This window comes from Microtus pennsylvanicus, chromosome 5 (genome assembly GCF_037038515.1).
Source record: "Microtus pennsylvanicus isolate mMicPen1 chromosome 5, mMicPen1.hap1, whole genome shotgun sequence".
Lineage (NCBI taxonomy): Eukaryota > Metazoa > Chordata > Mammalia > Rodentia > Cricetidae > Microtus > Microtus pennsylvanicus.
This window is the reverse complement of record NC_134583.1, coordinates 72,769,191-72,912,846: the sequence shown is the minus strand read 5'-3', so window position 1 is coordinate 72,912,846 and position 143,656 is coordinate 72,769,191. Positions and strand designations below refer to the sequence as shown.

At 42.9% G+C, this 143,656-nt stretch overlaps 4 protein-coding genes across 5 annotated transcripts; 2 read left to right on the top strand and 2 right to left on the bottom strand.

The window, feature by feature from the left end:
- Nucleotides 1–39,665: 39,665 nt before the first annotated feature.
- On the bottom strand, nucleotides 39,666–81,835 carry Acadsb (acyl-CoA dehydrogenase short/branched chain). Its single transcript, XM_075972531.1, has 11 exons — nucleotides 81,620–81,835; nucleotides 61,275–61,434; nucleotides 59,749–59,849; nucleotides 57,428–57,634; nucleotides 55,785–55,955; nucleotides 54,119–54,244; nucleotides 52,365–52,457; nucleotides 49,521–49,610; nucleotides 44,046–44,183; nucleotides 41,149–41,248; nucleotides 39,666–40,450 (listed from the first exon to the last, which is right to left on the bottom strand). The coding sequence occupies exons 1-11, from the start codon at nucleotides 81,659–81,661 to the stop codon at nucleotides 40,380–40,382; spliced, it is 1,299 nt and encodes a 432-aa protein (XP_075828646.1). The 5' UTR covers nucleotides 81,662–81,835; the 3' UTR covers nucleotides 39,666–40,379.
- A 25-nt stretch (nucleotides 81,836–81,860) lies between these two features.
- Nucleotides 81,861–104,109, top strand: Ikzf5 (IKAROS family zinc finger 5). Of its 2 annotated transcripts, XM_075972534.1 has the most exons (5): nucleotides 81,865–81,987; nucleotides 91,621–91,847; nucleotides 93,767–93,949; nucleotides 100,095–100,196; nucleotides 100,554–104,109. In XM_075972534.1, exons 2-5 carry the CDS (start codon nucleotides 91,715–91,717, stop codon nucleotides 101,036–101,038), a joined length of 903 nt encoding a protein of 300 aa, XP_075828649.1. In that variant the 5' UTR covers nucleotides 81,865–81,987; nucleotides 91,621–91,714; the 3' UTR covers nucleotides 101,039–104,109. The 2 variants fall into 2 exon arrangements, with proteins under 2 accessions (XP_075828648.1, XP_075828649.1); XM_075972533.1 differs by having other exon boundaries at nucleotides 81,861–81,987; nucleotides 100,095–104,109.
- Nucleotides 104,110–104,996: 887 nt separating this feature from the next.
- Pstk (phosphoseryl-tRNA kinase) lies at nucleotides 104,997–115,172 on the bottom strand. The gene is made up of 6 exons (XM_075972532.1): nucleotides 114,904–115,172; nucleotides 112,752–113,043; nucleotides 112,322–112,520; nucleotides 108,732–108,807; nucleotides 108,144–108,237; nucleotides 104,997–105,213 (listed from the first exon to the last, which is right to left on the bottom strand). The coding sequence occupies exons 1-6, from the start codon at nucleotides 115,117–115,119 to the stop codon at nucleotides 105,014–105,016; spliced, it is 1,077 nt and encodes a 358-aa protein (XP_075828647.1). The 5' UTR covers nucleotides 115,120–115,172; the 3' UTR covers nucleotides 104,997–105,013.
- A 4,550-nt stretch (nucleotides 115,173–119,722) lies between these two features.
- C5H10orf88 (chromosome 5 C10orf88 homolog) lies at nucleotides 119,723–132,323 on the top strand. The gene is made up of 6 exons (XM_075972530.1): nucleotides 119,723–119,937; nucleotides 120,533–120,736; nucleotides 121,625–121,697; nucleotides 124,273–124,479; nucleotides 125,325–125,782; nucleotides 131,707–132,323. The coding sequence occupies exons 1-6, from the start codon at nucleotides 119,774–119,776 to the stop codon at nucleotides 131,939–131,941; spliced, it is 1,341 nt and encodes a 446-aa protein (XP_075828645.1). The 5' UTR covers nucleotides 119,723–119,773; the 3' UTR covers nucleotides 131,942–132,323.
- The last annotated feature ends 11,333 nt before the right edge of the window (nucleotides 132,324–143,656 follow it).

Below are 143,656 nucleotides of genomic sequence, written 5' to 3'. Positions count from 1 at the left end.
TAAAATAAGCTATTTGGGAAGCTGAGGCAGGAGAATGGAGAGGTCAAGTTCAGCCTGGGCTGCAGAGTAAGTTCAAAGCCATAGCAGGCAATTTAGTGACACCATATTTCAAAAAGAGGGCTAAGATGTAACTCAGTGGTAGAGTGCTTGCCTAGCATGCTCAAGGACCTAACATACACACACACACACACACACACACACACACACACGCACACAGAGAGAGAGAGAGAGAGAGAGAGAGAGAGAGAGCAGGGGTGGGGTGAGCCCTTCTGGTTAAACAGCACAGATGGAGTTCTGTTGTAGGTTTCCCACCTCCAGCTTACTATGTGCAGAAGTCATCAAAAATGAGTTCTCGTCTTCATCCATGCTTCTGTTGTTGGCTCCCTAGGTTAGGTCCACAACATAGTTACTGTGATAGTATTTCAATAAGCATTGGTGTGTCTGAATTTCTATGATATGCTGAGTTAGAGTACTTAGGGTACACTTGGGTCATAAGGTAGATCTACTTTTGAATTTCTAAAAAGTATTATTTATTTATTTGTATGTATATATGTACTATAGTGAGTGCTGTGTTTCCTGGGGAGGCCAGAAGAGGGCGCTGGGTCCCCTGAAGCTAGAGTTACAAGTGGTTGTAAGCCAACCAACATGGGAGCTGGGAACTGAATTCAGGTCCTCTGAAAGAGCACACATGCCCTTAACCACTGATCTACCTTGCCAGATCCCTAACATTAGTCCTTAGGGAACTCCACACTAACTCCAGCAGTAGACGGGCTGCCCCACCAGCAATGTGAGCTTCACACACAATGGGATTCTTTTCAACCATAAAGAAGAATGAAGTTATGTTGTTTGTGGGGAAAATAGATGCAACCGGAGGAGGGGGGAGTCATGGGGAGGAAAGGGAACACAGGGGAATAACACACTTGCATGAAAACAGCCTTCTGCCACCAATAATGATGACGGTGGGATGGTGGCAATTTTATTTAATTTTACTAATTTTTGAACTTGCTTTGAAGACCAGCCTAGACTTGAACTCACAGAGATCCATCTGCTTCTGCCTCCCACGTGCTGGAACTCACGGTGTGTGCCACCACACCCAGCTGCTGCTGCTGATTGTAAAAAGTGAATTCCTTTGCCCCTTCTTGGGGGGACAGCAAGGAGGATTGTCTGGGGACTGGACGGTGGTGGCTCTAGGATGTAGCGCATGGCTGTGATTCTGCTGCCTTTGCGAAGAGTTCCCGTCTTCCGGAGCAGTTCTGCTTTGTGCTGCAGCCATTAATTACTTGTTACCCAGTGTTTTCACAGCCCCCCGTGAAAACCCGAGGAACGGCAGTGTGTAATGATGTTGGAACCCCAGCTTCTCCCTGGTGGAGGTAGAAGTTCCTGCAGGAAACCACCTCTGTGTCTTTGCCAAACACCCCCATAATTAGGTCACATTAAGGATGCAATGCCCGTAAAATTGGATTGTTTAAAAATAATGAAACTTTAAACAGGAAAAAAAAGGGAATTTTAACAATTAAAGATTTTCTCAGGGTGATTAGGAGAAGATTTCCTCCCAGTTCAAACTGATTAAAACGTCACTGAGGAAATTGTCCCTCTGCCCCTTTGAGATACGTGAGCTTTGGCTCCAGAAGTGAGGACCATGTGTCTAGCTGTCTTGGAATCTCTAGTTCGTGGGATGCTAGGCATCACCAAGCTTAACAGGGAACGAGCTGAATATGGCTCCCACACTTTGAAAGAAGCCAAAATTCTGCGTTCAGGGCTTTGATCTGAACGCTGAGAATCAATGAAATCCACCCAGCACCCCAGCCTTCTCCCACAGATATCCTGACCCTTTCTCACCACCATTGCAGGTCCACTTGGGAGACAGCTCAGTGGGTAAAGGTACCAGCCACTAAGTCTGCTGTCCTGAATTTGGTCCCTGGGACCAGCAGGGTGGAAAGAACCAATTCCTGACAGTTGTTGTCTGACCTACACATAGCACTGTAGAAGAGAGAAGAAGAAGAAGAAGAAGAAGAAGAAGAAGAAGAAGAAGAAGAAGAAGAAGAAGAAGAAGAAGAAGAAGAAGAAGAGGAGGAGGAGGAGGAGGAGGAGGAGGAGGAGGAGGAGGAGGAGGAGGAGGAGGAGGGGGAGGAGGGGGAGGAGGAGGAGGAGGAGGAGGAAGGGAGGGGAGGAGAGGAGACAGGCTTTATCTTCATAACCCCCACCCCTATTTGCAGTAAAATCTCCCCCTGGCCACATCTCATTGTCTTATGGGACTCCCCACCCAGACGGAATGGAGGCCACCAGAGAGACATATTTTTAAATTAATTACCTCTTTAAAGAGCCTGTTTCCTAGTCAAGCAAGATGGCATATTCCTGCTATTACAGAACTCTGGAGGTGGAGGCAGAAGGATCAGAACTTCAAGACTACCTTTATCTATATAGCAAGTTTAGGCCATCCACAGTAACACTAAACCTAGTATCGTCAATGGTACAATAGTGGTGCTCTTGGCTTAGATGCAACCAACAGCTGGCTAACTGTACTAAAGGCTCACTCAGTAGGAAGAAATTCATGCCTAGCCTGCTGTGCTTGCCTGGAGAAGTCACGGACCCTAAAGGAGGACCTCCTACTGCATTTTAAATAGCAATATAATATCTTACTCTATTTTAAATACTTACCCTTATACCCACAGATAATATAGCTTTCATCCCTCACCAAAGAAGTTTATTTTTGCAGCAGATAGAGTCTCATACAGAGGTCCACAAGTGGACAAAATACAAATAAGTGACCTTTGGGTGTCATCCCAACTGATGCACCTTCTACACCCAAGGCTCTGAGAACATCAGGAAAGATGGGGTAAAAGGAAGATAAGAAACAAAGACCAGGCCATCTGCTGCTAAACAGTGTCTTTTAGACATGTCGAGGAAACTGCACCATAAGATCTCAACATAAGACCTGCATATTGATATTACCAGTGGATATGTCAACATGGATGGGGAAATTTCACAAGGTCGCATCCATAGAGGAAGTGCTTCCAATGGCTGCCAGAGAGAGAGAGGATCCATCTTTTCTGGAAAAATTTTCTTGATAAGTTATCCAGTCTCAAGGAGTCAGCCATAAACACATGTACGTAAGAGCAACACTAAATGCACTTAGCAGGTCTTATGTGTGTGTCTTCTCTTATAGAAGAAGAGGTCATGAACCTGGGAGGAAGTTTGGAGATACAGGAAGAGTTGTAGTAGGGATGGAAATGGTAGAAATACAATACTTATGTATGAAATTCTCAAATAGTAAATTTTTTTTCAAGACAGGGTTTCTTTGTGTAGCCCTGCTGCCCTGGAACTTGCTTTGTAGATTAGGCTGACCTCAAAATCACAGCAATCCACCTGCCTCTGCCTCCTGAATGTTGAGATTAAAGGCGTTTACCACTGCACTGGCCTTGAAATAAGAAAGAAAAACAAGGTGTGGTGTCACACACCTTTAATCTCAGCACTCAGGAGGCAGAGGCAGGCAGATCTTTCTTAGTTCAAGCCCAGTCTGGTCTACAGAGCAAGTTCTAAGACAGCCAGAGAACCCTGTTCCAGGAAGAGAGAGAGAGAGACACTAGAAAGAAAAAAAAGACAGAAACAAAACACAGAAACAAATTCTGCTACTTAGTATGGTTAGGTCAATAACGTATGAACTTTGAGGGGGGCAGTATTGAGCCCACTCCCCACCCTGTGGTGTATTCCCTCTTGTCTGTCAAAGCATAACATCGTTGGAATGCTTCCTGCAGGAGGCCCACCTGGATTTCCTTTTCTCCAGGATATGTCTTCACCCAGCGGCATCTATACCATGTATGAAGTCATTTTCACCCTATGTCTCACAACAAATCACAGGGCAGCCTGTATCCCCTGCTGCTCCTCCCTCCTTCCTGCCTGGTCCCAAGGGCTAGTGCAGAAGGTAGATCTCACAAGACCCTTGCTAAACTGGACCAATCTCCCACAGATCCGAGGCTCTTGCCTGTAATTCCCCGGCGGGAGTTCATTATGTTCCAGGCAGGTCCACAAGCCTGAGACCCTCCAGGTTGAGTTGGGGTCTTCAGAGATCTGGGAGCACACGGGCAGCAGGACATTCAGGGTGACCTATCAGACTGACTCCTGCCTGTTTCCTCTCTAGACCACTATGCCTTCTTGAATATTCCCTGTGAGAATGAATTACCGTGGGGTGGGGGTGAGGGCTGGGATGATGCTCAGCAGGTAAAGAGCTTGCCACAAGGACCTGAGTTCAATCCCTAGGATTCATGTAGCAAGTCAGACCTGGAGGCAGATGTTTGAAATCCCAGGGCGAGAGTAGCGGAGACCAGCAGATCTTTGGGGTTCGCTGCCTGGCCAGCCTACCCTGTTTGGTGAGCTCCAGGTTAGTGAGAAAGAAAACGGGATGGTTGACATCAGAGGATTGACAGCTGAGGTTGACATCCAATCTCCAAACACATACGTGCACGTCCCTACACACAAGTGCACCTAAATGCTCCCCCCCATAGTGAAGCATAACCCCAACTGCTACAAGGCCCTGGTTAGCAGGAGACACGTGACTGAGAGAGCACCCTTGGAGAGTCTGGACACACACTCTTCGTGGGGTCCTCCTGCCCTCTGAGCTCGGGCACTTGCTTCCAGCTTGGCACTCCCTGGACACTTCGCTCAGGCATCCATCCTGAGACAGCAAGGAGCAGCCAGGCAAAGCAGACACAGCCATGTATTCACAAGTTTGGGGCCAGGCTCCATGCAGGCAAGCCCGAGGACAGACAAGACACTTAAGTTGGACCAGCTCTCAAGGTGCTGACGTAGAGAAAGGGCAGCAGTACTTGTTATCAGCAGGAAGAACAGATTTTAAATAAGAAAATGTTGCCAGTGCCCAGATGCCTGAAACCTACAAGTCTGGAAGTGGCTACAAAATCTAAACTTGGGACAAGGGCTTCAGCCAGGGAGGGCTGGGCTCCTGTTTCTGGGCTGCTCTCCGAGGCCTTCCTCCATGCTTCTTTCAGTCAATCGCTTTATTCGTCCGTCTGTTCGTCAGTGTCAACCTATTTTTTAAAAATTTTAATTCTTATTTATAGACTGACCTTAATAAACTCTCTTCAAGTACTACAGGTTTGTCACTGTCACCGATGAAAACATTATTAATGACTGGCTGGCTGACCCCGACCATGGCTGCCCTTTCTATTTCCCTGCAGCTGGCTGGACTGCAGAGGCGGGTGTGGAGAGGCGGGCGGTCGATGGGGCTGGGGTCAGCTGCGGGACCCATCATCAATGCCTTTTTCAATCGCAGCAGCCATCAGACCTGAAGGTGGAGCCTTCTGCTTCGTTCTAGGAGACAGCCCCAGCTTGGAAAAACCCTGGAAAGCCCATAGCAATAGCTGAGTAAAAAGAAATAAATAGGAGGAGGAGGCCAGGGAAGGACATAGTGTCCCATCTTGTCCAGGAGGGAGAATGGCCGGAAGGCTGTGGACCAGTTTGCACCTCACTGAAGTATCTCAGAGCAGTCATATAAGACCCTCTTAGTCTTAAAACCAAGAAACTCCTGTCAGGGCACAGTTCAGGGGCAGAGCACCTGCCTAGCTTTGGTGAAGCTCAGAGTTCAGTCCTCAGCAGACAAAACCAAAATAAGCAAACGGAAAACTGCATTCTTGGAGAATGACCAGAAGCTTGGGTTAAGCATAGGAGACAATGCCAAGGTCCCACAGAAATGCTGCAATTATTATAATTTTATTTTCACGTTGAGATAGGGTCTCTCTACGTAGCCTGGATGTCTTGGAATTTACTATGTAGACCAGTCTGGTCTGGAATTTAGAGATCCACCTGCCTCGGCCTTCCAACTGTTGGGATTAAAGGCATCTGCCACATGTCCAGCTTTTTTCCCCCCTTATTTTTTAAAAAAATAGAAAAAATGACTATAATAGATTACTATAAAATAATGAATACATCCTAGATAATATTTGTCTTGGTAACAATTCAGTCATAAATGATAATTTTATAGCTAGGTATGGCAGCACACACCTTTAATCCCAGTACTTAGGAAGCAGAGGCAGGTGAATCTCTATGCATTTAAAGCCAGCCTGTTCTCCCATAGTAAATTTCAGGTCGATGACTTCATGTGACGCTCTCCCTCAAATAACAGTTAGTATAATGCTAATAACGTCAATTGTGCATTGGTGTGTGGATATGTGTGTGCATGTGTATATATGTATGAAGCACAATTAATAAAAACTCAGACAGAAATTGGGGTTCAACCGGAAGACCAGAAAAGCAAAGCAGTCAGCCACTGGCTCTTACCTTGACCTCAGTCCGAAAATGGCGATCCTGCCTCCAGGAATCTCAGAATAAGACTGAGCCTGAGAGCTGCCTTCTCCTGTTTTATAATCCTCTCTAGTTCTGGGATTAAGGGTGTGCACCACTATCGCCTGGTTTCTATGGCAAGCTAGTGTGGCTACTGGGATTAAAGGTGTGTGTCATGGTTGCCTGGTCTGTAAGGCTGGCCAGCATGGTTGTTTTACTTTTCTGATCTTCAGGCAAGCTTTATTTATTAAAATACAAATGAAATGCTACTAAGTGTGTGTGTGTTTGTGTGTGTGTGTGTGTGTGTGTGTATAGAACAAGGCCCACACGTACCAAATCACTCAAGACCAATAAACTTCTAACATGGCTACTGGTCCAGGCTCCCAGACAGTTTTATTATTTTTCATGATTAATTAATTAAGTAAGTAATGGGGGGGTGCATACAAATGCCACAGCACATGCGTGGAGGCCAGAGGAAGTCCGTTCTCTTCTTCTAGCGCATGAGTCTTAGGGAGCAAGCTTAGGTCTTCAGGTGGGCAGAAGGCACATTTACCCACTGAGTCTTCTCGCCAGCCCCAGACAGTTTAAAACAGCAACCCATCCTTGTCCCCGATGGTCATCTATAAAACTCCATGAAAGGCACACCCTCCGTGCCTTTGCGGCCTTCTCTTGCTACATGAGATCATAAACTTTCCGAAAATGCCAACATGGCAGGTATAAAAATACTGCATCAAATTGTAAATCAAGGCTGCTCCCATTAGCCTTAAAATTAGACATTGCTACATTAAGTCCTGGGTACATTTGTAACAGAAGGTGGTCACCAGCCTGCCTGGGAAATGAGTGTAAATCCTCCCTGCCCCCATAGGGACCGAGACAAACTTAGCAGTTATTTTGTGCGCTATTTCAAATAGCGCTCATTTCCATTGCCAAGTCTGATCACACAGTATGGATGCTGAAAGCAGAGGTGTGTGGCGGGGGCAGTGGGGGCAGAGGCAGCTTCAGCTCCCGCAAGCACGTGGTCACTTCAACCCACAAATCCTCTTTTATCAGCCCGTCTAGAGCCCGCGAGGTAAATCACGCCACGTCCCTGGTAACGTCTCATGTTGTTGCAGGGTGGTAATTTTGATGGCAAAATAAGCCAGGCAGCTGCATATGCTATGGGCTGACATGTGATTTTAACTTCATTCAGGAGCCAGACTTTTGAGACATTGTTACCTGCTGGAGCAAGCAATAAAGCAAGGATGTACAAGAATGTGTCAAATAAAGGGCCTTCCTAAATTACGCCGTGAGGCCCAGATTAATACATTTAATATATTCTGGCCATGAGTGAGGAGCTCCGGGCAGAGCAACTGCTCCTTTGTGATATCATTCACGCGAATGAGCTACGGGCGCACTGACAGCCTGGAAAAGCGCCCTCACTTTTCACACTGTACAGATGGCGCTTGGACACAGTAACTCAAAACTGGACACTTCATTTCAAGTTTAAAGCTAGTGGCCCAGCCGCAAACTATTACTCCATCTCCTTTATTTGTGGTCCATGGTTTTGTACTCTTTAAGAATCAAATAAATACTGGTGTAATGTTTGCAACTGCCACTTCAACGAAAAATACTGCTAAATTCACCGATAAGTCTTTTCTCTCCACACACAAATTTATGCCCCCAAGAGCAGATCCCGTGGCGGCCACAGGGGCTGGCTAGTTTGTTAATGGAGAGGGAGACTCACTTTAGTGATAAGAGTTTAAAGCGGAACCCTTTTTTCCTTTCTTCCTGCTCATAGATCTGGTGCTGGGAGCAGAGGGAGGCAAACGATCATTGTATGTAAGTGCAGAAGCGTTAACAGTCATTTGTGGCTTGGCCAGAAGCAGGCTGGCTTCTTCCCCGCCTCCTCACCCTACCGGGTCCAGCTGCACCCCGTTTCTGAACTATCTATCCATGATGGGACTCTGCAAAGCTGGCGATAGCTAAGGATGTCCTGGGGAGAAACGCATGGCCAGGTGGCCTATGCCAGCGCATGTTGATTGGTCTGTGTCAGATAAAAACAGCTCCCAGGGATGCAGCTCAGTGGTGGAGCGCTTGCCTCCCATGCACAGGGTTCTGGGTTTGATCTTGTGTTGCCTCCTTTTTAGATTTATTTATTATGGGTGTAAGTGTTTTGCCCACATATATGTATATGCTTGCTTTGTGCCCGGAGTTCAGAAGAGGGGGTTGGAGCCCCTTGGAACTGCAGATCAGAATGATGAGGGGCTCATGTCCTATACAAAAGCAGCAAATGCTCTTAACCTCTGAGCCATTTTTCCAGCCTCTCCCTGACTCCACATTTTTTGAGACAGGGTCTCACTATGTAGCCTTGGCCGGGCTGGAGCTTACTATGTAGACCAAGATTGCCTTGACTCAGAGATCAGCCTGCCTTTGCCTCCCGAGTGTTGGGTCTAAAGATGTGGGCCACCACACTCCTTTCTATGGATTTTAGAATGTTGCCAGGTAAGTACAGCCATTCAACCCCACACTCAATTTCAGAATATTTTTTACACTTCAGCAAGAAGCCCCATACTCATTAGAAACCACCGTCTCTGCTCCTTGTCTCACCCAGCCCTAGACAGTTGCCAATGCACTTTCTGTGCCTGTAGATTTGCAGTGGGGAAAAAAAAACCGTGTGAGTCTTTGGGGTTGACTTCTTTGGCATAGTTAGTATCAAGTCTTGTGGCATAAATCTGTGATACATATGGCAATCACCTACATATCACACACACACACATATATATCACAACTATATGTGAACAAATGTACCGCCGACTGCATGGGTGTACTACAGCTTCTTTATCCATCATCCATCTGAGGGACCAGAGTATCCCCATCCCAAACCCAGGTCTAGCCTCCAGCAGATCTCCACAGCAGACTTGCTATATGCCAAACACTCAGAGAACGATAACCTGCCTACCTATCTAAGGTTTCAAAGTTTTTTACATACGCTGAACATTTGACCAACTCACAACATTCAGAAGGGATTTTTGTTTTCTTCTAAAACATTTTAGTTATTATTGTGTGTATGTGCACATGCATTGTGTGAAGCTGCACGCATCATGGCATGTTTGTGGGGCTTAGGGACACCTTTCAGGAGATGGTTCTCTCCTACCGTGGCTGCCAAGGATTGAACACAGGTCATCAGGCTTGAATGGCAAGCATCTCTGTCTGTTGAGCCATCTCATCTTTTTAAAGGCCTTAAAAAAATTAAATCTATGTACAATACATGTCACAATAACAAAATAAAATTTCCTTGTTCCTATACTTGATGGAGGAAAAAAAAACTCTTTTAAGCTGACTTTTGTCAAAAGTGGGACTTTAAAAAACTGGGACTTAGTTTTGTATCCCAGGTTAACCTCAACTCTTTAAAAATATTTCTATTGAAAAAAGTGTTTCCATAAAATATATTCCGAGCATGCTTTTTCCTGCCCCAACTTTTCCCAGATCCTCCCCCACCTCCTCACCCACACAACCCCACACCTTTTCTTTCTCTTTCTCTTTAGAAAGCAAACAGGTAGACAAAACAACTAAATCAAACGGGGGGTGGAAAACACAAGAGACTCTTTCTCACATATACATAAAACAAAATCAACCAAAACACAAGATCAGAACCGGAGTATACAAGCAAAAGACCGAGGAGAAAAAAAATGCCAATAAAAGCAATATGATATAAAACAAAAAGCAAAACAAAACAAATGAATCTCTATGAAAATAGCTTTGAAATTGTTTTGTATTGGCCACCTACTGCTGGGCATGGGGCCTGCCCAGAAGTGTGGTTGACATATCCAAAGAGAGTCCACTGGAGAAAAGGAGCCTCACCTTGGTGAGCAAGTGTCAGCAGCAGACAGCTTCTGTTTAGGGGTGGGGCTCACATCCACTTCTCCCTCTCGGCGCTAGGACCCTGTCAGGCTTTCACTGGCTCTCATTCTCCCTCAGTTTTCATATGTGTAGCAGTCTGGGTCTCAAAGCACACTGTTTCCATGGAATCATCCATCCTGCCAGGCTTTTACCATCTCTCTGCATCCTCCTCCCCATTGATCCTTGAGCCCTGAGGGGTCTGACGAAGGCGTCCTGTTTAGGATGGAGTGTTCTAAAAATCTCTCCCTTTCTGCACATTGTCCAGCCGGGAGTTAGTGTTGGTTCCTTTCTACTACAAGAACCTTCTCTGATGATGACTGGGCCGGAAGCTGAAATATGGGAATAGCAGAATACTGTTCAGAGTCATCTTATTGATACGCTCTTTTAGCAGAATGATAGCATTTGGTTGTCCCCTAGGCCCATGGCCTATCCAGTCTCAGGTTCTTGGCCACTGTAGCAGTGTCGGGCATGGGCTCCAGCTCGTGGAATGGACCTTGGATCCAATCACGGAGTAGTTGGTTACTCCCACAACATTGGTGCCACTATGGCACCAGTACATCCTGTAGTCAGGTCGCCATTGTAGACGGAGGGGATTTTAGCTGGGTTAGTGGTCACCTTTACCTCCGGGAGTGCACAGAGCACCTTCCAGTACCATAAACTAGTCAGCAGGGATTGAACCTCTAGGTAGGAACCAGCTTGACTTCTCTGTGTTCAGTAAGACATGTGAGCGCTGTCTTCAGTAGCTGGGCCTTACCATCTGTCAGTGTCTGGAGAACAACCAATAGCCTTGACAATACCCTGAGATGTTTGAGGATTTCCATCCCACCCTCTCCCACCCAAGATCAATATCTCAACTAAATAGAACCCATTCCTGGCACTGGAGGTTTCATGGGGTGGTGAAAGATGTCTAGTTAGGGCTTTGTCTCCCTTGGTACTTAGTGACCCCATTTAGATTCCTTTGTATACGTATGTACTTTAGGAAGCTTCTACAGTAACCGGCTGCTGTATGGCCCCTCCAGTGTCACTTGGTCTTACTTGTCCTTCCTCATATGCCCTCCCTTACTCATCTTTTCCATCTCCCTCCCCCATCGAATCTTCCCACTCTACTCTCCCTCCCGTCTTTCCACAACTATATATTCTATCTCTCCTTTCTTGGGAGATTCTCCTTTCTCTCCGAATCCCTGATCCAATATCTGAACTCTGTTATATGGATTGGAGCATGCATATTGAAGAGTTAAAAGACAGCATCCCCATATAAGAGGAAACATGTGATATTTATCTTTTGAAGTCTGGGTTACCTCAGTATGATTTTATTCTAGCTCTATCCATTTACCTGCAAATTTCACAATTTCATTTTTTTTAACAGCTGAATAATATCCCATTGTGTAACTGCACCAGGTTTTCATTATGCGTTCATCAGTCAGTGGGCATCTAGGCTCTTTCTGATGTCTGGCTATCATGAATAGTAATGAACATGGATGAGCATGGATTTCTGGAGGAGGATACAGAGTCCTTTGAGCATATGACCAAGAGTGGTACAGCTGGATCTTGAGGTGGACCAATCCCCACATCCCTGAGGACCTGCTGCACTGCTTCCTGAGGTGGCTGGGTTTGCACTCCACCATCTATTCCCACTAGCAACGGGTAAGTGTTCCTTAACCTCCATCTCTTGACCCTCTTGCCTCAGCTACCTGACCGTGGGAATTATAGGAATGTGCCTCCATGCCCAACTGGGAAAGCTGCCCTTCCACCCCATTTCCCTTTATCCCTGTGCTTTTTTAAATCACAAACATAAGAGTTGGTGGTCCAGCCACTAACTTGAGTTTCTGATAAAAGCCAGGGATAAATATGGTGGACGAGAATAAAAAAATCAAGTAAACAAAATAAGACTTTTAAAAATCAAAAAAAAAAAAGTAAACAAAACACCCCAATAGAACTTTCATTAGAATTTAAGATAAATAATGAATAAATTGTTTTATCATAGACATTTTCTGTGCAATATTCAGGAAATGCTTATCTTGAAAAATAAAAATGTAAGAAAAAAAAGCCCACCTGTCTCTGCAGCGCTGAACTTGAGCTGAGCACTCTGCATCCTGCATGGGGTCTGGGTGTCCTTGGCTTGTGGAGCTGCTCTGAAAGTCGTCTCATATCCTGAATAACCTAACAAATCCAGTTTAGGGCTGCCAGTTAAGCATCTGCTGTGTGCTGGGTTTAGCCTTGTGGACACAAATGACTTCTTAGACTCACAGATGATCTGTACCCGAGCAGAGCAGGTACTGAGGCAGGTACTCAAGCACCTGTGCAGTAAACAATGAAAGGGAACCCCTCCCCCATCCCCATAAACTCCCAGGGCCTTCCACAGTGGCCTTTATCATCCTCCGCTGGCCCAAACACCCGCACATCCTACTGTGCCTTCTCATTCATTCACGGAGTCAGCTAGCCTTAAGTAAGTACTTGCACTCTGTTCTGGGGAACAGCCACACTCTTTGGGGCTTGCAAGTTCATTGCCCTTCAGAGGTGAGGCCTGTGTGAGGATGGTGGTACATTCAAGGGGAGGGGGATTTTATGCTTCGTATGGTAAAGAAGAAGGGTAGGACAACGAGGGAGTTGGGTCTCGAGGGAGGAAACAGGAGCTTGGTAGACACTGCTGTGAATGCAGCCACACACAGGTGTCCGGGTCAACTGAGCCAATGAGACCATTCTCTTCTTGACCAGCTCCAGTTTTGACCTCTCTGCAGAGTGGATGGAACACTCTGTGGGTAGTAGAAAGCTTTTTTTCCTACTTCAGCTGGGGTCTGGGCAAGCCTCTGCTGTGTTTGTCTTGAGCTCCTGGGCTTTTAAATCACACTCACTACCCAGATTCTTCGGCCTCCCACTTGTCACTGTCTGCCATGAGGCAGGAAAGCCCTTGCATTGGCAATTCTCCCATCTATGTCTGCAGTTTGGGAGTCCTCTGGAAGGTCAAGGTAATTACAGTCTGGTCCAGTCACGCAGGTAACTAACACAAACCACTTTCCTGTTTGGGTGTAGCCAGCAAAGTGGTTGCCTCAGTTACCTGTTGTTGTGACCAAACGTCTGACAGAGAACAAGAAAAAAAAATCTTATTTTGGCTCATAGTTTGAGGAGCTCCCATCTGTCGCTGTGGGGAGCCATGAGGGACACAGCTCTGCCCTAGCGGATACCTCATCTCCTTACATCCTAACAGACAGAAAGCTAGAAGCAAGCCCAGTAATTGCTGTCTACAAACCGCAAGTTCCGCCCCCAGTGATCCACTGCATCCAGCTAGACCTTACCCTCCTAGGTTCACAGCCTACCAGAACAGCGCTACCATCTGCGGACCAAGTGTTCGGACGTGAGCCCGTGAAGGACATTTCACATTCAGACAGTAGCTCCGGTTGTAGACTCCTGCTCCTCCTAGCTTACCATTGCATCAACAATGGGAGTTGTAAACCAGGCGGTGGTGGCGCAAGCATTTAATCCCAGTGCTTGGGAGGCAGAGGCAGGGGGATCTCTGTGAGTTTGAGGCCAGCCTGGTCTACAAGAGCTAGTTCCAGGACAGGCACCAAAAAACTACACAGATAAACCCTAGCTCGAAAAACCCAAATAAACAAACTAACTAACTAACTAAGTATGGGAGTTGTTATGCTAAGTATTATATATAATATCTCAAGTCAACTATTTAAGGCACCTTGGCAGTAGATAAAGTGGTGCAGGCCCCAGATGTAAGCTCCAAACAGTTCAGTGTGAGCCTTCCCAAACACTACTACCTTGCGGTACAGAGGCTTGGATTCCTGATGCCAACTGATTTTTAGAAGGCATCCTTTGATAGATGGTAGGGGCATCCTGAGGTGCCCTGCTTCTTCTCAGTCTGTCCCTTTATCCTGGGAATATTGCCATCCACACCAGCCTCATGGGGATTGGGACTGAGCAAGGAGGGTAAGGAGAGAGATGAGGCTGGGGTTGGGAAAGGTTTCCTAGGAAGGCAGACCTGGAGTTGGGGCTCGGAGTACATCTCAAGAGGATGTTGGGATGATTCCTGATTTGCTAACAAGGCCAGAGAAGTCAGCACCAGGCCTGAGTGATTCATGAACTGCACTCAGTACCCATGAAGCGTCAAGGGCCCTGACTTTCCTGGCTCCCCAGAGTCTACCTGCTTCCTAACCTCAGGAAACTCCAACTCCCCTTAAGCACATATGGAGCCTACCGGGCCTTCTCAGGGAGCCTCAAAGGATGGTTCTGTGGCCACCCACATGAATACATCATCTAAGGGGCATTTGGGGCATTGCCCTTCATGGACTCAAAGGTTAGCTGCAAATTCCACCTTGCCACTGGCAATGAGGAGTAGAAAAAACAGATGGAGCAGCTCCCACCAGCAATATGCTAATCACCGTGCACCCAGTGGACCAGGAAATGGCTGGCCATTTGCGCTGCCATCAACACTCTGAGATGCTGCCTCCGAGTTCACGTGTCTTTAATGCCTTCCCCTAGTTAGGACTCCTTAGAGCAATTGGTCCAGGCAATTTCCAGGGTTGCAGGCAGCATGAGGGATGGGACAAGAGATGGATGTGTGGGGCGTTTTAGGGAGGGCTGTGGAGTCCTCCGCATACTCATCCTGCCCTCGCTGCCTCACTGTCTCCGTGCCCTTGGGCCTGTCCTCACATTTCCAAACTCTGCCGCTCAGTGCTGCCAGCCAGTGGGCAGAAGGAAATGGGAACAGAACAGTCACAGTGCAAACTGAGCACTTCTGGGGGCCCTGATGAGTCTCAGCCCCACAAGGCTTCTGTCCGCCGTTACTCATAGAGCTGCTGATGAGAGAGGCCAACAGCAATGCTTGTCATGTTCATGCCAGCTTGATTTTCTGATCCTGTGATGTGCGGAAGGCTGAACTGTCTTTCAGTTCATCTTATTCCACCTCCAGCCCAGTGCTACCGTGTAACCTCGGTGGTTTAACCCCTTCTCTCCTTTTCTAGAGATCCAGGTATCCAGTACTATGAGGTGGTCTCCAAGATGGGTAAGCCCTCCCTAGCAGGATAACAGAGACCTGACTGTCTGGTCCCACCTGCAACCTGGGATGGATTCTTTTGTGTGTGTGTGTGTGTGTGTGTGTGTGTGTGTGTGTGTGTGTGTGTGTGTGTATCTGTTCACACTCTCCACATTGATGAGGCTCTGTAGCCTCTTACATGAGAACACACACATTGTCTTGCCAAGATCTTAACGTTTCACCTGGGCTACTCCAGATCTTTGTCACCTTGGACAGTTGTTGCTGGGAATATCATACTTTATGCTGATGTGCTTAATCAGGGGCACTCTTTCCTAGGAAGTGTGAGAACAGCAGAGGACTGATAAAGAATTTCCCTCAAAACTTATATTTGTCTTAAGTGGGAAAACAAATCTATCTCATTGTCCTGTTAAGGCTACAGTTGCATTTATCTTTGTTGGGGATCTCCATCTGGGGGGGGTGTCATTCCAAATCCCACCCTCAGTGCACCAAGCAGCATCTCCCTGAAGTTGTCCTCTCCAGACCCTGCCCAAAGAAAGCTGCCAAGGGTCAGCTCCTTCCCCAGGGCTGCCCAAGACCACATCTAGAGGGCATTTAAGCCCTGGTCTCCAGACCCGCCATGTGATTTTTCTCTCTTGCCTTTCTGAGAGTCACCCAGGAGTTGCTTGGCTCTGTTTAGTAAGTCCATATTCATTAATTTGGCTTGATTGGCTTATAGCATTGGCGGTGATGCCCAATAACCGGGGATCCGATACTTAATCAATTATCACAGACTAAGCTAAGAGTGGAGTGAAGGTGGCTGGGGTGGACAGGATTTTCAGCACCAAACTGCATGATAGCTTACTCTGTAGGTGAATCTTCACGGCTGATCGTCACAGCAGGAATCTTAGAGTGTCATTTTGGTAAAATTATCTAGGCACCCCATATGTTGTCACAAAGCAGAACTTAGTCCACAACACTTGGGTCACCCCTACTTTGAGTGTCTTCTGTGCTGCACCCGTCTTTTCTCTCTCTCTCTCTCTCTCTCTCTCTCTCTCTCTCTCTCTCTCTCCTTTAAACTGAAGAATGGCCATTTTCTCATCTGCTGAGAGTTTGCACAAAATTCCCATCATCCTCCTACATCATGGTCACGACCCTATGAAATCCTTCAGGGCGAACGAAATTGGAGATTCATTCTGTACTCAGTTTACATGGGCTTTGCAGTTGCATCTGACAGTTAGTGAGACAGAAGAGAATGGTGTGGTGTGGGGATGGACTGAGCAAAGATGGCTGGTAGAGACTGGGGGAGGGAGGAAGGGTCTGTGTGGCTGGGACTCTCATAGGTAACAATTCAACTGGCGTGGCATCGTGATGACCTTCGCTCCTCTGAGGAAATGACCCGATGGGTCCTGTGGTAGCTAGGAGGGGTGCCATACTTCTATTTAAGTATCTGCTCTTCCTCTTTTGAATAGGAAGCCCTGACAGAAAGCTGTTCTTTTCTCCATGGTCCCTGCATACAGATACTGATTGTAGGTGAGTTTCATTTCAGCTCATTGTTTGGGAGAATTTAGTCTGGAGTCACTTGGCTCACATGGTGTCAAGCAAGACTCCGTGGTGAGAAGGCACAGGGAGGGCAGGTGAACGGCTGACAGGAAGCTAATCTGGCCTTGAGGCAGAGACACCGACTAAAAGAAGAGACCAGGGATGAGACACCCTTCAAAGGCAAACCCCAGGGACCCACGTCCTCCAGCCAGACCCCACATACCCCAAATAACATCCATCACTTAGGTCAGAGCCCTCAGTTACCACCTAGTGACTGGATCCCCCTCCTGGGAGCCAAGCCTTCATAATTATCCTTCTGGGGAAAAGCTTTCTTGCCCAAGTCTAAACAGACAGTACCTTGGCTTTTTCTTCTGGGTTTGCTTAACACCAGGAAGCAGCACTGAGCCATTGCTCCATTCTCACCACTGATGGGGTAGAAAGGAGACACAGAAGAACTTGTCCAGTCTGCCCCAGGGTGCACCTAATGATACCACAAAGTGCAAGTTAAAACTGAGAGTCTCCCAAAACCTTGAGCCTACTTTTGATTTAATCCCTGGTCTATTTTATTTCCTTGAAATCCTGCTCATGAGTCAAGAAGCTGTCTTCTCTCAAAGGCTGACTTGCAAATGCCGCCGTCACTCCGACTCACTGGGAAGAGTATTTTGGTAAAGATGTTTCATTTCTTAAAACTAATAAAATAATTGCGTTGGATATGTTCAGTGCAGACCTTCCCCTACCAGTGAGCTCTTTTATGGCCACTGAAAAAGTCACTTTGTTGGGGGGGGGGCTCATTATACCTCAAGAGCTAGTGGTGTTCATTTGCATATGAAAGAGGAAGTTCATAAAAGCCCTTTCTTATTTTCTAACGTGGGTTCAAATCTGGGGCCATTATCACCCTATAGAAAGACCCAAATGGCATATGGATCATTCTGGAGGGGGGGGGGTGAGCGCCTTTTAAGAGAATTGTTTTAGTTTTTGCAGGAAATTAATCAGAGGGATGGGTTTTGTGGAGCAGGGAGCAAATCTAATCTGTCCTTTGTTCCAATTCGCCTTGCTCCAATTCCTAGCAATTGTACACAACATGCTCTTTTGTTCGGGAGACACTTGTTACATGCATAATTAGAGACTGCGGTAGCTGTGTTTAAAGAAAAACTGTTTTCCAATGTAATGTGTGATCTTGATAATAGTATTTTCATCAAAGGTAGCAATTACATTCATTAAGCCGGGACTGGCGTGGAGGCGAGGAAATTAAGTGGGAAGTGAAGAAAGAGCTCCCCTCCCCCCCCCCTTTTTTTATCTCCTTCCCTTTATAAGTTGAAATGCACCGTGGTGAGCTGTAACTGGGAAATACACAGCGAATATAAAAAATAAAGTCCCTCCTTAACCTTTCTGAATAATGACCCTGCAGACATCCTAGGGACAGCCACTATGGATGCACTTTTCAAATTAAAGGGCTTTATTCTGCCTTAATTTCCAATGCAAGTTTTAAACGAGCCCAACATATGATCCAGATCTTTAAAGGCTGCCGGGATCTTCAGGATTAATTCAATGTCCTCTTCACACATAAATTAGTAGTTTTGTGTCCTTAAAAAAAAATCACAACAAGGCATAAATCAACCAGTTTAGGAGAGAAACAAGGCCGGCGCCTCTTTCTAATTATGCCTTTAACTATTCATTAGGCTTCCTTCTGCCTTCATTTGGAAGGTGTTGTAAACGAGGTGAGCGTGTCTGAGACGAAGCGACAGTCACGGGAGGAAGAAAGACCCTGATGATCTTTGAATATGTACTGTTTCGAGAAAAGACAAAGGTGTGTGTGTGTGTGTGCGCGCCCACACGCCTGTCTGTCTGTCTCCTCCATGCAGGAGTTCTGTGTCCTCACACCCTTAACAACTTAACTAAAAGTCCTGCTTAAAAAATAACCTTGCAAGGTCTCAGAGGACATGGGGATTCGATTTTATTGAACAGGACAGGGAGACACTGAGACACTCCTGGGGAGAGTAGACAGGACAGGGAGACACTCCTGGGGAGAGTAGACAGGACAGGGAGACACTCCTGGGGAGAGAAGACAGGACAGGGAGACACTCCTGGGGAGAGTAGACAGGACAGGGAGACACTCCTGGGGAGAGAAGACAGGACAGGGAGACACTCCTGGGGAGAGTAGACAGGACAGGGAGACAGGGAGACACTCCTGGGGAGAGTAGACAGGACAAGGAGACAGGGAGACACTCCTGGGGAGAGAAGACAGGACAGGGAGACAAGGAGACACTCCTGGGGAGAGAAGACAGGCCCAGTCTCACTCCCTCCATGTTTACCCCGAGAGGCCTTCTGAGAAAATGAAAGTAGTCTACAGACATCAACTGGGGACCCCTCTTCTTTCCACGGGGTGTGCACAGTTTGGTGGCAAGGTAGACTGGCTTCTCTGGGTAGACTGACCCAATTGTCAAGCCCATCCCCTCAGAGTGGAAACAAAATACTTTCACAACACAGACACTCGCTGTTGGCTGCCCAGGGGCCTGAGTGGCCAACCTAGACCCAAGAGGGAGGGAGTTTTACTTCCTGGGGGAGTTCTACAATTTGAGGAAGAGTGAGATTTCTGGAGTTATTCTGGTTCACTCTATAACCCACTCACTGGCGGTTGGGTTGACGTGGGGGGCCAAGAACACAACTGAGTGTCAGGAGACCCACCTGGTGCTCCAGTCCCTGTTTACTGAGGGCTGTGCATGGGCATGGTAACTTCGTACAGTGTGGTTCTTTGAGGTGAACATCCGCACTGCCATCACACCCGTTATGGGAAATCTGCATTTTGGGAAATCAAGCTTTATAGAAGTCAAACAAGTAGCCATTGCTCTGGTCAGAATATTTCCATCTTTCCAAATCCATAGGCTGAAGCCTTGATCCCTTGGGATAATGAGGTAACGTCGTTGGGCAGTGATTAAATCATGAGGATTCAAGAATGCGATCATCAAACTTAGAAAGGAGCCTGATGGAGATCTCGTTGAAGGAAACTTTAACCACGCAGGCTTTCTCTGTCCTTAGCTGCTTGGGATGCTGAGATGGGCAGGGATTGGAGAAAAGGAGAATTCTTTCTCTTATACCCCACACTCAGGATTCTGACTCCCACCCCCCTTCTCTTGTTCCTAATTCTAATTTTTTTTTCAGCCAGGAAAAAATAATGTGTAGTCCTAAATTCAAAGTCACACAGCCCTTCCAATTTCTCCCCCCAAATGCACTGTGTCTCATCCTTCTCCTCCTAAGTAGCTCTACCCTCCCAGCACTTGGAGAACAACGTACAGAAAAGGCAAAATTCTCCTCCACTGTCTGGTGTGTCCTGCATCCTGTGGCTGCCTCTTCAGTAAGGCAACTGGGGAGCATCCCTTTGAATGTCTTTCTTGCTCTCCAAAGGCAGTGTTGCTGGATGTTTCCAAGTTCCACCTTGTTTTCTAAGGTTCCTCCTCTGCCTTTTCGTAAGAGTTTGGCCTCCTTTTCACTTGAAGCTCCTGGCCTTACTTCATCTTTCCTCTGTTAAGGGAAAAACAAAAGAGCTTGGCCTTTTCCCCTAGGTTCACCTTCATCCTACTCCAGAGGATATCGGATGTCTTTAGGGACAAGCTGGTAGGCAAGGAATAGTGGCTCCATATCCTTTCTGGTCTTGAACCTGAGCTCTAGGCCAGGAAACAGGAGTATACTTCTGCCAAACATATATATGTCTTGTTCATACTCCAGAGCTCATCAGGGTGGGTGGTACCCAGTTCTGCAGCTTTCCTTATATTAGGCACGCCCCTCTCTTTCCCCTAAGATGGGGGTCTCAACATGTAACTCTGGCTGGCCCAGAGCTCACTCACGAAATAGACCAGGCTGGTCTCAAACTCAAAGAAATACGCCTACCTCTGCCTCCCAAGGACTGGAAGTAAAAGAGTGTACTAATGTGTCTGGCAGAAGCCAATTCTTAAATCAGGAAATAGCAACTTAATGAAGATTCAGCAACAAAGGCATTTAAGAAATATAACTTTTAAAACTATTTAATTTTTATTAGATTTATTTATTTTATTTTATGAGTGTTTTGCTTGCATGTATGCCTATGCACCATGTGTGACCCTGAGGAGGTCAGAAAATGGCATCAGATCCACTGGGACTGGAGTTATGGGCAGTTTTAAGCAACAATGTGGTGCTAGGAACTGAACCTAGGTCTTCAGTGCTTTTAGCCACTGAACCATCTCTCCATTCCCTAATTAACAAGTAAGTAAATCAATTAAAGTCTACTTATTTGTCTCCAAAACACCAGAAGGTACATTGGTAATGAAAGAACCACCAATAACGACTTTTTAAAAAAAGACAGAAGCTTTAGGTTCACAACAAACTTGGAAGGTAGAATAAAGATGCTCCACACACCTTATATGCAGAGTCTTCCCTCTACCGTCTCCACCACCCATCAGACTGATGAGCCTCCATGGCTACATCCTTTACCTCTGAAGTTCATAGGTCACAGTAGTGTCGACACTTGGTGGTGAATGTCTTGTGGGCTTGGACAGATGAATTATTCATCATGACAGCATTTCACAAAACAGTTTATTCTGTGTCCTACCTGCTCGTCCTTCTCCCCTTATCTCCCGGAAACCACTGATGTCTTCCCCACCTTCATAATTCCACCTTTTCCAGAATGTCACCGAGACAAATGCCAATCCTATGTTGCCTTTCAATAGCTCCTTCCACACGGTATTCTGCATTTATTTTGCTTTATTATGTCTTTTCATGGCTTGATAGGTCATTTCATTTTTTAAAAAAATTTAAGTATTTCTTTTATTCATCTTGGAAAATGAGTATAAATCCCTGGGTATTTGTGATGGGGGATGACAACTGGAGAACGGGCATGAAGGAGAAGGGAGAGGGGGCAAGGGTAAACATCACAATGACTGCATCAGGTCCCTACACAGGAAGGAGAGAGGGCGTGGGTTTAACTGAGAGCTCACATCTGAAGGGCACCATGGTGAGGAGGCCACCAGTTTCTGTCCCAGGGATACACGTAAGACTTGAAGCAGCTGGCTGCCAGGTTTTCTTGCAGTACCAGCAGTAGGAAGGCCTCAGGGACCATGATGGTTAGCAAAAAGAACAGGAAGGAGATGGCGGCTAGCTATAGGGAGCCACTCTTGGAAGTGTCTGTCTGGGATTGGTCCAGCCCTCACTGGAGGACATGTCTCTGAAGCTCAAAGGGATCCAAAGAACAGAGGGGATGTCTTTTTGTCCAACTACTCATCCCTGTCCCCCCTCCTCAGACAGTTTAATGTGGAGTTGGTTCTGGACATCATAGTTGTTGCGGATGGCGGGGGGGGGGGCACATGTCAAATCACAGTGTCCCGGACTCGCTGAACATAGCAGACAATGAGGACTACTGAGAACTCAAGAACAATGGCACTGGGTTTTGATCCTACTGCACGTACTGGCTTTGTGGGAGCCTAGGCAGTTTGGATGCTCACCTAACTAGACCTGGAAGGAGGTGTGGTTCTTGGACTTCCCACAGGGCAGGGAACCCTGATTGCTCTTTGGGTTGATGAGGGAGGGGGAGTTGATTAGGGGAGGGGGAGGGAAATGGGAGGCGGTGGCTGGGAGGAGGCAGAAATCTTTTTAAAAAAAAAACCACAGTGTCATTGCAAGACTGAGGTATCACGTGTCCTTCGGCATCAAATACCGTATATTGGCCAGGTGTCATACACAGGACTTGGAAGTGAAGCACAATTCTTTTGGGGTTGTAGAGGGTCAGCAGATATTGGGGACCACTCCCTCGTTATGTCGTGAGTACTAGGTCTGGGGATAGTTCAGCATCAGGACAATAGGTCCTAAAAAAGGAAGGGTACCCCACAGACCATGCAGGCTCTGGATTTTAGGACACCAGTGGGCGGAGTTCAGGAGGACAAGAGAGCCTTGGTATATAGTGTTCATCAGTTTCCTTCAGCCAGCTGGTGGCCAGGCCAAGAACGCCATCATCCTGCAAAATTTCTTTTAAGTGTGGAACGATTCTCCACTCCGGTTAGGTTATCACCTATTAACCAATCGACTTGGTTGCTTCCTCCAGACGTTGGCAATTGTGAACAGAGCCACTACAAACATCCACTTGCAGGTGTTTGTGCACTGTGGCCAAACTCATGGGCTTTTCAGCTCCTTTGGGTAAATATAGAAAAGGGTATTGTAATGTGCTTGGTAACGGCATGCTTCATTCTCTAACAAACAACCAATCTGTCTTCCAATGTGGCTGAGTTGCTTTATATTTCCACAGCGAAGAACATGAGCTCCAGGGACTTCCCATCTGCGGCAGGTCCAGGCATGTAGAACGTTGGGATTTTGCCACTGTGGCGAGCGTGTGGTGATGATTTCCCTTTCCCTGGCAGCTTCCATCTGCCCCGTGGCCATCTGTAATTTTTATGTGGTGAAGATTCTGTCAAGGTTTGGGTCCATGTTTTCTTTTTGTTATTTAAGAATGTGTGTATGCATATCTGCGCATGTGTGTCATGTGTATCCAGGTGTCTGGAGGCCAGAAGAGAGCATTAGAACCTTTAGAGCTGGGGGTTGTGAGCTGCTCAATGGTGGGTGCTGGGAACTGTACTCAGGTCCTCCATAAAAACACTCACTCTTAATCATTAAGCCATCTCCCCAAGCTCTGGGACCACTTTTTGATTTGGTTCTTGGGGTAGCTTGAATATAATTGGCCCCCATAATCTCACAGGAAATGGCACTGTTAAGAGGTGTGGCTTTGTTGGAGTGGTGTGACCTTGTTGGAGGAAGTGTGTCTCCGTGGGGGTGGGCTTTGAGGTTTCCTAGGCTTAGGATGCTGCCCAGTATCTTAGTCGACTTCCTCTTGCCTGCAAGATATAGGACTCTTAGCTACTCCTGCAGAACTACGTATGCCTGCATGCTGCCATGCTCCCGGCCATGATGATAACCTCTGAAACTGCAAGTGAGCCACACCAATATTTACTTTATAAGAGTTGCCATGGTCATGGTGTCTCTTCACAGCAATAAAAACCCTAACTAAAACAGAAGTTGGTACCAGGGACTGGGGTGTTGCTGTGATAGGCCTGACCGTGTTTTAGTTTGGAGTAATGTAGTCTTCGGGAGCTTGGGTTAGGAAAGCAATGCTCTAAGTGCCGCCTAATGGGACAATTCTAATAGGAGCATGGATGACAGAGGTGCTGAATGCGGTTTGATGAACTGTGGGGATCAAGAGGTCACAGAGGAGAAGAGTGTTAGTATGTGACCTAGAGACGGATCTTGTGATATTTTGGTGAGGAAAGTGCCTGCTTTTTGCCCTTGTCCAAAGAGTCTGCCTGAGGTTAAAGTGAGGAGTTTTGAATTCGTTCCATTGGCCAAGGAAAATTTAAAAACAGCCTAGTACAGACTCTGTTGTGTGGTTCCCAGTGTTAACTCTGATGGAGATTTCTAATGAAAAGGAGCAAGCTGAGCAAGAAAAAAATATTTGGGGAGAAAAAGAGCATCAGAAAGTGGAATGGAGCTAAGTCCTGTGTTCAAGGAAGTAAACAGCTTAAGAAACGGAATAAACGGAGTGGTGACCTGAAAGCAAGATTGCACCCAGCTAAGCTTCCAACTTGTGGAGTGGAGCAAGAGAAAAGCTCAGAACCTGGTGTGGTGATGCGGGCCTTTAATCCTAGCTCTCAGAATACCTAGGCTGGTGATCTCTGAGTTTGAGGCTCTGAGCCTTATCTATAGAGCAAGTTCAAGGACCACCAAGCTTAGGCGGTAAAGGTAACAATAAAATACAGAAATCTGGTGAAGATGTATTTGAAACAGTGGGCTATGTTCCAGCCCCAGTAGGCAGCCGAATTTGGCAGCTTCAGCCACGTGGTTCTGGAATTAAGGGTAGAAGAAAGGGGCTATGGAATTTGTCCCTAAGGAAAGCTGCTGAGGCCAAAGCACGTGTCAAGGGATGTCCCCAAATGGAGGCCTAGAGGAGAGGCCATTGTGTAAAGCCCTGATGTTGAAGCCTGGATTGCCTTAGAGAATCCAAGAAGCTAGAGAGGCCAGAGCTGTGAGACACCTGCTGAGGAGAGCTGCTAGCAGGGAGTGGAACCAGCCCAAGAGAAGGAAATGTGTTGCGGTCAACAAACCTGAACAGAGCTGGAGATCTGAAGAGCGTTTTGACTTCAGACATGGAGATGCAAAGTTTAGAGTTTGTCCTGCTGGTTTTCAGTCTTGCTTTGGACCAGCATTTCCTTGCTATTCCCCCTCCCTTGCATTTTGGAATGGTAATGTATATACTGTGCCATTATATGTTGGAAGTATGTGATCTGCTTTTCGACTTTGATTTTTACAGATGATTAAACTTACAAGATTGCAAGAATCTCAGGAGAGATTTTGACCTTTGGACTTTAAAATGTTGTTGAGACTGTGAAAGACTATGGGGACTTTCGAAGTTGGACTAAATCAATTTTGCATTATGATAATGTTACAAGCTTATAAGGACCAGGGCATGGGGATGTAGCAGTTTGAATATAATTGGCCCCCATAGTCTCATAGGGAATGGCACTATTAGGAGCTATTGCTTTGTTGGAGTGGGTATGGCCTTGTTGGAGGAAGTGTGTCAGTGTCGGGTAGATTTTTGAGGTTTCCTATGTGTCCAGTGTCTCAGTGAACTTCCTGTTGCCTGCCAGTTGTAAGGACTCTCAGCTACTACTCCGGTACCACATCTGCCTGCATGCCACCATGTTCATAATGGACTGAACCTCTGAAACTATAAGCCACCCTAACTAAACGTTTTACTTAATGAGTTGCCGGGTCATGGTGTCTCTTCACAGCAATGAAAACCCCTAACCTAAGATAGTTCTTTTCCTATTTTTGAGCATTACTTTGTGTACAATGGATAAAGATCTGGGAAAACATCTCTTAGTTTGTGGTTTGCCGGTTTAGTCTCTCAATTACATCTGCAGAGCAGAGAGTTCATTTCTATGATATTCAGCTTATCAAGTCTTTCACAGGTCCCAAGCTACTCAGATTTCTAGAACTCTGACAACATTTGAGATGTCAGTGTTTAGGGACAGTTCATTTTGGCTGTCCGTTTCAGAGGTTTCAGCCCACTTCCATTTACCCTGCAGCTTTTGGATCTGAGGAAAGGCAACACAGTGTAGTGGGGGTGGATGGCCAAGCAAAGTTGTTCATCTGATTTCTCCTGGTGAGCCAGGGGACAGAAAAAGAAAGGAACCGGGGTTCTCCTTTAAGGGGATATTCCTAATGACCCAAAGACCTTCTACCAGGACCTTACCTCCATGTTTCCACAAACTCCTAAGAGCACTATGTGGGAACAAGAATTTAACACATAGGGCTGGAGAGATGGCTCAGTGGTTAAGAGCATTGCCTGCTCTTCCAAAGGTCCTGAGTTCAATTCCCGGCAACCACATGGTGGCTCACAACCATCTGTAGGGAAGTCTGGTGCCCTCTTCTGGCCTACAGACATGCACACAGACAGAATATTGTATACATAATAAATAAATAAATATTTTTAAAAAATTCAAAAAAGAATTTAACACATGGACTTAAGGGGGCATTTAAGATCCAGAGCATGGCAGGTCAAGTCTTGCGTGAGACACATTGAGCAGGTGTCAATGAAATGGTTTACTAGGTAAAGGTGCTTGACATCAAGTCCAACAGCCTGGCTTCAAGCTCTGGGACCACATGGTGAGGAAGAGAACCTGACTCTTGAATGTTGTCCTTTGACCTTCACATGTATTCCATGGCATGCGTGTGTGTGTGCACTGCATGTGTGTACATCATGCATACTTAAATAAGTAATAAGTAAATGAAAAAGTTATTGGAAAAAAGATTAGATTATCTAGATTTTCTCTTAGATACTTCAATTTTGTATTTTGTTTTTAGCTGCATTATTTAGGTTTTGTGACAAGTATAATCTGTGTTTTGTTTTGGTTTTTTCCAAGACAGGGTTTCTCTGTGTAACAGTTCTGGCTGTCCTGGGACTCACTTTGTAGACCAGGCTGGCCTCAAAATCACAGAGATCAGCAGTTCTGCCTGCCTCTGCCTCCTGGGCGCTGGAATTAAAGGCGTGTGCCATCATCTCAGGCAGAGTTTTTCAGCGGGACTGCATCAGCTCTGCTCTGCCAGTTGCTTCCCAAAAAACCGCCCAGAGACTGATTAATGATAAGTCTTATTATTAATAAGCCAGTAACTCTTGCAACTAACTAGCTCTTACAACTTAAAAGAACCCACGTTTCTTACCTACCCTCTGCCATGTGGTGGCCCACTGCCTGCTGCCACTTTGGAGACCTGCGGCATGGTCTCGGGACCTGCTACCAGCTGCAACCACTTGGGGATCCGCAGCATTTTGACTTAGTCTATTACAGTACCTTTTTTCAGCACAGTGTGTTCAGCTCCTGCTTTTTCTGCTTCAGGCTGGCAACTCCTATGACTTCACCCTTCTTCCCCGTGTTCTCTCTGCCTTGAAAATCCTGCCTAGCTATTGACCAATCAGCTTTTTTTTTTATTAAAAAAAAGCATCACATTTTCACAGTGTACAGAAGGATTGTTCCACAGCAAACTACCACCTGGCATATATTTTTTTGGTAATATTTATTTATTTATCATGCATATTATTTATCATATATACAGTGTTCTGCCTATATGTTTGCCTGCACGCCACAAGAGGGCATCAGATCTCTTTGTAGATGGTTGTGAGCCACCATGTGGTTGCTGGGAATTGAACTCATAACCTCTAGAAGAGCAGTCAGTGCTCTTAACCTCTGAGCCCTCTCTCCAGCCCCCTTGTTTTTTTTAATGCACGTGAATGTCTGGTTGTTCTAGTCCAGCTGGTAAGGCTGTCTTTGACATGTTTTACTGACTTTGCTCTTTCACTATTGATCATTTTCTACACTTATTTGTGTCTGTTTCTGGGCTCTGAATTTTGTTCTATGTGCCTGTTCTTTGACCAGTACTGTGCTATCCTGATCACTGTAGCATCATAGTTGAGTCCGGAGGTTGGGCAATGTCCGTTCTTCAGCATTGTTCGGTCCCTTCAATACTGCTGTGCTTAGTCTAGCTGTTTTCCTTCTCTCACTTAAACTGTAGGATTCACTAGTTAATATCTGAAAACCAGCTTTCTGGGCAACTAAAAATGGCTTGTATTGAATTTATAGTTACAGTAATTTGGGAAGAACTAATATCTTGATAAGCCTGAGTTTCCATGAACATACAATATATCTCTGCTTAACTCGCGTTTTTTTTTTTTGTTTATCAATGTTTTGCTGTTTTTCTCAACCAGATCTAGTGTATATTTTGTTAGATTTGCACCTGCTTCATTTTGAGTGGTATTAATATAAATAGAATTTAATATCAAATCCCACTTGTTCCTGGGTGGTTTACAAGAGACTGACCTTCGCACATCAGCTGTGTTTCCTGCATCCTCGTACTTCACATGTCTTCCTGAGAGTTCATGTCATTAATTCCTTTAATCTACATGACTTGTGCCTTTCCTGAGGAGACACGAACAGATGCCTATTCACACCAGAACCCCAGCAACAGACAAGAGAAAAGAGTCTACTAGAGTCTAGCTCGATGAATCAGTGAGTTCACTGGGGCCACTTAAAGGAATATGGAAGACTCTTGGAGTAGCTGCATCACTCACAAACTCCACCCCCAACACGGGTGGACTCTCAGAAGCTCCGTCTCTAGAGTTCCCTGGGCAACAGCTCCAACAAAGAGACCTTATCTCTCCTTATTTGTCTACTGCTTTTAGAAGCTTTGGAGGGGGTCCTTGTGAATTTAAGACTTAGGATTTTCTGATCCTCCTGAGTCCTACCTTCCTTCCTTCCAAGGAGGAAATGTTACAAAAATTACAATAACATCATCTGTAAACAAAGAGATCTGTTTCTTCACTTCTAGTCAGGGCACCTTTCCTTTTAGCTAACTGCATTAGCTAGGATTTCTAGTACAACGCATAACAGAGCACTTAAAAAATTATTTTATGCATATGAATGTTTTGCCTACATGTATGTTTGTGTATCATGCACACACTTGATGCCAGCTGAGGAGGGAAGAGGGAAGAGGGTGTCTGGGACTGGATTTACAGATGATTGTGAGCCTCCATGTGGGGCCTGGGAACTGAAATCCCCAAAATAACAGCCAGTGCTCTTCACCAAGTCATCTCTCCAGGCCCATTTTTGTTTTCTTATTGAGATTGTAATTTGAACACTTTCCTCCTTCCAGACTCTCCCAGCTACCCTTCCCCGTCTCTTCAAATTCATAGCTTCCTTTAAAAATAATATTCAATGCATATACATATGTATTCCTGAATATAACCTGCTCTGTCCATATAATGCTGTTTTCAGGGTTGTTTGGTACTGGACAACTAACTAATTGGTGTGCTCTTCCCTAACCGAAAGTCACCTCTCCCGTGCCCAGCTGTCCCCAGTCGCCTATGGTTTTGTGGAGGGTGGAGGCCTTATGGGATCGTGTCTGTCCTGGTTGGTATCTTCACTGGTGTTGTCCTTTTATCTTACATTTGGGCTGTCATGTTGATGAGGCTTTATGGGTGTAGCTTTTGCTGGAGAGAGCAAATTCCTTGATTCTCTGGCTCCTGCCATCTTTCCACCCCCTCTTTGGCAATGTTCCCAAAGTCTTAGGAGTGGAAGTGTTTTGTTGATCTACCCAATGGCCCTGTGCTCCACAGCTCTACACTTTTATCAGCTGGGGTTTTCTCTAGGTGTCTCTGTCTGTTGCAAAGCTTCTTTGATGAGGGGCGAAGACTACACTTATCTGCGGGTATAAGGGCAAATGTTTAGAGACTGTTGTTAGAATGATGGTTTAATAAATTAGTGGTCATAGACTGCCTTCCAATAACCATGACCGTCACTAGCGCTGAGTAGTTAGCTGGGTTTCCGGTACCAGGAATGGTATCCCTCTTATTGAGTGAGTCTTAAAGTCCAGTGAGGGAGCCATTGGTTGCCTCCAAGGCATATGTGGCATTACTGCATCCTTAGGGTTATCATACCATGCTGGTGTTGTTGTGGCTCACAGGTGTAAAACCTTTGGAAACTCGCATTATGTCTTCTTGTTCCGTGAAAGCTAGTCCTCAGGGGGAGGGAACACTGAGATCAGTTCCAGCTCAGGGATCTCTGGGCCCTGTTCCTAAAATCCATGGTGTCTTCAGCAATAGGGATTTACCTTTTACCTCTGCAGGGTAACCAAAGCCACAGGAATAGGCTGTATGTTTTGGGAATCTCTTGGGCAGCCCTGGTCAACAACTCAAAGAAGGGCTTCTTGTGTCTGATAATGGGGTTTTTGTTAGGTGGTTTTGGGCTCTTGGAGGGAGCACCATCAGCCAAGATGAGAAATGTTCATTAAAATTATATGTGTATTTATACATGGAGTCATGTGTAATAGAGTTTTCTGTAAATATTAATAGTATGGTTCCTTGTGGTTCCTTCATCCACCCCTCCTTTATTTCCATCTTCCACCCTTCCCTAAGGAATCCCTTCTTTCCCCATCTACTCCTTCAGACCACTTGTATTGAGTGATTCCCTTTTTCCCTCCTCCACCTTCTTCTTTATTACCCTCCTCCCCTCCCTAAGGAGTCTTCCCTTTTCCTATTTCATTGCTCAGATCACTTGTTCCCTGCTATTCCCCTTTCTGTTGTTCTCCAAGCCTCCTATGCTGACAATGGTCCCATTTTACTTTTCTGATTTCTGTAGCTACTACAGGCTATACATTCATATATGAAGATTCGGAGCTAGGAGCCTCCAATGAGAGAGAAGATGTGATGTTTGTCTTTCCAGGTTGCCTCTCTAGTCCCACTTTAAAAAAGTAATTGAAAGACAAAATTTGAACTTGTTTGGTCCCAAGAATCTGACAGCCGTCTGAGATCTTTTCTGAATGAATCGTATACACATTTTTCCAAGTTTAACTCAAATATTCTCAGTGTGATTACTGTCCTTAGACCTGTGGAAGAGAGTTCAGGTCTTAGGCTGCCTCAGACCAGAAACAAACACATAATAATTCTATTCACTGGGCATCCCTGCATCATGCAAGCACATCATGACCTGAAACCTAAATATCATTTTCCCAACTAACACCTTCCAAGTCGCCAGAGCTCCCCTCCCGCCTTGTCACCAAAGAGTGACACAAAAGGAGGCTGCATCCAAACACAGAGAACACCAGGAAAAGTCGGGATCAGAGAGACTACACCAGAGGATAGGGAGATTTTCTCAGCTAGAAGACGAATTACAAACCCGTGGAGCCCTTCCTCTCGGATGTCAAGAGTGTAACAGATTCTTGTGTAACCAGTGATTATTCCCCGTGGCGCTGAGCTGATCTAGTCTGGCTACTCTTTGTGTTTGTTGGACAGCCCCAGAGGCTTACAGGAATTGGCATGGCTTTGGAGCAGTTTCATAAGAGGGCTGAGCAACAGCTTGCAGTATTAATAGCTTGCATCACTCTCTCTTAAATTTGAGTAGCTATAGAGGCCTAGTGCTAATGAATTCTGTACATTCACTTATGGACACTGAATACCAAGTCTGTGAATGGTTCTGTCTGTCTCTCTCTCTCATCATAAAAAGACAACATTTTGTTAAAATTTCAAAAGTGACATGTAAAGATTTAGTTTTATGTAAATAATTTATAACTTTAAATGCTCTAGAAAAACTAACACTTTTTATTATTTAAAATTTGATGTGTATTTGTGCTTGAGTGTATGTACAGTGCACCATATATATGCAGGGGCCTGAGGAGGTCAGAAGAGGACATGGGGTTTTCTGGAGCTGGTATTAGAGGGGTTGTTAAGCTGTCCTGATGCACATGTTAGAAACCAGACCCTGGTTCTCTGCTAGGGCAGCAGATGCTCGTAACTGCTGAGCCTCCAGCTCCAGCCCCCAACTACATTTTAAATTACATTTAAAAATAATTCCTGAACCACGGGCGCATGGAATGATTCTATTACAAATAAAGAATGTAGCAGTCGAACTCTGAATACAAAAGCTAGAAAGAACAAGCCCACTGATAGGGCTTATAAGTCATTCACTAGCTCTAGTCCAGAGCGCAAACCCTCAGAGGGGACCTGCAGAGAGAGTGGAGGCCTCTGGCATCCTCTGCGGAAATGACCAGGTGACCCTAACTGAGGTCCTAAGATGTTGCAGGAATTGGACACCAAAATTTTTTAGAAGCCAAGTGAATAGGACAATGGCTGAGGAGTGAGAGGTGGATCTCGAGAGAAATGACATAAAAGCCTCAAAGCAAGAAAGCAATTAACCCTGAACACAAGTGCCCTGCCTGCTCCTGCTGAACCCCGCTGGACATGAACAAGGAAGCAGGAGGGCTGCCTGTCAAGAGCCATTCGGAATGCCAGCAGGATGTTCTGCCCTTTGCCTAGAATGTGCAAGGCTTTCCTGGAAGGGAGCAGCAGGATGCTGCGGGAGTTCATTCAGACTTGGCTTCTTCATCCCCTATCCTACTAGCCAGAGATGCTGGGGCCAGTTTGTTCTGAAACGTTTGTCCTTCTGGAGATTGTTCTGACTGCTGAGGCCCAGTAGAAATTCCATACTAAAATGAAAAGAAAGGAAAAGAAGAATCAGCTGGAACAAGATAAACATCCCTTAACCGAGGGTCAACTGAGTCAGGAAGCGTGCTAGCCCAGACACACCAGGCCCACACTAAAGTGACTTCTGAGAACATAGAAGCTAACAATCCAAGTCCTTTTAACATAGCATTCAAAGCATAAAGCTCGTGCCTTTTTTTCTTTTTAAACCTTTCCCCCTTTCCTTTTTCTTCAGGTTCTATGAACTCAGACTGCCTTGGAACTTGCTTCGCACTTCAGGCTGGCCTATAATCTTCCCACCTCTTCCTTCCCAGCGGGATTTCAGGCATGCGCCGATACACCTGGCTATATCTGGCAACCTTTTACATTAATACACTTCAACCTGAGCAATTCCCAGGACTTCCTGCCCACCGGGCAAGCGAAGGTATTATAAAACACATTTGGAAATGAGCATTATCCATCAATAAGCATATTTTTAGCTTTTGTGCACTTAGGGAAAGCCATTGGCCAGGAAAGATAAGAGTATTGCTCCGTAAAGGAGTTGTAGATTGATTACACTAGGGCTGAGCACTAGGCTGGAAGAACGCCGTGACTCCTAGCAAAAGCCCCTAGCATCTGCCGCTACTTTATCGTTAGTTTGCATCTCCAAAGGGGGAAACGTCTCTAAGAGAAATGGCTGGAGTTTAAAACCTGAAGCTGTGGCGACACATCCTAGCAGCCCCTTCCTCACAGTTCTCTTGATAAGAGGGGAGCGTCCGGCCAGCAAGTCCACGGAGGCTCCCATCTGGGGATAGGAGTATGGTGAGTGGATGACCCCTGATTGATTGCACAGACCTAGGAAAGCGGTAGGTATTCGGCTTCCCTTGGGGCAGAAGCGAGGCATCTGTGAAGAATGTAGAGAAGGTAGAAGATACCTGCTCCCCTTTCTTTTCCTTAGGCAGGCCTGGTTTCAGGAAGCCCTAGGACTTACTGAGTGAGCCTTGCTGGATGACAGTGGGACAGAAAGGGAAAAGGTGTCTTTGGGATTTGAGAACCCTTCTCAGGCTTTAGTGTGGTGGGGTTCCCAGGGAGGCTTCAAAACAGACAGATTCCCAGGCTCTGGGCCAACCAGAGGATTCATGGCTCTAGAATGAGTTTTCTTTTCTGTTTGTTTTTCAAGACAGGGTTTCTCTGTAGCTTTGGAGCCTGCCCTGGAACTAGCTCTTGTTGACCAGGCTGGTCTCGAACTCACGGAGATCCACTTGCCTCTGCCTCCTGAGTGCTGGGATTAAAGGTGTGAGCCACCTCCATCTGACTTGGAATGAGCCTTTTAATAGAAGCATTCTTGGTCCTTCCACTCTTGCTAAAGGCTTCGTGGGACTCTCCACTGTACCGCGGATAGACTACCAGGTCTTCCACCTCGAGCCTTCTCCTGCACTTCCACTCAAATTTCCAAAGCCCACTTGGACCTCCTGCAGGGTGCTCAGGAGAGACTGGGAGTACCATTCCACAGCCTGCGCTTCTAAGACACTTGTCACTGCTCTAAAGCACAGAGGAAAATGGGGCACAAGGACAGCATCAGGATAAAAGTGGTCATTTAAGGGAGGAGAAGCCAGTCAAGAGGAGGTCTCAGGCACAGAGCGAGGCTTCAGGGAAAGCCATCTGAAACCACAGTAGTTGGGATTGATAGAGCGAGCTACCAATTGAGAGTAAAAGGAGGACTTTTGAGTTTAAACCCACCTATAAAAGTGAAAGCAGACAGGCAGGGATTAAGGAATAAGGAGCAGGCTATAAGGATGAGGATCTACCATGGCAACCATGGTCCATTTCCAGGCCTGCAGAGCGGTGGCTCATGGGAATTTAGTGAGTTAGCTTTATGAAACAGGGCTGAGGTCAGACTGCATTCAAATTCACAATACTCCTGTCTCAGACTCCTGAGTGCTAGAACTAAGGTCATGTCTCACCACACTAAGCTGGGAAATTCAGTTTCTAAGGACGGGGAGATAAGAACATATTGGTAGATTAAAGGAGGGAGCCAGTACAAATAAATCCAAGAGTGAATACAGCCCAGCCTCCAGGGGGAGGGTTTTTTTTGGCTTGGTATTCTACCCAGACAATCTGATTGACTAACCTTTTCAGAGAAATCCAACATAGATGCATTTATCCAATGAAAGGGTTGGATAACTCTCCCCTAAAGGGCACTATTTTAGACTTTGTAGCAAGAGTCAATGTTAAAGATATTGTGTATACTTACATACTGTTTTAAACACAGAAACCTATTTTTATTTGAGGATATGTTGTGCATTTGAATATTCATTAGCAACAAAGAAACCTATTAACTACTATTATAGGTTGTGACGAAAATAGGCAGCGTAAACAGGAGGTGCATTGATTTGGCCCAAGTCATATCTCTGTTGTGGAATATTATTTTAAGATGTGTTACTCTTGTTTATGCCGTGGACCATTTGCTCAATGATGCAAAGATGTGTTGCATTCTTTTATGTTGCATTTGTTTAACTCTGCGAAGTTGTATTACTTTGCCTGTCTCAAACACCTGATTGGTCTAATAAAGAGCTGAACGGCCAATAGCGAGGCAGGAGAAAGGACAGGTGGGGCTGGCAGGCAGAGAGGATAAATAGAAAGAAAAGAATGTGAGGGGAGGAGCAAGAAAAAGAAAAGGGAGAGGAGGACACAGGGGTCAGCCACTCAGTCACCCAGTCAGCCATGGAGAAAGAAAGGTATACAGAAATAGAGAGAGCTAAGAGGCCAGAGGCAAAAGGTAGATGGGATAATTTAAGAAAAGCTGGCTAGAAATAAGCCAAGCTAAGGCTGGGCATTCATAAGAAAGAGTAAGCCCGCCTGTGATTTATTTGGGAGCTGGGTGGCGAGCTCCCCAAAAGAATAAAGAGTAAAACAAAACAAACAAACAAACAAAAACCAACCAATAACATATCTCACTCTCTCAATTTAAACCAGGCACCTGGGTTCTTAGACTAGAGACTTTTGGGAATTTCTTTTTTTCCTCTGTCCCTCCCTTTCACTCTTGTATGTAGCTTTACCTGGCCTTATACTCATGGCAATCCTCCTGTCTCAGCCTTTCTAGTGCTGGGATTACAGGTTTGCATCCCAGCTCCTACTTATTGCTTTCTAAGTCATGCCCATGATTCCAGCTTTGTCAGTTATTCATATTTATTTCTATCTGTTTTTGCTTTGTATAGTTCCCAGTTATGATTTTAGGGACAATAAAGCTCATGGCTGTTGGATCGTCTTGGTGAACTCCTTTTTATGAGATATTCTTTAAAATTAGTTTTGTCTTTAACTCAGTTTTGTTTGATATTAACAGTTATTATTTTTGTTTTTATAGCATTTGCAGTCTTTTTCCATATATTCTAACTTGCTTTTCTTGTTTTAGGCATTTCTAATTCCATGTAGGTAGGATTTAAAATTTTCCTTTACTTCATCTGAATATGGTTAAGAAGATTTATTTATTTTTATGTGCATGAGCTTTGCTTGCAGATATGTGTCTGAAGTCTGTGGAAGGTAGATGCGAGAGCATTGGATCCCCTGGAGCTGGTGTTACAAGTGATTGTGAGCTGCCACGTGGATGCTGGAAACCAAACCTGGGTCCTCTGAAAGAAGAACAAACGCTCTTAACTACTAACCCATCTCTCTGGCTTCCTCATCTAAACACCTCTTTTATTTTTCCCAAGACAAGATTTCTCTGTGTAGCTCTGACTGTCCTGGAACTCGCTCTAGACCAGGCTAGCCTTGAACTCCCAAGAAAGGTGTGTACCACTACAACAGGCTATCTGAACACCTTTTAATAAGTAAGTTCAACCCACTTGCATCTATAAATAGGCCCTTGTGTGCTATTATTCCCGTCTTATTATGTTTTTTTCCATTTACCATGTTTTCCCTCCTCCTTTTTCCCCCATAGTGCTGGGGATGGAGTCCAGAGCCTTGCATATACCAAACGTTCTACCACTGAGCTACATCCTCAGGCCTGCCATGATTTTGTTTTTAAGGAAGTTGCAACAGTTGGACTTTTACTGTGAGTTATCTGTACAGATAACTGCAATTCAAACTCCCTGTAATTAGCACTTGGCTTTTTATCATGGCCTCCTGGGGATAGCTCTTGGTGACCACTCCCTTAAAAGGTCTTCCGGTTCAAGAGTCAAACATGGCATATAGTCTGTTTGTACCAAACCCAGGAGGTAACAGTTTGGCGTTTCCTTGTGTCCTTTTCAGAACCTTTGCTTTTTTAACTGCAGTCCTTCTGTCACCCAGTTTACCTACACCTTTATTGGAGATCAAAATCCAGTGTCTCATGTATGCTAAGCAAGTGCTACCACTTAGCCACATGGCTCAGGTTTTCCTCACTGTCTGCCAAACCCACATAACCACATTTATTTACTTAACTTTGCAGCCTTTGTTCTTAGCTTGAAGAGATTTGAACCTCTTCTGTGAAGAATGATTAGGTAAGAAAGGACAGTTAGTAGTGGCATTTTACTGGGAAGTCTCTGAAGAGGAACCGCCTCAGTGACCCGTAGGAGAGCCTTCAGCAGGTTCCCCTCAAATCCTGCTATGGTCATCAACCAACACACACACTATTTAAACTCTCTATGCTCCGGTCTCTTTATCAGTATAGGATACATGAGCAGCCCCTCACGGACTGCGGTTAGCAGGTGTCAAGACTAGATGGAGCTGGGCACGGGCATGGTGACGCATGCCTTTCATCCCAACATTCGGGAGACAGAGTTCTCGAGGCCAGCCTGGTCGACATTAGTGAATTCTAGGACAGCCAGAGCCACATAGTATGACCCTGTCTTCAAAAATAACAACAAAAAACAAACAAACAAAAGGCTGTAGAATGACAGTTGGGATGTGCTTGCTAGTATTTCAAAGAACTTCTCCTCCTTCATAGGACTGAAATTGGCACTCTTCTGCTTAATATTTTTGTGAATACACATGAATAAAAATAGCAAATGGGCACTGAGATAGATGGGCACACCTTAAAAAAAAAGGGACTATTTATCTGTGTAATGGTAGCTCAGAAACCATACCTTGGATGTAGCAGTCACAAGAATGCATTTCTGAGTCAAAACTTTTACAATGTCTAGGTTTTTGAAACTGGTGTAGGAATCAGGAACACACAAGCTGAAATCTCTATGGCTCTGTACTGTGGTGTGTCCCTGAGTAACAAGTGCAGGATTATAAACCTACAGACCTATTGCTTTAACACACAGGCATACACATCCCCCGGGTGATAGCTGTGCTGGGAGGAGGTGCTCAAAAGCAGAGGCCTCTCTCCTCAAGAGCTGCTTACACTGCCATGAAAAAAGAAGAAAGAGTCCTCTGGAGAAAATTTCTTTTTAGCATCATGAACTTAAACTTGGTCTCTATTTCAGGACCTCTTCTCTGAAAAACAAACAAAACTGTCTTACCCAAGAAGCTATTGGCATGGTGGACACAGGCGCTGTGTCTGCCTTTCAGGATGACTACACTTGTTCTTCCTCTGTGTGACAATTGTACTTTATCCCAGCAGCAAGATTCTCCAGTTCACTTAGTGCTTTATCTTTTCATTCCCCATAGAACACTTATTTGTGACAATGAGCATGATCTGATACATACTGTTAAGATGGGACTTTCACTTTATGACAGATCAGCATAAATACAGGGTATTTCTTTAAAAAAACAAAACAGTATAACAATGATGTCTAATGATCTCACACAGCCGTCTTCAGAGCTGATGACATCATGGCTACAGGCCAAGGGCCTTTGGCAAGTGCCTGATCAATCACACTACTGAAATGTTCATTTTTTATCAGTTAAACTTGAAATAAATCAAGAGCAAAATAAAACAAGGAGAAACCCCAAGATCTGTTGAACAATGACTGTGCTTGGTCATGGGAAGAAGACTGAATTTGAGTCAGTCTATCTGAATTCTGAGAAAGCAACCCCAGTTAAGAGTCCTTCACTTTAAATCGACAGCACTACCTTTATGGTTGTCTACAGCCTTTCTAGGGAATCTTCCACGATCATCAAGTCTCTGACATTGATTCCTTAATTGATTCTCATGGGGTAAAGTGAAATCGCTAACAATGCAAACTTGGAAACCAGTTCCACCTGTACACACCAGGTCGGGTCTTTCTCTCCTGTGCCCATGTGATCCTTACATTAACAAACAGCTTTAGGTTCCCTAGCAGATACAAACTCAAAGTACATAGTTTCATGACAGATTACAAAGCCAGGGGAATCAGAAGAAAAATCATAACAGAAGAAATATGAGTAGACCCCAAGATATGCTCTTTGGTGAAATAATACAAGTAACAGAGGAAGGCAAGTTCGTATGTTAATTATACTAATTACTAATGCATATTAACTATTCTTTGTGAACATGTGTAAAAGATATATACAAAATTAGAACTTCATGGACACATTTAAAGTCTAGATATGTAAATTGAGTGTTTCTGGTACTGGGAGTTGGAACATGGTGTTTATCACACACCCATGTGTTTCTCAGTCTAGAGAAGGCACGACTCTGTTTACCCATACTGACTCCCATTGCATTATCTGTAAGTCCACGTAATCACAAAAATTAAAGATGCCTGAGCCCTGTCAGGGCACTGGATCCATCCCTTGCTTTTCTTATCAGACCAATCTTTCTGTTCTGAAAGACTGGCCTAGGGGCTTTTATCATTTCCCCATTTGAAAGTCAAGTAGACTTTATCTCTTTGGATTCAAGGTCTAAGTTTGTCCCGTTTCTTCCTAATGTTTTAATGGAATTCCTATCTCAACTGTATTTATACAACCTTGCATATTTAACTATGATTTGCATTGTGGAAATTAATTTAGCTCAATAAACATGACTGTGCAAAGCAAAATTACTTAGAAAACGTTAGGTTTTCTTAATAAACATTTTCCTTGTGCAAAAGCACTGGAACACTTTCTGTCTAGCAGTAGGCATTGTTTTCAGCGCCTGCAGGAGCCTTGGGGCATTTCCCACATCTACCCTGTGGTGCTTCCTCAGGAAATGTGAAACTCACCCACTTCCACTTCTCTCTCCAGAGGACTCAGGATCTGCAGCTAGAGGGTCTTCTCCTAACTAAAAATTCCTGACACCCATCGATGGCTTCACCAGCTGGTTATTAGATTAGACACTGCCTGTTTGTCATTTGCACTGTAAAATATAGATCTCGATCTTCACAAATATAAAATTATTTAATATACTATATAAATGACTATGTACATTTATACTGAATGTGACTTTTCAGACTATCTAGCCTCCTGTTCTCCATTCCTTATGAGACTGTGATATTATTTCCTTTTGGGGGTAAAATATTTCTCTTGACAATCACTAAAACAAAAATCTAATTTCTCAATTAGTTACTATTTAGGATAAAGTCCAATAACCAAAGTTGAGGGGAAAAATAATTAAAAGACAGAAATAAATCATACTATTGAAAATTATATTGATGATCCAATGAATATTATAACTGAATATTTTCATATGATTAAGCCAAATTATTTAAACTTTATAGTTGAAAACTAATACAGGCACATGTTTCTAAATGACCTGTCAAAGGCATCATGCAATGCATATTTTATATAGATCAATTATAGCAGCCAAACATACTGCTTTTATTGGTTAAAATAATATTTTGGGCTTTTGTTGTCGTCGTCAACTATATGGCCTACAAGTTACATTTTTATTTTCTAATCTTTCTTTGATATTAGAATTGGGAGTTCTTGATTTCCCAAGTAAATTTTATCAGTTTCTATCTTGTTTGGCAACTTATCACTGAATCTATACAGTATCGAGTAAAAACTGCCCACTGTAACAGATGCTCCTCTGGCTCATGCCGCAGCACAGAGACTTGGTAGGAATATAAAGTGACCATTTCTGTCAGCAATACTTGAAATGTGTTCATCTTTGCAGATGCTGGTACAGTGAAACTTCTGTGTACTCAGAAACTAGAAGGAGAAGCAGAAATGTGTGCAGAAGCTTAGAGATAGTTTGAGAGTAGACTGGAAAGAGAACGGAACAAAAGCCAGGCCTGGAAACCAGGACCAGGGGCTTCATATAAAACACTGCAGGCTCTGCTGGATAAGGCACAACAGCTGGAAATGGTGTCATTGACACCAGAGAGGGGCCTGGTCCTACAGGCGTCAGTATTCTGCATCAATGTGTTTTGCAATGGTGTTCAGCTGGATGTTGGAGGTTCCTTCATATATTGTACCTTAAACAAAGGGGAGAAAAAAGGACAATTAGGAATTCACCCACAACTGAAAAGACCCTTAAAAGACATGAATGCTAAAGATACCAGCCCTGCATGTGCCGTAAGTAACAGGATTCAGTGTCCAAAGTAATTCTGACTAAGGTAACAATTTTCCATTTGATCTGTAGAGGACTAGAATCAGCTTTGAACAGCTGAGGATTTAGTTCTCAGAGCATCAGGGGATAAGCCCAGCTGTTTCTCAGGACCTAGCAGCTTTCAGAACTGCTGTTTACTCTCCTCCCTGCTGGCGGAGCACTGGAGCACTCGGGAATGATGAGGCAGCTGCCTTCTGAAACCAGAAGCATACTTCAAAGAACACTATCAGACCACAGGAACGGTAAATACCGACAGTTTTAGCAATAGAAAAACGAAAACAATGGACTTTGTCACAGATTTCTTAAAAGGTCCGCTGGGGCAATTTGAGAGTCAATTCGATGTTTTTAGAAATATAAATTCATTTTTTTCTGATAGGACGAAGAAGGAAGAAATCCAGCCACGCAAAAAGTCAATAAATATACCACGGAGATTAAAAATGCTTTTACCTTAGTACTAGTAATACAAAATTGACTATAGCCCAAACACCAACATTGGCAAAACAAACACAAACCAAACAAACAAACAAAACACCAAAAAAACAAAACCATCAAAAGTCTACTTACCAATCTTTGCATCTCGGAAGTATTTCTCCACAGGGTAATCTTTGGTGTAGCCGACTCCTCCCATCCACTCAATGCACTTACTCGTCGTTAGTCCAGCAATCTACCAAAGGCAAGTAGCAAATTACAGACTGGAAGTCCACGCACCAGTGCACGATGAGCCTGTGGGTGACCATTTCGGGAGCACAGATTCGCAGTGACCAAGTGGAAGGGCTGCCGTTATTGCGTGAGTCTCCACACCATTTCTCTAAGATACCCTATCGAGTCACAGAACTTTCCTCTCTTTGAAAAAGAAATCTGACTTGTTCATATGCACATGCTTGCTAACAGGGCATCACTCATCAGCAAACATTTATTGAGGGAAAGAAAAGCAGGACACTGCCCCTTTGGTCCTTGTGTTTGTAACACAGATGTTAAACCAGTTGACATAGAAATTTAAAAGCTGCAGAGAGTAGAGGAGCTTGTCAGAATAACTGTTGTGGTTTAGATGGTAAGCGGAGGAAACAGCCTGGCTGAGACCCTCAACACCAGGTAGGGGCATTACAAGTTGAGGGACGACATGCACAAGGCCCCCATGAGAGCAGGACCCATTGTTCTCAGGGACCAGAGACTTGGGTCAGGGTGAGAGGGGAGGAGAGACTAGAAGGGTATGCAGGCCTTGGAGGAAGGCAAGCAGTTTGACCACTGTAACGGCTCAAGGATGTCCGGATAGAGTCCAACCCCTAGAAACCAGATGTGCTTGCTAGCTTCCATGACAACAGAGGGGCTTGCAGCTGGGACAAAGTTAGAGGTAAAAAATTATCCTGGATTATTGAGATGGAGCAGGTAATCCCAACAGCGCTTCTAAAGGAGGAAGGGCGCTGGATGGCTAGTCACTGGAGGCAGTTCGGCCACAGCACCAAGAGGGAGTCGAGAGAAACAGAGACCCCTGAATGTGCTACATTGCTGCTCATGAACAGAGACGAGAAAGCTATGAGCCAAGGATGTGAGCAGCTCTTGGGAGCTGGAGCATTTCCCCTGGAGCCTCCAGACAGCCTTTCTGCTAAAAGCTTCATTTGATATCTGTAAGGCCCATTTTACACTTCTGACTTCCCAAAATGGCAGCTGATAAAACTGCTTATTTCAGGACACTAGTTTTTGGGGAATTTGCTTGCTATATAGCACTGTGAGAAATTAATCTGAATATTGTTCCATTTATTGTGAGAAGTCACTGAAAAGTTCAAAGTGACATCATGGACACCAAAAAAGACATCGAGATTGGACTAGGAACAGCAGTCCAGGGACCATGAGAGCAGGTAGGTGACCCAAGAGTTAGGTTAAGGAATGATGCAGCCTGGACAGATAGGTGGCAGCAGCAGAGAGAGAGAGACACAGAGAGAGAGACAGAGAGAGAGAGAAACAGAGAGAAAGAAATATATATATATATATATATACATATATATATATATAGAGAGAGAGAGAGAGGAACAGAGAGAGAGAAACAGAGAGAGAGAGAGAGACAGAGAGAGAGAGACACAGAGAGAGAGAGAAATATATGTATATATATAGAGAGAGAGAGAGAAATATATATATATATATATATATATATATATATATATATATAGAGAGAGAGAGAGAGAGAGAGAAAGAGAGAGGAACAGAGAGAGAGAAACAGAGAGAGAGAGAGAGACAGAGAGACAGAGAGAGAGAAACATAGAGAAATATATATATATATATATATATATATATAGAGAAACAGAGAGAGAGAGACAGAGAGAGAGACAGAGAGAGAGAGAAACAGAGAGAAAGAAATATATATATATATATATATATATATATATATATATATAGAGAGAGAGAGAGAGAGAGAGAGAGAGAGGAACAGAGAGAGAGAAACAGAGAGAGAGAGACAGAGAAAGAGAGAGAGAAACATAGAAAAAGAAATATATATATATATATATATATATATATATATATAGAGAGAGAGAGAGAGAGAGAGAGAGGAACAGAGAGAGAGAAACACAGAGAGAAACAGAGAGAAAGAAATAGAGAGAGAGAGAGAGAGAGAGAGAGAGAGAGAGAGAGAGAGAGAGAGAAAGGGGTGGGGGAGGGGAGGGGGGAAGGAGAAAGGAAGGGATGTGTGTGTGTGTGAGAGAGAGTATGTGTCTGAAGTGTCTGGGGGTTAGGCTTTCTCTGGACATCATCGAGACACCATTCAAATAGTCAAACTGTTCATCCCCCTCCAAGGCCAGCCTGCCCTTCCAGTTTCTTTTCCCCTCTTACCTTGACCCCAGTTCATGGCAGTCTCTCCTTTTAGGAGTTATAAGTTATAAGCATTTGTCAGCATATCCAACCTGTAGCCCATAGGCTGTATGAACCATAGGAAAGTTATGAAAGCAGCCCAACACATGTTGAGATGAGAATGTCCAAGGGTTGGACACTCCTAAATAATCCTGACTCAGTGTCAAGACTGGGAGAGACCTCTCCACGATGTGGGCCAACTCTCCTGCCATAGTTCCACGTGCACACAGAGAATGGATACGTCCGAGGAGAAGGTATGCATGTAGATCATCTTTTCCTGGTGTTTGAAATCTCATGTTCCTGTCATGAACACATTTTCCATGGCACTCACTTTACTCCAACTTGAAACCATGGGCCCCAGGCCACCATTCTGAGGAGGCCTCTATGCACTTGGGGTGGTGTGTTTTAACCTGAACTGGTCATTCATGAAAACACCGAGACACCGCAGAAGTAACACATTTTTCCATAGCTGATTTACCCTTCCGCTCTTCTACTGCAGGAAGCGGAAAACGAACAGTTTCTTCCTTGGAGGATAATCTAAGCTCAGTCAATATTCCCAAGTGAGAGACTAATAAGCTCATGATTAAAACAAGGAGACCGAATAACTCCTCCTAGTTTACCTCTGATGCATAATATTTGGCCATAGACGCTTCTTTAATAAAGGGCCTTCCGGCTTCCAGGAGCCTGGCAGCATTGTACGTTAGTAACCGTGCGGCTTCCAGCTGGGTGGCCACCTGAGCCACTTGGTGTTGGAGCCCCTGTAACATTCAGACCCATGTTAGAAAATGACAACCTGCAAAACTCAGCTTACCTCTGACTGCCAGTAGGACACACAATGCTCACAGACTCAAAATCCACCCCAAAGGAACCCAAGCACATTCCTTTTACATACCTCAAATCTGCAATCAAAAGGGAAATAATACACTGCAGGCATTATTGTTGAATCTTTTTTGAAAAATTTCAAAGCTCATGTAATCCTGAACAGTTTGTTAAGGTTTTAAATAATGTCATCATAATGTTAGGTTTTAAAACCTTGACTCTCACATTTAATAATTACTTTTAACTGCTTATGATAAAAACCGAGCTTACATGAAGTCCCAATATGACAAAGCAATTGAATATTATTTGCTTGATTGAATTAAGAAAATTTTGATTTTTGAACATGGCCTCAACACATTAAGTTGTTAGCTGTAAATTAATAAAAGAATATCTGAAGCACCAATTTTCTCCCGTCAACTAATTTTACTGATGTGAGTCGATTCCAATGTTCAAGAACAGATAGGAGTGCTGGGTGGTGGTGGCGCCTTTTATCCCAGCACTCGGGAGGCAGAGGCAGGTGGATATCCCTAAGTTTGAGGCCAGCCTGGTCTACAAAGTGAGCTCCAGGACAGCCAGAGCTGTTACACAGAGAGAAACCCTGTCTCGGGAAGAAAAGAAAGAAAGAAAGAAAGAAAGAAAGAAAGAAAGAAAGAAAGAAAGAAAGAAAGGAAGGAAGGAAGGAAGGAAGGAAGGAAGGAAGGAAGGAAGGAAGGAAGGAAAAAGAAAGGATAGCAGTTACTCTACTTTAAAACCTTTTAATTTTAGTGTGTGTGTGTGCATGTCTATGCATGTGTATAGATGTGTGTGCATTTGCCCATGTGAGCTTGTGCGGGAACAGAGAATGCTATTGTCTTCCTCTATGGGTCTTTATTTTTGGAGACAGGAGTCTCACTGAACCTGGTGCTCATTCTCCTGGCTGCTGGCTAGGAGGCCTCTGGGATGTGATGCCCTGCACCAGCACTGCCATTTCAGCCTCACTCAGCATCTTTCTGTGCTCAGGTTTCCCAGTCTGCCCAGCAAATACTTTATCTATTAAGCCATATCCCCAGCTGCCATAGATTCCATTTTTAAAGAATGACTTTAAAAAAGCATATTTAAAAGTTACTATCACCCTGAAACTTGCTTCCGTGATGAGGTAGCACTAGGTGCCTGCCAATGACTAACGTGACTTAGTGAGAAAATGGATGTCAACTGTGGTAGTGATAAACAGTCTGCCTAGCCGTGCTGGGGCATGGAGGGGTATACTTGTAATCCCAGGGTTTGGGAAGGACAAACAAGAGGGAGTGCTGAAGAGCATGTCCAGCCTGGGCTACACACTGAGGCCCTGTCTTAAGACAAAACAAAACCCAGAGACCCAATTTTCTAAAAATATAGCTTCAATGTTTACTACAGACTGGGAGGATTTTCATGGCCATTCAAGCTTTCGCTGTATGCTAGTTCTGTGTTGTAGGACAGGAGGCACCACATTGAACTTATAGCCAGAATTCCTTGTCCTCATGATTTGAGTCTAAGAAGAACAGTCAACTAAATAATTTCAGTAATATGTGAGGATTAAGACATTCTCAATTAAAGCAAGTACTTAATAATCCCATTAATGAAATGCCTTTCCTAAAGGAAAGGAGTGAAAACTAGGGGGGATTGGCTTATAAATATCTAATAGACTCTTTTCTTTCTGTGATATTTGATATTTACACTATTTTGATATGCACAAAGCCTACCATAGATATGTAAGGTATGAAGCATCACAATAAACGGGATACCTCTAAACTTATGCAGAGATCGGGCGGTGGTGGCACACGCCTTTAATCCCAGCACTCGGGGGGCAGAGGCAGGCGGATCTCTGTGAGTTCAAGGCCAGCCTGGTCTACTAGAGCTAGTTCCAGGACAGGAACCAAAAGCTACGGAGAAACCCTGTCTCAAAAATGCAAAAAACAAAACAAAACAAAAAACTTATGCAGAGAGTATCTCCCTGATATGACATGTCATCCCTTTCTGTGTTATGGGCATTGAACTCAGGGCCTTATGATATATACTAGGCAGGCACGCTAGCATCAAGCCACACCCCCAGCCCACTATGACATCTTTTATTGAGGAAAATTAATTTCGTAATCAAATTCTCTGCTTTGCTTTTTTTCCTTGTTTTCCTTCCTTCCTTTCTTGCCTTCCTTTCTTGCCTTCCTTCCTTCCTTCCTTCCTTCCTTCCTTCCTTCCTTCCTTCCTTCCTTCCTTCCTTCCTTTCGAGATAATGTTTTGGTATATATCCTTCCTGCTGGCTGGTTTCCTACTTGTTCTGTACCTGAGGCTGGTTCTGAAGTCAGGGCAATCTTCCCGTCTTCGCCTTCCTCATACTAGTATCATAGGCATGTGCCACTGCACTTGGAAAATTTACCAATTATTTTCCTTTACAACTAGTCTTTTTTATGTCTCACTTACGAAATCCTTTCTTACTTTAATGTCATAAACATAGTTTCCTACTTCCTTTCTGAAAATTTAAACTTTTTTTTTTACAGGATTTCTCTGATGTATCTGAACTCTTCTGCTATAAAAAGCAAAGATAATTTCTCTTTTCTCCCACATGGAGAGAGTAGTCTCCCTTTGTGGCCTATGAAATTGCTTCTACCATGTATCAGTCTGCACACATGCATGTCTGTTGCTGGCCTTTCTGTCTTTGCCGATGAGTCAATTTTCCTGTGTTATATTTATGTTAGTGTTCTGTAGGTTCTGATGTAGAATTCAGAGATTATAGTCATTTTTGCGAAACACCTTTGGATTGATTAAGCAAGTCACCATAGTGTTTACTCAATAACCACATGAGGTACCATGGGAGGCAGAAAGGTAACAGAGGTATGCCTTCTGCCTTGAAAACCATCCTCCCCCAAAAAATCTTCTAAGCGCTAGATATAGGTCCCCTGAGTGCACAGTAAACACAAGGTATTGCATGGAAGACATACTCGAATCTATGCTGAAGAGTCAACTGAGAGACATAGAGGTGAACTGCCTAGGGCGACCCCTAAAGCTCTGGAGCCGAGAGACGACAAGGACGCCAGTGACACATCTGATGGGGGATGCCCCTCTGTATGCTATCAATATGTTTTATTATCATTGGTTATGAGAGAAGCTGTTTCGGCCAATGGCTTAGTAAAGCCATGTGGGAAATCTGAACAGAGATATAGAGAGAAAGCAGGCAGAGTCAGGGAGACGCCATGTAGGTGCCAAAGGAGAAAGATGCCAGTCGCCAGCCAGAACCTGAAGGCCACAGTCTCGTGGCAATACAGGGATTAGTAGAAATGGGTTAATTTAAGATTAAGAGTTAGCTAAAAATATGCTTAAACTATTGGCCAAACACTGTTATAATTATTATAGTTTCTGTGTGACTACTCAGGTCTGAGCGGCTGGGAAACAAACAAGCAGTCTTTGCTTACACACATCCAGATGAAAAACAAGTCATTTTGGTGAGAAGATAGTCAGATATTACCCTACTAACTCTCACCAAAGCTTATATAGTTAATGATCAACACCCCCCCCCCTTTGAGACAGGGTCTCTCTACATAGCCCTGGCTATCCTGGAACTACATAGACCAGACTCACAGAGATCTGTGTGCTCTGCCTCCCGAGGGCTGGGATTAAAGGCATGTACCACCATGCCTAGCATGATCAAATTTCTTTTCTCTTTTTCTTTTTTCTTTTTTCCTGAGACAGGGTTTCTCTGTGTCCTTAGATAACCTGGAACTAACTCTGCAGACCAGGCTATCCTTGAACATCTGCTTGCCTCTGCCCCACAAGTGCTGGGATTAAAGACACGTGCCACCACTGCCCCAGCTATCAAATTTATAACATCAAATCCCTGCCTTAAAAAAAAATCATACACTACAATGGTTTTTAAAAATGCTTCCACTGTTAAATGCAGTAGTTTACCTAATCCCTAGTGTATATAAAGAAACACTGAGCTGGGCAGTGGTGGCGCACGCCTTTAATCCCAGTTCTCAGGAGGCAGAGGCAGGCGGATCTTTGTGGGTTCGAGGCCAGCCTGGTCTACAAGAGCTAGTTCCAGGGCTGGAGAGATGGCTCAGAGGTTAAGAGCATTGCCTTCTCTTCCAAAGGTCCTGAGTTCAATTCCCAGCAACCACATGGTTGCTCACAATCATCTGTAAGAGGGTCTGGTGCCCTCTTCTGGCCTGCAGGCATACACACAGAATATTGTATATATAATAAGTAAATAAGTTTTTTTTTAAAAAAAAGAGCTAGTTCCAGGACAGGCTCCAAAAGCTACAGAGAAACCCTGTCTTGAAAAACAGAAGGAGGAGGAGGAAAAGGAGGAAAAGGAGGAGGAGGAGGAGGAGGAGGAGGAGGAGGAGGAGGAGGAGGAGGAGGAGGAGAAGAAGAAGAAGAAGAAGAAGAAGAAGAAGAAGAAGAAGAAGAAGAAGAAGAAGAAGAAGAAGAAGAAGAAGAAGAAGAAGCAGCAGCACTGACTCCTAGCTAACAGGGAAAATCAAAAGCCCCCTTTAACCTGTCTCACTGTTGGCCCTTCTTGCTGCCACCTGGAACCTATCTCAATCTCTATCTTGAGACAGTATGCTACACTGAAATGGAAATTAGACTAGAAGCCATGACAAAATATCACAGCAGCTACACAGCTTTGGGAACCCATCTTCTATGTGTCCCAGTAGGATGGGGGTGGTTGTAGGCGCTATAGCCAGTACAGGGCAAGTAGTCCTAATCCGAAAATCAGAAATCCAAAATGCTTCAAAATCTAAAACCTTTTGAGTATCTAGATGGTGCCACAAGTAGAAAGTTCAACCCATGATATTTCATTTCATATATAAAACTATTAAAAGCATTGTATAAAATTACCTCAAAGCTACATACAAGGTATATATGGAATATAAATGTTTAGATTTGCCTCACATCCCCAGGATATCTTACCATGTCCACAAAAATGTCCCAAACTCTAAAAGCCTAAAACCTTTCTAGTGCCAGGCATTCCAGATAAAGTCATTTGAGCCTGTATGCAGAAGAGCCAGGGCGTGAACTCAAGAGATGGCGGACTTTTGAGGTGGTGAGGAGACAGCTCTCCAGTGCCCACCACGGCATCCCAGACATATAGCAGCTGCCCCAAGGTCTATGGTTCTTCTGGTGGAAAAGATTAAGGTGACCACAGCTGTATGCCATGAGACCTATTTCTTTCCCAAGTAAACATCCTTGGGGGACTCCTCCATGGCTTTCAACACAGGAAGAGGGAAAGCCCAAGAAAACAGAAAGAGTTTAGTTATATACACCTGAAAATCAAATACTCGTTTGCCAAACTGAATCCTTTCTTTAATGTATGGAATGGTGTAGTCAAAACATCCTTGGGCCAGTCCTAGCATCTGTTAAAAAGAGAGACAGAAAAAAAAAAGATCAAAATGTATTTGGTTACAAGTTTATGCTTTTAGTTACCCAAGTTGCAATTCCTTTCAAGGGAGACGGAATCACTGGGGAAGGGAAGAAGGGGAATGCAGAGTGGGATGCGTTGGGTATTCCCTGTATACCTTTACCTGTTTCATCTGACCATCTGCAGACAGGAGGGACGAGTGAGTGTATTTAATTCTAGCACAGAGGCACATCTTTGCTACAGCTATGCTGATATAACCAGGATACTGCTCCCAAATCCAATCTACTAGGCAGAAGGTGAGCTCTCAGAGCTAAGACCAGAACTGACCCGAGACTCGAGACGACAGACTGTTTCTCTGGTCCTCAAAGCCAAATGCGGAATGACATTTCTCTTCTTTGTTTTTGTTTTTCTTTAAGTCCAGAGAGGGAAAATCCAGGGTATGGACAAGCACTCTACCACTGAGTGGGGAAAAGGGGGGATGAAGGAGTGTGCCAAAACACCAGGATTTTAAAAAGCTCCGTTCAGACAACTCATGAAAGAATCTGGTAAAAACATTAATTTACACACTCAGAGAACAAGTCAGGATGGGGTAACAATTTTAGCTGAACTGTCTCATTGCTAACCAATTTCCATATCTATTGAACGAGCCAAGCTTAAAAATGGTTTCTAAACTTCAACATTAGGGAGCTAGTAAATCACTATCTAATTATGTCAAACTATGTAGGTTTTTTTAAAAAAAAGAAAAAATCAATAGTTTAAGCTTTGGCGGGGGGGAAATGCTCACAAACATCAATATTTCATTAGTGTTCATTCACATTTTCTTTTAGCTTTTATTTAGTATTCTTTGGAGAACAGAAGATCATATCTAAAATTAAAAGGCCAATGCCTCCACAAATCCCAAATTAAAACAAGGCAGCAAGATTTTTGTGGTTACAGATGATGTCACCTTCCACACGTCTCTACAGATGGGAAGATTGATTTCAATTTTTAAATATTTTTCATCATTTTTAATGTGTATGGACACTTTGTCTGCACAACATGTGCTCGTAGGACCCTTCAGAGGCCGAACAGAGCACTGGATCCCCGGGGACTGGAGTTACAGCTGGTTGTGAGCCTTCACGTGTGTGCTGGGAATCAAACCTTGGTTCTCCAGAGGAGCAGCCCCTGATTTTGTTTTTTTAGATAGGTTTGCTATGTATCCAGGCTGGCCTTGAACTTGCCATCTGTATCCTCAAGTTCTCAACCCTTCTGCCTCAAGCCTTGAGAGAACGGGGGTGACAGGCATGTGCCAACATGTCCGACTTACCTTGTGCCAACATCACTGGCTTACCCACTGAAATTTATCAACTGCGAGTGAAAACATGCATTTCTATCTGGGCAAAATGTTTCCGTCTTAAAAAGTAAAGAAATAAATTCTCTGCAACTACAGAGTTTTGAGGACAGGGTCTCCAGTTCACTGTACACATACCTTGTCCTCTGCAAGCCCCACCGAGACACGTTATGCACCTGCTCTTAGCATTTCACTGGGTTATAAAGAGATTGTAGGGTAATTGGAGTGAAGCTCATGCCATAGACTTCACGGCCAGAACTTCTATCTTATGTGTATGTCTAGGAACCATGTGGAGCTAATGCTGTTTCGGATGAAGTTTTATAACAAGAAAACCTTTAAAAGCACAGGTATGCCAGCATGCTTTCTGGCTTTGTTAGAAACCAAAGTTCAATCTTGATCTAAGAATAGTTTGTTAGATTAGGGTATAGTTTAGAGGTAGAGCAGACTGTTAGTATGTTTGGGGTCCTGGATTTAATCCTCAGCAACTCCCCCCACCAAAAAAAAAAAACAAAGAACCAGTTTGTTAATGAAGTTAATAACAGCAGAAAAATGTGGAGGAATAATAATTCAACATTCAACTATTTCAACAGATGTAATTTATATCAAAATCTAAAAGCTGTAAGTTAGTAATCTTAGTGACTGATTAAAAACTAATACTTGTCTGACTATTACTGAGTTCAGGAAGGACTTAGGGGGCCCCAACTCTCGCTGTTGAACAACCAGCTACTGACGGGTTTTGGTGGGGGTGAGTCATTGCCTTCAATTGTGTACGCACCGCACCGACAACTCCAGTAGGCTCCAGTGCATAGCCCCAACCCAATGCTCACATAAATGGCCCTGGAAATGGATCACTAAAAAAAAAACTTGCTGTCATGAATCCTGAATCTGATAGGATGAAGGGGTGGTGATAATTATATGTGTGTGTGCGTGTGTGTGTGTGTGAGTGTGTATGATATGATATAATATACATTAAGGGTTGTGACTAGGTTTATATATACATGTGTGCATGTATATGTAGGAAACCTCACATAACAGACTGTATATCTTTATATAATAAAATGATTGTTTTTAATTTTAAAAATTTCTAAAAGAATCAATTTCAGGTTTTGAAAAGTTAACTGAAAAATAATGCCATATTTATGGTGTAATATACTTGGAAGTTATTGGTCTAGGTAATAGATAATACTGTGATGGTTTCAAAGTAGAAAACAGCTATCACTAAGCCACTGTTTGTTCTTCTGGATACCTTATATAATTTGCCAAAGTACAATTTGAGAGAAATCATCTGAACCCATTCCTTTTCCTCATGCAAGGGCAGGGTGCCACCTTGTGTTCACGAGCTTCCAGATACTGCTCTTATTGCATTTTTTTAAAAGCTTTAATTGGCTGGAAATGAGCAAGAGCTAAGATGTGACTTACCTGTGCAGCAATTCCTATTCTACCTTCATTAAGACTTTCTATGGCATACTTATAACCATGTCCAACTTTTCCCAAAACATTGGTTTCTGGAACCTGAAAATACAAATGTATACTTACTTTTAAATTTAGATTTACACAATTTGTTTTGATTCCAAATATACATAACATGAAAATACACATACACATACGCGAATGTATGTCTATCCCCTGTTTGTGTGGTAATACTCTATCACAGTATTGAGTAAGCGTCAGTGAGAGAAGCGGCACAGATGGCTCAGCGGTTGGGAGTGCTTGTTTTTCCAAAGGACCTGAGTTCAACTCCTAGCACTCAACATGATGGTTCACAACCATCCACATCTCCAGTTTCAGGGGACCTGACATTCTGAAGGCACCAGACACCCATGTGGTACACATACATGTACCCAGGAAAAACACTTACACACAGAAAAGAAAAGATAATCTAACACAATTAAGAAAAAATACTGCCCAAAGTCCAGTTTGAGTGCCAGCTAACTTCATGTCTCCTCACTATTTTCCTCAAGTCTGTGTTGCTCACTCTTGCAAACTCCTGAGCCAAAGCACAATCTACTTAGTGAATGAATGAATTTAGAAAAAGGTAATCTCATATAGTTGGTCAATAACATAAATGGATAACAATTCACCTTCAATTCCTATTTGTATGTTAATACTGTGAGATAATTTATTAGAAACTTCAAAAAATGTGAAGTATTCCCAAAGGCAAGAGTAAGAAACTGTTCTGCTGAGACAATTCATTTTCAGAAAAGTCTGCTGAGGTTTGTGTGTGTGTTTCTGTGAGTGCACATGCGTGAGTGTGCACAGTCTCCTGCTCAGTAGGAGGAGAAAGGAAGACAACAAACTATAATATTTCTTCATAATATAAAAAATTAATACTAGAAGTGGAGAGATGGACCAGTGGTTCAGAGGATTTGTCTATAATTCCGGTTCCTACACTCTCTTCTGGTCTCCCAGGACCTCACTCTCTCTCTCTCTCTCTCCCTCTCTCTCTCTCTCTCTCTCTCTCTCTCTCTCTCTCTCTCTCTCTCTCTCTCTCATGTGTGAACACACAAAACAGCATTCATATACACATAAAGCAAAAATATCCTTAATATAATATAGGAACAATAGAAAATACTTCACTTTAGGAGTGAGAGCAGGGAGGAACGGAGAAGGGTAAGGGAAAGTAGAAGAAAGAAGGAGCGAGGCCCAAAGACATCTGTAAAGACATCTCAGCACTTCCATGCACATGTTCAGTGGAACATCTGTGACGCCCCACCCTGCCCAAGGCGTGCTCTAGCTCAGCTTCAGCATCCTAGAGATCTTTTTTAGACTGCTGCCTTCCTGCATTCCACTCTCACTGAGCAACATCCCCATCTTGTGGCCACCGGTGTACCGACCTCAGAATTCCTCCTCCAAGCAGTGGTTCACAAGTGACAAGAGTAAAAAGTGTAAATGTTTCAGAAGTGTGTATGTTGTAAGGACAATATGTGAGGCATTTGATTTCTAGGTGAGAGGCTGGACAGAAAAGTTTCCACTCTGGGTCTTGACTCTTGTGAAAAATGCCCTTGGTCGGGGGGCTTAACTGCTAGCCAGTTCCACCAAGGACTCTCCTGTGCACACACGCTTACACCACTTGCTGTTTTGACATTTCTCTTGTATACTTCCTATAGTCCTATAGAAGGCTTATTTCTCATCAGTCTTTTACTGAACATTCTAGAATATTCTGGAATACCTACCTTGACGTTTTCAAATGTTAACTGGCAGGTGGAAGAAGCTCTGATGCCCATCTTGTTTTCCTTTTTTCCTATATGGAAACCTTCTGTGTCTCGGTCTACTAAGAAGCAGGTGATGCCTTTGTATCCCTGGAAAGATTTTAACTGTGATTATACTTGGACTTTTGTTTGGCTTCCAGAACCCACATTGTAGCTCCCAACTGTCTGCAACTCTAGTTTCATGGGATCCAGTTCCCTCTTCTGGCTTTCATGAGCATCAGATATGCATGTGGTTCACAAACGTACACACTGGCAAAACACTCATACACGTAAAAAAAAAAATAAAAACCAAATTAAAACTTAAAACAAACATAAAAGAGATCAAAGTACAATGAAAGTTACAGGACTGGAGAGATGGCTCAGCTGGTAAAGTGCTGCTGGGCCAACAAGAGGATGTAGGCTTGATCCGAAGTACCTATGTAAAGAGCTGAGCATGGTGGCATGCACCTGCAACACCCATGCTACGGAGGCAGAGGCAGGTGAATCCCTGGGGCTTGCTGGCCAGTCAGCCAAGCTCTATCAGTGAGGCCTAGGTGCTAACGCCTCAAAAAGAGCTGGGTGGGAGGAGTGGAGAGAGGATTCAGTAACTAAGAGCACATACTGCTCTCGCAGAGAACTCAAGTTTGGTTCCCCGCACTACACGGGTGACTCACAACCACCTGTAACTCCAGTTGCAGTGGATCTGATATTTTCTGGGCTCCATGGGCACCCGTACCCATGTATACATACCCCTACACAGACAAACACATATACACATAGCTAAAAATTCATTTGAAAAATCAATCTTTAAGACATGGCCAGCTCCTGAGAAACAGTGTCGGAGGTTGACGTCTGGTTCCCTCACAGTTGTGCCCACATCTACACAAGTACACACAGGTACAAAAAGGAAAGAAAGCTAACATGGACCTTAGTAATAAAGACTGAAGGACTCTGAATTGTAATATGTGTGTACAAAACCAGAATAATCGGGGAACATTAGTTACTAAATCAAGAACCTTCTGCCAGACGTGGTGGTGCACCCTTTAAGCGCACCTCAGCACTTGGGAAGCTGAGGCAGGCAGACCTCCCTCTGTGAGTTCGAGGCCAGCCTGGTCTGTATATAAAGTTTTAGGACAGCCAAGGCTACCCATAGAGGAACCTTACTACTATTTGTACTTTTCCAGAAACCACATAGGTGTTAAAAATTATTTTTATAATAAGTATGTCATCATGAGACTACCATGTTTTAAATTCAATATTCTTAAACAAATCAGAAGACAAAATAAAACAAATTTACCATTTTGCTGTATGATTTTCTTCCATCTGAATAAAATATTCTTAAAGTAACATTCTTCAATATTCTTCAAAGTAAGTGTATTTTACAAGTACTTAAGTCCTTCATTTTTACACAGGAAAACTGAAGTTCTACTCAGATAAAGATTAGGATATTAGGAATAAGTAAGAGTGGTATTCTATGCAATTTATAAGTTTGTCAACAATGGCTATTTTAGATTTAAGAGTGAAAAAAATGGTCAATTCAACTTTACAGAACAAAGAAATAAAGTCGAATCCTAAAGAGGGACCGGAAGAAGGAAAAGAAAAATGAGAAAAGGTGAGAAGAGGGAGGAAAGACATTTTTCTTTACACTTACAGAGGCAGGGTCTGCATTTGCGAAAACCAGGAAGAGCTCTGAATGTTCAGCATTGCTAATCCACATCTTTGACCCATTGATGATGTAGTTATTTCCATTTTTCTCAGCTCTTGTTTTCAAAGAAAAGGGGTCACTACCAGCTCCAGCTTCAGAAAGGCAGAAGCTCCCTAGCTATACATGTGAGAGGGAAAAATTAATTGCATTTATTCTTTGCATAACAAGTCATAGGAGAAAATAGACATCGTGGCTTGTTTTGTCTTTCAAGACAGGGTTTCTCTGTGTCGCCCTGGCTGTCCTAGGATCTCACTCTGTAGACCAGGCTGGACTTGAACTCAGAGATCCACCTGCTTCTGCCTCCTAAGTGCTGGAATTAGAGCTGTGTACTGCCAATGCCCAGCTTTAAAAATGGACATTTGTAAGACAAACCTTTAGTTACTTTTCAAAAAAAATCTATATTTAGGCTGGACATGGTGGCACATGCCTTTAATCACAACACTCAGAATGCAAAGGCAGGTAGATCTCTGTGAGTTTGAGGTCAGCCTGGTCTATAAGTTCCAGACCTGCCAAGGTTACAAGAAAGACCCTGTATTTAAAAAGTCTATATTTATCAAAATAGAATTGTAATTATTATTTTTTCATAAGCACCTTACTATTTATCTAAGGTAAAGTAAGGATTTAGGGATACATTGTTGTGGAGCACTTCCTAGTCTGTCTTCATTAAGACTTCCCATGGCACACTTAGAACCACGGCCATCTCAGAACTCAGGAAGATGATGCAGGAAGATCAATGCAATTTTGAAGACAGAAAAAAAACAAAATAACACATGCTTAACTTTATTCAATTCTAGTAGAAAGTGGTACTGGCTGGTTTTGTGTGTCAACTTGACACAAGCTAGAGTCATCAAAGAGGAAGGAAGGAGCCTCCGTTGAGAAAATGCCTCCATGAAATACAGCTGTAAGGCATTTTCTCAATTAGTGATCAGTGGCGGAGGACCCAGTCCATACTAGATGGGTCCTTCCCATTCCCGGGCTGGTGGTTCTAGGTTTCTATAAAAAAGCAGGCTGAGCAACCAGGGGAACCAAGTCAGTAAGCTGCACCCCTCCATGGCCTCTGCATCAGCTTCAGTGTCCAGGATCCTGCCTTGTCTGAGCTCCTGTCCTGACTTCCTTCAGTGATGAACAGCAGTTCTGAAGTGTACGCCATATAAACCCATTCCTCCCCAGCTTGCATTTTGGTCATGGTGTTTCATGGCAGCAATAGAAATCCTAACCGAGACAAAAGTGATCTCAACAAAGAGACTGGGAAATGAATTCATAGGGAAGTATTGATGTCTTCTGACACAGGATCTCACGCTCCATCCCAGCCTGGTCTCAAACCCTAGCCTCTGAGTACTAGGATTACAAACATGCACTGCCATGCCTGGCTGAAAGGAATCATCTGATGATTATTTCCTAAATTTCCACATGACAAATGAGAGATAGAATGTATTTCTCTGGTAGCAGCAATTTATCGAGCATTGCTTGATTGATGGATGGTGCTGCATTGTGGTCTTGGATAATTAAAGTCAATATTGCAGTTACTTTTCTCCCCAAAATATTGTAAACGTAGACTCAGTCCATTTCAGCAAGTCATTTCAACTCACTTTTTCTGTCGCCAGTTTAGGAAAGTAGGTAGCCTTCTGTTCTTCTGTAGCGAGCTTTCTGAGCAGGTTGTTAATTACTGTGTTCTGGAGGTCACACACGAGAGCCACGGATGCATCCACTTTGGCTAGCTCCTCTATCACTATGATAGTGCAGAAAAAGGAAGCTTCTGTTCCTCCATATTTTTCATCAATTCCAATGCCCATCAGCTAAAGCAATGACAGAGAAGAAAGATGAGACAGGTCAGGAAAGTTGTTCATACTGGGAAACTTCTTACAAGTAAAAATTCAAAAATAAATTGTAAACACATAAATTACCTGGGGCCCCTTATGCTAGGCAAGCATTTCATCACCTCCCAAGCTACATCCACAGCCCATCACATATATTCTGAATTTTAAAATTTTATGGATATTTTAATTTGACATAGCTATTTTACTATAATAATAGTTTATTAAAAACACTAGTTTTTTTTTTTTGCGGCTTCCCAATAGGTGGCCATTTGATTTTAATGTCTAAGTCTGGGACATGGAATGTCCTTAGTGCTGCTCTAGGTTTAATTGTCCTTATTTTAGGAAAGGAACACGATGACACATACAAGCGGCTCAAGACCCACATCTGGTAGCTGAGGGGGCGATGTTCCATTTCTCTCTCGGTTCTCTTAAAACAGCACGGCTAAGTTAGGGCTACGGCTATATGTGTCATTAGGCTGTGTGTTTTATGTTAATTGGGCTGATGCTGTAGCTGACGTGAAGACAGAACCACAAAGGATGAACAGTGAGGTGTGAGAGAATTGAAAGAGATTCCCCCTCGTGAGCAGCTGTTAGCACTACTGCTTCTCTGTGAAAGTCACCAGTCCTCTTTAACTGGAAATATGTGACCGGTAACTAACACTGGGCTACAGAGTTAGGAGGCAGGTGAGCTACAGTAAGAGCCATTTACGGAGGTGGGACAGTGAGCGCACGTGGCCATGGATATAGATAAGAATTACTAGGGCAGGAGAGCCATTTTCAAGCTGTGACACCACCAAAGGACCTCCCACAGAAGCTGGGGGTGGAGATGGAGGCTGTCAGTGACGGCAGAACTGAGCTGGAAAAAAACCTCATGGGCTCTTTGCCTTACACACTAGGGTTCTGTGTGTGTAACCACTGTGTCTCCACATAGGATTCCAGTTTTCTAAGTGTTTCATTGATAACAGAAAGTTCGGAAAATCATCAAAAGCTGATCCCATTAAAACGAAGAAATGAAATCATAAAGCTAAAAAACAATTATGGCCAAAAGCCACTTTTCAATAAGGTGACAGACAAGACACGGAGGGTGGTGCTGAGTAGCAGTGACTAGTTCTGGCACATCCTTAATATTAAAAAAAAAATCCATTAGCACCTAGAGAAGGGAGACACCGGGAAAGAGTATGGTGATTGTTTTGTTTTTTCGAGACAGACTTTCTCTGTGTAACAGCTCTGGCTGTCCTGGAACTTGCTCTGTAGACCAGGCTGGACTTTAATTTAGAGAGATCCACCTGCCTCTGCCTCCTGAGTGCTGGGATTAAAAGCATTTGCCACCACTTCCCGGCTCAGAATGGTAACTTTTAAGACGCTCTTCCATGGAGTTCCCACACTGATAACACTCTACTCACAGCCAGATTAATTCTACTTTAATCTATTTTATATGCCATAGTCTCACAGAAGGGCTATATGAATTACAGAGCTGGAAATCTGGTTAATGCGGAACTCAGATATCAAGTTTAAGATTTAACATTGCTCTGCTTTAAGACTGCCATACACACAAGAAGCCACGCATATTGTCTATAATGTGCATTGTTTGAAGGAACTAGCTAGTTCTTTGTTGCAGCTGCCCTGTGCACTGTAGGATGCTGAGTTAGGAGTGTCCCACATCTCTACTCCACCAAATGCTAGTGGACTTCTTTAAAAGCATTTACAATTTACACTATCATTTCAGTTAAAAATCTTTAACTGTCTAAAATCAACTAAGACCTTAACTGAAAAGAAACACAGATAATTTTGTCTAGGAGTGAGGAATTCACTTTGTTCATTATAACCTCTCAATTAAAAAGTCTGCATATATTTTTGAATGTATTTAAAAGTAGTTGGCCAACACAAAATGTAGTCCATGTTATTTGTGTGCTTTTGGTTTTGTATGGGTAATTTTTGTCTTTTTTTTTTTTTGAGAGAGGGAAAGAACATGAAGTTGGGTGGGTAGAGAGCCGGGGAAGATCTGGTAGGGGGAGGGAAAAGAATATGATAAAAATATATCATATGAAAAAATTCAAATAAAAAGTTTGAAACGAGAATTATGAAACATATACCCCTTGTTGAAATAATCCTTGTATCACCGATTTATCCATTTTTGAATTTTCATCCATAGTTGAAACCAAAGGAGCAATTTGTTCCTGTGCAAATTTTTTAACTGTGAAGGAAAAAGAATTGCTGTTAAGTCTATGCTTAAGTAGATAAGATGGATATCTTTAAGAAAGAAATAGTTCACTAACAGTTTTTGATAAACTTCTACTTTTTAACCAATAAATTAAAATACACATGACTATTTTAGTCTTTCAAAATAGAAACTACAGGGCTGGAGAGATGGCTCAGAGGTTAAGAGCATTGACTGCTCTTCCAAAGGTTCTGAGTTCAATTCCCAGTAACCACATGGTGGCTCACAACCATCTGTAATGAGGTCTGGTGCCCTCTTCTGGCCTTCAGGCATATGCACAGAAATAATATTGTATATATAATAAATAAATAAATATTTAAAAAAAAACAAAATAGAAACTACAACTTCCTTCTTTAAATACAGAAAAAAGCAGTTCCCTAATCCCCTTTGGAGCAAAAAAATATAAACAATATGGAAGGTATAAAATGAAAAGCAAAAGCCTTATTCTCCTATCCTGGAGTTTTAGTTCATCTCCCCTAAGGAAACTGATGTAAACTCATCTACTCCTTCTGGAAAGGTCTCTTGAGTCTTCTGTCCATCTCTGCCCAGGAGCTCTCCCTATCTATTTATTCTATTACACAGGGCAACCACAAGACACACATTCAACCTCCTCTCTGCTTTCCTTCTCCTCCTCTTACTCTTTTTATTATTACATTTTTTTGAGACAGAATTTCACTGTAGTTTTCATTGGTCTGAAACTCCCTATGAGACCAGGCTGGTCTTAAACTCACAAAGATCTGCTAGTTTCTGACTTTGGGATGCTGGGGTTAAAGGCACGCACCACCATGCCAGGCATCTATTGTCTCCCGACTCCACCAGCACATCCCATCTAACGTGGACCTTTTAGTAGCTGCATGGCCACACACAGGAAGGTTTCTCTCCCTCAGTACTAAGAATGCTCTGGAGTAGGGAGGGCGGGCAAACCCTCATTGTGGAGATGCTTGCCCTGTGCACTGTGGAATGGTTAGCATCATGTCCTCTCTCCAAGGCTAAATAAGAGAGTGAAAGGAAGCAGCTTCTAGAAAGAACTAGAGAATCAGGGAACAGAGATGGGGAAGCCTGAAGTTGTAACCTAGCCTTTTACTCTGCTGCTGTTTTTATATTACTGTGTACTACCTTTTATCAAAAAATTATATGAAACACTTCATTCTCATGACTCTAAATCCAGCTTATTTTGAGGCGGAGACAAGATGACTAGAGCCCTTGACAGCAGCACAGGCAACACAGCAAGATCCCATCTCAAAGATAAACAAAACAAATTCCCTTTAAGCCCCCCAAACAGAGCAACGACAACGCAGATCAACAGATCAACGTCATCTTCCAGGCAGTTCTGTCTGGCTTCACACTGTAGGCCGAGCTCCACCAGAGGGGTGGCAGGATGAAGCTGGGAAGTTTACTGACCTGTCTCTTTCATCATCATTTCCTCATCAGTAAGTGTCTGTAGAGGTGCGAAGGGCAGTGCATGATTCTTTACACCGAGCAGAGCTTCTGGCTGCGAGGATTTTAGGGCACGAGGAGGGCTTTTCCAAGAAGACAAACAAGCTGGAAAGTTTCTTCTTAGCTTTAGGAACAGCCCCGATTGAAGAAGGGACATACACAGAGAAGGAAGGAATTTGAACATTAGTTTCTTGGGGCGTAACTTTATCATGCACTCTTAAGATTTACTTATATGTATGTGTGTTTCTATCTGTGTGAGTTTATTTATACCACGTCTGTGCCGGTGCAAGTCAAAGAGGGCACTGGGGCCCCTGGATCGGGAGACTTAGATGGTTATGAGCCACGTGGTATAGGTGCTGGGAACCACACTGGGTCCTCTGCAAGAACCACGAGCACTCTCAACCACTGGGCCATCACCGCTCCAGTCCCATCACTTAGTTTTATATCCCACAGCTATATTCCAAAATAAGAGAGCTTAATTTAGTACATTTTAAAACTCACTGTCCTTTAAGCACCAATTAGTTGACTACTGTATGCTATCTCCTTTATCCAGTAATGAGCTACTCTAAATAAGTTCTCTAATTAAAGATTATTTTTATGACAAAAGAGGGTATCAGAACCCACTACAGATGGTTGCGAGCTAACATGTAGTTGCTGTGAATTAAACGCAGGACTTCTAGAAGAGCAGCCAGTGCTCTCAACCGCTGAGCCATGTCTCCAGTCCACTTCTGTCATAAAGGAATACATGCGGATAGAGCACGCATACACATAAAATAAAATAAATAAAATCTTTAAAAAGTAAAGATTTATTTTTAACTCTGTGGATGTGTGTAGGTATGCGTACACAAGGGCCAGTGCCCACAAAGGACAGAGGCGTCTGATCCCGTGGAGCTGGAGTTAAAGGCAGCTGTGAGCCTGAAAAAGCAGAACAGCTCTCTGTCTGTCTGTCTCTCTCTCTTCCTCCCTTCCCCTCCCCAGGGTCTCTATGTATAGCTCCAGCTGTCCTGGAACTCTATGCAGATCAGGCTGGCCTCAAAACTCACAGAGATCCCCCTACCTCTACCTCCTGGGATGAAAGGTGTGTGCCCACTACACCAGGCTTCCAATACCGGTTCTTAATACTGAACCATCTCTCTGGGCCTAGATAAATTTTAACCGCCACGGAAACAGGTTTTTAGACAGAACTAATTCTCTAAGCGCATTTATCATTTCACTAACTTCTTGGATAGGAATACAATACTTCTGTTGTCTACGACTGACCACTGTTAAGATGGGGAGACAATGCAGTTATAAGGGCTAAGGAAAGAGGCTTTGGAGTACAAAGGAACTAGGCTTAAATCCTAACACCGGACATGTAATAGATATGTAATTTTGGCAAGTGATTTCATTGTTTTTTGGAGGGTGTGGTGCTTTGAATCAGAATGTTTCTCATAGGCTCATATGTTTGCATGCTTAGTCACCAGGGAGTGGAACTGATTGCAAGATTAGAAGATATAGCCTTGTTGGAATAAGTGTGCCACTTGGGGTGGGCACTGAGGTTTCAAAAATCTCTGTCAGGCCCAGGCTTCTTCTTTCTGCTTGCAGATCAGGAAGTAATTCTCAGATACTTATCCAACACCACACCTACCTTCCTATCTGCCTGCCTGTGTGCCTGCCTGCCACTGTGTACCCTGCCATGACGACAAACAATGGACTAAGCCTCTGAAACTACAAGCAACCCCCGAATTAAATGCCTTCTTTTCTAAGAGTTGTCTTGGTCATGGTGTCTCTGCACAGCAATGGAAGGGTGAGTAAGACAGAGGAGTACAAGTGATGTTTTTTAATGTCTCAGTTAAAATCTCTTAGAATCTTACTTCCTATGCCTGTAAAATGCAGATAATTTCATGGAGTCTTGTGAGGATTAATAAAAGAATCTATGTAAAAGGTTTATCACTGTATTATCATTTAGTAGGAGCTCAATAAATATTCATGACTACTTCTATTACAACTACTTAGAATATAGCAGTGTGGTGGCAGTGCTATTAGAGATGGCAGTAAGAATACCAACTGTTAGCTGCCATTGCTTGCTGTGGTACTTTGAATGTAACTGGGCCCCCGTAATCTCATAGAGGGTGGCACTATTAGAAGGTGTGGCCTTGTTGGAGGAAGTGTGTCACTGTGGGGATGGGCTTTGAGGTTTTCTGTTTCCTATGCTCAGGATACCACCCAGTGCCTCAGTCTGCTTCCTGTTGCCTGCAAGATGTAGTAGTCTCGGCTACTCCTCCAGCACCACATCTGCCTGCTCCCCATCATGACGATAATGGACGGAACCTCTGAAACTGTAAGCGAATCACCCCAATTAAATATTTTTCTTATAAGAGTTGCCATGGTCATGGTGTCTCTTCACAGCAATAAAAACCCTAACCAAAACAGATTATCTCTTGATGAGATAGACAGGAAGTAAAAAGAAAAGGAAATGAGAAGTACAAAGGGTCTCCAGCTGGGAAGGAACGCTGCTGACGGGAGGCAAGTGGTAGCAGCTAGCTCAAGGCAAGAAGAAAAGATGGGGAGAAGCAGAAATACGAAAGTGCGAGAGAAATAAATACAGGGGCAATTTTGCTCAGTGCTGGTGATGGAGTCTTGGATTGTGCCCTCTATATATAGTCCAAAGAATGAAAGAATGAGCCAACTACCTCCATAAACTGCCTGTGAAACTTGCCTATCCATTTCAAACCCTGCACTACACTGGGCTACATTTCTCATTTCTAGGGGAGGTTATTTACTTCACTAAGCCCACTACAGAATTCTTTCTGTCTCTTAGTCAATATATCACCTTTGTACCTGAGTTGATCTTTAAAAGAAAGCCCACTGCTGAGAAACTTAAGAAGTCAGTGGGTCTTACGATAATACCTATTTTTCCTGCTGACACAATTGTGAGCCCCTTAGTCTCAATATTCCTGACAGAGCACATGCCAGTTCAACCCATAACAATTACTTCAGATTCAGAGGAGATAACAGAGGCAAATGAACTTTTAAAAAGTTCAAAATGGTATGGGGCAGGTTACTGAAGATGCTCCCCATAAAGTATCAAGACTCAATGCTGCGAATGGAATCCATTTCTAGTCAGACCATCAAGAGAGATTACTTACTTACGCCTCTTGGTAGTTGATAATAAAGGAAAGGAAATTTGTCCTCCTCTTGCCTTGAACTGTTCAACCAGGATTTCACTGTTGATTTTTCTAATGCCCCTATGCTTTGGCATTGACCACAGTCATTGCAATTTTGGTATCCACTCCATCAAAATGATTTTTCGCAGCTATAACCCATTGTACCACATCATCACATTTTTTTTCTTTGCACAGAGCAGCAATTGTTACTTGAATGGAATAATGGTTATTTATGTCTTTCCAAATCTTTCCTTAGCTCCAGTCCAATCTGTTTCTACTCAACTGACCAGAGAGCTCTGAAGTACTATGGCTAGAAGGATCAAGTCCATGAACCTGGATAGAGGTGGGGAATGACATCTTTATTTCATTAACTTCTAACAAAAATACAGCATTTAAAAAATTATGAATGAGGGCAACACATTTTGGGAATACTAGCAGTATATGTGACTCAGCCCAAAGAAATCACAGCCATTTTCATATCACACTGATTTAGTGCCAATATCTTGAAATATATTTTTGTTCATTACTATGCAAAATTACCTTCTAATAAGAATGACCGCTAGGCTCTATTTAAAAAGCACACACTGCTCAATCACATGATGACATTTTATAACTGTTTCATTATAATTGATTTCCTTTATAATGCTGTATTTTTTATTTTATGCGTTTTAAACATTTTGAGGAAAGGTCTATAAACTTTCACTACGCTGGCACATATGCTTCACTCAAGGTGCTGAAAAGCCAAAAATGCCTGGCTGTAGATGGTCCTGGTAAATCCGTTATTATTCTTGTTACATTTTTGTGTTAGTTAGAACCCCCTTTCCACTATGCTTTAGCATAATGAAGTGTTGTTCTAAATGTTCCTAGAGTGCTTCCCGTCCAAGCGCACTGACAGCTCAGAAAAGGTGGAGAACACATTGCAGAAGTCCTGTTGATCTGCATAGACTAAGTTAGACAAAAGGAGAAATCTCAATACACCTTCTTGCATTTTGCTATAAATCCCTCTAGCTGTTGTTTTTCTGCCCTGCCTGCCATCTGGCTCCTCCGACAGACCCAGAAGTGCACCTGTATCCAACACTTGAGGATGAGGAAAGCGCGTGTGAGCAAAGTCTGCTTTTCCTGATGCTGAAGCCACTTCCCCCCTTTCCTAGATGCAGGGTAATTTGCCTTTCTCATGAAACTGTTCTTTCACAGTCCCCCTTCCTAGAGAAAGGAGGAAGGGCCTGAAATTCACACTAAAACTTGAGAATGTTACAGCGCCATCTTTTGGGGGGCAGGACAAAGAAGGGAGACCCTTTCCCCTCAGACTCAGGAAAGCTGACCCTTTCTACCCTTGACCCTTGTTTCTGCCCTACTGGACAACTGTCCTTATGTATTTAATGGGTTTACGTCACAAATATTCTTTCTACCCAACGCCTACCAAAAACTTAGGAAATTTCAGTCCAGAGTCCAGCTCGAGTGACATTCTGGTCATGACCTCTTCTCATATTTTCACACGAAGTTATTGTGCATCTGCTCTGAGATGGCACTCAGTACTCTGACCACAGCCTCAATATCTGTGCCCGGCTCTCCTGATAAAATATAGTGCTACACTTGTTCTGGTATGTCACCAGATGTTCAAACCTATCAACAAATATACTTTATCCTCCAATCTCTCCTGATGTCATGACTTCATTATCTAGCTGAGATCCCATGTTGACCTTTGCAAGCATTTATTTCACAATACTGGATTTGGGAGAACACAGTGACTCTATTTCCATCTTGACGCAAGGTTGGAGGGTTCTAGCTTGCCAACCTCAAATTTTGGCCGAAGGTGTGGACACTAGAAGTTTGGTTTCTCAAGGCCAGGTAACAAGATGTTTGACTAAGGGCACAAGTACAAGATGTTTTGAGAATTAAGGAAGTAACTACAATTATTTGTTCCTTGTTTTGTGGTAAGGAAGTCTTTTGCCCGCCCCTTTTGCTTTGGGTGTAAAAGGACAAGGAGAAATAAACTCCTGGCTGTAGCAGTGACTCTTATCTTCTGTGTCTTATCTTTTCTCAATTCTCACTCCCTTTCAGGCACGTTCAATAGGTCAGCTGGTCTCAACAACTGGAAGCATTCTTACCCATATTTTGTTCTTCTTGGAAGCATTCTTACCCATATATTATTATATTATTTCTTCTTCTTCTTCTTCTTCTTCTTCTTCTTCTTCTTCTTCTTCTTCTTCTTCTTCTTCTTCTTCTTCTTCTTCCTCTTCCTCTTCTTCCTCCTCCTCCTCCTCCTCCTTCTCCTCCTCCTCCTTCTCCTCCTCCTCCTCCTCCTCCTCTTCCTCCTCCTCCTTCTCCTCCTCCTCCTCCTCCTCCTCTTCCTCCTCCTCCTCCTTTTCTTTTTCTTTTTTCTTTGGTTTTTCAAGACAGGGTTTCTCTGTAGCTTTGGAGCCTGTCCTGGAACTAGCTCTTGTAGCCCAGGCTGGCCTTGAACTTACAGAGATTCGCCTGCCTCTGCCTCCTGAGTGCTGGGTTTAAAGGCCTGTGCCACCACCGCCCAGCTATTTTGTTCTCCTTTAAAAAAAAAACACTTGTTATGCTACTGAGAATTTTATCTTTCCCTTTCCTCAATCAAGGGCAATGTTCCTTTCTCTTTTACAAAGCTTTGTCTGGAATGCCTTACAAACGAGTTGTGAAAAGTTCTTTTTCACTACCCTTCACCCAGTTTTCTTAAGTGAGCACTTTCCAAATACAAGTATTAAAACTTATTAAAATGTGGCCTTTAATCCCAGCACTAGGGAGGCAGAGGCAGATGGATATCTGTGAGTTCGAGGCCAGCCTGGAATACCCAGCAGGCTCCAGTACACCTAAGGATGTTACACAGAGAAACTAAGCCTGTCTTGGAAAAAAAGGCCTTATTAAAATGCAAATGAATTAAAACTTAATGGCTATATGGTGGTATTAAGGTGTGGGGTCCCTTAGAGGAAATGAGGCCAAAAGACTCCCCTCTTATAAATGGAATCAAATCTATTTGTATTGGTTACTTTTCTCACCGTTACCAAATACCCGTCATGAAGCAATAGAAAGTATTTATTTTGTTTGGCTCACTGTCTGGAGATATCATTCCATGATAGCAGCAAAGATATGCTAGTGGGAGTGGCTTGAGGGTATAGTGACAGAAACATGGAACTTTGCTTACATTTTGATGGACCAGGAAGCAGGCAAGGCTAAGTGTTTCCAGGCCACCCCTAGAGACCTACTTCTTTCAACTGGTCTCCAACTCCTAAAGGATCTACAACTTCTCAAAGCAGCATCACCAGGTGAAGACCAAGTGTTCAAACACGTAAGCCTGTGGGGCATTTTATATCTAAGAGGTACTACCCTTACAAAAGTGGCTTTAAAGAATATTCCACTCACTTGCCTTCTGAGTCAGTCAGTCACGGGAGGTCACAGCCATTCCCAGCAAGGAAGGCCACAGGCAATCTAATCTGTTGAAGTGTTGCTTTGGGACTGATCAGACTTCAGAACTATAAAAGGATAAATGTCTGATCTTTCTAAATTGCCCCTCTCTCTGGTACTCTGTTATAGCATTATGAGCAGACTAAGATGCCATATTTATAGTAAGACACAATTATTCTACTTTAGTCATAGGCACAAACACACACACATACAAAGGATGCAGTGAAGTCAGCAAAAGTAAAAAATTAAAAAGTCAATTAAATATTAATGAAGGAATGGCTAAATTTTTGTGGTATATTGATTCAATACAAGATTTCATAAGCATCAAGGCAAACCAGGAACCTATATATCAACACTGATACAATTTAAAAATACTGAGGAAAAATATAATTTGCAAAACTGTAAGTTCAGCATGACAACATTTATGTGTACCTTAAAGCACAGACACGCTACATGTCTAAAGACATGGACTGGAAGTGTACATATCAGCTCTGGAGTTACTATGAGGGCAGGATGGAAGTGTGGGGTTTCTTTAATACTGTTTATTTCTTTGAGAATAAATCTTAGCAAAAGTGGGTTTTTTTGTCAGTTACATTAGTTTCTACTCTTTTGCTAAGAATACTTGATAAAAATTTTAATGTTACAACTTATTCTCCAAAAATTGTATTTAGTTTTATTTATGCATAGATGTGCAAGCCTGCATGAATTTATCTGCATTATGTGCTTATAGGACCCCATGTCAGCCAGAAGAGGGAGTCAGATGCCTTGAAGTTACTGGTAGCTGGACCTTGGGAAAAGAACCCTGGTCCTATGCAGGAGCAGTAAGTGCTTTTAACTGCTGAGTTATCTCTGCAGCCTCTGTTGGAACTTCTTAATGTGCATATAAAAGGCTAGAAATAGGTTTTAGGTAACACATTCAATATAACATTTAAGGACCATTTCTTGAATTTTTTAAAGTTACAAATAATTAAACTAAATTAACTGGTTTATTTTTGGAAACATTTCCCAATAACTGATTTCCCTGCCCCATCTGGTTCCTTTCTCCAGAAGGTCAGAGAGGCTGCCTTATCTGATTAAGGTTAGTTCCTCTAGAGAGGGGTGAGTGCCTCAAAACCCCCCAAGACTTTATCAAATAAGGAAGATTAACTGCAGGATAAGACTGGTGTGACCTGGAGCACAGATATATTTCACCCGAGACCACTGAATATCCTTGGGTCCATTCATCTCCCCTAAAACCCATTCTCAATGACCTCACTCTTCCTTTATCTGCAGTTTTGTTTTTCACACTCTCGTGATCTGCGGTCTGAAAATACTAAATGGAGAAACTGCAGAAATAAACATGCACACTTTTAAACTGCAAACCATACTGAGAATATAATGAAGTTTCCCATTATCTTAACTCTGTCCCACTGGCCCACTGATAACTGTGTGGAGGGCCAGGTTATCAAACAGACTATTGGCAGTAGGCAGATGTTTCGTACAGTTCAGAGAATAATCTATAGTTGTACTTTTAGCTTTGAATGAGTGAGTTATTAAGTAGATTGCAAGCAAAAGGTAAAAGAATAAATGCTGAGTCACAGACAAAGAGTTAGAGGCCAAAACAATATCAAACAGGACATCCACAATATCCAATAGAGACACTGGCGTACTCCAACTGAGAAAGCAAACGAAAGGTAATGTCATCCAATCAGGTCGCTTACAAGTACCTACCAGAAAGAGCCTTAAAACAGTCAGCTAGAATTCCAGAGTGAGAAAGTATAGCACAAATAATAAAAACCCAGACACAGATATTGGGGTTCAACCTATAGATCAGAGAGCGAAGCAGCCAAACTAGTTAGCCATACAGGCCAGGGAGTTGTCACACACCCCATAATCCCAGGACTCAGGAGACTGAGGCAGCTGGGTGGTTTGTGGTGCACGCCTTTAATCCCAGCACTCAGGAGGCAGAGGCGGGCAGATCTAGAGCCTAGTTCTAGGATAGGCTCCAAAGCTACAGAGAAACCCTGTCTAGAAAATCCAGAGAGAGAGAGAGACAGAGAGAGAGAGAGAGAGAGAGAGAGAGAGAGAGAGAGAGAGAAAGAGAAAGAGAGGGGGGGGGGCAGAAGGACCTCTGTTAGTTCAAGGCCACTGTGGGTGAGATTGAATTTGTCTAAAAGAGAAACAGAGCTCACACAAAGGTGATCCCAACACTTGGGATAATATGCCTTGAATCTCAGCACTAGGGAGGTGGAGACGAGAGCGATATGGCTGAGCAGAGAGAGGAATGTAAGGGGAAGTGACAGAAGCTCAGTGGAGTGTGGAGTCTGAGGTTTGGCAGAACAAGGACTGCCCCTTTGGTCTGAGCATTGGTAGAGGTAAAAGGTCTCTTTAATGGTTGACTGCTTTGCTTTTCTAATCTTCAGCTTCAACCCCAATATCTGCTTCTGGGTTTTTATTATTTGTGCCACAAGAGAGTCTTGGACAAAGCAGAATACAGGCTGGGTAAGGTTTCTAAGTAATAGAACAAATAGCAACAGCAGACAGATAACATCAAATCAAATGTTTACAAACAACCAGCAGAAATCAACTTGCAAAAGTGTCAGCTGGTGTCCTCTGTGGGAGTCCACAGAAGTGGATCCCCTAGGTTAGAGAATTCAGACCGAATCTTGCTCCTTCAAGGTTCTACGACAGGAGGTTTGACCTAATGTGTGGCTACTAACAGGATGCTTTGACCTAGGCTGTGGTTATTTGATGTTTTGGGTATTAAGAAGGTAACTACTTTGTTCTTTGTACTTGATAAAGAAGCCTTTTGTCTTCCCTCTCCTTCCATATAATGCCTATGAGAAATAAACATGAAGCAAATCTCGGTATTTTCTGGCTGTCCTCCCAGCTCTATCAGTTGTCTCTGTCTCTTTCTTAATCTTCATGTTTCACTCTAAGCATGGCTGATGTCGCCCGGAGGCAGGTGGCACTTTGGACGTGGGGCTTGGATTAGGAAGGTCATGTGATAGACATGGCAGAGGAATAAAGACACTGCAGGGGTAGAAGTGAAAAGTGAGCACTCGGATAAATAGTAAACATGGAAGTACGGGGAGTTTATCGCGGGAGTAAAAAATTGTAAATAAAATTTGTAGATAGGAAATAGAAGTCAGCTGTCTGTAAATTTACTTGGGTATATTTTGAAAGCCAGGAGAACCGGGTGCAGCAGCAACAAGTGCAGACAAGTATTAGAGTTTGTAAATAGTTCAAACTTCCTGCTCCCTTCCCCAAACTAGTGGTGTGGTGCAGCTGCCACCATTTTCAAACTGCAATACAGAATCAGCAAGTACATAATATTAATTATGACCAACCTTGGCAAGCATATACTTTGCCTAAGACTTACTCCTATGGCAGCATCACGGCAAAGTGGTCCTCTTTTATGGCTACATCTTCCTGTTTCACTAGCTAAGGTATTAAACCCTTATTTTGAAGCAGTAGCTTGTTTGGTACAGAAAAGCCAGAATCTAGGTGATCTAATGTGATCAATGTTCCTTATCCTAAGCAACAGGTTGGTTGTTATTTCAAAATAATGATTCTTGGGCAATTGCGTTTGTTCAATTTTTAGATCAAATTGATAAATACTTTCTAGCTAATCGATTACTGCAATTTGCACAAACACATTCCTTTATTTTTCTTAAAACTGTAATGGAAGATTCCTTAAAGGATGCTTGCTATGTTAATTTTTACAGATGGTTCTTCTAATAGAAAAATAGCATATGTTGGTGATGGTAAAGTATATGTAGTACAAACAGATCTGGTCTCAGCTCAAATAGTTGAGCTATGAGCTGTTGCTATGGTATTTCAACTTTTTGCAGAGAATGAATTTAATTTACATACTGACAGTCATTACATTTTTAGAGTTCTTCAGGTCATTGAGATTGTCCCCTGCATTGGAACTAGTAATAGTCAGGATAGAATACTATTCCAGAAAATTCAAAATGCCATCCATCAAAGAAAATTGCCATGCTTCGTGGGTCATATTAGGGCATATTCCTCGTCCATTGCCTGAACAGAATGTTTTAGCTGAAAAATTTACTCAATTGATTGCTTTATCTCAACTTGAGCTTGCTCAGTGATCACATGCTTTACATCATCAAAATGGTAAAAGTTTAAGAAAACAATTTGGTTTAACAAGAGAAATTGCTCGTCAGATTGTTAAGCAATGCGATGGATGCCCATAATATTTACCTGTGCCTCATTCTGGAGTAAATTCTTTTTTTTTTTTGGTTTTTTCGAGACAAGGTTTCTCTGTGGTTTTGGAGCCTGTCCTGGAACTAGCTCTTGTAGACCAGGCTGGTCTCGAACTCACAGAGATCCGCCTGCCTCTGCCTCCCGAGTGCTGGGATTACAGGCGTGCGCCACCACCGCCCGGCCCTGGAGTAAATTTTTGAGGTCTGCTTCCTAATCATTTATGGCAAATGGATGTTTCTCATATTGCAGAATTTGGCAAACTAAGATATGTGCATGTGGCAACAGACACACATTCAGGTTTCTTAATGGCCATTGCACAAACTGAAGAAGCCACTAAGCACACGATAACTCATTGCTTAAAATGGTTTTCATGTATGGGATTCCTAAAATTATAAAAGTAGATAATGGATCTGGATATATTAGTAAAGCATTTCAACAATTTTGTTCCCAGTGGAATAGTGAATATAAAATAGACATTCCTTATAATCCTCAAGGACAACAAATTGTGGAGGGAGCATGCCCATGGCTCCTTGAAAACACAACTTCAAAAGATAAAAAGGGGGAGTTATACCCTCAGTCACCACATAATGCCTTAAATCATGCCCTTTTTACTCTCAATTTCCTGAATGTGGATGCCACCATGAAGACAGATTTTGGCATGGTGGCACCAGAGCAACCTTTGCTAAAGCAAAATGGAAAGACCTTTGCACTAAATTGGAAAGGACCCAATGCTGTTTTAATATGGAGTGGAAGGCATATTTGTGTGTTTTCACAGGAGGAGAATGAAGCTCAGTGGTTGCCTGACTGTTTGGTGTAGTATGTGGAATTATAGTATTGACCTGACAATGTTTGTAACACTTCAGTTCACTATGGAGATGTAACTGGTTAGAAAATGGTTGGAGCTTATCTGAGAAAATTTTGACATAATGCTAATGAGTCCTTAGATTTGATACATTTAATAAGACAAATTTGGATTTTGATGCAGCTAAAACTGCTAAAGATATCCTAGACCAACTTAAAAAGACCATCCCATTTTGGTCATCCTTTATTAGGAGGTATTGTGGCCATAGGAGCACGTTGATTGCAAAGCATTATTTGTTTGCGTAAGATTATCTAGTTACTTGTGAACTCTCTCAATGGAAAGTTGGTTCAGAGGTGCAGGGCGTCTAGCTAAGTATTCTCCCTTAATCCCTTATGAATAGAGTCTAATCAGTGATGGGTAAGATCTTTTTCCCTCCAGGCAGCTTAAGACAGGAAGTCCAGGATGGAATGTACGTACTGATAATTTGGAAGGCAGAAGAAGAAGACCTAAGGGCTGGAGAGATGGCTCAGAGGTTAAGAACATTGCCTGCTCTTCCAAAGGTCCTGAGTTCAATTCCCAGCAACCACATGGTGGCTCACAACCATCTGTAATGGGGTCTGGTGCCCTCTTTTGGCCTGCAGGCATACACACAGACAAAATATTGTAAACATAATAAATAAACAAACAAACAAATAAATAAATAAATAAATAAGATGACCTAAGGAAATGTCGGGCGGTGGTGGTGCACGCCTTTAATCCCAGTACTCGGGAGGCAGAGGCAGGCGGATCTCTGTGAGTCTGTGGTCTACAAGAGCTAGTTCCAGGACAGGAACCAAAAGCTACGGAGAAACCCTGTCTCGAAAACCAAAAAATAAAAATATAAAATAAAGCAAAGCGGGAAATGTGGGAGTTCACAGAAGCGCGTCTGTTTCACCTTGTCTAAAGGTCAAAGAGTTCAGACCAGTTCTTGCTCCTTCAAGGTTATATGACAGGAGGTTTTGACCTAGGGAGTGGTTCTTGATGTTTTGGGTTTTAAGAAGGTAACTACTTTGTTCTTTGTATCTTGGTAAAGAAGCCTTTTGTCTTCCCCCTCCTTTCTGGATTGAGGTACGTGAGGCCTCTGAGAAATAAACGAGGCAAATCTCAGTAGTTACTGGACGTCCTCTCTAAAAGTTCTCTCTTATCTATCTCTTTCTTAATCCTCATGCACCCCTCTAGGCATGGACAGATAAGCTAGGAGGGACCCAACTGATGTTGTCACCTGAATGTGGGTTGCGACAGATCTCCACACAATTTCTTCTCCATGGGTGAGCTTCTGTACCGTTGCACTTCTGCCTATTCCCACTGTAAGCATTTTTATATGATAGCATAAGCAACAGTAACCTGGGTTGGAAATGGTTTATCATCTAATGCTATCAGGGGCCGACTGTGTTTACTTTGGGTCTGTTCTTCCCTCTCCTTGTTACAGAGGTGGGGGAAACAACATTGCTTCCAGAGCCAGCCTCTCAGTGAGCACAAATAGCATAGAACAGTTTACTAATAAAATGTGCATCATAACAGTGCTTATATTCAAATAACTTTGTTTAAGAACGGCCCTAACGTTTGAGAGAAGTCAGTAGGACAGTTTGGGTGTGTCAAATAGACTAGCATTTCCTTTAAATGAAAGGTTACAGTTCTTACTTTAATGAGGAAAGCAAAACAAAACTGAACAAATGTTGAGGTTGCTAGGATCTACAATAAAAAACAAATGATCCATGAAACTGTGAAGAAGTAAAAAGAAATTCATCCTTCTTTTACTGTGGTACCTCAAAATACAAAAGGAATAGCCACAGAGTAATAGATGTGGCAGGTACTTAAGATAGGAAGGGCACTATATACATCACTACCACCCACAGCTTCGGGTGTCTAGTGGACATTTTGGAAAATACACTTTGCACATGAGGCGGGCTACTGTAGTCCTCTAAAATTTCAAGCATCTCCCACTTCCTTCTTCTCTGGGAAGAGGGATAAGTAGGAAACCCAGAATAAGCCTTCTAGCTTTACTTGCTTTTAGTTGACTGTGAAAACGTCACTAATACATTATCCGAGTAATACATTATCAGTTTCCTACCACTTCACCATAGAGGACACCTACAACTGAGGCTACTCAATGGGATAAAATGGTTTCTTGCTTTTTTTTTTTAAGTTTCTTTTTGTTCTTCTTTGTCCTAACAGCAAGGTTAACTACTCTTGAGAAAAGGAGTAGTTAATTTATAAGGACATGAACTTAGTAATTAGCAACTCACTCCTGGTTTATAGAAAGTAGAACATTTGAAAACTTCAGATAACATTAAAACATGGATCATCTGGGAAAAATCACAGAGACAGCTGACAGTGGTAGCTCACAGACACTGAACTGACATCTGGGGAACCTGTATGGAACGGAATTAGGCCCTTTGTATGTGGGTGATAACGAGCTTGATCTGTTTGGGGTGGGAGGCCTGGCAGTGAGACCAGGACTTATCCTGGGTGCATGAACTGGCTTGCTGGAGCCCATTACCTATAGTGGGATACCTTGCCCAGCCGGATTCAGTGGGAAGGGGCTTGGTCCTGTCTCAACTTGGTATCCCAGACTTTGATGATTCCCCAAGGGAGGCATTATCCCTCTGAGGAGTGGATAGTGAGTAGGATGTGGGGGGAGGGGCGGAGGCAGGGGAGGCAGAGGGAGGGGGAACTGGGGTTGGAATGTAAAATGAAAAATTTTTTAAATTAAATAAAAAATGTGAATCATCTAACACAAAGCATGTAATTTGCTGCTCTCTTTTTTAAAACTAAAAGCAGACATATTGGAGATACTTGGTTTATAAGTGTCCAACCTAGGGCCCAAGAGCCACATGCAGCCAAAGATGGCTATGAGTGCAGCCCAATACCAAAATCAAATACTTAAAACACTGTGAGATTTTTCTTGTATAAATTGAAGGTTTTAGAGATAAGGTTTAATACATCCTATGAGCCTATGGGGACATTCTCACTCAAACAATCACAAGAGCTTTCTGGCAGTGAAATGGTGAGTTTACCCTAGGTATGTACTGAAAAAAAACTTAGAATATCGAGCGTTTTATATACTTCTGTTTCAGGCACCCACTGGGGTCTTAGGACACAGCTGTCATAGGGAAGGGAAGCTACTGTACAATAGCTACATTTTTTCATTCTGTACTTCCAATAGCTAAAGGATTTTAAAGTTCTATATAGACCTTTTACTAAATTCTCATTAAATCAGAACTATTCACTTGAAGGTCTGATTGAAGTATTTCCTGTCTCATTTTTGATTTTACCTCTTTATTTTCCTGCTTGCATATCACCATATTTCAGATTTCAATCTCTCCACTCCACTCGCTTTACCCACAAATCCTAGCTTCTGCTCTTGTTGTTCTTCAAAGCTACTGAAACTGAACTTTTCTCTTCCACAGGTCTCTGGCTCTTCATTCTAGCCTCTAGGAGTTCCTAACAATGCCTTAATTTTCTAGAAGAGTCACAGTGACTGGTCCAAAAGATGATGAAAGAAAGCAAACTTTTGGAGTGCACTGCTAAAATTACTAGACCACTCGCTTCCACCAATCCTAAAGGAAGGATGTTGTAAGGCAGTATTTGAAACCTATGACAGACATCTCTGCTGCCACCCACTTACCTGATTGTCTCCACCAATGTATTTGGTAAATGAACTTACTTAGACTTTCTTTTGTGACATAAGAGATCATGTAATCTCTTCCAAAGTAGAACATGCCACTAAAACAACTTGAATCCATCTTTGAAGGCTATAGTTACTCATATTTGGGTCAGAATAAACTATCATCTTATTTTCTTTGGAGTAAGAATCTTGTCTTACCCTAATACCTACAAGGTTATAAGGAAAAAGTCACCGTTTCCCACTCTTATACATTATACAGTTCTATACCAGCGGTTCTTCAATGGATGAGTTTGCCTCCAGGAGAGCACTGGCAATCTCTGGAGATATTTTTAGCAGCCAAAATTCATAACTTTGGTATCTTATGATGCCAGAGGTGACACTAAATAGTTTACAACACAGAGGACAGTTCCCTACAATAAACAATGGGCTGGCTATAAATGCTATCAGTGGCAAGGTTGAGAAACCCTGGTCTAGCCCTTAGGAAAGAAATCCAGCGTGGGAATAAGACAGCCAGTGTGCAAGGAGCCTGAGAGAAGATTAGAGTTTCCAGAGAAAATTTTTATGATTAGTGGTCTTGGCATGGGGAGGGGTGCGGAGAATGGGAAACAGATGTATTTGTATCTGAAAAAAAAATCTGACATTTCTATATTGATAAAGAGAAATGTTTTCTACAAGCCCATGTTTTGGTAAACAAAAGTAATGTTAGTTGGGACTATGGGTAATCTTTTTGGCAACAGACACATAGGAAAAGGTAGAATAAAGTTGTGACCATTTTTTATTTTGAGACAGGGTTTCTCTGTAGCTTTGGTGCCTGTCCCGGAACTAGCTCTTGTAGACCATGCTGGCCTCGAACTCACAGAGATCTATCTACCTGCCTTTGCCTCCCAAGTGCTGGGATTAAAGGCAAGCACCACCATCACCCGGCTGTGACTGATTTCTATAGTGGAGAAGTTTCTCAGTCTGTAACATGATGCAGACTAGAAAACATTCTGTCTCTCTGTAAAATGATCATACCAGCTGTTCTTATATTATTTTTTTAATTTTTTAAAATGATTTATTTGTTCTGTGTACAGTGTTCTGTATGCTTGCAGGCCAGAAGAGGGCACCAGATCTCATTTTGGATGGTTGTGAGCCATCATGTGGTTGCTGGGAATTGAACTCAGGACCTTTGGAAGAGCAGGCAGTGCTCTTAACCTCTGAGCCATCTCTCCAGACCTCTTATATTATTTTTAATCAAAAATTTTGATCAAGCAGAGTATTTCCCTATCTTGATACTTTTATTTACACATCTCCTTGGCCTTACTCTCTGTTCTTCTGTTGTTTTACCCAAATCTATGCTACTCCTCCTTTGGGTGGTCAGTCCAAGGTCCATCTCCTATCTGCCCATACTACTTCCTCAATAGTAGCAATACTCTGTTTCCTCATGTCCTAATATGCACTTTTTAAAACACACATGCCCCATCTCCCCAGTTAAAAACAGAAGTTCAATGGTGTCAGGTACCCTGTTGTAAACATACACATCTCCAAAACTTGCCCATGTACTTTACATAAAGATAACTTTCTCCCATTTCTCTCAGTGTTACTGGTAAGGGGTTTTGACTGTATCAATAGCTAATGTTTCCCAAGTCTTTACCACATGCAAAAATCTATTCTAAGTAGATAATATCTGATTTAATCCATTGCTCTCCCCCTTTGCAGAAAAGGCAATGGAAGGTGAATGGGGAGTCACTTTCTAAAGTTATCAGACTCAGAGGTGATAGAACTCCAATGTCAGCAGCCTGACTCCAGAACTTACAACATACAAAGTGCTTCTGATCCATCTGTGAGGAAGTAAAAGACCAGCGGCAGAGGCAGGCAGAGCATCCTACCGGAACCTGAATGTCAGGAGACTTTGAAGCACTGGGCATTGCCTCTGAAGTCTTCATTTGCAAATGAAGCCACTAATACTGACTTCAGAGGGGTCACAGAAAGAATGAAAATCTCAGATATGAAATATTGTCCCAGTCTGTAGCTGATTCCTAGCAGAAGCCAGGTTTTCAGTTCGTCTGTGAATAGGGACTATGTTTAGCCTAGGCTTACACTTCTGTACCTTGTTTGTTTAGAGATAAGGTCTTGCCATGGAGACCAGGCTGACCTAGAACTCTCAACCTTCCTGCTTTTGTCTCTAGAGCAGGGAGTTACAGGTATATGTCACTGCTCTGGCTCCTTTCTCTACTCTGTCACTTTCTGTCGCAGCGATCTATATAGTTAACTCTGATTGAGTGCATCTGAGGCTCTCGACCTCAACAGCACTGCATAGCCCTAAAGGCTAAACTCTCGCATCATTCTCTGTTACAGCACTCTTCTTTCCCTCCTAGAGTCTAAAACCAGTCTCCAAGGAGCCTCTCTGCTCCTTAATAATCCCCTTTATTGCTCTCTCCTCTGAACTCAGGGATACACTGTGAACTCCCTAGGGTTCGTTCCACAGCTACATGACATGTGCTTAGGTAGATGTAGTTCTAAAACCCTGAGGACAGAATCCTTGACCATACATGTTTTGGTCCATATTGCATTGGCTATAGGACCCAGTGGCTCATACATGGTAGCAAGGACATTTACTAAAAGCTGAGTAGATGTTGGTCTCTTCTAAGGGTCTTACATGAACATATGAACTCATTTAGTCTTCACAACAACCCCATAATTGGTACTATCAGTTTTCCCCCCATTTTATAGATCAGAAAATTGAGACTAAGGTTATACCACAGAGCCTGACTAAGGTTATAGCACAGAGCCTAGCTAAGGTTATACCACAGAGCCTGGCTAAGGTTATACCACAGAACCTGGGCTCTATAACCAAGCAGCTCTATATTTAAGCAGCTTGGCTTCAGAATCTACTTTCCTAACTACCATGCTACAGTTAAAATTCAGTAAAATATGCTAATTTGTGTAAAAGAGATCCCAAACCTATTGAGGACTATAAACGAAGAAATCCAAATAAAACACAACTGTGCTACCTCCACTGAAGGAGTAGCAGCAGTAGCGTTTGCCAAATTCAACTAATCCGTTGTATAAAATCTCTACATCCCCAAATTAAGCTGTTACTTGTTAAGATGTTTATGAAAATTAGGTGAGATCAGAAGCTGGAAGAGCACCAAGAACATGTAGGTTACATAAACAGCGGATCAAATAGAAGAATCCCAGACATTATTATTAAGCAACAATTATAAAACAGTAATAAATAATAATCAGGAGAACCTACTTTTACTCCTTTGTGACAATACACTAACTTCACTAATTTTCTGAACACTCAAACCTTGTAAAGCAATCAAATAACATTAATTATCTATAATGTGAGACAAGGAGGTGTGGAAAGAGGTGTGGCGTGCTGCCGCCTCCAGGCTTGAGACTGAAAAGAAAGAAGAGCCTTTGATTCACTACAGTAAATGCAAAGGGACATATTAGAAAACAATAAAGTCCCAAGGAACTACTTGTACTAACAACCACAAGTGTGCCTAAATGTACGAGAGGTTTGGTTTGGAAAGCACACTGTAAGAGGCCAAAGGACATCACAGAGCAGACAAGGTACGTGTGGCAATGCTGATCCTGACACCTTGAGTGAGTCAAACCTTTGTGTGGCTACAGAGACCCAAAATAAACACAAATGTTAGATAATTAGTTTTTTGGGCAAGCTTTAAGGTCTCTGAAGCCATTGGATCCTCCCCTCGTCAATAGCTTATAAAACCAGAAATGAATACTGCAGGATTTTGATTTCTATCCCCCCACATAATGGGATCTGCGTCTTATCTGAATTGAGACTTGACATCTACCCAAGAAAATAATTACTACTGTTTAGCTGGAGGTTTTCCAGTTCACCACCAGCACCACCAGCACCACCAGCACCACCACCAGCACCAAGGCAAAGGCATTCATTCGATTATCCTTTTCCTTAAGAGTTGATCCTAAGCCGGGCGGTGGTGGCGCACGCCTTTAATCCCAGCACTCGGGAGGCAGAGGCAGGTGGATCTCTGTGAGTTCGAGACCAGCCTGGTCTACAGAGCTAGTTCCAGGACAGGCTCCAAAACCACAGAGAAACCCTGTCTCGAAAAACCAAAAAAAAAAAAAAAAAAAAAAAAAAAAAAAAAAAAAAAAGAGTTGATCCTAGGGAATCTGTGAATCACCTAAGCTGAAAAACACCCTCTAGGAAAGCTGTCTATTTCAGGAACCTGCAGAAACACATCATATAGTCCAGCAAAAATAGAGGCTTCCACAGTGGTTCTCTTGGCCACTGTCCACTCCGATATGAGGGTCTTCTGTTATTCTGGAATACAGTCTGTCTTCCGCACTGGGCTGAGTATCTGTCTAATTCCAAGACTAGAAAGCCCAGGGGAATCACAGGAGGTCAGAAAGATGCAGGTGTGAGAGAGGCTCTCCTTAGTTCAAGTTTGAGGAAGGGGACTAGAATGGGCTTTTGAGATCCTGAGATCCCCACAGTCTAAAGTCGGACCGTCCAAGGGAGCCGCTCAGTTCACAACAGTGAGATAAAGCTGAAGAAATCCTTTCCCTGAATGGTAAGTTCCAGCAATACGAGGTCCCTTCCAGCTTTTCCAGCTGGGCTGCTGAAGGCAAGAGGGTGACTCGAAGACTAGGCCTAGATTTTAATTCTTTAAAGAAGGTGATAGTCACCGGGGAAATGTGGCATGAGAGGTAACATTTCTGCAAAATGCTTCCGAGGACCCTTGATTTGCAGGTTGTCTGGGACTCAGTAATAGTCTTAGCAAAGGGCATCTTGCCGAGGCGGCCCTCCGATTCCAGGCGTGTTTGTTCCGCCGAAGCTTCTAGACCAGCCCCTTCCTTCTGCCTACTTGCTGCCGCACCTGCCCTCCCCAAAGAAGCTGAAGCAGGCTGGGAGGCTGGGACCGATCCTGAAGGAAATCGAGATGGCGGTGTCCCGCCAGTGAAAGGTCTGAGGAGACAGCCCCCAGGCCCAGAGCTCCCCTAGACCATTAGGAGAAGATGCCGTGGCCGGGGATCAGTGTCGCCCCGGACCCCCCGAAACTGTCGTTTCGAACACACTCACCAGCCCGCCCGCACGCCACAGCTGCAGCGCAGAGGTCGCCATCCTTGTCTTGCTCAGGTCAGCCTGCTAAGCCTCAGGGCTAGACACTCTGGGTGGGGCAAACTCGGGCCCCGCCCACTCCTGCTCATCCTCCCCTCACACACCCCCTGGAGTCCCCGCCCACTCCCGCCTACGGAACCCCAGGAGAGACACACGCTCTCCCCGCTTGCTCCCTACAGCTCGCTCACGCGAGACTTGGGCTAGGCGGGGGGCGGGAAGGGAGAGGAGACACAACAAACATGGCGGTCGCAGCTGCGACGCTGGTGAACGCTAAGGCGGTGGCGGCGAAGAAGAAGATTGTGGAGATTTCTTGGTGCAGTTGTCAGGAGGTGAGTAACGAGATGTCAGCTTGTACGGCGGCGCCACGGTTAAGCAGGGCACGTTGGCGGAATGGCGGAAGGTAAAGCGCCGGGTTCAACGCGGGCCGGCTCACACCACCGTAGCCTTGGACACTGCCGAGGGGTCGTACGCGCCCCGTGGGCTAGCAGCGTGGTGACCGGGGATCTTCTTGGGTCGAGCATGTGGCTGACTGGGTCCGCCGCCCGGAGGGAGCAGCTCGCGAGTCTGTGCCGTCGGGCGGGAGCTCCGAGGCTCAGGGTGGGGAGCTGCCTCCTGCTTTGACAGGAGGCGATCGGGGAGTGGGGGTGAAGAGGGGCGCCGCGGGGGAGCGCCCCCTGTGTGGCGTGTTCTCGGGGTGCTAGGGTCAGGAACCGATCCCAGCAATCCCAGGTACTGGGAATCCTTGAGAGGATGTTACTCCGACGCCGGTCCCGTGCTGTTGGGAAGGAGTTTTCTCCCATGAACCTTCCTGGACTGATTTCTACTGCCTGTACCTTCCAGTGTTGGAAACAGATGAGGCTGGAAAGGATGTTGCAGCAAAGATCTCCTCGGATTCATTCAGGGGTTACGTCCCTAATAGGTACATGGATGCTGGGATGCTCATGGATGCTCAGCATAGATCCTCAGCCGAGCATCAAAGTGCTCTCCGTCTAACTGGATCCAAAGTGTAGTTGGTTGTGTCTGCCAGTTATCACGTGGCCCATTTAATGACCCCTTTATGTACTGGTCAGAACCTAACAGAGGAGTGACAAGTGAGAGAGGACACGGAGACTTCTTACATTGTGAGATCCAGAGAAATTACATTTAGAAGGCAGACAATGAAAACAATTGTTTAGAATATCTGGACCACTTTTTAAAATTTTTGTCTTGCGTTTACGTTGTCTTCAGCACAGCTGAGGATGAATGTTTTCTTGGAAGTTCCTTGTAGTGAATTGAGATATTTGATGTTCTTTTTCTGTAATGGTTCGGTGTTTCCCAGGAAACCGTAACTGTTGTATTTTAAAAGAGATAATGAAGGTGGAGATCAGATATGCCCTTGTGGAGCTCTGGTGGTTGTTATTAGTATTTCCCTAGAATAGGGCTAATGTACTTTTTTTTAATGCAATTATACATATTCAAGCATTACTAAGCCTAATATCCCTGGATGTATACTGTGCATAACTGAAATTAATATATTAAATGTGGAATTTAATTTTTTGTTAAAAGTAAAATCACTAGGAGCAAAATGATAGTAACACAGGTGACTGTGGTTTAGTTGTGGGCCACCACGTTTTGCTGTTACTTTTTTTTCATCGGCCTAATTTTTTTTTCAGTTAGTGATTATGTTACCCAAGTCGTCATACTAGTTTATTAAACCTGTAGTTGCTAGTAAAGTTTTGATTCATGTGCCTTTCTTTGCAGACTTCTTGTGGCTGTTGAATTTTAGTTGAAATTCCCTCCACGACCTTTTGGAGCCTTCGGTGTGTCTCCAGAGTAAATTTCAATTGTTTGACATTTTGTCAGTGTTGCAGTGAAAAGAAAAGGTGGAACTGATTTGGGGTGGAAAAGTTAGATAGTATAATTCTTCCTTTGGATTTCTTCTGTTGTGGTTTCAATTCTGTTTTACTTTTTTATACTATGTTTTCTGTTTCTCAGAAGAACCTTATCATGGTGTTCATGCATTTATTTAGTCTTAAGCAGTTAGGAACTCAGGGACTGTGTTCTAATTGTTTTTGAAGGCCCATGTTACTCTGTATGAACCTAATCTCATTTGTCGGCCTTATTTAGGAATGTATATTCTCTTGGAGAGTAAGTCTTTCGGTGACCATAACTGATAGGTTATAGGAGCAAACAGCTATCGAACTATAAACAGCTTTATAGACCTGCCTAACCTCTGGGTTAAATTATCAAATTAAAAGTTAGGGCTAAGTATTCTTCCTTATGGTTTAGTAACCCTTTAGTTTAAACATTGCTTTTTTTTAAATGCTAGATAAATGAAATATACCATACCATTCCCTAATCAAACTTTCAATTCTCCCCTAGTCAGTGGGGAAGACATATTAAAGAGATTCTTGATTTAAATTTATTTATTTTTATGTTATGCATATGGGTGTTTTGTCTACATATATGTCTGTGCATTGTGTGTATGTATGGTGCCCACAAAGGCCTGAAGAGGGCATCAGATTCCCTGCAGTTAGAGATGATTAGAAGCCTCATTGTGGGTCCTGGGAATTGAACTCAGGACCTTTGCAGGAGCAGCCAGTGCTCTTAACTGTGAATCATCCATCTCTTCAGCCCTTTGTATATATTTTTTAAAGGTCCTATATATTTTATTGCTGAACAAACCAGTTGGCTCATGTGGGACAGATAAGAGCAACTCAAACCCCAATTTAAACCAAATCTCCAGAGGTAAAAAATGCTCAGTGTCATCTGGTAAGATTGCTAGAGACCATGATTCAGCATAAACCCTCATGACATTGTGTGCAAGTCTTTGCAGACTCAGCCTCATTCTCCTCCAATGTCTTGGCATTGTATTGGTTTTGTCACCAGTTTTCATCCAAATCCATTGGGGGAATAGAACCATTTTACTTTGGTTTCTTGGCTAGGAATTGCTTGACTCTGAAAGTCTTGTGAGAAAACAAATCAGACCTATGGTTCATGATGATGGAGGAAGGAAGGCCCTTTGATTTTTATATTAGCTCTTTCATAGTCACGGCTATTTTCCAATTCACATCTTAACACCTCTTTTAAATAATTAGTTCCTAATTAAAGGTGTTTGATGGTATATCTGTGTACATACACATATATGGGATATATGAAATATTATTAATTCTTAGATTTTTTCCCTCTATTAGCTTGAGCAATCTTTGTCTTACAAGGTTTGGAAATTATTTTCTTTAGTTGATGAAGTAGACGTATATCTTAATTCACGCTCTTTTTGTTTTTTAGGATTTTTGAGACAGGGTTTCTCTGTGAAACAGCCCTGGAACTAGCTCTTGTAGACCAGGTTGGCCTTGAGCTCACAGAAATCCACCTGCCTCTGCCTCCCCGAGTGCTGGGATTAAAGGTGTGTGCTACCACCCCGCAGTTCCTGCTATTATAACAAATTGCATGGACTATGTCTTAAAACACGATGATGAGCTGGGTATAGTGGTGTACATACTTAATCCCAGCACTAGGGAGGCAGAGGCAGGTGGATCTCTGAATTGGAGGTGAGTTCCAGGACAGCCAGGGCTATGTAGAAAGACCCTGTCTCAAACAAACGACCAACAAGCCAGCACGATTAAAAGTAGTTCAGGGAGGATAGGGTCTATTTTATCCTGTACTTCCATGTAACAGTTCATCACTGAAGAATGTCAGGGCAGGGATTGTGGTGCAGAAGCCATGGCTTTTCCTTCATGCTTACTGACATGCTTCTCTTGGCTTGTTTAGCCTGCTGTTTATACAACTGAGGACCACCTGCCCAGGGATGGCACATCCCACAGTGAGCTGTGCCCTGCTACATCAATCATTAATCAAGTCAATAGCCCACAGGTTTGCCTACAGGCAATTTTATGGAAGTATTTTTTCAGATATTATTCCTCTTCTCCCAGGCATTGTGGTGGGGCAAGCCTTTAATTCCATCACTCAGGAGAGCAGGGGCAAGAGGATCTCTATATGTTGATGGCTGGCCTAGTCTACATAGTGAGTTCCAGGTCAGTCAAAGCTACCCTAATAAGACCCTGTTTTGGGAAGAAAAAAAAAAGCCTCTTCCTGGATATGCCTGGATTTGTGACAGGTTGACAAAAACCACCCAGCACAGGCTAGGTGATTTAAACAAGCATTCGTTCAGGTTGGGGGCTGGTAAGTTTGAGTTTGAGGTGCTAGCAGATGCAGGATCTTTATTCTTATAATCCTATTCTGACCACTTTGCCCTCACAACAAATATCATATTGAAGGTTAGGATTTCAACATAGAAATTTTCATTTGGAGCAATATCAGTTAGCAAAGATTAGATCTGGCTTGGAATATAACATCAGAATCTATAGTAGTATTAAGGAATGCTTAAATATGTTGTTCTGATGACATTTTACATTGAAAAATTGAGTTCATTCTTGGTTTAAAAATCCAAGGTGTTGAGTTCACAGCTAGTTAGAAAGATACCAGTTTAAAGATTATACTTTCCCAATTTCCTAACCTGTATACAGTTAATTGTTCCTCTGTCTTCTGGAGGATTGATTGTAGGACCCCTTGTAGATACTAAAATCTGAGGATGTTCCATCTCTTACATAAAATACAATAGGAATGCATGTAACTTATTACACATTTTTCCATATGCATTTTTTTTCTTTTTTACTTGGGATTTTTATGTGCTGCTCAGACTGGTCTTGAACTCTTGCCTTGGCCACTGAATGCTGGAAGTATAGGCACACACTGGCATTCTCTTTAAGTATTCTCCAGATTGTCTATACTGTATACAGCATAAGTCATTCTGATTTTGTATTATTTAGAGGCTACCAGGGAAGACAAGTCTAAATTGTTCAGGGTGCATTTTTTTTTAGAATTTTAAATGTTTTCCATTCACAGTTGGTTGAATACATTGTATATATCATTTATATTATATTTGTAGAGGTTTTAAAATTTGTCAGTGCTGAACAGCATCCTCAGGTATCAGGTTCTATATGGAGTTCTTGTTTTTGACAGGGTGGTTTGGATAGCAAACCCATATTTTCTTTTTATAGCCGCGAGTTTCTTTTAGCCAGAATGATTGTTTTCCCATATATTGTGCTTAGAGGTATTGACCTGAGCTGGAAGAAACTGGGGTTTGAGCCAAAGACTCCACTTGGATTTAGGCACCTATCATTTACATGAGTCTGTTTCATTTCCCATTGCTCTCCGAACTGCTTGCTTGTCATTCGTATTGCCCAGATGTATGTGATGTAGTCGATTCAGTTCTGATGAACACAGATGCTCAGGAATGAAAGGACACTTAGTTTTTTTGTTTGTTTTGTTTCGGTTTTGGTTTTTGGAGTCAGGGTTTTTCTGCGTAGCCTTGGCTGTCCTGGAACTTGCTCTGTAGACCAGACTGGCCTCGAACTCAGAGATCGACCTGGCTCTACTCCTGAGTGCTGGGATTAAAGGTGTGTGCTACCACTGCCCAGCTGACACTTAGTTTGATTGATTGTTTGTTTTTTTAAAATAAATTTTAATTACTATTTATTTGCTTAGAGAAAGGATCTTCCTTTATATTTTTCACTTAGTTTTTCTTCTTTAAGAATTTTTTTTGTGATGTATTTATTTTTTTATGTGCAATGGTGTGAAGGTGTCAGATCACCCTGTAACTGGATTTACAGACACTTATGAGCTGCCATGTGGGCGCTGGGAATTGAACCTGAGTCCTCTAGAAGAGCGGTCAGTGCTCTTAACTGCCAAGCCATCTCTCCAGCCCGACACTTAGTTTTTAAGACATGGATGGGTGTGTAGATGAAACCATGTAAGAATGTTTGAATCTCTAATTCAGAAGCTGGTCTTCGTGTTTGGAACATTTTCAATTATTCCATTGGCATTTTTTTAAAATTTAACCTATCATACATAATTGATGGCAGAATACAATTTGTGGCAGAGAACACAATGAAATTTGTAATGTGACAGTGTGACTAACTAAGACTGTCAAAATATGTCAGCCATGCTCTATAATTGGGCTCATTTCTGTTCTTAAAGTTGGATGTATAAAAATACCGTTTTCTTTTGCTTGCTATGGGAAGTCTTGTGGGTTTTTGTTGCATTGTCATACATTGTACAGCAGCATTGCTAAGCTTTCTAATCAAGATTTGGTAAAATTTGTCTTGTTTATTGAAATCCATTAAAGTAGATTCATTTTGGGTGAAAATGTATCACTTTGCATATGAATTTATTGGCAAGAAGGAATTCTGAATTGTGATGTAAAAACTAGGATTTTTTCTTATAACTTTTTTTGTGTATGTGTTTACATGTCTTTGTATACATATATTATGTGCGGGTGTAGAGACTACAAGTTGACATCAGGTGTCTTCCTTAGTCTCTCTCCACCTCCCCAGTGTGGAGAGTTACAGGTACCTTCCGACATGCCTGTCATTTTCTGTGGATGCTAGGGATTTGAACGGATCCTACTACGTGTATGCCACATGACTGAGCAGGCCATCTCTTCAGCCCTATAGATTTTCCCTATAGCTCTTATAATTTAAAAAATATCCTGAACATGAGTCATTTAACATAAATATGTCTTAATTGTACAAAGGGGTCTTAATTATGACATTTCTGTATATGCATGTGATGTGCTTTGATCATTTTTTTTCCTTTCTGTTACCTTTTTTGGGTCTGCTTTGTCTCTTTTCTACTTCTATATTCCTAATGGTCCCCCTTTACTCTCATGTCTTATTTTACTTTTTTAATTAAAAATTGAATTATTTCTTTTTTGTTTGTTTGGTTACTTTATTTTGTTTTTTATTTTTATTTTCATTGAGATTATCAAACTCATTATGTAGTTGAGGCTGGCCTTGCAATGATTCTCCTGCCTCCATCTCCTTAGATCTGAATTATAGGTAAGCAAGGCCTGGATCTTATTCATGAACCACAACAATAACCAGCATAGCGTGATATCCCTGTTGATGCAGTAGTGGCAATCATTTCTTGGCAGTAACCAACAGCTGTCTAATTGGATTTAGGGCCCACTCAACAGAAAGGAAATCATAGGTACTGGAAACCTACCCAGCGACATGGGGGTAGTGAGGCCATGGACCTTAGAAGCACCACTTTACTAAAACAGCATATTCCCTAAGAGCATTCTAGATTCTTATCCTCATACCCATAGGTAAATGTATCTCTACCGCTCATCGAGAAGTTTCTCTTTACAACTAATGGAGACCATTACAGAAAACCATAAGCGGTCAAAATGAAGAAAACAATCAATCATGGGGTGACCAGCCTTAGTGGATACATCTGGAACACAATTCCTGCACCCAAACTCGGGGAATATTATAGAAGAGGAGGCAGAAAGAGCATAAGAGTCAGTGGACTAGGAATTGTGAGATTATGTCTCCTAGAAATGAAAGGGAAGCTACACCCATGATAACTCAACAACATGGCTGTCTCAACAAGACCTGAACAATGCCAGCACCAACACACATGTTAACGTGGAAGGGGGGGATTCTCATGGGACTCATCCCTAGAAAAAGCTCCAAACAACTAATGGCCAAGAAAGGGAGAATTAGTCTTCCTTAGGGATGATGCCCCTAATTGGTTATCCAATACCAAGTTGTGAGCTCTGAAATTATATACATACAAGGAACGCTAAGTGAACTTGGGGAAATGTGAGGAGTTGGAGAGAAAAGTGAAAATGGGGAAAATGATGTACTTATATTTGAATTTTAAAAAAAAGTAAAATAAAACGGGCTTTTGTTCGTAAAGACTGTGGTGGCATACAAGGATCAAACCCAGATGGGGTCCCTAGCACTGAGAGAAGTGGACACAGAACCTCTTCCCTAACCCAGAAGCTATCTCTAATTGATAACCACTCACAAAAGAAAAATAAGTTTTCTCCAACAGAGTCTCATTGGGTATACAGGCCACTTTCAAGGACAGACCCCAAGCCCAGACAGAAGTAGGTGGCCAATACAAAACGATCTCAAAAGCATTTTTGGAGGTTCATTGTCTCACAGTGGTTTGCTTTTATTTATTAATTTATTTTTTTTCTTACAGGTCTTTTGCATACAATGGTTTCTGGTGTTCTGTCTTTATGGGATTTCTGTATTGTGAACACATGTGTCTCTGCATCTATATGTATTTCTGGTGCTTTTTTTTTGGTTTTCTGTTTTTATTTGCTCTTTACTATTTTTTAGCTGCTTGTTTGTATTCTAAAGAGAGAAAGGGTGTGATATGGGTGGGTGGGGAATTGAGTTGGGGAGGGGAAACTGCAACAGACTATACTGTATTAAAATCCTATTTTCAATTAAATATCTTAAAATGTTCAGCACAAGACTTGGAGACAAATACTAACACATACATTTCTTTTATTCAAATATCCCAATGATTACATTTTGTAATTTAATCTTTAATTTAAAAATGTGAGTGAAAATCTTATTCAAATGAACTCTGTTTTTGTTTCAGTCTCATTTTCTTTTGATTACTATTTAGTACTGGTACCACTGTGATTAATATTAGTTGTTCTGCCACTTGCTTTAAAAAAAAAACAATCTGGAAGCCGTAGGGGAGAGAGAGGCAGGCAGATCTCCGAGTTTGAGGCCAGCCTGGTCTGTAGAGTGAGTTCAGGACAGCCAGGGCTACACAGAGAGACCCTGTCTTCAAAAGCCAGAAAAAAAACATATATATATGTATAAATTTTTATTTAGAAAAGACATATAAACTATGTGAAAACTAGCAAACATTATTTAAAAGAATGAGTAGCATAGAACTTTATTAATCATAAATGACTATAAATCAAAATTGGTGTGATAGTACCACATACCCTCCAGAGTGGCCACAATGAAAAAGCCACGTGCTAGTGAAAGTATGAATCAACTTTTACTCTTTGCTGGTAGAAGATGAAATCAGTATAATGACTAAAAAATGATTTGACATTGTTTAAAACTTAATGTGCATACACTTTGATTTCAATTCCTGTATTGCCAACATAAATGTGTAGACAGGTTGCTTGCTGGGGAAGTTTTTTTTTTTCTAAACTCAAATAATTTAATGAGTAATTTTTTTTTATCTCTAATGGCTAGTAGTAGGTATGCAAAGTTAATTCAGTTCTCTATTAGTTTCGTTTTTTCTTGAAATCTAACATGTATATAGAAAAGCTTAAAAATCTTAAAGTTTCACCTATTGGATTGGTATGAAGAAATGGAAGGCTGCCAGCCACCCAGAAACTCCTTTTATGTCCCTTCCAGTACTAGGCTCTGTCTGCCCTAGCAAGCAAGGGCTACATTTTCCTTATTTCTGGCACTAGACCTTAATTTTCTCCGATCTTCTATAGGTCATATACTAATAACCTATGTCTGGCTTCTGGTGTTCAACATTGTGATGGTGGGATGCATAGGTGTTGCTGCATGCAGCTGAAGTTTCCTTATTTTCACTGCTATAGCCTATTGTGTGACCATCTATGGCCAGTTTACAGGTGGTACTATTTGGGGGATCGTTTGGGTAATTGTCAGTATTTGGCTGTTCTAAGTAAAGTTTGTTTTTCCTGTCTTGATAATTTGTTTCCATTTTCTATGACTCAGTTTAATTATTAAATCTGTTTCTTACTGTCTTATATGTCTTCATTCTCCAGATTATAGAGTATTTAAAGACAGTTTTTATTTTTCTGTTGTTTTGAGTAACGATGTCTTTTTTTAAAAAAAATATTTATTTATTATACAATATTCTGTCTGTGCGTATGTCTGCAGGCCAGAAGAGGGCACCAGACCCCATTACAGATGTCTGTGAGCCACCATATGGTTGCTGGGAATTGAACTCAGGACCTTTGGAAGAGCAGGCAATGCTCTTAACTTCTGAGCCATCTCTCCAGCCCCGAGTAACAATGTCTTATACAAAATAGTTTTTGTCTATATTGTTTTATTTTGTACTGTATTCTTTTATAAATAGTGTAAATTTATTTCTGGGTTCTTTATTTTCTTGTTTCCTAGATATAACACATTTTCAACATAGAAGAAAGAAAGAAAGAAAGAAAGAAAGAAAGAAAGAAAGAAAGAAAGAAAGAAAGAAAGAAAAAGCACCAAGATGGGTGAAAAGAAACCAGAGCCTTTGGACTTTGTGAAAGATTTCCAGGAATACTTGACACAGCAGACGCATCATGTGAACATGATCTCGGGATCAGTTAGTGGGGACAAAGAAGCAGAGACTCTTCAGGGAGGTAGACTTACTTTAATACTATGGAAAAGTTCAATTATAAATGTGTTAGTGTTCATGCACAGCTCTCCATTTGATGAACATCACTACCCACTAGTGTGGGGCATTCTTTTCGTTTCTAGAAAGACACAAGCATGTTCTCCCTTCTTTTAACATGTGGACTTTTGCTATGGGACAATGATTTAATGTAGTCTAGAGAACTGTTATGGTTTTGTTGAAAGGTTAGGGCTTCTAAATTCCTTGTCTGTCCTTCATTTTCTGTTAGCTGACAGTTGACTCAAAGAACCCAGAGAATTGGTTCACAGAGAATTTACCCATCAAACAATATGAGTTAGACCCGAGCCCCAACTAGGGATTTTTTTCTCTTTAAACAAAAAAAGGCTGTCCACATTTACCCATTCAGGAAGAAAAACTAAACTAGATGAGGCAAAAATTTGGTGAGCCTGCTAGAGGGAAAATTTCTCAAGTTTCTGGATCACACACACTGTTTTTAATGTAGTTGAGGGTCAGCAGTGTACCACCCATATAACTGCTTTCCTATGACTTGCAGTCTGAAATTTGCTATGTATCATTAGATATAAGAAAGAACAACACAGGAAAATAATGAAATTCAAATTTCATTGCTCATAAATAAAGTTTTACCAGAACTCATACATGCTCATTTCTTTGCATATCTCTAACTTGTCTGTAATGCTGGGGATCAACATCTGTTGCGTACATTAGGCAAGTGCTATCCAATGAGCTCCATTCACCCCCAGCTTGCTTATTTCTCTAGCTGTTTTTATGGTACAGCAGCAGAGTTGGGTGTTGTGACAAAGCCCGTCTGGCTTTAGGTATTTACTATCCTCGCCCTGTAGAATACATTTCCTGGCCTCTGACCTAGATCTTTTAAGCCATGAAGATGCAGAGTTTGGCAGCAGTGATCAGGTGTCATTCCCCAGATGTTTTGTTAGAAACGTAAGTACTAGGTCCTACCCTGGATCTAGTGACTCCAGTTTATTTTATTAAGATCTCCAAGATAATTGATGCACACATCAGGGTCTTAGGAAAACAGTGGGAGAAAAGAGAGACCACAAGCTTGAACTCTTCAGTTGCTTCCTTTTGGACCAATTTGCTTGGTTTGCCCAACCCAGAACAAATATTTCTGGTGAAAGGCAGAAGAAAAGGAATAGGGTTTGAACTGAGCATATGAGGCCATGTCTCCTGGTTGAGCCAAAGCCCTGTTCCCATGAAGAAAGGAATACAAATTTTGCCTCTTAATAGTAATGTGAACAGATTCAGGATGGAGATTCAAGAACCAGGCTGTGGTCTCCAACATGTGTGGTTCCTAATTATTAGTCCCTGCTCCTTCTACTTCTTAATACTAAAATAGTTCAGATTAAAAGCAAATCCCCAAACATTTCAGTTCTGAAGTTCTTGTAGTCCTTACCTTCAGAGCTGTCAGATACCTTGTTTTCCTTGATGAACTTACATTGAATTTTAAGATCTTAAATGTAACCCGGAATCTAGACCACAAATGCCTCTAACAGGCTACCCAATAGTTGTTTTTAGATGAAAGGAAATTGACTTAGTGTTTTAGAACTGTAACAACTGTTAATTAAAATGCTTATCATGACAGTATCGTAGACACCTGTGTGTGACTGTGACCTTAAGGAATCTCTTCGTTCTTCTGTCTTACCTGTTTTCTTCAAAAGCATGTTGAGAGTTGGTAAAATGTATATGTAAACAATTTGAGGTCCTCTTTAGAGATTCTTAAAATAATTCTACTTTTGCACAAAATTTGTCCCACTTCAAGAAGTCTGAATTGTTTTATGAATTAAATTCTTGAAGTTATCGTTTGTGGAAGATCTTCAACCCCTTGAGTCTAAAGTGGTGAACTGAGTTGATTCTGCAGTGCATGATTTCTTTTGCTTTTGTTTATAGCTGGAGCAGATGGTGATCAAAATGGACTTGATCATCCATCTGTTGAAGTTTCCCTGGATGAAAACTCAGGAATGTTAGTAGACGGGTTTGAAAGGACCTTTGATGGGAAGCTCAAGTGTCGGTACTGCAACTATGCTAGCAAAGGAACGGCCCGGCTCATTGAGCATATCAGGATCCACACAGGTAATGGAGAAACAGCTGGAGAGAGACCCTGGAGTACAAGTTCACGTAATTCTGATGGTTCGAAACAAGGTTGATGAGGGTTTGTAGGGCACTAACTCCATTTTTTACAAAGCAGTGTCTTAAAGGCATACAAATATTGGAAACAAGCTCCTTGGAGAGCTTGATCCTCCCACCACTTTCCTGCTTGATCTGCATACTCTTCCATTGTCTTCCTGTTCTCAGGTGGGAGAGGTTATTACTAAGGGTTAATGTTTTGTCTTTTTCTTCACAATGTTTTTTTAGAAAAGTGAAAGAAAGGCCTCTGTTACTTGCAAGATATACTTGCTAACCCCATGTCTCTCTAGCCACCCTTTTGAGAAAATCTTCCTAACTATACCTTGCCCTTATCCAAGCCCAGTTGTTCTCCTGTGTGCTCCCTATCTGTCTGTGCCCCTTTATTACATTATAGTGGCCTAGAAAGATTCCTAAGGACATCCAAAGGCCATCTTTGTACCCCCAGAGCTGACAGGGATTTTAGAATGTGGTAGGTACTCTGTCCTTGTCAGCTGACTCTCAGTCTCACATTCCAAACGATAGTTTTACATATTTGGAGAATTTGGGTTCTAAATAAAATTGGTCCTTGTCTTCATTAGGGGTTTCTATTGCTGCCATGAAACACCATGACCAAAAAGCAAGTTGAGTAGGAAAGGGTTTATTTGGCTTACCCTTCAGAACTGCTCTTCATCACAGAAGGAAGTCAGGACAGGAACTCAGACAAGAAAGGATCCCAGAGGCAGAAGCTTATGGAGAGTCTATGGAGGGGAGCTGCTTACTTACTTCCTTCCCATAGCTTGCTCAGCGTGCTTTCTTGTAGAAACAAAGAACCATCAACCCAGTGATGGCACTACCTACCATAAACTGGGCCCTCCCACATTGATCATTAATTGAGAAAATGCCTTATAGCTGGATATCATGAAGGCATTTCCTCAAGTGAGGCTTTTTCCTCTCTGATGACTCTAGCTTGTGTCAAGTTGGCACACAAACACAGGCAGTACAAAACTGACCCCTTGTCAATTTGACACGCAAACTCATCACTATTAAGCCACAACTCTTCCTTTCTTATTCATACCCGATCTCATATTAAAATCATAAATATTTTTAAAAGTTCCACAGTCTTTACAAATTTAAATATTAATGTTCCAGCCTCTTTAAAATATCCAATCTCTTTTAAAAGTTAAGTCCTTTGACAGGTGCATGCCTTTAGTCCCAGCACTCGGGAGGCAGAGACAGGCAGATCTCTATAAGTTTGAGGCCAGCCTGGTCTACAAGAACTAGTTTCAGGACAGCCAGAGCTGCTATACAGAGAAACCCTGTCTTAACTCCTCATCCCCCCAAAAACGTTGTCTTTCACCTGTGGGCTCCTTTAAAAGTCAAAATTAAATTAGATACCTTCTTCAAGAGGAAAGAACCAGGGCACAGTCACAGTCTGAATTAAGCAAAACCAAACTCCAACAGTATATAATAACTCAATGTCTAATTATATGGGATTCACTTATGATCTTTTGGCTCCGCCCTCTCCAGCACACACGGCTTGTTTTTTAGGCTTTAGGTGGCTCCACTCCACTGCTGCTGCTGTTCTTGGTGATCATCCCATGGTGCTGGTATCTCCAAAATGCTGGTGTCTTCTGCTTCAACTGGGCTGCACTTTCACCAGTAGCCTCTCATAGGCTCTCTCCATGGTGCCAAGCTTCAACTCCTTTTTATGAACCGTTCAGTACTGAGCCTTCAACTGCCACTGAGGCTTCGCCAGTGACCTCTTCTGGCCTCTCACAGTGCCAAACCTCAGCTGCTCTCCGTGACCCCTTTATGCCTTCAAAACCCATCCTACCTGGGTAACTCTTACCCATTACCAAGTCCGGCTGCCAGCGTGATGTCCAACTTTGGCTGCTTCTGATACACAGCTTCTCTGTGCTCTCAGAAAACACTCCCATCCAAAGCTACAGAGAAACCCTGTCTCAAAAAACCACTTCTAGATTTCACCTCAGTGATGCTTGTGTTTTCTTAATTACCACTAATTTCTTAGCTTCAGCTAGCCAGCATCAATTGTCCCAGTAATGTGGAGGTTTTACCTCAGTAATTCTGGTATCTTGTTAATCATAGCTGATTCTTCAGCCCCAGCTAGCCAGAACCACAGGATCTTAAAATAGCAAAGAGCCCTGGAAGTCTTTAATATCCCCTCTGAAATTTCACAAGCCAGGCCTCCATCTTCTGCCCTGCTCTCAACATTTTTTTCTCACATAGGAGGTTTATGGCGAGGAGGGGCAGAGTGGGGCAGTGAGAATGACTTGCCTTTGCTGAGGGGATATGGTGCATGAACAGAGGGAGAGTGTTCTGCTGAGAACTGAGAAGGCAGCTGAAGCCCTGGTTGCTGTTGTTAAAACAACAAAGCTATCACTAGCCTAGTCGTCAAACACCAGAGTTCTGAGAAGGGTAATTTTTACATGAGCCGGGTGGTGGTGGCGCACGCCTTTAGTCCCAGCACTCGGGAGGCAGAGGCAGGTGGATCTCTGTGAGTTCGAGACCAGCCTGGTCTACAGAGCTAGTTCCAGGACAGGCTCCAAAGCCACAGAGAAATGCTGTCTCGAAAAAACCAAAAAAAAAAAAAAAAAATTTTTTTTTTTACATGAGTAAGCAGAAGTGCAGACCAATAGACCGAATCTATTAGAAATGACAGAGACTTACTGGCTACCTAGGCAACTAACCCCAGGTCCTCTGTGGTCACAGAGGTCTCAGGGCAGCATCAGTTTTTCTTGTGAAGTAGAAACCTTGCGGGGACAAGCCTATCTTGTCTAGGCACAGTGGGGCAGTTGATTCTCCTGTGTCCTGATTGTCCACAGATTGGCAGCAGTTGAAGGGAAAGGCAGTTTTATCCCCAGTGGCCGGGCATTGCCACAGTTAAAGCAAGCTCCAAGTGGAGTTCTTCTGTTCCCATTCATCTTCTTTGGAGGAGATAGGGCTGCTACCAGGAGCTGGTATGTCTCTATATCATGAAAAGCTTTTTATTAAACATTTTAGATGCCATATTCTCAGATCTCTGAAGTATTTAGGAACTGTCTGTCTATTAGGTATATCTAAATAGACAAACTTTGTTTGCTTCTACTTACTTGTTTTAAGCTTAACTTTTGAAAACATATACAGGGGACTAAGTAAGACTTATCCCTGTAATCAATTATTTTGGTATTTAGCATGACTGCAATGAAAGAATTTGATCATTTATAAGATGACTATTAACTTGTGTTCCTTAACAGTCTGTAATACATTAGCAGCTTCCATAAGACTAGGACTTCACGTTCCATTCCTGTTTAACTCTTTAAGACCCCAGGTTTTTTTTGTTTGTTTTATTTTTTTCTTTTTGAGAAACCCTGCTAACAAGCGCGATGCTCAACTCCTGCACCTCCAGCTCCTTCAGCCTCCTCTTCCTCCTCTCCAGCGACCTGCTGTTGTAAGCATCCCACTCTGGCACCCGCTTTCACTCTACCAGCAGCCATCAGCCCCCGTTACTTGCTCCTGCTCTGCTTGGGACCCCCTCCATTTCTCTCAGCCCAGCCTAACCCAGCCACAGTTCTCCTTTTGTGGGAGGTTGCCAGGGTGGATGGCCTGGTCAAGGTACATGCCCCTTGTTAGCAGGGTCAAGAGTAGTGGATAGTGGAGTTCCTTTAGTTCAGGCTTCATAGCAGGAGCTGAGTGGGGGAATAGGTAGAACAGAGGAAGGTCTTGGAGCAAAGCTTTAGACATAGGGTACCTACTTCCCTCTACCCAGTGGCTGGCAGAAGTTGCAAAGGTCCTGTATAATACAAGGATCTAGGATGCTAGTAGGTGGCCATTTGGATTGATTATCTAAGGGGTATTGGGGCTAGATTTTACTAAAAAGGCAGATAAGTTTAAAAGCCCTTAAGTCAGGTGCTAGGTGTAGAGGTCTAAGGTTTTCCAAAAGGCATCCTAGGGGGAGCTTGGAGGCATGGTGGAGGATGCAGTTCCCATGAGTGAGGTAGGGGAAGAAGATCCAAAGTGTGACTGTCCTAGTGTCCCAGGGATCCAGGAGGATTGGACTGAGAGGGCACAAGCTGTCCAGTAAGTTGTCACATACTGAGCAGGGGCCAAAGGCTAAGAACTTGAGTGAGATGCCACCTGCTATCAGGCTTGTGAATGAGGCCAGAGGGTGAGAAACCACTTCAAGAGATTAAGCCCCACTGATGAAAAATGGCCAGAGGTGAGTGTTGGCAAAAAGAGTCAACCATAGCCTTAAAGACTGTGACTGGGGGTTTCTCCGCTCCAAGAATACCAGAGGGGTGGTGGAGGCTCTATTGTCATTCCCACGGATCAAGGGAAGCATTTATACCAACTGGGAGGAGGAGGATTCACCAAGCATTACTGGTGTTGGGTGAAGTGCCCAGCTATAGGTTAGTTGGAAAGTGAGCCTGTTGTAGGTAGACAGAGTCCAGGGTCCCCATGTGCCTCAGACTACCATTGGGTAGGAGGACCCACAGGAGGGCCTGGCAGAGTCTCAACACCAATGTAATAGTTTAATGGCAGAAGGCAGCCTTGGCAAGTTGGAACCAAGTGGCACCACAGAGTCACACCATGCAGCAGAGCTCACATGGGAGGTTTATTGTGGGGAGGTGTAGAGGTGGCCTCTGAGCAAGAGCAGGAGAGAGCTGCTCTCAACATTCTTACGTTCCAAGCTCCTACAGACTGTCCCACTGAGGTTTCAACACTCAGTGGCTTTTCTAGCCCGAAGTTCCAAAGTCTTTTCACAATACTTCACAAAATATGGTCAGGTTTGTCACAGCAATACTCCACTATGCTGGTAACAGTTTGTCTTAGTTAGGGTTTTATTGCTGCCATGAAACATCATGACCAAAAAGCAAGCTGGAGAGGGAAGAGTTTATTTGACTTACACTTCAGAACTACTGTTCATCACAGAAGGAAGTCAGGACAGGAATTCAAACAGGGCAGGATCCTAGAGGCAGGAGCTGATGCAGAGGCCATGAAGCTTACTGGCTTGCTTCCCCTGGCTTGTTCAGCCTGCTTTCTTATAGGTGCCCAGGGATGGCACCACCCACCATGGCTGGTCCCTCCCCCATTGATTACTAAATGAGAAAATGCCTTACAGCTGGATCTTATGAAGGCATTTCTTTAGATGAGGCTCCTTCCTCTCTGATGACTCCAGCTTGTGTCAAGCTGACACAAAACCAGCCAGTACAACACTTCTATCTGAGGGTGTGTGGCATGCAAGTAGACATGGTGCTGGCTATTTCTCAATCAGAAGGCAGCAGGAGGGAGGCTGTGAAGCTGGGTTGTACCTTGAGCATATGTGAGACCTCAGAGCCCACCCCCACAGTGACACACTTCCTTCAACAAGGCCTTACCACCTAATAGTGCCACTCCCATTAAGATTATGGAGGCCAATTACATTCAAACTTCAACAGTCCTTCTGAACTAGAGGAGTAGGAAAGTGGAGGAAGATCCTGGCAATTTTAAAGGTATGTCCCATAACTCATGAAAGTTAATGTAAGACTTCTTTTAAAAGAGAGGGTTGATTTTTTTTTTCTTGAGGAAAAGAAGTTTATGCATGGATCTGTCAACATATACTTTGAAACATACTGTTGATAAAATCTTTATTATATGGGGAATATTTCTTTTTTTTCCCAAGTGCCAGCTGAAACTATAATGGTTTTCCTACTAAATAGATTCAATATGTCACAAGTTGTTGCTAATGGATTCTCTCTCTCTCTCTCTCTCTCTCTCTCTCTCTCTCTCTCTCTCTCTCTCTCTCTCTCTCTCTCTCTTTGAGACAGGGTTTCTCTGTATAACAGTCCTAGCTGTCCTAGAACTAGACCAGGCTGGCCTTGAACTCACAGAAATCCATCTGCCTCTGCCTCCTGAGTGCTGGGATTAAGGGCATGCCCCACCACTGCCTGGCTGCTATTGAATTTTTAAACTTTACTTAAGTTCTTAGGTTTCTTTACAGATTTTACTAACCTGTTATGCAATTATGAATTTCTGAAAAGTATTCCTTGTCACAATTCTCACATCCAGTGGACAAACATAAAATGTCCTATAAATGAGCTACTCTTGCAGTTTTTCCTATTTCTCTCTTAAACAGGTGAGAAGCCTCACAGATGTCATTTGTGTCCATTTGCATCTGCTTATGAGCGCCATCTGGAAGCCCACATGCGTTCTCATACTGGGGAAAAACCATACAAATGTGAGTTGTGTTCCTTCCGCTGCAGTGACCGAAGTAACCTGTCCCACCATCGAAGGCGCAAACATAAAATGGTACCAATTAAAGGTACCAGGTCTTCCTTAAGCAGTAAGAAAATGTGGGGGGTTTTACAAAAGAAAACAAGCAATCTGGGGTATAGCAGAAGAGCACTAATCAACTTAAGTCCACCTTCTATGGTGGTCCAGAAACCAGACTACCTTAATGATTTTACCCATGAGATCCCAAATATTCAGACTGACGCCTATGAAACTTTGGCAAAAACTACACCAACTGGTGGTCTGCCAAGGGACCCCCAAGAACTCATGGTTGACAACCCTTTGAATCAGCTTTCTACTTTAGCAGGACAGTTGTCCAGCTTGCCACCAGAAAACCAAAACCCTGCCTCCCCTGATGTAGTTCCCTGCCCTGATGAAAAGCCTTTCATGATTCAGCAGCCCTCTGCCCAAGCAGTAGTCTCTGCGGTGTCAGCAAGTATTCCTCAGAGCTCCTCCCCCACAAGCCCAGAACCTCGGCCATCGCATAGTCAGAGGAACTACAGCCCAGTGGCAGGGCCAAGCAGTGAACCAAGTGCCCACACCAGTACCCCCAGCATAGGAAACAGCCAGCCAAGCACTCCAGCTCCAACCCTGCCGGTCCAGGATCCTCAACTTCTACACCACTGCCAGCACTGTGATATGTACTTTGCAGATAATATCCTTTACACTATTCACATGGGATGCCATGGGTATGAAAATCCTTTTCAGTGTAATATATGTGGATGCAAATGTAAAAACAAGTATGATTTTGCCTGTCATTTTGCAAGAGGGCAACATAACCAGCACTGAACACAATCAATATCGTTCTCACCTGGTTTGGCTTTTTGGGGGTTTTGTAGTTTGGTCTTTAGTTTTGATCATCCCTAATAAGGTATCTGCTAATTTAAAATTTATACATTTTATTCATAAAATAGTAATTTGATAGTGAAAGGGGTTTTGTTAACTTTTCATAAAGTCTGGTCAGGGTTATTTATGCATTAGATAGGAGCATTGATATCTTTTTCATTTAGACATGTAAGAGTTGAAGTACAGTTGGGATCTTACAGGTGTTCAGTTTCCCACACTTGTCCATGAGGACTCCCAGGGTTATCTGTACTCTTGATATATATAAATACTTCACACATATATTACAGCTAAATATTCTTTCTGCAATATTTCAAGATGGCACAATAAACTTCTCATAAAACCTTCACAACATTTCAGTGTTTGTAGAGAAACTGCCTTTAGATTTGCTCTTAATTAAAATGCTATTTTTATTCACTTAAGTTGAATTAGTTTCATTTCAGCCAAAAACAGTACAGTTATTTCAATGTAATAAATTTTCTTCTTTGAGGGAAAATATAAACCAATTCTTTTCAAATTTAAATTATAAAAATGAAAGTCCTGGAAGTTGAAATTTGGGGATAAATTGAAAATTGTGTTTGCTATTAGAGATATTTGTTCATTTAATATCTAGTTTAAACATGTTAGCTTTTGATTGTTTTTATATGTGTATATATATTTCTAATTTTAAAGCCACAGGAAAATATGCCAGAGTGCTACATGCCTTTTTCAGCCTGAATCTTTCATTTAAATTCTGCATTCAGCTGTTATTGGTGTCAGGTAAGACTGACAACCACACTGATAATCTTATTCTTCCTAGTCTTTGATGACCAAAGAGGAAGTGGGGTTCATCTATCTTATTAAGATGCTTCAAAACAATCTCCAAAGTTTCCTTTTCTGCCTTCTGCCAATGATTTCATAGAAAGGTGGGTAGAAAAACCCAGAAAAATGTGCTAATGAGGAAATAGCTATGAAAATGAGAACATGTCCAAACAGATCTGACTTTCCTCTGCAGAGAAGGCCATGAGGTACTTCCTGTGCGTCTTCATGGACAGTGACACTGGGACAGTGTCACCACAGTGGGAAAGGTAGAGAGTGAAAGTCAATACAAAGCACATTTAAATGTGACATTTAACTTGTTTATAATTAGAGGTTCATTTTACATAGGAAGCTGTTATTTTTGTATTGTGTAATAAGCTTACCCCGAAGAGAGCCTGGCAAACAATAAAACATTGTCACTTACTCTTGGTTTCTGTGTACTTTGCAAAATTTTCATTTTTAATTTGGTTAATATCTTAAAAAATATTTCTAATTGGCTTCTTAAAGAAATATCCTGTCAAGCATTTATTAACCAAAAAACGGCCTCTTACAGTAAATAAGAGGGAAAATTGATGGTGTCTACCCATTAAGCCCCAAGTGCCCTGTTTATGGATGTGCCCTCCTTCCCAGTGCTCGAAAGCCATTCAGAGGGTGCCTGTGCTTGCACAACCAGTGTTGGCTCATCCCAACTGCACTGTTAAAGCACAGCACAAAGACACTTTCTCTTGTGACTCTAACTTTCTAGTGATTTTGTCTGTTGCTTACTCACTGGTTAGATTAATTTTAGTACAACACTTTCTAAATACATAACTCGTGTAGTGCTTATCAGTTGCCAGAAGGAAACAGGTTGTTGTTTGGAAATTTTGCTATTTTTGAAGTTTGATTCAACTAAAAGCAATACCCCCAAATAGAGAGTGAAAACTTCCCTAAAGAGGAAGAAGCCCAGTGTGGTGCTGCACACCTGTAGGCCCAGCTGTGCACGATCTTCCAGGCAGGAAGATTGTTAGACACAGCAGTTCCCTGCCAGGCTGGGCATCACTGCAGGTCTCAAAATCCAGACAACCTGAAAGAGCTCACCTTAAAGCCAGCTTTATCATCTTTACATTCTGGGCCAAACAGTGACATGTGCATTTTGTTTTCCTAACAACTAAAGATGAATGTTTTGAAAGTACATTTCACTTTAAATATGGAAAAAACTTTTCATAAGTACAAGCTAGAAGGGAAAAATCCTAATTTTCTAATACCATAAAGAGCACAGTTGGTCTTCCAAAGGTGTTGATGCGTAAAGCTACAAATAAATGCACTAAAATTTTGAAGCAAATCTACCTTAGAAACTTTTTTGAAATTGTACTTTTAAAGATTTAGGATTTTGCTTAAATATTCTGAGTTAAATTCTGTATTAGGAAAGATGTTAGATTCTTTCCTTAAATACTAAATATGTTCCTCATTTTATTTTTAACCAAATGTTTTATAGAGATGAGTTGAGAAAAGTTTAACATGCACTATTTATAGTACTTTGCCATTAACAGGCAATGTTCTGAAACTAAATTTATTTTTGTTCAGTGAACATAAGTTTAGATTTTTAAAGTTGGTAATTTATCTCCACTAATATTTTTTTAAGAAACTGTGAAGAGATTAATGGAATAATTTTATTTCAGATTTTACTAATGTAGTATGTAGCTACAACTTCTTGACATTCAAGTGAAGACTAGACTTTTATTTTGAAAATTTTCCATTGGGTAGTTCCAGTGCTGTTTCATTTTAGAAATGTGTTTGCCATTCATCTGCAGAATTGTTTGACAAAGGGAATATACTTAAACTGAAAAACAAAAAATCAACAGTATCAAATGAAGAATTATTAGAAAATTTAAAGTTCCCTGCTAAAGATGTTTTCATTAGTCTTAGGGGGTAGGTATATGCTTTCTAGAACTTGTTTTTGTTGATGCCTGGATATATGGGACATGTTGTGTATATGAGGTATAAATCTTGCATTACAGTTGTAAGGTACATTATATTGTTTAGGGATCAAGGAAGCAGTTTAATGTTGAAGTAACTATCTAGTACGTAGTTCCTATTGTGAATAATGCTTTGCTTTTGTAATATATGAATAAAAAATAACACTTTCTAATGACTTTGTTTTTTTAAAACTAGAATAAAATGGATTTTTTTTAGTAATTTGTGATACATGAAATATTAATAAAGGATTTTATGGCTGGCAAGTTTGAATTTCTAGAATCCATTACGGAAAGAAATACGAGTTTACAACAAAAGAGCTCTTTAGGTCTGAACTCATTTCTGGTTGTGGTTTGAATGAAAAATGTGCCCTTTCATTTGAACATTTGGTCCCCAGTTGGTTCCATTATTTCAGAAGGTTTTGTAGAACCTTGGGGATGTGGTGCTTGGAGGAAGTGGTTGCGGGGGCAGGCCTTGAAGGTCTTATCTGCTGATTCTGGTGTAGAATCTGCTTCCTTGTCCACAGTGTGAGAAACAACAGCCACAAACTTCTATCACTGTGCACGAAGCCAGTCTAGCGGCCATGCCTTCCCCACCCGATGTACACCTCTGAAAGCTGTGAGCTCAGATAGATTACTCCTCCTTCAAGTGGTTTTCTGCCAGGTATTTTGTCACAGTTGTATGTCTAACTAAGACAGTCCTCTTTATTCAAGTCAGTTTAACCTGCTTTACCCTACAGTCCAGGCACATCAGTAAGGAAGGCTGCTTTTTTTTTTTTTTTTTTTTTTTTTGGTTTTTCGAGACAGGGTTTCTCTGTGGTTTTGGAGCCTGTCCTGGAACTAGCTCTTGTAGACTAGGCTGGTCTCGAACTCACAGAGATCTGCCTGCCTCTGCCTCCCGAGTGCTGGGATTAAAGGCGTGCGCCACCACTGCCTTGCAAGGCTGCCTTTCTTATATCAGTTATCTGCGTCACATTTGGCAAGTAGTTCTCTGAAATAATTTCTGGCATGTAAAGTAGAACTTTGAAATTAGACATTTTGAGGTTTTTTTTTTTTTATGTTCAGTATGGTCTTTGGCAGTTTACAATATTGGTCTAGAAAACACCCAGTCATACAAAATTGTTTGCAAAAGTTTACCCAAGTCAGGAGTCTGATTAGAAATTCAGAAAGTTTAATGTTGCTTTGAAAAATACTTCTGCACAACAGTATCTCTCTCATCACAAAAAGAAGAAATAATATCTGATAAGTCGGTGGTTTGCTGAAAGCACAGATATCTTCTGTTTCCTTGTCGTAGATCTTCCAAAAAATCTGCTTTGAGCTTGTTAAGGTCTTCTGCTAGACGCTTCAAGTTATTAAGAGGTATTTTCTCATCTAAAATAAAAGATATTCTCAGGTTATTTCTATAAGTCAGTTTGGGCTGCCTATTGCCATCTGATTACATCAAACAGGCCAGATTCTCCAATAAACAATTAGGTGCATTGTAATAATTAATGGACAAGAAATAACATTAATGTGATCTAGCAAAGTCATCTAAAGCAAGAGCCACAAGCAGTTTAAGTAGCTACTCTGGTGTATGAGCCGAAGACAAACACAAAAGGATATATATTTTTAAGATTTTATTTATTTTTATATATTTGAATGTTTTTCCTGCATGTATATATGAGCATCCTACCATGCCTAATGCTCATAAAGGCTAGAAGAGGGCATAAGATCTATTATCGATGAGTTATCGATGAGCCACCACATCAGTGCTGGGAGCCGAACACAGGTCTGCAAAGAACACAAGTGCTCTTAACTACAGACCCATCTCTCTAGCCCCCTAAAAAGACCTTTCTTTCTTTCTTTCTCTTTCTTTCTTTCTTTTTTTTTTTGAGAAAGATTCTCACTCTGTAGCACTGGCTGGTCTGGAATTCACTATGTAGATCAACCTGACCCTAAACCCTAAACTCATATAGCTGGCATCCTTCTGTTTCTTAAGTGCCAGGATTAAAGGCTTGCAATGCCACACTGGACTTTTTGAGCCAGGATACCTCTTTTCCATCTTTTGCTTTCAAAAATAAAATGACAATTTGGTTTTTTGAAGCTGATAAATAATACATTTGAACAGCTGTCCCAAGTAACTTTTCTATGATGATGGAAATGTGCCACCAGGCACTGCCATATGGGTAGTGTTACTGAGCATCTGAAATTAGCTTTATTGAGATATAACTTACCATAAGTGTATCAGTGTAAAATGTGATGGTTTAGCTTGCATAGTGGCACACTCTTTTAATCCCAGCACTGGGGAGGCAGAGGCAGGTAGAGCTGTGAGTTCAAGCCAGCCTGGTCCACAGTGAGTTCTACGACAGCCTGAGGTACCCTGTCTATAGACTACTCACATATGTGCAGTCACCAGCATAGTTAGTTTTGCAACACTTTCGCAGCTTAAAAGCAACCTGTATCCCTGACAGTTGCCCTTCCTAATCTACCGCTAATCCTTCTGCTGTGATTTCCAGCTCTGGATGTTCATATGACCTTTTCCAGTTGGGATGTTCTCAAGGATCCCCCCGTTCTCTCCGGGCCAGTATTCTAGTTCTTTTTGTAGTCACACAACATTCTTGTATGGGTGACCTCATTGTATTTCTCCATTTATAAGGAGATGGGCAGCTGGGTTGTTTCTACATTTTGGCTGTTATGAATAGTTCTGCTATAAACAGGCATTGTATCAACATTAAGTTTTCATCTCTCTCAAACCTATCACCATGGAGCAGAATAGCTGGACCACGTGGTAATACATTAGAAGAACTGCCTGGCTGTTTCCAAAGCAGCTGTGCATCATTCTGTATTTCCACCAGTAGGGTGTGAGGGCTCTGATTTGTCCACAACTCCATCAAATCTTGGACCTTCTCATTTTGGCCATTCTAATGGCTGTGGAGTGGTATATCCTATGGTTTTGATCTGTATTTTGCTGTTCACTAAATTTTAACATGTCTTCATTTGAATGTTGATATTTCTGTATCTCCCTTGGGAGAAAGATGTCTATTTAGATATTTGTCCATTTTAAGATTGGGTTACTTGTGTGTTACTGCATAGTAAAGGGTTCTCTATATATTTATATTTATATATTCAGGTTTCTCATGAAATATTTGCAAGTGTTTTATCCCATATGTGGGCTGTCATCTCACTTTCTTGATGGCAGAGAAATTCAATTTTTAGTTTTATTCAGGCACACATCTAGAAACTAGTACCACTCCTCTCTCCCCCAGAAGAGCCTGCATTTTCCAAAAGGCAAATGGCTGAGGGAAAAACTGAATGGTTTCTGCTTTGTTCTAATTCCGCTGCCATTTCTGTTCCAATCCTGTTAGAAGTTTTGGATTGTAGTTCATTAATGAGTGGCAATGGGTATTCTAAAATGAGAAAATAAAACATTCCATTAAGTATGAGGATGTGTTTGTGAAACTTGTTTCCACACGTGCCTCCGTTTACACACTATATCACACACTGTTGGTACAGTTAACACTCTGTCCTTTTCGGTGTCCTCAGCTGTTATGAAGGTAACGGTAAAGGCGGGGTGTATAACAACGGACTGGAATCAGAATTAACCTCCTCTCAGGTTGCCCTCCAATTTAGCAGCCTGTTCAGCCTCGGGAAAGTTACTTGATTCCCTGTGAATCTCCATTTTTTTCTCATTTATAAAATTACACCAGCCTTACGTGATTGTAAAGAGTGGCGTATCAAAGGGGTTAAATGTTAGCTGTTCCTTTCTTTTTAAAACAAATTTTAAACACAGTGTGGAGTTAAAAGTTCAAAACTTAAAGCAATATTGAAAAGCTATACTTACCACATATCTGAAACATTTTTTTTTAAAAAATACTATTCCTATTTATAATAAGTGACCTTGTTCAAATTCCATGCTTGTCTGACCCCTAACCCTGGAGTACCTTTAACCTCTAAGCTACCTCTCCAGCACCCTAATTACTCTTAAAATTACTTAAAATTTTAAATACTTAAATCTTAAAATACTTAAAATTATTCTTTAGGGGACTGACATATATTCATATAATTAATTACCTTTTTGTCTGTCTCCTCACTAAAATATTCTGCTTCCTATTGATTCCCTGGTATCTAAGGAAAATTCTAGTGAAAAAAAAAAGACCACTCAATAAAAATGACTGAAATGGGATAAATACCCAGTTCCAGGGATGGTCTAGCTGTGTAACCATACAGCAGCTGTTAAACTGAAATGCGGATCCTAAGCTCTGGTGTCAAGGAAGTGGCAGCAACAGAGAGCACCCCAGCCACTAAAGAATCAGACCGCATACCTTTGGCTTCCTTCATTGTCTGAGAGATGGTTCTGCGGAGTGTTTCATCAGCTTGATGGAGGATGTTAGTAGAACAAATAATTCTGTCTGTTTCCTGTGTAATATAGACACTGTTACTGGGAATAGTTTATAAAATAAATGACCAAGGTCTACACTCATTTGAAGGGACCAAAAGATAAGCCACAGTGGCTTTTCTGTTTTGTTTTTTTTCTTCGTAGAAGATCCAAATGAATCATGTCCAGTTGTAAAGCTGCTGGTGAGTGTGTAATAACTGGCTTTCTAGAAAGAAAAACTTCCTCCAACCTATATGTAGTGTTTCTGTGCTTTGATGGTGTAAATACTTCCATCACTGTCTGCTTTTAGTCACCAATGTAAGGTTCCAGCATTTCTGATCATTTCCCATGGGGCTTTGACCAGCAGGCACAGGCCCTCAGCAGCTCACCGACGGGATGTCAGAAGCCAGAGGCTGGTGCAGTGCCATCCTGCTAACAGTCTGCCGTTCACTTTTCTCTTGCTATCAGCTCAAAATGTCTCCCAGCAAAAAAGCTATTCCTTCTCATTTGCACCAAGTCTAACTGGCGTATTTACCTTTTGTTCCGTATTGTCCTCAACACATTTTATGGGATTTTCCAAAGCAGTAAGCAACAAATCAGTCACCTCCAGGCTACAGAGAAAGTGAGATACAGTATAATCAATCTTTCTATAAAACATTTGCTTTTTAAAGAACCTGCATTAATAAAACTATATAGGATGCAGAAGAGCAAAACTGTCATTCAGGGTCCTTATTGAAAGGGAAAAAACGTAGTGATTTGGAAGCCATCTTCCATTTGTAAAATATTAAGTGAAACTCAAATTAGAAACCATTTCTACCTCATAAAAGGCTAATTTACATCCTGGACTATAGGCTTTTAAAACTATTATAGTCCCTAGAGAAAGATATTGTTTACTTTTGGCTTCTGCTTATTTACTAGAATAAGGACTAACAAATTTCCTCATTTGCCAAGGGTCCCTAGAGAACTCAGAATTCATTCATTCAGTAAATATATATTGAATATCTCATATGCAAACATTGGAAAGCTACATTTGTGAAACTGCTAATCTAGGGGTATAACATAATGCCCAAGCACTCTACTCCTGAAAATGGAATGGACTGCGACAGGTAAACCACTGAGCACAAATGTAACCCTGGACAGTGTTAAGTGGCTATGTGAAGACAACAGAGTGATTGTGCTGAGAGACTGGGTAGTCAGATAGCCATTACTCACTCCAGTTAAATGGCTGAGCCAGGCAGTTAGCGCAAACTGGACCACAAACACCAGGGCCCGAGAAGAACAAGCTTTTTGTGCCCAGAGTATAGGAAGCTGGTTTGGGGTGGTGGCAGGATGATTATTAGGACATGTAAGTCTTAAGTAGAAGTTGGGTTTTACTTAGAGTACAGGGGCCAGGGGTGAAGTTATAAGCCAGGGAGTGTACAATGTAACATCTCCACCTTGATCCTTCTCATTTGGAGTTCAGGCTCTAGAATGTGACTACGCTGGGTCCCATGGTTCTGCCACTTGCTTTCTGGGCATGTTACTTGGTTTATCTGGGCCTTAGTTATCCCAGCATAAAATGAAATTTTTATGCAATTTTTTTTACCCTTAAAGGGTTGTGAAGATGGAATAACACTGTAAAGTGTCCAGAAGCACAGCCAGTATGTGTACCAAGTAGTTACGATTATTTTATAAGCCAGGATAAGTTAAATTTATATTACCTCTCAGTTTGTATTTTTCAAACTCTACACTTGACACTAACCCCAATCAGTTGCCCTGGGGCTATTGCATAGGTACAAGTGACCAAGTTCATAAGATCTGGGGCAAAACTGCAAATTACAGTAAGGGCTGAAAGTAACGACAGAAGCCCACACTCTGCTGGCCTGCGTCTCACTGACGTCAAGGAAGTGAAGATCAACTGATACCATTCTAACAGTACCTCAAGCAGCCACTTACTGCCAAAGGAAGAATATATACAGGTGCCCCAGAAAGGACAGCAATCCATTGATTGCTACCTACCTACAATCGCAGAAATTGGGAGGCTGAAGCAGGATCATGAGTTCGGGACCAGCCTGGGCTACATTCTGAGACCCTGTTTTAGAAAACTGGAAACCTCGCCAGTGGCTTATTTCCTCAACTGTATAAACAATAGTAATCTAAGTGCTAGTTCTGTTTTGTTTTGGGTATGTGAAATTTATAAACTATATAGAAACCATACAGAGAAATCTGTCCAAGGAATGAATCTGTCTTAAAGCCAGCATGACACAATATCCCTAAAGGTGCAACAGTGGCAGTAACTTGGCAGAAACCAACAGCTGTCTAACTGGACTTAAGGTCCACTCAACAGGAAGGAAATCATGCCTGGTACTGGAAACCTGGGGCTGGTGAGGCTATGGATCTTAGACGAGAACCTGCTGCCACCATTTTAGTAAAAGAGCATAGTTTCCCAACAGCACTCTAGATTCTATCCTTATTCTCACACATGAGTGCAGCTTGCACCCCGCATCACAGAAGTTTCTCTTTCCAGCCAATTGAGACCAACAAGAGCAACTTGTTGTCTGGCCTCAGTGGATACATCTACAACACAATTCCTGTACTCAGGGTTCAGGTGACACAGAAGAGGAGACAGAAAGATCCTAAGAGCCAGTGGATCAGAAAATGTGATGTGAGATTATGTCTCCTAGCAGTGACAGAGAAGCCACACCCATGATTATCTCGACAATTTACCTGCTCAAATAAAGATCTGAACTATGACAACACGCTCACTTGGAAGGGGGAATTCTTATGGGACCTGTCCCTAGACAAAGAACTATAGGCAACTAATGATTGCTGAGAAAGAGAGAATGAGAATTAATCTTCCCTAGGGATGAGCCCCCTAATTCCAACACCAAGTTGTGAGCCTTGAAAATCACATACATACAATCAACACTAAACAGACTCAGCAAGTTGTATTTATATACTGTGTGTATAAATATATATAATATAAATATATTTATCATTTATTATATAAATATATACACACATATATGTACATATGACAATAATAAGCCATAAATTTGAGAAGCAATGGGGGGGAAGTGAGGAAATTTCAAATATATAAACATATATATGTATATATAAAACCAAACTTAAAAATTAAACTAAAAAATGCACAATGTATCTTAAGATCTACACTATTCAACAGCACAGTTTGTAGCCATGTGAGGCTATATTAAATTGACTAAAAACTCAGCTATTCAATTGCATTAGATACAGTTAAATGTTCGATAACACTCATGACTAGCTGCTCCCATACTAGACAGCAGAAAATATTTCCATCATTTATGAAATTTCTAAAAGAAATATACTGCTCCAAAGTTCTCCAGACATATTGCCAATGGAAACCAAGTCCCCAGAGTCTGCAAGCTTCACAAACACAAGGGCAGGGTAACCACTAAAAACCCCTTCTTAGTTTATTACAACTTAAAACTTTTTGGGAGTACTAGATTTCAGGCTATGGCTTAGCACAAGCTATGCAGGTGTTTGACCACTGAGCTGTACCTCTAGCTCAGATGTATAGGAAAACACTTCACAACCTATTTAGGCAACTTTAACAAGACTACCAAAAGGCAGGGCTTCTACCTAGACTGTCTGGTCAGCAAGCCCCACCCAGTGCTGGGACCACAGACGTGAGTAGCTATGCCCCACTTTATCAGTGCTGGGGATCTGAGTTCAGGTCTAGTGCACCAAGCCCTTTACCCACTGGGGTATCTCCCCAGCCTGAGACATTACAACTTGGACAGTTAAAAGCAGACATTTATAAAGAAACTTGGGGGCTGGAGAGATGGCTCAGTGGTTAAGAGCATTGCTCTTCCAAAGGTCCTGAGTTCAATTCCCAGCAACCACATGGTGGCTCACAACCATCTGGAATGAGGTCTGGTGCCCTCTTCTGGCCTGCAGACATACACACAGAATATCGTATACATAATAAGTAAATAAATATTAAAAAAAAAAAGAAACTTGGATTCAAATCTCAGCTGTTCTCAGTTTAGCTTCTTCCTCCACACAACTCCCCAAGGCCTGTGGGCAAATGGCCAGTCCCACACAGTTAAGCATGTTCTACAGGGTACCCACGGGAGAACACTAAGATGACGTAGAATAGACTACCTGGCCTCCAAGGAACATGATGAACTCTGAATTACGAGGCTGTTGTGTTCCCAGGCATTTTTCTCACTGTTGGGCTTTTCTATCTTCCTCTCCATGAGGCGGATGGTCTCATTAGGTAGTGGCTGGGGTCTCTGGCCGTTCCTCAGCAAACATGTTTCCAGGGGACAATCTAAAAAGAGCTGGCAAAAGCCCAGTGAATCTGAAAACAGGTTTAAAATCACCAAATTACTGACCTGTCTCTCAAGAAATGTGAAATAAATATATACTAGTCCCACAAGAAGCAGGGAAAATTCCACTTGCAATACTGAAAAGCCACTTTAAAAATTAAATCCATATAGACCTAATTCAATTAAATGGCCACTAAAGGCAGCTGTGATTTCATATATGTGAATCGATGTTTCCATGTATAAAAAAAAAAAGTCTTAATTACATTTCCGAGCCAGTTGGTAGACTTCATATCTCATACTTTGGTAATAAAAGTTGTCATCTAACACCAAAAACAAACGTCTAGAAGCAGCAGTTTTTGCCAAGAGCTGGCAAGGCTGAGCCTCATGTGCTGCAGAAAAGATCAAATCCTGTTTTTTTAAGCAAGTTATAAAATCTTCCCACATGGTTTCAGTCCTGTTGGGTGGGGCAGACATCTGACCCCCACTAATGACCGCGACGAGGAAACATTCCAGGTGCTTTAACAGTTCTTGTCGAAACATTTTCCACTGGGATGGCTACAAAACAACAACAAAGAATTGAATTTTATTTTAGGCTTTAGCCATCAGGCTGGTCATCTTGTTTTATTGCCACCCTGACCACGTTTAAAATTTCAGCCCACAGTACTGAGACATTGGAAGTTCTCAACAGACACCTTGTTTCTTACACCTTCCTGTCTTCATAGATCCTGCACCCTCTGCCTGGAATATCCCCAGTGCCGCCAGAGCTGTGTGAAGCCTTCTCAGATTCGACCATGAAGAAGACAATGCGGCCCCATTCTGTACACTGTCCCTACTCTATCGGGGCTTCCATCAGTTATCTCTATCTAGATATATCACCTTCATAGCGCTCCCCGCTAGATCACGTGGCCTCCAGCAGAGGCTGGCAGGTGTTCCAGAAATGGATGTTCAGTGAATGAATGAGGGAGTGAGCCCTTTACCACACAGAACAAAGGAGCCAAAATCAATATCCTACTGAACTAAAACAACCTAAGATGTAACAATGTTGGTTTGTCCTTGAAATGAAAAGGGGTACCAACTGCTAGGTAAGTCAGTTGAAGGTCCTCAACTCACAGCAACTGGACTGTGAGATTGGGAAAGCTGGCAGGAACAGATAGGGGGGAGGAAATAAGGAGCCTGAGAATACATGTGATCTTGTTTGGTGAGAGGTGGTGGGGAACACTGTAGTTCTGAAGTCAAGGCTGGAGGAAATACAGAAGGACCGGAGATGAATCCTCCTGCCTTGTCCACATGCAAGCACACCAGACAGACCAACTGAGAAGGAAATCTGTGCCACTTCCTACAGGGTGGAGATTTTCTAATCGCAGTGATCAAGAAGGGGGAGTTCTATTCACAGTAATAAGGTGAAGGAAAAATAATCCGGATGAGTAACTTTTATCTTTATCCAAAGCGGTGAGAGTACTATCATACAAGTAACTCCCAATTACAATACTGCTCCCTGCCCCCGCAACCAAAACTGAAGCAGCAGACAAATTCTGGAGAAATCTAGAATTTTTTTCACCTAATGAATACATGTATCTTTGTACACACATACAGAATGAAGTCATCCTATTTGCCTTTAATTCATGTGACACTCAAGCACTAACCATCATATGTAACAATTCAAGATTTCCGAAGATTCCAGAAGCCTGCTATAGAGTAAGTATGCAAGTGGAGACTGGACCCTTCTCCACAGGGTCTGCTTCCGTGTACGTCTACCAGAGGTGCACCTCACTGGGATCTAAGTGCAGGGATTAAGAAGTATATCCGTGGGGCACACAATTCAAGTCTATTACTCCGTTTAGCTGTCAACCCAGAAAGCACCACCTTTTCCAATACTAGTGGCAGACCAACCCTGGAGGGACCTAGAAATTTGTCAATGATCACTTTCGTTCTTTATACTCATTGGAAGTTCCAAAATGGTACAACTACCCAAGGGATTGTTATCCAGAGGTATCTGACTAGGACATCCACCTTGTAAACTAAACTCTGCCATAGGATTTGGAGGTGGCACCTGTAGTCCCAGATACAGTAAGAGGCGGGGCCAGAATAATCCTTGAGCCCTGGAGTTTGGGATCAACCCGTACAACATAGTTAGGCCTTATCTTAAGCGCCACTGCATAGAATAAGCAATATGTGAACGGCCCAAACTTGCATAAAACCTTTACAAAGCATGGCCCTCAGCGCTATACACTATTATTCCAAGCACAGGTCTACGTCTCCTAGACACGACCTAACCAGCTCCCTTCGTCTCGATCAGGCCTCCCCTCCTACACTGGCACTGCTGAGTCGGGATCCAGGGAGGCTCGCCGTCATCAGCCCACAGCCCCACTGCTTCTGCCGGGACTGCACACCCGCCCGCCCCCTCCCGGTGCTGACCCGAGGTTGTGTGCTAACGTCATCCGGGAGCGCGGGGGGCAGCACATCGTCGTAGGAGAGGACGCCCACTGCCCAGCTCCGCTCCTGCCGCAGCCGGAGGGCCAGCGCACGAGCGAAGGTCGACTTTCCGGCCGCCGGCAAGCCGCAGAGGACGCACAGTGCCAGCTTCGGCCGCCCGTCAACGCTGACCTCCCCAGCCGCCGCCGCAGTCTTCATGTCTTCCGCTGCGGCCTGCAGAAACCTTTGCGCCTGTTGCGCACGCGCTGTGCACCAGCACCATGCTGCGCCCTCTGGCGACAATGGAGGAACAAGCGGGCCCGGAAAGGATGCCTTTGTCCAGGCGCCTTCTGGACCAAGTGAAGGACTGGTGTCAGCTGTCCCTAACGCCAGTACCCCAGGCCCGGGAGGCATCGACCCTTTTTTTTTTTTCGTACTTTCTGGACACTCTTAAAGGACCCCTGAGTTAGGTTTACTACCAATAGAATCATCCTTCTTGCCCCACCTTCAAGCCATTAGGACTTTGCATTTTGGTTTGGTTACAATGAGGTTTCTCTGTCCAGGAAAATCTCAGGAGACTTGAAACTTCTTAAGGAAGGCTCTGAGGGTAAAGAGCGGGAAGTCAGACAGCAGGAGGCGAAGCGAGGACAGCCTATTTTCTGCCTTCCCTGAGCTTGATAAGAGCAAGGGTTGAGTATTCGTTATTGAGTCTTGGTGCCGCCAGGCGGCAGCAAGGGAGAAGAAATAAAGACAGGAAACACACATCCTTAGATTTTACCTCCAACACATGCAGGAAGAGAAAGAACATAGGGATTATAGATAGATTTTAAAAAACAAAGGTAGCGAGCTGGGAGTTGGGACACAAGCCCATCATCCCAGCACTTGAAAGGCAGACGCAGGAGGGGCAAGTGTTCGAGATATTCTACATGAGACCCTCTCTCAAACTCCTTAACCCTCCTAAAAAAACACAAACCACCAAGAACTACCAAACAAGAAAAATGTTGTGTGTGTGGTGTAAGAAATACTGAATTCAGTCCGGTGCTCCAATGTGGGTCTCTGTCTCCTTTCATTGCCTGATGAAGGTTAATCTCCAGGAGGATGACTATATGTTTTTCTTTGGGTTCACTTTATTTAGCTTCTCTAGGATCACGAATTATAGGCTCGATGTCCTTTATTTATGACTAGAAACCAATTATGAGTGAGTACATCCTATGTTCCTCTTTTTGGGTCTGGCTTACCTCACTCCCAAGGTCCAAATCAGGAGCAGAAGGAGAGAGAGCACAAGCAAGGAACTCAGGACCACGAGGGGTGCACCCACACACTGAGACAATGGGGATGTTCCATCGGGAACTCACCAAGGCCAGCTGGACTGGGTCTGAAAAAACATGGGATAAAACCGCACTGGCTGAACATAGCGGACAATGAGGACTGCTGAGAACTCAAGAACAATGGCACTGGGTTTTGATCCTACTGCACGTACTGGCTTTGTGGGAGCCTAGGCTGTTTGGATGCTCACCTTACTAGACCTGGAAGGAGGTGGGAGGTCCTTGGACTTCTCACAGGGCAGGGAACCCTGACTGCTCTTTGGGCTGATGAGGGAGGGGGAGTTGATTAGGGGAGGGGGAGGGAAATGGGAGGTGGTGGCGGGGAGGAGGCAGAAATCTTTAATAAATAAATAAAAAAAGAATAAAAAAGAAATACTGAATTCAGAATTATTTGAGCTGCTTCCCCATCTTGGCTGCTTTTTATAGGCGTATCAACAAAACATCATCCTTGATTCCTTCTTTCCACTCCTTTTACATCCCATCAGTTCCCGGCAGGTAACCAATGAATTTGTGACCCGTGAGGGGAGGAGGGAGGGTAAGTATAGCTATGTGGTTCTAGGCAAGAGGGAAATTATTTTCCTATAACCACTTTGTTGGCACATACACTCCTGGGTAAAAGGCAGGTATATTTAGCCACTAAAATCTCACTACTTAATTAATACCTTTCAAATATGTGTTGATTCATATTCTGAAGGCAGTTTTTTTTTTTTTTGCTATTGCCAAGTTTAGTGTCTAACTTGTGGGCTTAAGGGATCCTTCCACCTGTCTGCCAAGTAGCTAGGGACAACAGGCATGTGTCACTTTGCCCCAGTGAGCACAGATTTGAAATAGTCTCTTAGAGGGCATGAGTTCTTCTGTATCAATAAATTATTGTGATAAAGCTGCTATCTCTAACAAGTCCACACAGTAGAATTGTTCTTAACTTCCCAAGCACAAAACAATTCCTTATCAGCAAGCATGTAGCTGGAAGGGGAAGCAAATATGGAAACTGGCCAAGCCTGGAAATGCAACTCCTTCAAAGGTTGTAATGCAGCAGAGAAGTCAAGTCCATTTTACAACAGAGATTCAAGCTTGGCTATGAACGATAAAGGCTTTTTTTGATTTTGTCAAAACTACTGGAAAGAAATAGTATTCTGGGAGGAGGAGACTGGGAGGAAGGTGGGATCAGAGTTCACCAGGCGTGGTGATGCCGGCTCGGTCAGCAGCATCAGTCATCAGAAGTGACAGAGGGCAGAGAGCAAAGCAGAGGAAGATCTGGAAGGGATGAGAACAGGTTCCTGGCTCAGAAGGAAAAGCCCAGGATGGTTCAAATGAAGGTAGTGCCTCAACATATGACAAGCAGAGATGAAGAAAGGTAACAGCTTTGGAGGAAATGAAGAAATGGTGATTTATTGGCAGGAGTCTTTATGACAAGTGTCTTTAGGTTTCTGATTCATTAGCCTTATTTAAGGAAGTAAAAATCCACACGGTATTAATCTTGTGTACAAAATTGCAAGTTAGTGTTTCTAGAGTATACTTCCCTTTGGAATGTCTACAGATATTAACCTAAGTCATGACCAGAGGAAGCAGGAAATAGTGTGACAGGCCAAGACAATGCAGAGGTTCCTTCATCTTGTACTCCTGCCGAGGCCAGTTCCAGGTACAATCTGATCTTGACACCAGGGAATCCCACAGAAAAATACCCAACTCTATTTATTCTAGAGACCAAAGGTCAGAAGGTCCTAGTTAACTTATCTTAGCTTTTGTCAAAACCGCTTGTTTGTGCGGAACCCCCACCAGCTAACCATTCACCTTAGCTGCCTGTTTGTGCGGAACCGGATAGCTAAATGCTTATTTCAGCTTCTGTTAAACCTGCTTATGCTGCAAAGTCCCCTGCAGCTGCCGAGTCAGATGCCTCAACTTTCAGGTTTCTACCCTTGAAAACCTGTGTTCTGGACACTCGGGGCCACACCTTGGTCCCAGTTGGCTGGAATAAATACTTTGAATCCTGTGACATACAGAAGAGAAATGATGACAATTTAGAATGCGCGAGTTTTACAAAATCTTCATATACTGGGTCTTTGAACATTAAAGGTTGCAATTTCTGGATTTTGTTTCTATTGGTCTTTGATCTTCTTCTTCTTCCTCCTCCTTCTTCTATCTTTTTTTGTTTGTTTGTTTTTGTTTTTCAAGACAGGGTTTCTCTGTGGCTTTGGAGCCTGTCCTGGAACTAGTTCTTGTAGATCAGGCTGGCCTCGAACTCACAGAGGTCCACCTGCCTCTGCCTCCCGGGTCTTTGATTTTTCTTTCAAACTTGATGAACGCACTTTACATACACCCTGGTGACTGCCTATAGAAAATTACACTCAACCATCTTTTTCTTGCCAGAAGACACATACATTTTTGGACAGGGTTACACATGCAGACTAAAGTGGATATTAAAGGAAAGCCTTTTTTTCTGAGTGATGAACTCTAAGTTCTGAGGCAAAACTAGGTTATGGGTGAATAAAACTATTCTCCAGAGACTGTATGGCCTCAAACACAACTTCGAAATTCGGGTATTCCACATTTCTTTGTAGACATTTTAACATCTTTCGGGTGGGCAAGAAAATTCGTCTACAACCCCAACGATGTTAAAATTATCTACACAAGACACTTCAGAAAGCCACCGGAGGCAGATAATACCTAGCTTGCTTTCCTGCGGGTTCTATAAAGTTTCAAGTCCCACTTGTTCCCACAGAAAGCTTGAGTGTAGAATCTATTTCCGCAGAGACCGAGGCCCATTGCCATTTCTTGTCAAGGCCAAGAGTGCAGAACATTAAAGTACAGTCTAGGCTTTGTGTCCCCTGGACGTTTCCTAACCTTAAGAATTCTGCCACATAGGACGTGCACGCCATGTTCCAGCTCATTCCTGAGGCCCAGGAGCCTGATCTTTGTGCCACCATCGGTTCGGCTGTTTAATGCCTTCTGTCACCCAATAGTATTCTGCGGTGTTAAACACCGAGCTCCACACTTTCCTCCACAGCCCATTGGGGTGACGTGCGGAGTGGAATAACACCATCAACCTTGGTCTCATTGCCCCAAATGCGGACCGGGTAGCATATACTCCACAGGCTGGCGTAGGGAAGGGCCCGGCGTCCTCTCCCGAGGTCCTCAGATTGAGAGCTGGTTTTAGAGTGTCTTGAACTAACGGGTCTGCACCTATCTGCTCTGGGACTACCGCAGCCCCAAACCATCGCTGGTCCGCTGGTTCGGTCACCATAGCTAAAGTCAGAATAAACATCTTGGTTTTCGCGTGCGCACGGCACTTGCGATGGGAGCGAGGAAGACACCAGCAAAGTCCACAGTCGCCTCCCGCGAAGATTTCGAACAAACTTCTGGAAGTCAGACGATATGCGCATGCGCATTTATGGAGCTGGTTTCCCGGAGCTTGAAGAAGCCGAGCGGGAGGGGCGGGGGCCGCGGGAAAGAACCGGAAGTTGTACTGAACCTTCACCTCCGCTCGGCACTGAAGGAAACGCAAGCTCCGCGAGAGAGGTTCCGACGTTGCCTGGGCTGGAGGAGACAGAATGGAGACCGCGACCGAAGGTCCGGGACTGGACCGCGGCCCGACGCTGACCTCGTCCTGGGATGCGGCGTGCGGGGCGCTGACCCAAAGCCTCCTTCTTACCCGGATTGGGCCAAGTGCCCAGGACTTGAACTTCGAGCAGCTGCTGGAGCCGTCAGCTCCGGGGTGCGGCGGGCTGGGGCCGGGTGACAGCCACGCTGCCGTGGAGTGGGGAGGAGGACGGGAGCCGAGCGAGGCCGCAGGACCGACCGGGGTGGGCTGAGGGAGCGGGGCCGGGAGGTGGGCGAGGCTGCGGGCAGGGGCTGCTTGATGGGCCGAGGCCTGGAAATGCCGATTAAGGATCCCGATTCAGGATCCCGGAGTCAGCGTGGACTCCGCCACAGGCTCCTGTTAGAATCCTCCTCGCCCCCACCCCGAAACCAGCCAACCTTCTATTCAGGGGCACAGGAGCAGGACAAGTCCAACCATAAAGAACCACGCACGGCAGCCTAGAGAAAGACACATCGTTGTTCTTTCGTTACACACTGTGAGCGCTTTTAATTGACTGCTAATGAATTAGAGATTTGAGTAGAATGGCCACGGTCTAGGGAAGGTGGAAGGGAATGCCCTGACGCCTCAAGCCATCGATCCTCATGAAGCCCCTGTGGGTGCTGGGGAAGGTTCTTGGCCCTCAGGGCAAGAGGAAGTGAGTTCGAAGAGGTGGGTTATGGGTCTACTCAGAAAAGATCTCTGTGTGATGTTTTATCGCTTTCCTTCTCAGGCCGGATCTGGTGAGTCTGAAGAGCAGCCTGAGCCCCCGAGATGAAAACCCCTGCTTCCTTTACCTGAAGTATGGGCCTAATGGAGGTGAAGAAATTCTTTCGGTTGGCATTCTGAGTTCAGCAAGAAACATGGAAGTATATGTAGGAGAGGAGTATTGTGGAACCAGTCGGGGCAAGAATGTCTGCACTGTCCTGGATGACAGGTTTGTGATTTGTCCAGGTGAAAGCGTTTATCTGAGTCAGTGTCTTTATTCTTGGCTCTTTCAGCATTTGTATATCTTCTAGCACTGACACCAGGAGTTAGGGGAGAGAAGTTAAAAACATAGCAATAGATCACTAAGCCTTCAAAATTAAAAAGACAGGGGCAGATGAGTGGGCTTATAAATATGCAAATTTAGGACAAATTAACTGGAAGTGAATTGGTAGGGTAGAGTTTTATTAGACTAAAGCCCTGGTAAGTATTCAGCCAGCTGTGGTGGCGCATGCCTTTAAGGCAGATCTCTGTGAGTTCGAGGCCAGCCTGGTCCACAAAGCGAGTTCTAGGACAGCCAGTGCTACACAGAGAAGTCCTCTCTTGAAAAAAAAAAAAGACAAACAAAAGAAAGTATTCTTGTGTCTCTTATTTAATTCAGTGGGGTCTGTTTTACAACAGTTAGGCATTCTGAAACACTGAGTATATTCCCTTCTAGAAAGCTCCTTCTAAATGGTGTATCAATCAACTGAAGACTGCTGTATCAGCATGCTCATTAACCTCTTACAGGATGGACCATTTCTGAGTTTTTTTCCCCTTGACTCTTTACAAGGTTCTGCCCAAATCTATCCTCAATGTAACCCAAACTCTGCGTCTCCTATTTATGTTGGAAACAATAGTCGTGTTTACGGAAGTCTTAAAAACACCATGGGCTCCTTTGTTTGGTTCTCTCACGAGCAGGCACGTGGGAGGCACAGCTCCTCCACGTGTTGCTGCCCAGTCAGGAACCTCAGACCCCCTCTGCCTGCCTGGGAAAAGGGAATCCCAGGACACCTTTGTTCTTAAGTATGTATGAATGCTTACAATCATTGGCTGTTAAAAATGAATTCTTTTATTTTAGTGAACGCGAAAAGATTCTTTTGTACAAAAAATACCTAAAATTGGAACCTCCCACCCATGCTTGTAAAATAAAGGTAAGTCATCACTAAATTTTAAGATTTAAAGTTAATTGGATTGTTTTAGTTCTATACATACTTATTTTCTCTTGGTTTGGCAGTACAGTTAGTCTGACCTGGTCCCTAGGTTTAGTTCAGAAATGCTTCGTTAGCTTGTAAAGGGATATTATTTTCTGAATATATACATTAAAATTATCTTTAAAGTGGGGTAGCTTATTAGTTATAGAATATGTTTTATTAATATAGTAGTACTATATTTGAAACCTTGTGAAACCCCGCTAAGAACATTTTAAAAATCTTTTTAAAAGACTACATAGTTCCACAAAAGGCTGAAGCAGAACTGACCGTGTATGTAAAGAATGAAGGAAAAGCTCAAAGAAGAGCCAGAAATTTCAAGGAATTTGGTCTGTTGTCTTCAGCCAGAAAAATATTCTTGAGATAAACATTAATGATGCTGTCAGTTCAGGAATAGGTACTGAGTTGGAATACTCGAGTCATGTTATAAAAACGAATTCAACTCTGTTGGCAATGATTGATTTGGCCGATGTCAGCTTTTTTAACTCTCTGGACCTACTTCATGAGAAAAATTAATGGTCCCTAGAAACCAAATTTTTGGAACTGTTTTATCTCCAAAATTATGTGCTTATTATCCCAGAAGACGGTAAGCCTCAGTTTTCAGACAAGAAAACAACAAATGACCTCTGTTGAAGAGTACAGTTCACAGAGCTGTTTATTCCAGTCAGTCTAAACAGAGTAAACGAATAGCTTATAAAGGCATTTAAATGGAGTGATTTAATTTATCTAGTGAATATGTATTAACTGTTGATAACAGATACTGCACTAGGCATTTAGGAGTATCAGTGGAAAATTGAAGTGCTGCAGGACGATGGTGTGCACGCCTTTAATCACCTTTAATTTCAGCAGAGGCAGGTGGATCTCTTTGAGTTTGGGGCCAACCTGGTCTACAGAGCTAGTTCCAGGACAGCCAGGCTACACAAAGAAACTCCCTTGAAAAACAAAACAAAATGGAGTGCCAGTCTCCATGTTGCTTATAATTTAGTGGAACAGGATCATCATATTTACTGATTATATATTATTTAGTATGATACACACACACACACACACAGAGAGAGAGAGAGAGAGACCCTGTCTAAAAAAACAAACAAAGATATACTGTAATCACTGATGAAAAAGCCTCTTGGGATTATACAACTTAAAGGAGACAGTAGGGACCAGTATGCTGTCACACACCTATAATACTAACACTCAAGAACATCACAAGTTCGAGGTCAGCCTGGTCTGTGTAGTGAGTTCCAGACCATCCAGTGCTGCCCACTGAGATTCTGTCTGAAGAAACTAAAAAATAAAAATACTTAGATAAAAGAAGGGAGGTACTAACGAGCATTTCCTTAACTGTTGAGGACTGTCACGCATTTGACTTAGAGTTTATAGAGTCTGGGGTTTTATTGATCTGTGTCTTTGTGACAAGAGTCTATGTGTCAAAAAAAAAAAAAGAGTCTATGTGTCTCTCAAAGTGAATGTATTTTGTAACTGTTCCATGGAAGCATGTGTTAGTATGAAGAGAACTTTCAATTAGGGAATCCCTCTGGCATGTTTGAAAGCTGTGTAAATGTTCCTAATTCAGAATTCTGAGCACTTACTCAGTGATATAGTGGCTATATTGACACACAAGCCTCTATGCAAAGTCATCTTACCATTTGCCCAGGATTGCACAGGTTGTGAAATAGCAGAACTCAGAATTTAAACTCAGGTGTGTCTGATTTAAAGCCCTTTCCTTTATACCACTTATCAAATGTATTTTGGTTCAGAAACATGCACAGCCTAAACTGTCAGAGTGATGGGAGTATGACTTAATGACCAGCACTGACCTAGCATGCATGTGTGAGACCCTGGTTACCATAACAAAAATGGAAAATCTATGGTGATAAAAGCCAGGGGAGCTGGGTTCCAAACTTGACTTACACCCCTGAGTATCCTTCACCCCATTAGAAACTCACCCTGAGCTCCACTTTACATACAACTACTAGCTATTACTTAATTAGCTCTGGCATTACAGCCCTTCATTTCTGAACTACAGAAGACTGAATTATGTTTAGGAATTAGGCAAATGCTATATGGCCATCTGGACAGTTTTATTTTGTATTAAATAATATTAAAGCCAACTGGGGAATGCTAGGATCAAGGGATTTTAGGTTTCTTTCTCTTGGTGATACAGAGGACTCAGACTCGGGGCCTTGAGCACGTCAGTCAAGTGCTGTATCAGTGCACTATCTGCCAGCCAGGTGTGGCTTAGTTTTAATTCCTTAAACTAAGTAAAGAAAGCTTTCATATTTTCTGTGGATCTTATGGCTAGGGAAGGATTTCTTTATTTAAATAGTTGGTGTTTGCCTCATGATGCATTTGAATTTATTTTCTAACTTTGACGACTATAAAGACACTTTAAATGCACTTGGAGTTAATTTTTAGACTCTTGAATGCCCTTTCTTGTTTTGGTAATACTAAGAAGTTACCTTAAGTGATGGCTGTTTTTAATACTACTGTTATTTCCTGGAATGTTTTTGTTTCATGATAGTTGCTGTCCTTCGGTGAAAAGCAGTGTGTGCTCATCAGTAAAGTTGTGGTGCACGTGAGACCAAGGTCAGCAAATCCTTCACCAAGCTCTTCTGCTCTAGGATCACGGATAGACCTCGACAATATCCAAACCATAATGGAGTCAATGGGATCAAAGTTATCTCCTGGAGCTCAGCAGCTGATGAATATGATTAGGTTTCAGCAACAGGCAAGTGGAAATTGATTTTATTAATTTTTAAAATGCTGGTTTGTTGGTTCAGTGGGTCAAAGGCTCACTTTATAAACCTAATGACCTGAGTTTGATGTTGTGGAATACTCCTTTTGTACGTTGTGAAGATTTCTCACTCGGATTGGTTTAATAAAAAGCCGACTAGCTGGTAGCTAGACAGGAAGTATAGGTGGGGCAGCCAGACACAGAGGAAGCTGGGAAGAAGGAGGGTGGAGTCAGAGAGAAGGTAATCAGTCAGAGGGAGAGTAAGCAAAACCGGCTGGAGAGGTAAATGTCGTGAGCCTTGGGGCAGCACATAGATTAATAGAAGTAGGTTAATTTAAGTTCTTACATTTTTTCGGTTTATATTATATTAATAATATTTTTTTATTCCATGAGTTTCACTCAAAGGAAATTATTAGATAAAAGATATACACTCAAGCATAGACACATATACATAAAAATAAACAAATCTAAAAGAAAATGATCAACTATTGTGGCTAGTCTTATATGTTACTGCCATAAGGAAGCCTTTAGTAGTGAAAACGTTATAGCTTGTAATTATATTTTGCTATCATAATAGTGTATATTTTAATATGTTCCTTATGAAAAGTTACAGTGAAATGATTGACAGAAGTTTAGGTTTATGTCCCAGCACTGCCACTTACTGTCTGGCTTCTGTGGGCAGGAACCTTTCACCTTGGTTTTCTCTCTAACATTGAACAGTAACAGCGTTCTTCATGGGGCAGCATTGATATCAGTGAGAGAGTACAGAGTGCCTGACTTCTAGCTCTCACTCCAAAGTTCAGCGTTCATTCTTTAATTTGCTTATTTTCCTTGCTCAGAATTGTCTTCCCATTGGAGATCAGCTTCAGTCAATGCTGGGGACCACAGGCCACAAGCATCTGATTGCACTGCAGTCCTCGCCTTCTTCAGGAGTCTTAGATAAAGCGTCCTCCACACCTTTTCCTTTTAGAACTGGATTGACACCTTCAGCCATCACGGAAAATTTAAAGGCTCTTATTGATAAAAGCACACAGCCACCTGGAAAAGGAAATACCACAAACCATGATGAGTGCCACCTTGTGCCACCACAAAACCATTCCCTTCTTGAAAGTGATCTTAAAACTGCAGTGTCTTCTTTCTTACCAAAGAAGGCAAGTGGCAACTCAAATGTGGCCAGCTCTGAGTTGCTGCCTTTTCTCCAGAATTTATGCAGTCAGGTCAACCATCTCCGCGTGGGACATAATGCCAAGTGGCAGGAGAACAGCTGCAAGCCCCGAGAGAGCACTGCTGGGGTTTCGTAAGTATTTTATTTAAAGCAAATACTGTTGAGACTTGGTAAGCGGGAGAGTCAGATGGAGGGAAACAGATTTGCCTCGGGTGCGCTACCTGGCAAGGCGTTTCCAGCTTTTCCAGTTCATCCTTGACGCACTCACTAGGAGTAGAGTAGGACGGACTGCACCAAAGGGAGAGCCTAGAACTGGTGTTGCACAGTCTCAGGCGTTTGTGGGAGATTATAGCCATCAACCAAGGGGTGCGTTAGAAGGCTGTGGGCATGAATCTGGAGGAACTGTGAGAATTTACAAGTTTTGGTGAGGTGTGCTATGCATGCCATTGTAACAAATTACCTTTGTAGCTTGCATTTGTTCCAGGCTACATTTATAGTCAAAGCCATAGTAGGATGGGAACTATTTGTAGTGTAGAAGCTCTTCTCCTCTGGCCTCAGCCCGTTCTCTGTGCAGCATCTGTTTGCTTAGGATGCCAAGTAGTATGTTCCTAATCCTCTTCATAGATACTGTTGGTCAAAATAGTGTTCTAGTCTGAAATACAGAACTCTGGTCATAGTTCAGATGAACCATTTTCCTCTACTATTTAATCTTAATTTAAAGTTTACATCTGAAAATGGTGCTTAGATTAGTTTGGAAGAAAATAATCCCCAACCACCAACATGATTACATCAGCACTTAGTATAAGTTCTACTGACAATAGCAGAATAGTTTTATTCATGTTTGTGAAAGAGTCACAGAAATAGATTGTATCAGGTCATAAAAAAGCCTTGTCAAATTTAAGAGGACTGAAATCAGAGAGAGCATTTTCTCATCCCATTCAGAAAGATAAATCATTTAACAGTAATGGAAAGACAATAGGAAAATGTCCAAAGACTTGATGATTAAACAACGCAGTTTATCTGATTGAAGAAGTCTGGGGTTTGGAGAATTGGCTCAGTTGGTGAAGTGCGTGCTGTGCAAGCATGAGGGCCTGAGTTTCAAGCCTCGTGTTTTAAACACAGAAGCCTGAGTGTGTGGTGTCCACCTGTAATCCTGTTATCCTGTGCTGGGGAGACCCAGACAGGAGGACCCCTGAGGATTGCTGGCTAGCTAGTCTCACTAAATCAGTGAGCTTTAGGTTCCCTGAGAGACTGTCTCAGCAAATAGAGTGACAGCCTCCTGCCCTATAAGCTCATGTATACATACACATATGCATCCACATGAACATGTGTACAACATACACATCACACACAAAAGAAGTCTCAACAAATATTTTTAAAATATATAAAGCCAAGTAAAAATGCAGAGATAAGTTTGTGGGCTGTATCTAAAAAGTGAAGGCAAGGGTTTGTAGCATCATCTGTTGCCTTAGTAAAGATGGCTGTGAGGACAGTGGCACAAAGGTACTACCCCAAAACTGACCTAAGGGCTGGAGAGATGGCTCAGCAGTTAAGAACATTTGTTGGTTTGATTCTCAGCACCCGCATGGCTTACAACCACCTGTAACTCTAGCCCCCGTAGTTCCCGTGCCCTCTCCTGACCTCTGCGGCCACTAGGCACACACATGGCACATAGATATACATACAAGCAAAACACTCATACACATAATTAAAAAATTTAAAAATTTAAGCAATGAAATAGATGGTTTGAATAGTTTTAAGCCATTAAAGACTGAATTCAAAGTCCAGTGGTAGCACAAACCTCCAGTGCTAGCGTTCAGAAAGCCAAAAGAGGATGTTCGAAAGCACAGGGAAACAATGGAGAAAACAGCGAAATAAAAAGGTGATTCTTTGAACATCGTGAAAGTTGATGAACTTCTAACAAGACTAGAGAATAAGGGAGAGGATACAAGCTGCCAGTGTGAGGTATAGTGGATTTCACTAAGAGCCTTGGTAGTCAGGGCATGTGGAAGTAACTTCATGCTCACAATTTTAATAACTTTTTAAAAGCCATAACCTACAGAACACACCACAAAATAGATAATGAAATGACCCTATAACTGCTAACACTACAGAATTTGTAATGGGAGGAGGGTGTTAAAGTTTGGATGTGGATGTGTCATTATCCCATCCACCTCCCCCATATTGAAGGCTTGATTTCTGCTTTATGGATTCCGTCATTGAGTCATGATTGGATCATGAGAGCACTGATGGAGTTGTACTTTGTTAGTGTTTGAAGATAATAAGAATGGAGCTTTGTTGGAGGAAGTAGGTCACTGGGGCATGACTTTGGAGAGTGTCTGATCCCAGGCCCCTCCCTAGTTCTCGTCTGTTTTCTGGCTGCCATGAGGTGAGCCCTTTGCTCTGGCACACACTCATCTCCCATAGTTTCTATCCACCCTGGGCCCACAGCAATGGGAAAGCAGGCTGTAAAACTCTGAAACCAGGAAGCAAGCAACCTGAAAATCTGAAAATATTCTCAGATACCATCACAGAGATGGAAAGCCAGCACAGAATGTTCATGGGGAAAAAATATACTGGCCTAGGTAGTTCTACCCGAGAATTCTGCCAAACATGTAGAGAACACCATTTTTTTCATAATCCAGAAAATCAAGGGAATAAAAAGACTTCTTATTTTCTGAAGCTACTGTTACCCTGGAACCCCAACTAGATGCTAAATAAGTACATAAAATATATGTAAATACATATTTAAAAATCTATAATTGTACATAGCTGACATAATAGGATCTGTGAACTGAAAATTATAAACTATTGATAGAAGAAATTTTGAGAAGGCTTAAGTCTAAAATAATGTAGAGACATGCCATGTCGATAGGTTTACTCAGCATAGTAAAGCAACAGTACTCCCCTAATTGATTCATGTGCTTGATGTTTAAAAAGAATAAGGCAAGAGAAATCATTTCATATTTCGGGATGTGGTAGAGCTGTAGCATCAGGCACTAGCAGGCAGTGGGACACTCAGGTGGATGGGACAGAAGCACAAAGGTGGCTTGGCAGCATTGCAGTTCAGTTGAGGAAGAGCAGTCTTAAAGGTGGTGCTAAGCCATTGTGATATCAACAGGTAAAAATAAACCTCACACCTATGAAAATAATAGGCCATACAGCAAAGAGTAAACTGAAACTCCTGGATTCTGAGGGAAAAATGCTTAGATACGTCATAAAAACATGATCAACAAACAAAAAATGATGTGTAGGCTCCAGCAAGATGTCAAACTTATGCCTGTGGAAGACCCTTGTAAGATGATTTAAATATAAACTGGAAGAAAATATTTCTGAATCACAAATTCAACAAGTGGCTTGTTCCTAACATACAAAGAAATCACATAATTCGGTGTTTAAAACTTAAAAATGCTCTCAAGCACATGGAGAACTAGATCTCTCACAGCTCACTGCTGGGATCATAAAATGGTACAGTCACCCAAACATTTGCCAATTGGATTACTACATGCACATTATCACATGACCTGATAGACATATTCCTCGGCTTTTAACCCAGAGAAATGAAATTTTATGACAATATAAAAATCAGTATACAATTGTTCTTGGATACTTTATTTGTTCTGCTTTGTTTTGTTTTGAGACAGGGTTTCTCTGTGTAACAGCCCTGGCTGTCCTGGAACTCACTCTGTAACCCTGGCTGGCCTTCAACTCACAGAAATCAGCTTTTCTCTGCCTCCTGAGTGCTGAGATTAAAGATGTGCACCACTACTGCCCAGGGGAAACTTCATTTATAATAGTTCTAAAATGGGAACACCGGGATATTTTGTAACAGGCAATTTAAGAACTGGTATTTCCATAGCGTGGAGTGGTAATCAGCAGTTAGACAAACAACAACCTGGATGGCTTTTGGGTGAATTATGATGAGGAACAACAGACCCATGCGGCCACGGCAGACGGTAGAGACATACTAGTAGGAGTTGGGAAAGGGATGACAGGTTGAGTATCTTTGTAGTCACAGGTTCTGCGTCTTGACTGGTGGTGTTGGGATGAACACTGTGCACAGATAAAATGGCACAGAGCTCTACATACATTGTGTATAAATATTAGTGTGCTGGTTTTGATTCTACTTCATAGTTAGGAAATAATAAAACCATATGTTAATGTAAGTATGAATAAGAAGGAAATTCTTTTAAGACTTTAGTGAAAATTATATTTTAATTTGTGAAAGGCTATATTAGCTTTTGATGACTACAATCTTCTATGTGTTACCTTATAACTTGTAACTAGTCAGAACACTGAAGGCAAAGCAAGTTAGTGTCTGAAATGCTTGTTTATATACTAAATCCGCTGTATTAGGGCATTTTAGGAGGAAAATTTACTGCTGCCAGTTCTGTGAATAATTAGAGCACAGGTTTTACTTCTCATGTACATTTGGAAAGTGCTGCTGTGTGTTCACACGAGCATAAAGATGAAAGAGTGAGATAACATCATTCTATTAGTATAAACATACTTTAGACTTTATTGAGTTCCCGGAGGAGAGAGCACAAGGTTTATAGGCCCCTCTGTGAGGTTCCCTGTTCTGGTGTTCACTGACTATAACAGCCCTTTCCTGAAGGTTTATAGTTGTTTTTTTTTTTCCAGATAGATTCTCATGTAGCCCAGTGTCTTGTTACTTTTATTGCCATGACAAACACCATGTCCAAGTTCAACTTACAAAAGAAAACACTTAATTTGGAAGCTTATGGTTCCAGAGGGTTAGAGGCTATGGCCATCATGGTGGGGAGCATGGCAGCAGGCAGGCATATCAGTGAAGCAGTAGCTGAGAGCTCACATCTGATTGAGAGCAAGCTAACTGAGAATGGTGTGGGCTTTTGAAACCTCAACACCCACACCCCCAGTGGCACATCTCCAACAAAGTCACACCTTCTAATCCTTCCCAAACAGTTCCACTAACTATGGACCAAACATTCAAGTATATGAACCTGCAGGGGTCATTCTCATTCAAACCACCACACCTAGGCAAGTCTCTGATTGACCACAGTTTGACCATGAACTTTGATTCTCATGGTTCATTTCCCAAGTGCTGAAATTACAGGTGTGTGTCACGCATTGTGTTGGTGTGTGCTTGAAGCATGTTCAGCATGTGGAAGCCAGAGGGCAGCATCAGGTGTTGTTCTCAGAAGCCATCCTCATTGTCTTTTGAGATAGGGTCTCTCACTGCAAACTAGACTGGCTAGTGAGTCGCTAAGATCCTTTTGTCTTTATTATGTACCTGGTTCTGGGATTTTAAGTTCACACTACCATGGCTGCCATGTGTATGTGAATTTATGTAGTACGTATTCATATATGAGGGTGTACATGCAAATGTGTGTAAAATATGGGTGGAAGGGAGTGGTCAGTTTGGGGTGTCTTTCTCAATCATGTCCTACCTTGGGTTTTGAGGCAGAATTCTTATGGTATCTGGAGCTCCCTGATTTGGCAAGGTTAGCTGGCCAGTCAGACATCATCTCTGCCTCCCCAGCATGAGGATTATAGGCACAGGCCATAGCACCAGGTTTCTTATGGAGTATGCTGAGGGTGTGAACTCAGGTCTTCACCCTTGAATCTCTTTCCAAACTGAGCCATTCCCTCAGCCCCAGCTTTCAATATTTTAATTTTAATTGTAATATTTAATTTGTATTGTAGAATCAAGGGTCTTCATGCTTGCAGGGCAGTTCTTGTAGACTGAGCTGTCTCCCTTAGCACCACACCTGATCTTAGGCAGTGCTAGGGATTAACCCAAGGCTTCTTACATGCTAGAAAGACCTCCAGCAGCACAGCCACAGCCTCGGCTTGGTCTTTGATTATCTTTGCTTTATATCGTTCTCAGGTGTCTAACTAGACAAAGCAGTTAGTAGGAGGGTGCTGTGCATTTGGCACAGCAGCCACTGTTGTGGGTTTTAGAGCTGGAATGTGCCATGGGGAGGGTAGCTGTAGAGACCACCATTGGCTAGCTCAGTTTGTTGCTTTTGTCATCATAAAGAGAAAATTGATAGACTTTACATTTTTATTTTTAGGATGGAAGAGCAGCCTGTTTGCTCCTACTTGGAAAAGGTTCTTTCTAAAAACATGGAGCTCATGGAAAAGAAGCTTATGGACCACATTGATGAGAGGATCTGTCAGCTCCAGGAGCACATAGATGCAAAAATGGCTTTGTTAGTGGACTTGCTGCGAAACCCCAACTCCCCACCCCCAGGGATACCTCTAAGACACTATGACTCCAGAGAAAGACTTTCCAATGGAGAGAGATAAGCTATCGACATACCCAATTATTGCAGATATTTATTACATATTTATTACAAAGCCCAAATCCAAAAAGGTTATAAAAATCAAGTCTTTAATGTCCTTTGAAGGACTGTTGTCTTACATGGTGACCTCAGTGCTCTTTTTAGTGCACTTGTTACTGTAGACCCGGGTCTGCACCATCAGCTACCCTGATGCAGTCGTAAGTTATTTTGCTCGCTATATTTTTCACTCTTACAGAAATGTATACTTGTATTGCTCGAGTTTTTAGGATATGTAAAGACTTCTAATGCAATTCATTGGTTTGTATTGTATATGACATACGTTTGAAGTGGATTTTTTTATTTATACAGATACCTGTGAAATATAGACTCAGGAGTATGAAAAGTAATGCTATGATTTTTTTTTTTCCTAATTTTCAGAAAGTTGGATTGCTGGGCTCTTTCCTTCGGATTACCAGTTTACACTGATGCTGTGTATCTGAGATGACTGTGTGCGGTGTTGGGGTAGTTTACACTGATGCTGTGTATCTGAGATGACTGTGTGCGGTGTTGGGGCAGTCTGGGGTAGTTTACACTGAGGCTGTGTATCTGAGATGACTGTGTGCAGTGTTGGGGCAGTCTGGGGTAGTTTACACTGAGGCTGTGTATCTGAGATGACTGTGTGTGGTGTTGGGGTAGTTTACACTGAGGCTGTGTATCTGAGATGACTGTGTGCGGTGTTGGGGTAGTTTACACTGAGGCTGTGTATCTGAGATGACTGTGTGCGGTGTTGGGGTAGTTTACACTGATGCTGTGTATCTGAGATGACTGTGTGTGGTGTTGGGGCAGTCTGGGCTAGTTTACACTGATGCTGTGTATCTGAGATGACTGTGTGCAGTGTTGGGGTAGTTTACACTGAGGCTGTGTATCTGAGATGACTGTGTGCGGTGTTGGGGCAGTCTGGGGTAGTTTACACTGATGCTGTGTATCTGAGATGACTGTGTGCTGTGTTGGGGTAGTTTACACTGATGCTGTGTATCTGAGATGACTGTGTGCGGTGTTGGGGCAGTCTGGGGTAGTTTACACTGAGGCTGTGTATCTGAGATGACTGTGTGCGGTGTTGGGGCAGTCTGGGGTAGTTTACACTGATGCTGTGTATCTGAGATGACTGTGTGCGGTGTTGGCAGTCTGGGGTAGTTTACACTGATGCTGTGTATCTGAGATGACTGTGTGCAGTGTTGGCAGTCTGGGGTAGTTTACACTGATGCTGTGTATCTGAGATGACTGTGTGCAGTGTTGGGGTAGTTTACAATGATGCTGTGTATCTGAGATGACTGTGTGCGGTGTTGGGGCAGTCTGGGGTAGTTTACACTGATGCTGTGTATCTGAGATGACTGTGTGCAGTGTTGGGGTAGTTTACACTGAGGCTGTGTATCTGAGATGACTGTGTGCGGTGTTGGGGCAGTCTGGGATAGTTTACACTGAGGCTGTGTATCTGAGATGACTGTGTGCTGTGTTGGGGCAGTCTGGGGTAGTTTACACTGATGCTGTGTATCTGAGATGACTGTGTGTGGTTTTGGGGTAGTTTACACTGAGGCTGTGTATCTGAGATGACTGTGTGTGGTGTTGGGGCAGTCTGGGGTAGTTTACACTGATGCTGTGTATCTGAGATGACTGTGTGCAGTGTTGGGGTAGTTTACACTGATGCTGTGTATCTGAGATGACTGTGTGTGGTGTTGGGGCAGTCTGGGGTAGTTTACACTGATGCTGTGTATCTGAGATGACTGTGTGCAGTGTTGGGGTAGTTTACACTGAGGCTGTGTATCTGAGATGACTGTGTGCTGTGTTGGGGTAGTTTACACTGATGCTGTGTATCTGAGATGACTGTGTGCAGTGTTGGGGTAGTTTACACTGATGCTGTGTATCTGAGATGACTGTGTGTGGTGTTGGGGCAGTCTGGGGTAGTTTACACTGAGGCTGTGTATCTGAGATGACTGTGTGCTGTGTTGGGGTAGTTTACACTGATGCTGTGTATCTGAGATGACTGTGTGCGGTGTTGGGGTAGTTTACACTGATGCTGTGTATCTGAGATGACTGTGTGCAGTGTTGGGGTAGTTTACACTGATGCTGTGTATCTGAGATGACTGTGTGTGGTGTTGGGGCAGTCTGGGGTAGTTTACACTGATGCTGTGTATCTGAGATGACTGTGTGCAGTGTTGGGGTAGTTTACACTGAGGCTGTGTATCTGAGATGACTGTGTGCTGTGTTGGGGTAGTTTACACTGATGCTGTGTATCTGAGATGACTGTGTGCAGTGTTGGGGTAGTTTACACTGATGCTGTGTATCTGAGATGACTGTGTGTGGTGTTGGGGCAGTCTGGGGTAGTTTACACTGAGGCTGTGTATCTGAGATGACTGTGTGCGGTGTTGGGGTAGTTTACACTGAGGCTGTGTATCTGAGAAGACTGTGTGCGGTGTTGGGGTAGTTTACACTGATGCTGTGTATCTGAGATGACTGTGTGTGGTGTTGGGGCAGTCTGGGCTAGTTTACACTGAGGCTGTGTATCTGAGATGACTGTGTGCAGTGTTGGGGTAGTTTACACTGATGCTGTGTATCTGAGATGACTGTGTGTGGTGTTGGGGCAGTCTGGGCTAGTTTACACTGAGGCTGTGTATCTGAGATGACTGTGTGCAGTGTTGGGGTAGTTTACACTGAGGCTGTGTATCTGAGATGACTGTGTGCTGTGTTGGGGTAGTTTACACTGATGCTGTGTATCTGAGATGACTGTGTGTGGTGTTGGGGCAGTCTGGGGTAGTTTACACTGATGCTGTGTATCTGAGATGACTGTGTGCTGTGTTGGGGTAGTTTACACTGATGCTGTGTATCTGAGATGACTGTGTGCGGTGTTGGGGCAGTCTGGGGTAGTTTACACTGAGGCTGTGTATCTGAGATGACTGTGTGCGGTGTTGGGGCAGTCTGGGGTAGTTTACACTGATGCTGTGTATCTGAGATGACTGTGTGCGGTGTTGGCAGTCTGGGGTAGTTTACACTGATGCTGTGTATCTGAGATGACTGTGTGCAGTGTTGGCAGTCTGGGGTAGTTTACACTGATGCTGTGTATCTGAGATGACTGTGTGCAGTGTTGGGGTAGTTTACACTGATGCTGTGTATCTGAGATGACTGTGTGCGGTGTTGGGGCAGTCTGGGGTAGTTTACACTGATGCTGTGTATCTGAGATGACTGTGTGCAGTGTTGGGGTAGTTTACACTGAGGCTGTGTATCTGAGATGACTGTGTGCGGTGTTGGGGCAGTCTGGGGTAGTTTACACTGAGGCTGTGTATCTGAGATGACTGTGTGCTGTGTTGGGGCAGTCTGGGGTAGTTTACACTGATGCTGTGTATCTGAGATGACTGTGTGTGGTTTTGGGGTAGTTTACACTGAGGCTGTGTATCTGAGATGACTGTGTGTGGTGTTGGGGCAGTCTGGGGTAGTTTACACTGATGCTGTGTATCTGAGATGACTGTGTGCAGTGTTGGGGTAGTTTACACTGATGCTGTGTATCTGAGATGACTGTGTCTGGTTTTGGGGTAGTTTACACTGAGGCTGTGTATCTGAGATGACTGTGTGCGGTGTTGGGGCAGTCTGGGGTAGTTTACACTGATGCTGTGTATCTGAGATGACTGTGTGCTGTGTTGGGGTAGTTTACACTGATGCTGTGTATCTGAGATGACTGTGTGCGGTGTTGGGGCAGTCTGGGGTAGTTTACACTGAGGCTGTGTATCTGAGATGACTGTGTGCGGTGTTGGGGCAGTCTGGGGTAGTTTACACTGATGCTGTGTATCTGAGATGACTGTGTGCGGTGTTGGCAGTCTGGGGTAGTTTACACTGATGCTGTGTATCTGAGATGACTGTGTGCAGTGTTGGGGTAGTTTACACTGAGGCTGTGTATCTGAGATGACTGTGTGCGGTGTTGGGGCAGTCTGGGGTAGTTTACACTGAGGCTGTGTATCTGAGATGACTGTGTGCTGTGTTGGGGCAGTCTGGGGTAGTTTACACTGATGCTGTGTATCTGAGATGACTGTGTGTGGTTTTGGGGTAGTTTACACTGAGGCTGTGTATCTGAGATGACTGTGTGTGGTGTTGGGGCAGTCTGGGGTAGTTTACACTGATGCTGTGTATCTGAGATGACTGTGTGCAGTGTTGGGGTAGTCTACACTGAGGCTGTGTATCTGAGATGACTGTGTGCTGTGTTGGGGTAGTTTACATGAGGCTGTGTATCTGAGATGACTGTGTGCAGTGTTGGGGTAGTTTACACTGATGCTGTGTATCTGAGATGACTGTGTGCAGTGTTGGGGTAGTTTACACTGATGCTGTGTATCTGAGATGACTGTGTGTGGTGTTGGGGCAGTCTGGGGTAGTTTACACTGAGGCTGTGTATCTGAGATGACTGTGTGCGGTGTTGGGGCAGTCTGGGGTAGTTTACACTGATGCTGTGTATCTGAGATGACTGTGTGCGGTGTTGGGGTAGTTTACACTGAGGCTGTGTATCTGAGATGACTGTGTGCAGTGTTGGGGTAGTTTACACTGAGGCTGTGTATCTGAGATGACTGTGTGCTGTGTTGGGGTAGTTTACACTGATGCTGTGTATCTGAGATGACTGTGTGCGGTGTTGGGGTAGTTTACACTGAGGCTGTGTATCTGAGATGACTGTGTGCGGTGTTGGGGCAGTCTGGGGTAGTTTACACTGATGCTGTGTATCTGAGATGACTGTGTGCGGTGTTGGGGCAGTCTGGGGTAGTTTACACTGAGGCTGTGTATCTGAGATGACTGTGTGCGGTGTTGGCAGTCTGGGGTAGTTTACACTGATGCTGTGTATCTGAGATGACTGTGTGCAGTGTTGGCAGTCTGGGGTAGTTTACACTGATGCTGTGTATCTGAGATGACTGTGTGCAGTGTTGGCAGTCTGGGGTAGTTTACAATGATGCTGTGTATCTGAGATGACTGTGTGCGGTGTTGGCAGTCTGGGGTAGTTTACACTGATGCTGTGTATCTGAGATGACTGTGTGCAGTGTTGGCAGTCTGGGGTAGTTTACACTGATGCTGTGTATCTGAGATGACTGTGTGCGGTGTTGGCAGTCTGGGGTAGTTTACACTGATGCTGTGTATCTGAGATGACTGTGTGCGGTGTTGGGGTAGTTTACACTGATGCTGTGTATCTGAGATGACTGTGTGTGGTGTTGGCAGTCTGGGGTAGTTTACACTGATGCTGTGTATCTGAGATGACTGTGTGCGGTGTTGGGGTAGTTTACACTGAGGCTGTGTATCTGAGATGACTGTGTGCAGTGTTGGGGTATTTTACACTTATGCTGTGTATCTGAGATGACTGTGTGCTGTGTTGGGGTAGTCTACACTGAGGCTGTGTATCTGAGATGACTGTGTGCTGTGTTGGGGTAGTTTACACTGAGGCTGTGTATCTGAGATGACTGTGTGCTGTGTTGGGGTAGTTTACACTGAGGCTGTGTATCTGAGATGACTGTGTGCTGTGTTGGGGTATTTTACACTGATGCTGTGTATCTGAGATGACTGTGTGCGGTGTTGGGGCAGTCTGGGGTATTTTACACTGATGCTGTGTATCTGAGATGACTGTGTGCGGTGTTGGGGCAGTCTGGGGTAGTTTACACTGAGGCTGTGTATCTGAGATGACTGTGTGCGGTGTTGGCAGTCTGGGGTAGTTTATGAGAGAGGGGCAGTGCTCTGGTTCATTGCAGTGCAGCTGTAGATTGCTCGTTTTCAATCCTATTTCGGATGTGGTGCTGCAGGTAAAATGGAAGGAAATTTTTCGCTGGAACTGACAGGTTCTTCTCCCAGAGCCCTTTTCTAGCATGTATGATGTGTGACATTCTGAGAATCTAAAATGAGGATTAAGATGTATGAATCTAGGAGTCTTCAATCACCAGACTGAATTTTCAGAACTTAACTGTTACGTCCATGGTGGTAATGCAGCTGCATCCAAACGCATCTGCTCTTAAGACCACCTGAAAGTAAATAGAACCCTGTTTGCTAATTTGCTTATGTTGGGGTTTTTTACTTCTTTTCTTCCTTCCTTTTTTTTTTCAAGAAAAGAATATTTCATACTTATCCATTGTTTTGGCAAACTGTTCTTTTAAATGCCTGTTGTTTCTCGATCATACGGCAGAGGTGACATAGCATATGGGACACAGAACACTTTTGCTGGTCTTGGGCCATAGTTGGTGGGATAGTCATACCATGTGTAGATTAAGGTGTCACCTTCTGAGCTCACTTACGGCTCCAGTTAGTGCTTTTGCAGTTTTTGGCAGTCGTGGTTCCTCCTGAATTTACAGAATACCTACATGACTTGGTAGTGCCCTCAGTGCCCTCATTAGCTGGGCTCCCCATGTCTGTAAGACAGGACTATAGCCCTAACTGAAGGCTTTGAAACCATCTTCATCTTAGCCTGACACACCTTTCCAGCCTCATCTCCACTGCAAATCCCTGCGTTCCCATCCCTGATCCACAAAGGGCCTGACCAGGGAGCAGGCAGGGGCCAGTGAGATCTTACAGGAAAGCAAGAAGGATGAAAGTTGGAAACACATCTCATAAAGGATACAGTGTGTGTCATAGTGTAACATGAGCCCTGAAAAATTACAACCTCTCTAGGAAGTCCTGTGCTGGGAGTGAGAATAGCCTGGAGCCTACTAGAACACCCCCACACCTTCCCGTCAGAAAAGATGACTCATAGTTCTGATAAGTTATTTCTTTTTCTTTGGATTTTTGAGACACGGTTTCTCTGTAGCTTTGGAACCTGTCCTGGAACTAGCTCTTGTAGACCAGGCTGGCCTTGAACTCACAGAGATTTACCTGCCTCTGCCTCCGGAGTGCTGGGATTAAAGGTGTGCGCGACCATCACCCAACCCTGATGAGTTATTTCACAGCTCAGTCTACATATGCATATATTTACTTGTCTGACTTTTGTTTTTTTCTTTCTGTGAATTGTAACACTGCTATAGGAAAATGGGGAGAAAGGACCATTCCCCTGACCTCCATGTTCCCCCAGTTCTGATGAAAACTGTAAGCAAAACCCATTTCCTTTTTCTGTCTCTTGATATATATATATATATTGGTAGAAGTGGCTGGTAACAGAACCTCCAGATTCAGGTAACAGCTTGATATGTTTATGGGATAGGATGTTTATGGTAAGTGAATATCACGCTTGATCTGTGCTGTGCACCCTGCCATGACAAAGAAATGAAATGTTCCCTGTCAAGTGGCCCTAGTGAAAATAGTTTAAGATAAGACCACCAAGAAGGGCCTGTGCATAAGGGCTCGAGGAGTCCTCACTGCCTCTGTGTGTACTTTTGCTCTGTAATAAAACCGCCCTCTTTTCTTTTCTCTTCTCTAAATTCTTTCTCTGACAGTGATAAGAATCTGCCAGCACTTAGTAGAGCTAGGAGGTCTTCTCTGAGACCTTCCTGTGATTGGCCACCAGCAGCTCTTAACTGCCTGTGGTCTCCTGTCTTATCTCTGATGACCTTGGGAGACATTTAAATGTCTTCACACCGAGGGTGCTTCCCTTGTCTCCAGCTGCCCTTTCCATCTCCTGTAAGGACCCTTCTCCATCTCTGTGTCTTGTGTGTACCTCTTTGAAGCCTGAATCTTATTTAGCTTGGTCTTTACCAGCCATGACTTTCCTTCCTGAACTGATTCTCTGGCCTATGCACCCAAATCTTCTCTTGCAGAGCCCAGTATTGTAGAACAGGAGGTGCTCAAGGAATTCCTCTGTGAGATGAACTGGATTTTCTGCACCTCACTGTACGTGTTTGTGCTGTGTTGTGCTTCTCTGCCTGAGTTTATAGATGTTTCTCAGATCCTGTCCCTGCTAGATTAGGCCTGAGACGCAGAACTCACGTCCTGGTCCTGCCACACCTGGAGCTACTTCACTGCTCTGTTCCCTCTAAAGTGTGGTTGCAGCCTCTTACTACCTGAAAATCAAGAGTTCCAGGACAGTCACCACTAATATTTGCTCTAAAGGCTGCCAACATATAGGCAATATTTCTTTTATATAGAAACATCCTCAAAAAAGAAAGTTAAAAAGCTGGGCATGATGGTGCACACCTTTAATCCCAGCACTCAGAGTCCAAGACAGGCTGATCTCTGAGTTGGAGGCTAGCCTGGTCTACATAGCAAGTTCTAGGCTAGCCAAACCTACCTACATAGTGAGACCCTTATTGAAAAAAACTGTAAAAGAATGTTAAGGTAGCAATAAACCAAGTTTAAGGCCTGAGTGTACATGGCTTTGAGGATGCCCTTAATGTTCTCCTAGATGTTTTCTGGGAATCCCACTAACAAAACAGCTTTTGTTCACAGTGAATATATCCCAAATTCCTGCCCCCCACCCCTGTGGTCTAGTGTGTTACAGTCCCTGCCCAGCATACCTCAGGAGTCTTCCTGTGATCACATTTACACTTAACAACCCTCTCAAGATATAACTGAAAATCAACAAAATCCTATGTTTGACTGTTAGGCAGAAGTGAAGGATGCTCTCCCTTAATCCCACACTCATATTTTGGATGTCATTTGCTTTTCCCTGAGCACCTCTCTATTAACCTCTGTTCTTAAACTTTTAAAATAAACCACAGCTCTGCTTCATATCAGCCTATCCTGAAATTCTTTCCTTCATCATGCTGACGATTTGGCTTTCTCCGAGTAGAGGTCCCTAAATGGGGAGGGAGCTCCTCCAGTTGCTGCAGGTGCCTGCCAGAACCATGTCTGCAGCACTGACTCTGACAGGAAGTTGTCTTTGAGGGTTTAGATTACACACTGCTTCCATAGCCAAGGCTGACCTTGGACTTTCTGATGATCCTCGGGATTACAGACCTGTACCACAGTGGCTGGCCAAGGCTTTGTTCTTTTGTTGACTCTTGGGGACAGTAACTGTGACTTATCTCTGGAGTGATGATAACAGAAGGGCCGGAAACCTCTTAGGTATCCTGAGCAGTGATCTCCAGTTACAAAGCAAAGTCATAGCAAATCCAATTGCAAGATGGAATCGATGTTTCTCTTAACAGTTTGTGACTGGGAGTCACCGATGAGCTGTGCAGAGATGAAAGCAGAGCTTTTCATCAGAGGGCCAATAAAAGCAAAAATAAGGAGTGAAACTAGATTGGACATCTCAAAGCTAGTTTATAGGGAGCTAAAACAAAACTCACTTATCCTTGTAGCTCACATAAATGGTGCCTATGTGGACTGGGTACAGTGCATGTCCTGTGTTTTGAAAAACTGATTTCTAAGTTCGGGCTTTGTGGCACACTGTTTGTGATGGCTGTTCTTGGTTGTCAACTTCATCTGGAATTAGGTAGAACCCAAGCAGCTGAGCACACTGTGAGAGTTAAGTCTTTAAAGAGGGAAGACCCACTTTTAGTCTGGACCTTTGGGGTGGAAAAATACACCTTTTATCTGGATCTTTTGAGGTAGGGAGGTCCACCTTTGCTTTGGGCCACACCTTCTGAAGGCAGCCTATTATAAAGGACATTGACAAAGGAAGCCTGCCCTCTGCCTACTTGCTCTGGCTCTCACTGGCAAGTCCATCCCTTCACTGGCATTAGAGCCTACTTTAGTATTCTGGTGTATACTGAAGACCGGCTGAGACATGTAGCCTTGTGGACTGAACAGCTGCTGGATTCTTAGGTTTTCTGTTAGTAGACAGCCATTGTTGGACTAGCTGGACCATGGCCCATAAGCTACTCTTCTAATTCGTTTGCACGTGTGTGTTTTCATTCTGTAAGTTCTGTTCCTCTAGAGAACCCTGACTAATACAGATTTGGTATCAGAAGAGGTTCTAGAACAACAGAAGTATAAGGATGAATTGTTAAAGTATCTAGAATAGGCTTTTTGGTTTGCCGTCCTACAATTACCGAAGCTTCTTCAGTTACTGAAACCTCTCTTCGAAGCTTGGAGAGCACCGAAAGCCCATGGTGTGAACTATTTTTACAAAAGTAAAAGTAATCAAAAATTAAATTTGGTTAACATAAATCACCAATTGTGATTTGATGATTCTGTGTATAAAACTGCCGGTTGGTTGCTCCTAGAGTCTGTGTAAGTTGATGAAGAATGAGCTCATGATAAAATGAACTAACTTCTGGCATCTCAGAATATGATGCAGGACAACGATGAACTCAGTGATAAAACTGGCCAGTGCCAGTTGTGCAAAAACAGCCTACAGGTTCTAAGTGTGTCCTGAAAGAGAATCTTCTCTCCAGAGGCCATAGAGCTCAAGTTGCAGAAAATCAAACGAAAGCCTTCATTGTAAGATTGGCTGAGTTGCAGGGAAAATTCAAGTCCCAGCCTCTTTTGGCAATTAAAGCAAGGGCATTTATTAGTAAAGAGTAGGATTCTGTAACTTGCCATGGGGATGGGGGTGGGGCTGTTGAAGCTGAGAACTTTGAGGCCTCAGATTCTTAAGGGTTTATCTCACCTGAGGTAGAAGTCTCTCCACCCTCAGCAGAAGATGTGCTCACACCCAGCCCCTGAAATGTTACCTTTTTCTGTTCGGATGAATTAGCAAACTCATTAAGCTCTTCAGCAGTGCAGCTCCTCGTGGACTACACTTTCTACCTCCCCTCAAGGAGCCTGCTTTGCCTTAAGTCAGGTTAGAGGTCTAGAGGGAAGCTATTGGTGGGCCTTGAGGGACATCGGTACTGTTTTGCCTGGCATCACCTTCAGAGAAAGCCAACAAAGGATTAATTTCCTCAGTCAAAGGCAGAAAAAAAAATCTATTCTGACTATGCTTCCAAACAGCTCAGCTCCTCCCAGATTCTCTCCACCTTTCCACCTCCTGAAGTCCGTAGTCTTTCTTACTTTCCTTCATTAGAAAACAAACAGAAAGCTCAAGAAAAAAAATAAAATAAGAACAAATAAAATCCATTTGTATGCAAAATTCAAGAAGTCCTTGTTTTTTACTGCTGAGTAATACTCTAATATGTATATATTCCATACTTTCTTCATCCATTCTTCCGTTGAAGGGCATCTAGGTTGTTTCCAGGTTCTGGCTATTACAAACAATGCTGCCATGAACATAGTTGAGCATATACTTTTGTTGTATGATAGGGCCTCTCTTGGGTATATTCCCAAGAGTGGTATTGCTGGATCCAGGGGTAGGTTGATTCCGAATTTCCTGAGAAACCGAAACACTGCTTTCCAGAGTGGTTGCACAAGTTTGCATTCCCACCAGCGAGGAATACTGAGAACTCAAGAACAATCGCAGTGGGTTTTTGATCCTACTGCACGTACTGGCTTTGGGGGAGCCTAGGCAGTTTGGATGCTCACCTTACTAGACCTGGATAGAGGTGGGCGGTCCTTGGGCTTCCCACAGGTCAGGGAACCCTCCTGATTGCTCTTCAAACAGATGAGGGAGGGGGACTTGATCGGGGGAGGGGGAGGGAAATGGGAGGCGGTTGCGGGGAGGAGGCAGAAATCCTTAATAAATAAATAAATTAAAAAATAAAATAAACTCAAAAAAAAGAACAAATAAAATCGCGTAGGACAAAACAAATGAATAGATTGTATGGAAAAATCTATCTTCAATTTTAAAAGTAAGGTTTTAAGTACAATACAGTTTAAAAAAAGAATGGAAGAAAAAAGAAAAAGGAATCCCATGTAACAAAATTCAATCAGAATTTAGCCCTGAAAACTCATCTCAGAGGAATCATTTTTCTCTTTGGGCTTA

Excerpts from the sequence above, each read along its gene's own strand:
- Acadsb (XM_075972531.1), bottom strand. The coding sequence starts at position 81,661 with ATGGCGACCTCTGCGCTGCAGCTGTGGCGTGCGGGCGGGCTG. Across the intron at positions 57,635-59,748 it reads AAGGATTATTTCAACAAGGG|CTGATGGGCATTGGAATTGA; the intron begins GTATATGTTTCA and ends TCATTGCTTTAG. Across the intron at positions 52,458-54,118 it reads TAACATTTGAAAACGTCAAG|GTTCCAGAAACCAATGTTTT; the intron begins GTAGGTATTCCA and ends TTGTATTTTCAG.
- Ikzf5 (XM_075972533.1), top strand. The coding sequence starts at position 91,715 with ATGGGTGAAAAGAAACCAGAGCCTTTGGACTTTGTGAAAGATTTCCAG. Across the intron at positions 91,848-93,766 it reads AGCAGAGACTCTTCAGGGAG|CTGGAGCAGATGGTGATCAA; the intron begins GTAGACTTACTT and ends TTTTGTTTATAG. Across the intron at positions 93,950-100,094 it reads GCATATCAGGATCCACACAG|GTGAGAAGCCTCACAGATGT; the intron begins GTAATGGAGAAA and ends TCTCTTAAACAG.
- Pstk (XM_075972532.1), bottom strand. The coding sequence starts at position 115,119 with ATGAAGACTGCGGCGGCGGCTGGGGAGGTCAGCGTTGACGGGCGGCCG. Across the intron at positions 112,521-112,751 it reads CTACCAACTGGCTCGGAAAT|ATTCACTGGGCTTTTGCCAG; the intron begins GTAATTAAGACT and ends ACCTGTTTTCAG. Across the intron at positions 108,238-108,731 it reads AGGACAATACGGAACAAAAG|GAAACAGACAGAATTATTTG; the intron begins GTAAATACGCCA and ends TATATTACACAG.
- C5H10orf88 (XM_075972530.1), top strand. The coding sequence starts at position 119,774 with ATGGAGACCGCGACCGAAGGTCCGGGACTGGACCGCGGCCCGACGCTG. Across the intron at positions 120,737-121,624 it reads TGCACTGTCCTGGATGACAG|TGAACGCGAAAAGATTCTTT; the intron begins GTTTGTGATTTG and ends CTTTTATTTTAG. Across the intron at positions 125,783-131,706 it reads GAGAGCACTGCTGGGGTTTC|GATGGAAGAGCAGCCTGTTT; the intron begins GTAAGTATTTTA and ends TTTTATTTTTAG.